Source organism: Scyliorhinus canicula, chromosome 5 (genome assembly GCF_902713615.1).
Source record: "Scyliorhinus canicula chromosome 5, sScyCan1.1, whole genome shotgun sequence".
Taxonomy (NCBI): Eukaryota; Metazoa; Chordata; class Chondrichthyes; order Carcharhiniformes; family Scyliorhinidae; genus Scyliorhinus; species Scyliorhinus canicula.
The window spans coordinates 48,172,351-48,316,529 of record NC_052150.1 but is presented as its reverse complement, the minus strand read 5'-3'; positions in this window follow the sequence as shown (position 1 = coordinate 48,316,529).

Here is a 144,179-nt window from a genome sequence, read left to right as displayed (position 1 = left end):
CTTCTTGCCGCAGCCCTTGCAGTTTGCGGAGCGGGCCGGGCAGCACTAGCGGGGGTGCTTTGCCTGGCCGCAAAAATAGCAGCGGGGCCCCGTGGGTTTATCGGGGCGTCCTGCGGCGCAGGCCTGGGGGGGGTCCGAGTCCGTGGGGGTGAGGGAGGTCGCGTTCCACGCTGCCCAGGGGGCCGTCACGCAGTCGTTGGCGTACGCGCGAGCATTCCGATTAGCAACATCTAGGGAGGAGGCGAGGGCCTGTGCCTCCGTGAGGCTTAAAGTCTCTCTCTTTAAAAGTCTTTGGCGGATCTGCGAGGACTGTATACCTGCAACGAAAGCGTCTCTGATCAGAAGTTCGGTATGCTCGGCAGCAGAAACCTGTTGGCAGCTACAGTACCTCCCCAGCACAAGGAGGGCACGGTAAAATTCGTCCAGAGACTCACCAGGTAGTTGCTGCCTCATGGCCAGTAAGTGCCGAGCGTAGACTTGTTCACCGGCCGTATGAAATGTCCTTTAAGTAAGTCCATGACCACGTCGTAGTCTGTTGTGTCCTCTATGAGCGTGTTCACGGCGGTGCCGACGCACGAGTGGAGGATGTGCAATTTCTGTTCCCTCGTCGGGACGTTTTCGGCTGTATTCAGGTAGCTATTGAAGCAAGCCAGCCAGTGTTTAAATGCTGCTGTTGCATTTGCTGCGTGCGGGCTGAGTCGAAGACACTCTGGCTTGATGCAAAGCTCCATCCTTTAAATCTTGTGTATTAAATTGATGCACAATCAATGGACACGAAACGTAGATAAAGTCCGAACGATAGGCTTTAATACACAAGAAGTGGACCCGGCAGCAGACGTACAGAAGTATGGCAGACTGCCGGGGAACACGGGTTCTTATACCCCGCCTCGTAGGCGGAGCTAACTACCTCTCAGCCAATCGGCTGAGAGGCACATGACATACCTGGGCCAATGGGCAGCGAGTCCTCTGCACCAATGGCAGCTCACACTCCCAGGTACCGTAATACCCCTAGTCATACTACCACAACTAGCAAACCTCAGGCCCAGCCCTGTTAAGGTGGAGCCCATTCTCCTTGTACCGGTGCCCGGCACACATCTACTTGTTTTGCTTTTAACCGGCTTAATTCTTTAATTAGGTTCATCTCTGCGTGTTTTGCAAAGTCCTCCTGGAGGAACCCACTTTAAAACTAGTCCAATCCCCTAATATTTGAAATGCCTCAGTGAAACTATTGCTTAACCAAACCACCAGTGAATTCACTCCAGTGAGTTCCGTCAAGCCAGGTATAAAAAGACAAGTCTCCCTCAGGGGGCTGTGCAACCTCACTTAGATTGGTCACCTAAAATTCAACCCAGTCTTCCTGATGAGGTACAATGACTGCTGGACTATAGTTGCAACACAAAATATCCTTTGCTTTTGTGTTCTAAACCTCTTGTGATGAGGCTCAGCAGCTCATTAGGCTTGTCAATCTTATTTGGAGAGGAAAACATAATGAAAAGATTTTAATTTAGATCTTGCAACAAAACATAAGAAATCTAATACAGGGGCCTCGATCGCCCCGGCATTTAATTACTTAACACAATGGGCATCATAAAGACGCTAACTGCCATAACAGCACCTGGCCATGGGCAGCCCTTGGTAACAAAGAGAGAGGCGCACAAGTGAATCCTTTTAATAAAATGGCTTTGTTATGTTCATCCAGCTCATTAGCCTTGCAGGGTAAATGTCAAGCTATTAAATTGCCTGCCATAAGTTACTATTAACCTTTGTAATTGTGCACGTAATGTGCAGCAGAACATTATATTGTCAGTATTGGTTTCCCCTCCTGTTAATACCAGGTACAGACGCCTGCAGCTTTTATGGTCAAGGCAAGCACAGCAAATTCTGAGGTTGGTTTCTCTGTTCCTGTACCTGGCAGACTGTATCACCTGGCTCTAGCCAATAAAGGACAGCCATGTACGAGAATACAATAGAGAATGTGTCATTTAAAGAATGGACTGAACGTTTCCCTGTGGGCAGGTGATCCTCTCTGTCCCTCTGTTTTCCTTTCACTAAATAAGAACATAAGAACATAAGAACTAGGAGCAGGAGTAGGCCATCTGGCCCCTCGAGCCTGCTCCGCCATTCAATGAGATCATGGCTGATCTTTTGTGGACTCAGCTCCACTTTCCGGCCCGAACACCATAACCCTTAATCCCTTTATTCTTCAAAAAAACTATCTATCTTTACCTTAAAAACATGTAATGAAGGAGCCTCAACTGCTTCACTGGGCAAGGAATTCCATAGATTCACAACCCTTTGGGTGAAGAAGTTCCTCCTAAACTCAGTTCTAAATCTACTTCCCCTTATTTTGAGGCTATGCCCCCTAGTTCTGCTGTCACCCGCCAGTGGAAACAACCTGCCCGCATCTATCCTATCTATTCCCTTCATAATTTTAAATGTTTCTATAAGATCCCCCCTCATCCTTCTAAATTCCAACGAGTACAGTCCCAAATGATCCATACCACCGATTTGTAGTGACACCAAAATCTACCCCAGTTTAACTCTCGTACATAATTGCGCAGGACCTGGGAACTGTGTCAGTGACAATAATTCAAATAACCACTGGGCGCAATTCTCCCAAATGTGGTCTCCAACGGGAAACGAGGCCCGATTCCTGCCGGGTGGGTCAGTGCGATCCAGATCGCAATCCACCCACGTTTAGAAATGTTTTGAAGGTGGGGGGGGGGGGGGGGGGGGGGGGGGGAGCATGGTGCCTAAGCAGGCCAGCAAACCTGGCTTCACAGAGATCAGAGGGCGCCCCAATCTCAAAATAATAGTAAAGGCCCCTCTCCCTACCACCATAACCAGTATTGGAGCTTCAGCACTTCTTCCCATCACCATCACCATCCTCACCAACATCAAACCCCCACCCATAAAGATCGCTGGCATTGAGGCATCGGGGCCTTCCGAATGTGTCTCCCGACATAACAGGATTTGCACCAGGCACAATGCGGACGGAGAATCACCCCACTGTCCTTAAAAATGAACTAAAATTATTTGATCTTTATTATTGACTTTGTTTGTCACACGGCTTTTTCCCAGGAAGTTTTTAAACTACTTCCCAATCAATAAAATTCCGTGGAATGTACCACTCAGAAATTCAGCCCAACTGACCCATTCCAACATTTTGCTCTTTTGGTTTTCAATGAAGCAGGTTTTGTTGTTGTGCTCAATTACCTAATCAATCAGGGACAACTGCAACCAATATTATGGGGTAAGCTGAATTTAATCACAGTGAAAAATCATAATTGTTCCGCAGCAAAATCATACGAGCATCACAAGTAGCGATTGCCAGTGCAGGTCGGGCAGGACAGCCAGCATGGGTGAACAGCTTTTCTTTTCTTCCTTTCCTCTTCTCAAAGATTCCCAAACTACCCAACTATATTTCGCCAGGGCCACTCAACCTCTGACCTCATTACGGCCTTAGTCTAAACATCGACAAAAGAGTTGAACTCAAGTGCGGTGAACTTAGCATCAAGGCCGCATTTGACCGAGTATAGCATCAAGGAGTCCCAGCAAAACTGGAGTCAATGGAATTAGGGGAAAACTCTCCGCTGGTTGGAGTTATACCTGGCACAAAGGTTGTGGTTGTTGGAGGTCAATTATCTCAGTCCCAGAATATCACTTCAGGAAGTCCTTGGGGCAGTGTCCTCGGCCCAACCATCTCCAGATGCTTCATCATTGACCTTCCCTCCATCTTACGGTCAGATTTCGGGTTGTTCCCTGATGATTTCACAATGTTCAACATCAATCACGATCCTCAGATACTGAAGCAGGCTGTGCCCATGTGCAGCAAGATCTGGACAATATTCACGCCTGGGCTGATAAGTGGCAAGTACGAGTTGCTCCAAGCAAGTGCCAGGTAATTACCATCTCCAACAAGAGAGAATACAACCCTTGACATTCAATGGCATTACCATCACTGAATCCCCACTGTCAACATCCTTGGGGTTACCATTGACCAGAAACTGAATTGGACTAGCCACATTAATGCTGTGGCTACCAGGGCAGGTCAAAGGCTCAGAATCCTGCAGCGAGTAAGTCACTTCCTGAGCCACCAAAGCCTGTCTATCATCTACAAGGCACAAGTCAGGAGTGTAATGAAATACTCTCCACTTGCCTGGATGAGTGCAGCTTCAGCAACACACACGGAGCTCGACACCATCCAGGACAAAGCAGCCCGCTTGATTGCTCCTCCTCCCACAAACATTCAAACCCTCCACCACCGACAAACAGTGGCAGCCATGTGTACCATGTACAAGATGCACTGCAGTAACTCCCCAAGGTTCCTTCAACAGCACCTTCCAAACCCACGACCACTACCATCTAGAAGGACAAGAGCAGCAGATAACTGGGAACCCCACCACCTGGAAGCTCCCCTCCAAGTCACTCACCACCCTGACTTGGAAATATATCGCCGTTCCTTCGCTGTCGCTGGATCAAAATCCTTGAACTCTCTCCCTAACAGTACAGTAGGTGCACCTACACCTGAAGGACTGCAGAGGTTCAAGAAGGCAACTCAACAGCACCTTCTGAATAGCAACTAGGGATGGGAAATAAATGCTGGCCTAACCAGCGATGCACACAACCTGTAAATGAATTTTTAAAAAGAGTGGAAACACACCCGCTGAGTCTACCCCATCAAAATGTGTCATCGGGCGCAATTCATCCAAAATAGTAAAGACCGTGATCTTCCGGCCTCATCACACTATGGTTCAAGTGTAACGAGGCCAGTGAGTAGTGGGAGAGGCCAAAAACGGGAACAGCACCAGGCGCCAAACAGTTTGCAATGCGACTGGCCTGATCAAGTAGGCGAATTTGGAATCTCGCCATAGCAACGCGAGAAACCAATGATCACCACTTAAGCCATATTTCCTACAATTAACGAGAGCCACCTGTCATCCAACAGCCTCCCCAGCAAGTGGTCACACTGGCGCCGATCAGTACTCCTTTTTAAAAACGTGAACCTGACGGAAGGGCTTCTGTGGGGAGCCGAGGAGGGGAGTAGCCATCTTTGTTCACAGGCAAAGAGGTCGAGAGCGCTGGCGTTGCCACCCCAGTGCTCGGCAGGGGTGAAGGACCCTCCGCAGAGGTGGGCTGCCATGGAAGGGTGGGAGGGAGGCACTGGGGGGACAGCTAGGGGAGCAATCGCTCACAGCACCACCATGCCAGCCCTTGGATCCCAACCCCATTCCGCGGGTAACCCCTGCCCCTGCCCCTCTGCCCCACCGGTCACCCATAACCCCCACCCACCGACTGCTGAGACCTCTGGCTGTACCGCTGAAGGCATTCGCTAATAGGGAATGATGGAACCATCAATTCAGCGAACACGTGTAGTTGGATCTGAACAGAGGCTTTAATACACTTACAATAGAGCCAGCCTATTCGTCGTTGAACTTCAGGTGAAATGGCAGGCTGGCTCTAAGGCACTGATCTTTATACATTGGTCCCCGGGGGAGGAGTCCTGGGCGGAGCCAAGGGAGGAGCCCAGTACAAACTCTCGCGTACTCCCAGAGCGACTCCTCCTGGTGGTCGGATAGTGCAACTGCACTTACATTGGGTAGATAACGAACATATATACATGGAGTGATATTGGCAACTATATATAGTGTGAATCACATTCACCACAGGGAATTGTCAATCGTGGTTAAGTGAGCACTTGACACTTGCCAAGTGGGTTCCCGTGGGTGGGCGGGCCATGCAGCATGTGGGAGCCATTCCCTAGCATTCCAATCACCCCTTGATGCCTGGACACTGTGTGGAAGTCAACACCACACACGCAGCAGGCAACATCCGAACACCCAGGGGACTGGACGCAGCTCCCGGGACACGACCATGGACGGAGGGTGGGTGGGTGCCGCAATGAGGGGGTGTTGCCCTGGAAAGACAGGCAAAGGGTCCGGGGTCAGACCGCAATGCGGAAGAAAATGACAGAGGCATCATTATGGTTGTGCAAAAAGTTGTTTAATGCGCTGTACAATACTGCATTTCCGAGAGTGCTGCCCCCCAACATCCCCCTCCCCCCCCCGGCCCCCAACCCCACCCCATCCCCTACCTAAACCCTCCCCCAATCTCCAGTGCCCTCAATGATTCTCAATGTGCCTGGCCCTCCTAGCTCTACCATTACGTCTTTGTGTTTCCCCAGGATGTGCATCTGAGGTGGAGGCAGCCATCTGCTTACCTCGTCCCGTGGCCTTCGATTCCCCTGGCAGCTGTCCCCTGGGGCCGGGGTGGGGGGGGGGGGGGGGGCCCAGCTCACTTGTCGACGGCACACACACAGCTGTGCTGCCTTGACCCCTGCGCTGACCCCGAGACACAGCGGGGTGGAACTCGGAGGAACTGGTGGCCACCGTCACTGCCCCATGGGACAGGTCAGGGTTGGCACCCAGCGCCCCCTCCTCCCGGTTGGTGTGAGCACACGTAAACCACGCCATCGGGAACTCAGCCGGTCAGGGATGGAGCATTGCGGGGAGGGCCTTAGACAATGGCCTGAGGTCGTGGATAATCGGCGCGGCGTACTCCGAGAGTAGGCCGCTTTTCGGGAGACAGATAATCAGAAAACCGGCGCCGCTCCCAATATTGGCGTCAAAACGGATTCTCTGCCCCGTCGCCGAATGCGATTTGGGCCTCGGGAGTGGAGAATCCAGCCCATGATATCACAAATCTGAACAAAAAGCCATATCAGAAAAAATTAGAACAAAGCTTCCTGACCTATTAACCGAGGAAAGAAAGACAAATCAGGGAAAAGGTTTCACAAAAAAAATTCAGAATGGTGGAACAAGTCTAGTGATGGTGATCTTTCAATGCACTTCCTTCAATAGCATTTGAACTGCCTGTCTGGCTATTATGTATGCACAGGCAGATAACTGAGTGTTATGCAACAGGAAATTGTATGGTTGTCGAGGTGACAATCTTGGAGAGTAATGTTAATATAACTAACAACCCTGGCATGTATTTCTGGCGCCAGTACGAAACCTGACTGAAAACAAGGTCGGACTGCCAAGTGAATGGAAATGAGCTATCACAGATCCCCACCCACATTGATCAGATAAACTCACTTAACGCCTGTTGATCAGGCATTCCAGATTGGAAAATCTACCCTTGTATCTGTTGTGTTAAAAACAGTGTTGTATAGATTTACAATAACTAACAATGTTACTCAAAAAGTAATAAGTTATGAAAAGGTTTTTGCATAGATTTTCTGATTTGTGTTGGGGATCATGTCTGTAAATAAGTGAGTTAAATCGCAGCGTAAGTGTGATTTCATTTGTGTCCTATCACAAGACCAATGGGACACACACTATGATAAGTTTACCTGAAATGTCACAGAGTAGGTCGTGATTGCTGAGTTCTCAAAGATAAACTCAGCAGTTACAGTGTGACAGCTGGGCCGTGTTTACTTTAGATTATTGCTGACAACACAGATAGGGGTTGACAAGGAATTTACTGAAATGAAAAGCAAAGGTAAGCATTGACTAATGATTGAAAAAAATCAAAGAAGTTAATATAGCATGTTTCACTTCCTCAGCGTGTTACATACCAATTAATAGTCACGGAGTGACTTTTGAAGTGTGTTCATAGTTGTAATATAGACAAAGACGGTAGCCAATAGATCCCCCAAACAGCAGTGAGATGAGTGACTATTTAATCTGTTTTTGGTGATGGGTTTGAGGGATAACTATTAGTCAATAAGCCCTGTTCTTCATCAACTAGTGCTATCAGATTTTATTTTCCTCCAAATGAGATGGTAAGTGGTTTGACATTTGCTCCATAGATGTGTTACGGACAGGAGGGGGTTAATTTATTTAACTACCTCTCACTACCCGCCTGTAAACAGGAAACAGAAAAGTGTTTTTGATAAGCAGTAATGTATTTCCCAATCCCATGCTTTTGCTGTGTTCTAATTTTCTATTAATAACCCCATAGCAAACTCGAGATAAGATGAACTCGAAGGGTTAGATTGTTTGCACATTCTCAAAATGCAAAAGGAGGGTCACAACTTTACCTCCTTTGCTTTCGCACAATAAAAGAGGATAGAAAATAATTATTGTTCCACTTGGGTTCCAGAGCCCAGAATCAAAATCCAATGAGGTATTCCTTCACAGAGGTCAATGAGCTGTGTAATTCACTTTTTTAGTAGTACAAAGAAACGTACAGCTTGGAACAGGCCCTTCGGCCCTCCAAGCTTGCGCCGATCATGCTGCCTGTCGAACCTAAAACATTTTACACTTCCGGGGTCCATGTTTCTCTATTCCCATCCTATCCATGTATTTGTCAATACGCGCCTTAAACATCATCATCATACCTACTTCCACCACCTCCTCTGGCAATGAGTTCCAGGCACCCGCTACCCTCTGTGTAAAAACTTCCCTCGCACATCTCCTCTAAACTTTGCCCCTCGCACCTCAAACGTATGTCCCCTAGTAATTGACTCTTCCACCCTGGGGAAAAGCTTCTGACTATACACTCTGTCCATGCCCCTCATAAATTTGTAAACTTCTTATCAGGTCACCCCTCAACTTCTGTCATTCCAGTAAGAAGAAATCGAGTTTATCCAACCTCTCCTCTTAACCAATGCCCTCCATACCAGGCAACATCCTGGTAAACCTCTTCTGTATCCTCTCCAAAGTCGCCACATCCTTCTGATAGTGCGGCGACCAGAATTGAACACTAAATTCAAAATGTGGCCTAACTATGGTTCTACACAGCTGCAGTGTGACTTGCCAATTTCTGTACTCAATGCCCTGGCTGATGAAGGCAAGCCGGCCGTACGCCTTCTTGGCTTCCTTCTCCACCTGCGTTGCCACTTTCGGTGACCAGTACACCCAGATCCCTCTGCCTGGCAATACCCTTAAGGATTCTGACATTCACTGTATATTTCCTACCTGTATTAGACCTTCCAAAATGCATTACCTCACATCTGTTCGAATGAAACTCCATCTGCCATCTCTCCACCCAAGATCTATATCCTGCTGCATCCTCTGACAATCTTCATCGCTATCTGCAATTCACAACCTTTGTATCGCCCGCAAACCTACTAATCAGGCCAGTTACATTTTCCTCCAAATCATTCATATATACTACAAATAGCAAAGGTTCTAGTGGAAAACCACTAATCACAGCCTTCCATTCAGAAACATACCCTTCAACTGCTACCTTCCGTCTTCTATGACCTAGCCAGACTTGTATCCATCTTGCCAGTTCACCTCTGACCCCATGTGACTTCACCTTCTGTACCAGTCTGCCATGAGCGACCTTGTCAAAGGCTTTACTGAAGTCCGTGTCGACAATATCCGCTGCCCTATCTTCATCAATTATCTCCAACACTTCCTCAATAAACTCAATCAAGTTAGTGGGACATGACTTTCCATTCGCAAAACCATGCTGCTTCTCACTAATACATCCACTTGCTTCCAAATGTGAATAAATCCTCTCCAATAATTTCCCTACCATTGACATAAATCTCACCGGCCTGTAATTTCCCAGATTATCCTTGCTACCCTCCTTCACCAAAGGATCAACATTAGCTATTCTCCAGTCCTCTGGGACATCACCTGAAGACAGTGAGGATACAAAGATTTCTGTTGTGGTCCCAACAACTCCCTCTCTAGCCTCCCTCAATATTCTGGGGTAGATCCCATCAGGCCCTGGGACATTATCTACCTTAATGTTTTGAAGACTCCCAATAGCTCCTCCTTTTTGATCTCAATGTGCCCCAGACTATCTACACACCCCTCCCCAGACTCATCATCCACCAAGTCCTTCTTTTGGTGAATACTGATGCAAAGTACTCTTTCAGTACCTCACCCATTTCCTCTGGATCCATGCATAAATTCCTTCCCCTGTCCTTGAGTGGGCCAACCCTTTCCCTGGCTACCCTTTTGCTCTTTATATACGTTTAAAGAGCCTTGGGATTTTCCTTAATTCTGTGTGCCAATGACTTTCTGTGACCCCTTTTAGCCCTCCTGAGTCCTTGCTTAAATTTCTTCCTACTTTCCTGATGTTCCTCACGGGCTTTGTCTGTTCCCAGCCTTCTAGCCCTTACAAATGCTCCCTTTTTCTTTTGAACTAGGCTCACAGTATCCCTTGTTATCCAAGGTTCCTGAAACTTGCCATACTTATCCTTCTTCCGCACAGGAACATGCCGGTCCTGAATTTCTATCAACTGACATTTGAAAGCCTCCCACATGCCTGATGTTGATTCACCCTCAAACATCCGCCCCAATCTAGATTCTTCAGTTCCTGCCTAATATTGTTATAATTAGTCTTCCCCCAATTTAGCACCTTCATCAAAGGACTACTCTTATCTTTATCCAACAGTACCTTAAAACCTACTGATACTGTTCCCGAAATGTTCCCCTACTGAAACTTCGACCCTTGGCGGGCTCATTCCCCAATACCAGGCACAGTACGGCCCCTTATCTTGTTGGACTATTTACATATTGTTTCAAGAAGCCCTCCTGGATGGTCCTTACAAACTCTGCTCATCCAAGCCCCCAGAACTAAGTGAATCCTAGTCAATACAGAGGAAGTTACAGTCACCCATCACAACAACCCTGTTGCATTTACAGCTTACCAAAATCTGCCCACATATCTGCTCCTCTATCTCCTGCTGGTTATTGGGAGGCCTGTAGTAACTACCCTATTCACCCTTCCTATTCCTGAGCTCTTCCTATATTGCCTCACTGTATGAGCCCTCTGAGATGTCCTCCCGCAGTGCAGCTGTAATATTCTCCTTAATCAGTAGTGTAACACCCCCACACCTTTTACACCCCCCCCCCCCCCCCCCCCCCCGCCTAAAACATCTAAATCTGTTGGCGGCATGGTGGTGCACTGATTAGCACTGCTGCCTACGGTGCTGAGGACCTGAGTTCGATCCCGGCACAGGTCACTGTCTGTGTGGAGTTTGCACATTCTCCCCGTGCCTGCGTGAGTTTCACCCTCACAACCCAAAAAATGTGCAGGTTAAGTTGATTGGCCTCGATAAATTGCCCCTTAATTGGAAAAAATATTGGGTACTCTAAATTTTTTTAAAACCAGACATTTAAACTTTTAGCTGCCAAACCTGTCCCTCTCTGAACTAAGTCTCTGTAATGGCAACAACATTATAGTTCTAAGAACTAATTCAAGCTTAAGTAGTGTTGACTTTACAGGAGAAGATAAGCGTGCAGATATGAATCAGTCTTGTTGGTGATGGTACAGAGGTTCCAGCAGAAACGGTGTAGATGGGGCCGAGTATTCAACCTTTTCCTTTTCTGTGATATTGCCAGTTAGATGGTAAACCGCAGACTAAGCTTTGCAGCTTATCAAGGCAATATTACTGGTTTCATAGCCAGAGCTTCATGTCACATGACTCCCACCTCTCCACTCTGGCTTTGACAAGTGATGTGTATCCCTTCACTGGGCCCCCAGGATGGTTAAATGTCTCAACCGTTAAGAACTAAAAGGAGAGCTGTACCCCTCCGCGTCCCCAGAGGGAGGCTCGAAGACAAAACAATTTCTCAACGGGCTGGACATACTAGCTGTGGGAGAGGAAGAGAGACAGGGACTGGAAGCATCACGAGAACTGGGGAAAGTCATGAAGAGCATCAACTCCATGCAGTCAGGGAAGGCATCAGGTCCAGAAAGATTCCCGGTAGACTTCAGCACTGGCACTGCACCCGCGGGAGATGTTCAGTGACTCGCAGGGAGGGTCCTGTTGCCCACGTTGGCTCAGGCCTCAATATCACTGCCCCTGAAAAAAGACAAAGAGGCGACGGAGCGCAGTTCATACAGACCCATCTGGCGCTGGGGAGGCAACTGGAGAGTGAATCGTCAGACTGTGACCCCTGGTTCTGGACTTACCATTGGGAACATCTTCCTTACATCTACCCTGTCTAGTCCTGTTAAAATTATACTCCCCTGGAACTACCCCTATGCACGACTGTCCTCATGTACATCTGCCAATCACTGGATATGCCCACAGTTATATCTGAATGCCTTGTCACATGACCACTGCCTCGAGACTGCATGGTGGATCTGTACCACCACCTGCTGGTTGGAGGTCACACCACCAGCTATCTATAATATTGCTGACAGGCATATCACCACATCCACGAGACAAAGAGCCCCGGGGAATGACCTAATCTACAGAGCATCACTCCTAAAGCGGTGCAAGAATCATAGAATCCCGACAGTGCAGAAGGAGGCCATTCAGCCCATCAAGTCTGCACCGACACTTAGAAAGAGTTTGCTGTGCAAACAATTTTTCCCTCGATTGTTATCCAATTGGGTTAATCTTGATTTAGTGATTGGTTTTTCCCCATTTTCAGTATTATTGTAACTATTAAATTAAAATGTTCAGAGAAAATGAAAATAAAAACTCAATTTTATTCTTTTTTTTTTGCCCTGGGTTATTTGCAGCAGTGCCCTGGAGATCAGCATTCAATTCCTGGCAGGCTCGAGGGAAGTTCTGGAACGTTGGCGACCCTCTGGGTGTCAGCCAGTGGCCTATCTTGGTGCTGGTGATTTCTGAAGTTATAAATGGAATATGGAAATTGAGGAAATATGTATGAAATTATGCAGAGCGTGTGCTTTTGTCACCACGGTCTTCAATGACTGTGCTGATTCTCTGAAGAAATACTGAGCTTTCCATCCATAACCGCGACAGAACAAATGGTAGTTCGATGGTATTGATCTGACATGGATTCTTCCTCTATGACTGTTTGTGACATTTAACTGATCATATGAAGGTAAAGTATATCCAAATATAGATATCCAGCACAAGGTCGAACCTTAACACAACTAACTGGTTTGCCCTGTTTCACATTTGTGCCTGAAGGTGTAGAAAGACCTATCTTTAGGATTGATGCATCATTGTTGGTTAAATTCCACATCACAATAACAAGTTGTGTCAATATCAGCAAATTGAGATGTCTGCAAATAACAGAAATGTCTCAAACACTTTGGGTAAGAACATTTGAGCAATTGCGCTGCAGAGGCAGTATCACAGTCTATTACATGCTCTGCTTTTAAGCCAATTCTACTGAAGTCAATGGTTTGAATATCAGGTGAGGGGTGTTAATATGATGCTGTCCATTTTGCATTATTGCCCAAACCTAATTTAACCCCTTCATTTGTGGATCTCAAGGCTCAATGTGATCCATGAGAATGAAGAGTTTGGACATCCCTTTAGGACACTTTAAGATTTTTCTTTTTTTTTTAATGTATTTTATTACCAACATGTAACAAAACAAGTTACAACACAGTTTCTGGGCCCGGTGAGACTTTTGTTTGTGGCCTTTGGGCCCAGCCAGGCAGACTTTCGCGAAGTGCCCTTTCTTCCCGCAGTCGTTGCAGGTTGCGGATCGGGCCGGACAACGCTGGTGTGGGTGCTGGCCTTGCCCACAGAAATAGCATGGGGATCCCCCGGAGTGAGTGGATCAACGCGTGGCACAGGCCTGTAGCGTGGCCGAGTCTGGAGGGGATCGAGAGGGATTTGTAAGGTCCGCGGAGTACGTACGGAGGTTACGGTGGGCCGTTTCGAGAGAAAAGCCGAGCGTTACCGTGCCTTGGAGATCCTTCGCCCCGTCTTCTAGGAGCCGCTGCCGGATGAACGATGACCTGATGCCAGACACAAGGGCATCGCGGATGGGTAAGTCCCTGTGTTCTTCAGCCGTCACTGCTTTGTGGTCGCAGTTCCTCGCGAGCGCAGTGAGTCTTTCCACGAACACGTCCAGCGTTTCCTCGGAATGCTGTCTGCAGGTCGAGAGCAAATGCCTGGCATGTACCTCATTGGTAGTCTTTATAAAGCGTTTCTTCAATATTTCAATCGCCGCCTCATAGGTCGTAGCGGTTTCGATCATGGCGGAGATTCGGTGGCTCACCCGGCCATGTAGGAAGCGTAGCTTGCGAGCGCTGTCAACATCAGACGGTGAGGAGTCCAAATAGTCCTCAAAACACCGGAGCCAATGTTTAAAAATTTCCGAGGCTTCAGGTGTCCTGCCATCCAGGTTGAGTTTCTCTGGTTTCAGACCGCTGTCCATCTTGATGTGAAATGCTTATTAAATTGAGGCTCTCTCAATTACGACGCGAAAGTTAGGTCAGTAATCAAAGGCTTTAATAAGCATTGAACAATGGCAGCATCCAAGAGACGTGTGCTCGCAAAATGGAGTCTCATCTTAAATACTGTTTCCCAGGGGGCGTAGCCAGAGGCGGAGTCCCCCAGGGTTCCAAGCCTCTTAAAGGGGCAATGCCAAGCCTCTTAAAGGGGCAAGGTATTCCGATCATCACAGGGCTGAAAGAGGGATGGACAGACAGCTCGCCTGTTTAAAGGAAAAGTCAGCATGGAGAGGTCAACCTCCACGTCAACCAGACTCATAGTCATAAAGCACTGCGGGCGAGCTAAACAAAGACCAAGTGGTTCTTCTCCGCCTCGCTGGGGAGGAATTCCCACCCTCTGGAGCGGCCAGCCGATAGAATACCTATTTGGATATGGTGGGCGGGCTGCTGATTTCAGCTCCTGCCCACCCCTTGTATTATGGGGGTGAACTTGGGGGATGGTGGGTCTGTGGTGAATTGGGCATTGCTATATTTATATGCCCCTCCCCCACTGAAAATACATCCTGCAAGCGCACGGAATATGCAGCTCAAAGTGAATTCACTGATGAAACCATTGAAAGACTGGGTTAAAAAAAACTAATGTCACTTAAAAGCTGATGGTTGGCACATATTTGCAGTATTGTGAAGAACCGAATAGACAACAGGCTATTTTAGGTCAAGTATTATGTAACAGGAAAGGAGGGCAGCGCGGTGGCACAGTGGTTAGCACTGCGGCCTCATCATGCCAAGGACCCGTGTTCGACCCAGCCCCGGGTCACTGTCTGTGTAGAGTTTGTACATTCTCCCCGTGTATGCGTGGGTCCCATGCCCACAACCCAAAAATAGGTACAGGGTAGGTGAATTGCCCCTTAATTGGAAAATATTTTTAAAAATTTAGGGGCAGCAGGGTAGCATGGTGGTTAGCATAAATGCTTCACAGCTCCAGGGTCCCAGGTTCGATTCCCGGCTGGGTCACTGTCTGTGTGGAGTCTGCACGCCCTCCCCCTGTGTGCGTGGGTTTCCTCCGGGTCCTCCGGTTTCCTCCCACAGTCCAAAGATGTGCGGGTTAGGTGGATTGGCCATGCTAAATTGCCCGTAGTGTCCTAATAAAAGTAAGGTTAAGGGGGGGGGGGTTGTTGGGTTACGGGTATAGGGTGGATAAGTGGGTTTGAGTAGGGTGATCATGGCTCGGCACAACATTGAGGGCCGAAGGGCCTGTTCTGTGCTGTACTGTTCTATGTTCTAAAATGTAAAGGGAAAGGGCTAATTAATAATCTTATTGTAAAAGAACCTTTAGGGATAAGTGACCATAATATGATAGAATTTTACATCATGATTAAAAGTGAGCCATTTCAATCTGAAGCCAGGGTGTTATATTTGAAGAAAGGAAATTATGAAGGTATGGGGGACTAATTGGCTGAGGTGGATTGGGAAAAGACATTAAAAGGTTTGCCTGTATATATGCAATGGACAACCTTCAAAAAATATGACATACTTCACAGCAATTACACATTCCTTCATCAACAAAGATGCAAAAGGAAAAGTGAGTCAACTGTGACTAACAAAGGAAGTTAAGGATTGTGTAGGATTAAAAGAATAAGTCTGGCCAGCTGGCTTAATAGTTTACTGATCAGTAGTTGGAAATTCAACTTTCACTGGGGCCTATTGTTAATAGGGTGGCACAGTGGCGCAGTAGTTAGCACTGCGGCCTCATGATGCTGAGGTCCCAGGTTCGATCCCAGCCCCGGGTCACTGTCTGCGTGAAGTTTGTACATTAGAACATAGAACATAGAACATAGAACGATACAGCGCAGTACAGGCCCTTCGGCCCTCGATGTTGCACTGACATGGAAAAAATCTAAAGGCCATCTAACCTACACTATGCCCTTATCATCCATATGCTTATCCAATAAACTTTTAAATGCCCTCAATGTTGGCGTGTTCACTACTGTTGCAGGTAGGGCATTCCATGGCCTCACCACTCTTTGCGTAAAAAACCCACCTCTGACCTCTGTCCTATATCTATTACCCCTCAATTTAAGGCTATGTCCCCTCGTGCTAGCCACCTCCATCCGCGGGAGAAGGCTCTCGCTGTCCACCCTATCTAACCCTCTGATCATTTTGTATGCCTCTATTAAGTCACCTCTTAACCTTCTTCTCTCTAACGAAAACAACCTCAAGTCCATCAGCCTTTCCTCATAAGATTTTCCCTCCATACCAGGCAACATCCTGGTAAATCTCCTCTGCACCCATTCCAAAGCTTCCACGTCCTTCCTATAATGAGGCGACCAGAACTGTACGCAATACTCCAAATGCGGCCGTACTAGAGTTTTGTACAACTGCAACATGACCTCGTGGCTCCGGAACTCAATCCCTCTACCAATAAAGGCCAACACACCATAGGCCTTCTTCACAACCCTATCAACCTGGGTGGCAACTTTCAGGGATCTATGTACATGGACACCGAGATCCCTCTGCTCATCCACACTACCAAGAATTTTACCATTAGCCAAATATTCCGCATTCCTGTTATTCTTTCCAAAGTGAATCACCTCACACTTCTCCACATTAAACTCCATTTGCCACCTCTCAGCCCAGCTCTGCAGCTTATCTATGTCCCTCTGTAACCTGCAACATCCTTCCGCACTGTCTACAACTCCACCGACTTTAGTGTCGTCTGCAAATTTACTCACCCATCCTTCTGCGCCCTCCTCTAGGTCATTTATAAAAATGACAAACAGCAACGGCCCCAGAACAGATCCTTGTGGTATGCCACTCGTAACTGAACTCCATTCTGAACATTTCCCATCAACTGCCACTCTCTGTCTTCTTTCAACTAGCTAATTTCTGATCCACATCTCTAAATCACCCTCAATCCCCAGCCTCCGTATTTTCTGCAATAGCCGACCGTGGGGAACCTTATCAAACGCTTTACTGAAATCCATATACACCACATCAACTGCTCTACCCTCGTCTACCTGTTCAGTCACCTTCTCAAAGAACTCGATAAGGTTTGTGAGGCATGACCTACCCTTCACAAAACCATGCTGACTGTCCCTAATCATATTATTCCTATCTAGATGATTATAAATCGTATCTTTTATAATCCTCTCCAAGACTTTACCCACCACAGACGTTAGGCTCACCGGCCTATAGTTACCGGGGTTATCTCTACTCCCCTTCTTGAACAAAGGGACCACATTTGCTATCCTCCAGTCCTCTGGCACTCTTCCTGTAGCCAATGATGACCTAAAAATCAAAGCCAAAGGCTCAGCAATCTCTTCCCTGGCTTCCCAGAGAATCCTAGGATAAATCCCATCCGACCCCGGGGACTTATCTATTTTCACCTTGTCCAGAATTGCCAACACTTCTTCCCTACGCACCTCAATGCCATCTATTCTAATAGCCTGGGTCTCAGCATTCTCCTCCACAATATTATCTTTTTCTTGAGTGAATACTGACGAAAAGTATTCATTTAGTATCTCGCTTATCTCCTCAGCCTCCACACACAACTTCCCACCACTGTCCTTGACTGGCCCTACTCTTACCCTAGTCATTCTTTTATTCCTGACATACCTATAGAAAGCTTTTGGGTTTTCCTTGATCCTACCTGCCAAAGACTTCTCATGTCCCCTCCTTGCTCGTCTCAGCTCTCTCTTTAGATCCTTCCTCGCTTCCTTGTAACTATCAAGCGCCCCAACTGAAACTTCACGCCTCATCTTCACATAGGCCTCCTTCTTCCTCTTAACAAGAGATTCCACTTCTTTGGTAAACCACGGTTCCCTCGCTCGACTCCTTCCTCCCTGCCTGACTGGTACGTACTTATCAAGAACATGCAATAGCTGTTCCTTGAACAAGCTCCACATATCCAGTGTGCCCAACCCTTGCAGCCTACTTCTCCAACCAACACATCCTAAGTCATGTCTAATGGCATCATAATTGCCCTTCCCCCAGCTATAACTCTTGCCCTGCGGGGTATACTTATCCCTTTCCATCACTAACGTAAAGGTCACTGAATTGTGGTCACTGTTTCCAAAGTGCTCACCTACCTCCAGATCTAACACCTGGCCTGGTTCATTGCCCAAAACCAAATCCAATGTGGCCTCGCCTCTTGTTGGCCTGTCAACATATTGTGTCAGGAAACCCTCCTGCACACATTGTACAAAGAATTACCCATCTAATGTACTCGAACTATATCTTTTCCAGTCAATATTTGGAAAGTTAAAGTCTCCCATAACAACTACCCTGTTACTTTCGCTCTTTTCCAGAATCATCTTCGCCATCCTTTCCTCTACATCCCTAGAACTATTAGGTGGCCTATAGAAAACTCCCAACAGGGTGACCTCTCCTTTCCTGTTTCTAACCTCAGCCCATACTACCTCAGAAGAAGAGTCCCCATCTAGCATCCTTTCCGCCACCGTAATACTGTCCTTGACTAGCAGCGCCACACCTCCCCCTCTTTTGCCCCCTTCTCTGAGCTTACTAAAACACCTAAACCCCGGAACCTGCAACAACCATTCCTGTCCCTGCTCTATCCATGTCTCTGAAATGGCCACAACATCGAAGTCCCAGGTACCAACCCATGCTGCCAGTTCCCCTACCTTATTTCGTATACTCCTGGCATTGAAGTAGACACACTTCAAACCACCTACCTGAACACTGGCACCCTCCTGCGAAGTCAAATCTGTGCTCCTGACCTCTATACTCTCAATCTCCCGTACCCCAAAACTACAATCCAGGTTCCCATGCCCCTGCTGAATTAGTTTAAACCCCCCCAAAGAGCACTAACAAATCTCCCCCCCAGGATATTGGTGCCCCTCAGGTTCAGATGTAGACCATCCTGTCTATAGAGGTCCCACCTTCCCCAGAAAGAGCCCCAGTTATCCAGAAATCTGAATCCCTCCCTCCTGCACCATCCCTGTAGCCACGTGTTTAATTGCTCTCTCTCCCTATTCCTCATCTCACTATCACGTGGCACGGGCAACAACCCAGAGATAACAACTCTGTTTGTTCTCGCTCTGAGCTTCCATCCTAGCTCCCTAAAGGCCTGCCTGACATCCTTGTCCCCTTTCCTACCTATGTCGTTAGTGCCAATGTGGACTACGACTTGGGGCTGCTCCCCCTCCCCCTTAAGGACCCGGAAAACACGATCCGAGACATCACGTACCCTTGCACCTGGGAGGCAACATACCAAACGTGAGTCTCTCTCGCTCCCACAAAATCTCCTATCTGTGCCCCTGACTATTGAGTCCCCAATTACTAATGTTCTACTCCTTTCCCCCCTTCCCTTCTGAGCAACAGGGACAGACTCCGTGGGGGGGGGGGGGGAGCATGGTGCCTAAGCAGGCCAGCAAACCTGGCTTCACAGAGATCAGAGGGCGCCCCAATCTCAAAATAATAGTAAAGGCCCCTCTCCCTACCACCATAACCAGTATTGGAGCTTCAGCACTTCTTCCCATCACCATCACCATCCTCACCAACATCAAACCCCCACCCATAAAGATCGCTGGCATTGAGGCATCGGGGCCTTCCGAATGTGTCTCCCGACATAACAGGATTTGCACCAGGCACAATGCGGACGGAGAATCACCCCACTGTCCTTAAAAATGAACTAAAATTATTTGATCTTTATTATTGACTTTGTTTGTCACACGGCTTTTTCCCAGGAAGTTTTTAAACTACTTCCCAATCAATAAAATTCCGTGGAATGTACCACTCAGAAATTCAGCCCAACTGACCCATTCCAACATTTTGCTCTTTTGGTTTTCAATGAAGCAGGTTTTGTTGTTGTGCTCAATTACCTAATCAATCAGGGACAACTGCAACCAATATTATGGGGTAAGCTGAATTTAATCACAGTGAAAAATCATAATTGTTCCGCAGCAAAATCATACGAGCATCACAAGTAGCGATTGCCAGTGCAGGTCGGGCAGGACAGCCAGCATGGGTGAACAGCTTTTCTTTTCTTCCTTTCCTCTTCTCAAAGATTCCCAAACTACCCAACTATATTTCGCCAGGGCCACTCAACCTCTGACCTCATTACGGCCTTAGTCTAAACATCGACAAAAGAGTTGAACTCAAGTGCGGTGAACTTAGCATCAAGGCCGCATTTGACCGAGTATAGCATCAAGGAGTCCCAGCAAAACTGGAGTCAATGGAATTAGGGGAAAACTCTCCGCTGGTTGGAGTTATACCTGGCACAAAGGTTGTGGTTGTTGGAGGTCAATTATCTCAGTCCCAGAATATCACTTCAGGAAGTCCTTGGGGCAGTGTCCTCGGCCCAACCATCTCCAGATGCTTCATCATTGACCTTCCCTCCATCTTACGGTCAGATTTCGGGTTGTTCCCTGATGATTTCACAATGTTCAACATCAATCACGATCCTCAGATACTGAAGCAGGCTGTGCCCATGTGCAGCAAGATCTGGACAATATTCACGCCTGGGCTGATAAGTGGCAAGTACGAGTTGCTCCAAGCAAGTGCCAGGTAATTACCATCTCCAACAAGAGAGAATACAACCCTTGACATTCAATGGCATTACCATCACTGAATCCCCACTGTCAACATCCTTGGGGTTACCATTGACCAGAAACTGAATTGGACTAGCCACATTAATGCTGTGGCTACCAGGGCAGGTCAAAGGCTCAGAATCCTGCAGCGAGTAAGTCACTTCCTGAGCCACCAAAGCCTGTCTATCATCTACAAGGCACAAGTCAGGAGTGTAATGAAATACTCTCCACTTGCCTGGATGAGTGCAGCTTCAGCAACACACACGGAGCTCGACACCATCCAGGACAAAGCAGCCCGCTTGATTGCTCCTCCTCCCACAAACATTCAAACCCTCCACCACCGACAAACAGTGGCAGCCATGTGTACCATGTACAAGATGCACTGCAGTAACTCCCCAAGGTTCCTTCAACAGCACCTTCCAAACCCACGACCACTACCATCTAGAAGGACAAGAGCAGCAGATAACTGGGAACCCCACCACCTGGAAGCTCCCCTCCAAGTCACTCACCACCCTGACTTGGAAATATATCGCCGTTCCTTCGCTGTCGCTGGATCAAAATCCTTGAACTCTCTCCCTAACAGTACAGTAGGTGCACCTACACCTGAAGGACTGCAGAGGTTCAAGAAGGCAACTCAACAGCACCTTCTGAATAGCAACTAGGGATGGGAAATAAATGCTGGCCTAACCAGCGATGCACACAACCTGTAAATGAATTTTTAAAAAGAGTGGAAACACACCCGCTGAGTCTACCCCATCAAAATGTGTCATCGGGCGCAATTCATCCAAAATAGTAAAGACCGTGATCTTCCGGCCTCATCACACTATGGTTCAAGTGTAACGAGGCCAGTGAGTAGTGGGAGAGGCCAAAAACGGGAACAGCACCAGGCGCCAAACAGTTTGCAATGCGACTGGCCTGATCAAGTAGGCGAATTTGGAATCTCGCCATAGCAACGCGAGAAACCAATGATCACCACTTAAGCCATATTTCCTACAATTAACGAGAGCCACCTGTCATCCAACAGCCTCCCCAGCAAGTGGTCACACTGGCGCCGATCAGTACTCCTTTTTAAAAACGTGAACCTGACGGAAGGGCTTCTGTGGGGAGCCGAGGAGGGGAGTAGCCATCTTTGTTCACAGGCAAAGAGGTCGAGAGCGCTGGCGTTGCCACCCCAGTGCTCGGCAGGGGTGAAGGACCCTCCGCAGAGGTGGGCTGCCATGGAAGGGTGGGAGGGAGGCACTGGGGGGACAGCTAGGGGAGCAATCGCTCACAGCACCACCATGCCAGCCCTTGGATCCCAACCCCATTCCGCGGGTAACCCCTGCCCCTGCCCCTCTGCCCCACCGGTCACCCATAACCCCCACCCACCGACTGCTGAGACCTCTGGCTGTACCGCTGAAGGCATTCGCTAATAGGGAATGATGGAACCATCAATTCAGCGAACACGTGTAGTTGGATCTGAACAGAGGCTTTAATACACTTACAATAGAGCCAGCCTATTCGTCGTTGAACTTCAGGTGAAATGGCAGGCTGGCTCTAAGGCACTGATCTTTATACATTGGTCCCCGGGGGAGGAGTCCTGGGCGGAGCCAAGGGAGGAGCCCAGTACAAACTCTCGCGTACTCCCAGAGCGACTCCTCCTGGTGGTCGGATAGTGCAACTGCACTTACATTGGGTAGATAACGAACATATATACATGGAGTGATATTGGCAACTATATATAGTGTGAATCACATTCACCACAGGGAATTGTCAATCGTGGTTAAGTGAGCACTTGACACTTGCCAAGTGGGTTCCCGTGGGTGGGCGGGCCATGCAGCATGTGGGAGCCATTCCCTAGCATTCCAATCACCCCTTGATGCCTGGACACTGTGTGGAAGTCAACACCACACACGCAGCAGGCAACATCCGAACACCCAGGGGACTGGACGCAGCTCCCGGGACACGACCATGGACGGAGGGTGGGTGGGTGCCGCAATGAGGGGGTGTTGCCCTGGAAAGACAGGCAAAGGGTCCGGGGTCAGACCGCAATGCGGAAGAAAATGACAGAGGCATCATTATGGTTGTGCAAAAAGTTGTTTAATGCGCTGTACAATACTGCATTTCCGAGAGTGCTGCCCCCCAACATCCCCCTCCCCCCCCCCGGCCCCCAACCCCACCCCATCCCCTACCTAAACCCTCCCCCAATCTCCAGTGCCCTCAATGATTCTCAATGTGCCTGGCCCTCCTAGCTCTACCATTACGTCTTTGTGTTTCCCCAGGATGTGCATCTGAGGTGGAGGCAGCCATCTGCTTACCTCGTCCCGTGGCCTTCGATTCCCCTGGCAGCTGTCCCCTGGGGCCGGGGTGGGGGGGGGGGGGGCCCAGCTCACTTGTCGACGGCACACACACAGCTGTGCTGCCTTGACCCCTGCGCTGACCCCGAGACACAGCGGGGTGGAACTCGGAGGAACTGGTGGCCACCGTCACTGCCCCATGGGACAGGTCAGGGTTGGCACCCAGCGCCCCCTCCTCCCGGTTGGTGTGAGCACACGTAAACCACGCCATCGGGAACTCAGCCGGTCAGGGATGGAGCATTGCGGGGAGGGCCTTAGACAATGGCCTGAGGTCGTGGATAATCGGCGCGGCGTACTCCGAGAGTAGGCCGCTTTTCGGGAGACAGATAATCAGAAAACCGGCGCCGCTCCCAATATTGGCGTCAAAACGGATTCTCTGCCCCGTCGCCGAATGCGATTTGGGCCTCGGGAGTGGAGAATCCAGCCCATGATATCACAAATCTGAACAAAAAGCCATATCAGAAAAAATTAGAACAAAGCTTCCTGACCTATTAACCGAGGAAAGAAAGACAAATCAGGGAAAAGGTTTCACAAAAAAAATTCAGAATGGTGGAACAAGTCTAGTGATGGTGATCTTTCAATGCACTTCCTTCAATAGCATTTGAACTGCCTGTCTGGCTATTATGTATGCACAGGCAGATAACTGAGTGTTATGCAACAGGAAATTGTATGGTTGTCGAGGTGACAATCTTGGAGAGTAATGTTAATATAACTAACAACCCTGGCATGTATTTCTGGCGCCAGTACGAAACCTGACTGAAAACAAGGTCGGACTGCCAAGTGAATGGAAATGAGCTATCACAGATCCCCACCCACATTGATCAGATAAACTCACTTAACGCCTGTTGATCAGGCATTCCAGATTGGAAAATCTACCCTTGTATCTGTTGTGTTAAAAACAGTGTTGTATAGATTTACAATAACTAACAATGTTACTCAAAAAGTAATAAGTTATGAAAAGGTTTTTGCATAGATTTTCTGATTTGTGTTTGGGGATCATGTCTGTAAATAAGTGAGTTAAATCGCAGCGTAAGTGTGATTTCATTTGTGTCCTATCACAAGACCAATGGGACACACACTATGATAAGTTTACCTGAAATGTCACAGAGTAGGTCGTGATTGCTGAGTTCTCAAAGATAAACTCAGCAGTTACAGTGTGACAGCTGGGCCGTGTTTACTTTAGATTATTGCTGACAACACAGATAGGGGTTGACAAGGAATTTACTGAAATGAAAAGCAAAGGTAAGCATTGACTAAATGATTGAAAAAAAACAAAGAAGTTAATATAGCATGTTTCACTTCCTCAGCGTGTTACATACCAATTAATAGTCACGGAGTGACTTTTGAAGTGTGTTCATAGTTGTAATATAGACAAAGACGGTAGCCAATAGATCCCCCAAACAGCAGTGAGATGAGTGACTATTTAATCTGTTTTTGGTGATGGGTTTGAGGGATAACTATTAGTCAATAAGCCCTGTTCTTCATCAACTAGTGCTATCAGATTTTATTTTCCTCCAAATGAGATGGTAAGTGGTTTGACATTTGCTCCATAGATGTGTTACGGACAGGAGGGGGTTAATTTATTTAACTACCTCTCACTACCCGCCTGTAAACAGGAAACAGAAAAGTGTTTTTGATAAGCAGTAATGTATTTCCCAATCCCATGCTTTTGCTGTGTTCTAATTTTCTATTAATAACCCCATAGCAAACTCGAGATAAGATGAACTCGAAGGGTTAGATTGTTTGCACATTCTCAAAATGCAAAAGGAGGGTCACAACTTTACCTCCTTTGCTTTCGCACAATAAAAGAGGATAGAAAATAATTATTGTTCCACTTGGGTTCCAGAGCCCAGAATCAAAATCCAATGAGGTATTCCTTCACAGAGGTCAATGAGCTGTGTAATTCACTTTTTTAGTAGTACAAAGAAACGTACAGCTTGGAACAGGCCCTTCGGCCCTCCAAGCTTGCGCCGATCATGCTGCCTGTCGAACCTAAAACATTTTACACTTCCGGGGTCCATGTTTCTCTATTCCCATCCTATCCATGTATTTGTCAATACGCGCCTTAAACATCATCATCATACCTACTTCCACCACCTCCTCTGGCAATGAGTTCCAGGCACCCGCTACCCTCTGTGTAAAAACTTCCCTCGCACATCTCCTCTAAACTTTGCCCCTCGCACCTCAAACGTATGTCCCCTAGTAATTGACTCTTCCACCCTGGGGAAAAGCTTCTGACTATATACTCTGTCCATGCCCCTCATAAATTTGTAAACTTCTTATCAGGTCACCCCTCAACTTCTGTCATTCCAGTAAGAAGAAATCGAGTTTATCCAACCTCTCCTCTTAACCAATGCCCTCCATACCAGGCAACATCCTGGTAAACCTCTTCTGTATCCTCTCCAAAGTCTCCACATCCTTCTGATAGTGCGGCGACCAGAATTGAACACTAAATTCAAAATGTGGCCTAACTATGGTTCTACACAGCTGCAGTGTGACTTGCCAATTTCTGTACTCAATGCCCTGGCTGATGAAGGCAAGCCGGCCGTACGCCTTCTTGGCTTCCTTCTCCACCTGCGTTGCCACTTTCGGTGACCAGTACACCCAGATCCCTCTGCCTGGCAATACCCTTAAGGATTCTGACATTCACTGTATATTTCCTACCTGTATTAGACCTTCCAAATGCATTACCTCACATCTGTTCGAATGAAACTCCATCTGCCATCTCTCCACCCAAGATCTATATCCTGCTGCATCCTCTGACAATCTTCATCGCTATCTGCAATTCACAACCTTTGTATCGCCCGCAAACCTACTAATCAGGCCAGTTACATTTTCCTCCAAATCATTCATATATACTACAAATAGCAAAGGTTCTAGTGGAAAACCACTAATCACAGCCTTCCATTCAGAAACATACCCTTCAACTGCTACCTTCCGTCTTCTATGACCTAGCCAGACTTGTATCCATCTTGCCAGTTCACCTCTGACCCCATGTGACTTCACCTTCTGTACCAGTCTGCCATGAGCGACCTTGTCAAAGGCTTTACTGAAGTCCGTGTCGACAATATCCGCTGCCCTATCTTCATCAATTATCTCCAACACTTCCTCAATAAACTCAATCAAGTTAGTGGGACATGACTTTCCATTCGCAAAACCATGCTGCTTCTCACTAATACATCCACTTGCTTCCAAATGTGAATAAATCCTCTCCAATAATTTCCCTACCATTGACATAAATCTCACCGGCCTGTAATTTCCCAGATTATCCTTGCTACCCTCCTTCACCAAAGGATCAACATTAGCTATTCTCCAGTCCTCTGGGACATCACCTGAAGACAGTGAGGATACAAAGATTTCTGTTGTGGTCCCAACAACTCCCTCTCTAGCCTCCCTCAATATTCTGGGGTAGATCCCATCAGGCCCTGGGACATTATCTACCTTAATGTTTTGAAGACTCCCAATAGCTCCTCCTTTTTGATCTCAATGTGCCCCAGACTATCTACACACCCCTCCCCAGACTCATCATCCACCAAGTCCTTCTTTTGGTGAATACTGATGCAAAGTACTCTTTCAGTACCTCACCCATTTCCTCTGGATCCATGCATAAATTCCTTCCCCTGTCCTTGAGTGGGCCAACCCTTTCCCTGGCTACCCTTTTGCTCTTTATATACGTTTAAAGAGCCTTGGGATTTTCCTTAATTCTGTGTGCCAATGACTTTCTGTGACCCCTTTTAGCCCTCCTGAGTCCTTGCTTAAATTTCTTCCTACTTTCCTGATGTTCCTCACGGGCTTTGTCTGTTCCCAGCCTTCTAGCCCTTACAAATGCTCCCTTTTTCTTTTGAACTAGGCTCACAGTATCCCTTGTTATCCAAGGTTCCTGAAACTTGCCATACTTATCCTTCTTCCGCACAGGAACATGCCGGTCCTGAATTTCTATCAACTGACATTTGAAAGCCTCCCACATGCCTGATGTTGATTCACCCTCAAACATCCGCCCCAATCTAGATTCTTCAGTTCCTGCCTAATATTGTTATAATTAGTCTTCCCCCAATTTAGCACCTTCATCAAAGGACTACTCTTATCTTTATCCAACAGTACCTTAAAACCTACTGATACTGTTCCCGAAATGTTCCCCTACTGAAACTTCGACCCTTGGCGGGCTCATTCCCCAATACCAGGCACAGTACGGCCCCTTATCTTGTTGGACTATTTACATATTGTTTCAAGAAGCCCTCCTGGATGGTCCTTACAAACTCTGCTCATCCAAGCCCCCAGAACTAAGTGAATCCTAGTCAATACAGAGGAAGTTACAGTCACCCATCACAACAACCCTGTTGCATTTACAGCTTACCAAAATCTGCCCACATATCTGCTCCTCTATCTCCTGCTGGTTATTGGGAGGCCTGTAGTAACTACCCTATTCACCCTTCCTATTCCTGAGCTCTTCCTATATTGCCTCACTGTATGAGCCCTCTGAGATGTCCTCCCGCAGTGCAGCTGTAATATTCTCCTTAATCAGTAGTGTAACACCCCCACACCTTTTACACCCCCCCCCCCCCCCCCCGCCTAAAACATCTAAATCTGTTGGCGGCATGGTGGTGCACTGATTAGCACTGCTGCCTACGGTGCTGAGGACCTGAGTTCGATCCCGGCACAGGTCACTGTCTGTGTGGAGTTTGCACATTCTCCCCGTGCCTGCGTGAGTTTCACCCTCACAACCCAAAAAATGTGCAGGTTAAGTTGATTGGCCTCGATAAATTGCCCCTTAATTGGAAAAAATATTGGGTACTCTAAATTTTTTTAAAACCAGACATTTAAACTTTTAGCTGCCAAACCTGTCCCTCTCTGAACTAAGTCTCTGTAATGGCAACAACATTATAGTTCTAAGAACTAATTCAAGCTTAAGTAGTGTTGACTTTACAGGAGAAGATAAGCGTGCAGATATGAATCAGTCTTGTTGGTGATGGTACAGAGGTTCCAGCAGAAACGGTGTAGATGGGGCCGAGTATTCAACCTTTTCCTTTTCTGTGATATTGCCAGTTAGATGGTAAACCGCAGACTAAGCTTTGCAGCTTATCAAGGCAATATTACTGGTTTCATAGCCAGAGCTTCATGTCACATGACTCCCACCTCTCCACTCTGGCTTTGACAAGTGATGTGTATCCCTTCACTGGGCCCCAGGATGGTTAAATGTCTCAACCGTTAAGAACTAAAAGGAGAGCTGTACCCCTCCGCGTCCCCAGAGGGAGGCTCGAAGACAAAACAATTTCTCAACGGGCTGGACATACTAGCTGTGGGAGAGGAAGAGAGACAGGGACTGGAAGCATCACGAGAACTGGGGAAAGTCATGAAGAGCATCAACTCCATGCAGTCAGGGAAGGCATCAGGTCCAGAAAGATTCCCGGTAGACTTCAGCACTGGCACTGCACCCGCGGGAGATGTTCAGTGACTCGCAGGGAGGGTCCTGTTGCCCACGTTGGCTCAGGCCTCAATATCACTGCCCCTGAAAAAAGACAAAGAGGCGACGGAGTGCAGTTCATACAGACCCATCTGGCGCTGGGGAGGCAACTGGAGAGTGAATCGTCAGACTGTGACCCCTGGTTCTGGACTTACCATTGGGAACATCTTCCTTACATCTACCCTGTCTAGTCCTGTTAAAATTATACTCCCCTGGAACTACCCCTATGCACGACTGTCCTCATGTACATCTGCCAATCACTGGATATGCCCACAGTTATATCTGAATGCCTTGTCACATGACCACTGCCTCGAGACTGCATGGTGGATCTGTACCACCACCTGCTGGTTGGAGGTCACACCACCAGCTATCTATAATATTGCTGACAGGCATATCACCACATCCACGAGACAAAGAGCCCCGGGGAATGACCTAATCTACAGAGCATCACTCCTAAAGCGGTGCAAGAATCATAGAATCCCGACAGTGCAGAAGGAGGCCATTCAGCCCATCAAGTCTGCACCGACACTTAGAAAGAGTTTGCTGTGCAAACAATTTTTCCCTCGATTGTTATCCAATTGGGTTAATCTTGATTTAGTGATTGGTTTTTCCCCATTTTCAGTATTATTGTAACTATTAAATTAAAATGTTCAGAGAAAATGAAAATAAAAACTCAATTTATTCTTTTTTTTTTGCCCTGGGTTATTTGCAGCAGTGCCCTGGAGATCAGCATTCAATTCCTGGCAGGCTCGAGGGAAGTTCTGGAACGTTGGCGACCCTCTGGGTGTCAGCCAGTGGCCTATCTTGGTGCTGGTGATTTCTGAAGTTATAAATGGAATATGGAAATTGAGGAAATATGTATGAAATTATGCAGAGCATGTGCTTTTGTCACCACGGTCTTCAATGACTGTGCTGATTCTCTGAAGAAATACTGAGCTTTCCATCCATAACCGCGACAGAACAAATGGTAGTTCGATGGTATTGATCTGACATGGATTCTTCCTGTATGACTGTTTGTGACATTTAACTGATCATATGAAGGTAAAGTATATCCAAATATAGATATCCAGCACAAGGTCAAACCTTAACACAACTAACTGGTTTGCCCTGTTTCACATTTGTGCCTGAAGGTGTAGAAAGACCTATCTTTAGGATTGATGCATCATTGTTGGTTAAATTCCAAATCACAATAACAAGTTGTGTCAATATCAGCAAATTGAGATGTCTGCAAATAACAGAAATGTCTCAAAAACTTTGGGTAAGAACATTTGAGCAATTGCGCTGCAGAGGCAGCATCACAGTCTATTACATGCTCTGCTTTTAAGTCAATTCTACTGAAGTCAATGGTTTGAATATCAGGTGAGGGGTGTTAATATGATGCTGTCCATTTTGCATTATTGCCCAAACCTAATTTAACCCCTTCATTTGTGGATCTCAAGGCTCAATGTGATCCATGAGAATGAAGAGTTTGGACATCCCTTTGGACACTTTAAGATTTTTCTTTTTTTTAAAATATATTTTATTACCAACATGTAACAAAACAAGTTACAACACAGTTTCTGGGCCCGGTGAGACTTTTGTTTGTGGCCTTTGGGCCCAGCCAGGCAGGCTTTCGCGAAGTGCCCTTTCTTCCCGCAGTCGTTGCAGGTCGCGGATCGGGCCGGACAACGCTGGTGTGGGTGCTGGCCTTGCCCACAGAAATAGCATGGGGAGCCCCGGAGTGAGTGGATCGACGCGTGGCACAGGCCTGTAGCGTGGCCGAGTCTGGAAGGGATCGAGAGGGATTCGTAAGGTCCGCGGAGTACGTACGGAGGTTACGGTGGGCCGTTTCGAGAGAAAAGCCGAGCGTTACCGTGCCTTGGAGATCCTTTGCCCCGTCTTCTAGGAGCCGCTGCCGGATGTACGATGACCTGATGCCAGACACAAGGGCGTCGCGAATGTGTAAGTCCCTGTGTTCTTCAGCCGTCACTGCTTTGTGGTCGCAGTTCCTCGCGAGCGCAGTGAGTCTTTCCACGAACTCGTCCAGCAATTCACCGGAATGCTGTCTGCAGGTCGAGAGCAAATGCCTGGCATGTACCTCATTGGTAGTCTTTATAAAGCGTTTCTTCAATATTTCGATCGCTGCCTCATAGGTCGTAGCGGTTTCGATCATTGAAGCATTGAACAATGGCAGCATCCAAGAGACATGTGCTCGCAAAATGGAGTCTCATCTTAAATACTGTTTCCCAGGGCAGCACGGTGGCCTAGTGGTTAGCACAACCGCCTCACGGCGCTGAGGTCCCAGGTTCGATCCCGGCTCTGGGTCACTGTCTGTGTGGAGTTTGCATATTCTCCCCGTGTCTGCGTGGGTTTCGCCCCCACAACCCAAAAATGTGCAGAGTAGGTGGATTGGCCACGCTAAATTGCCCCTTAATTGGAAAAAATAATTGGGTAATCTAAATTTATTAAAAAAAAAAAAAAAAAATACTGTTTCCCAGGGGGCGTAGCCAGAGGCGGAGTCCCCCAGGGTTCCAAGCCTCTTAAAGGGGCAATGCCAAGCCTCTTAAAGAGGCAAGGTATTCCGATCATCACAGGGCTGAAAGAGGGATGGACAGACAGCTCGCCTGTTTAAAGGAAAAGTCAGCATGGAGAGGTCAACCTCCACGTCAACCAGACTCATAGTCATAAAGCACTGCGGGCGAGCTAAACAAAGACCAAGTGGTTCTTCTCCGCCTCGCTGGGGAGGAATTCCCACCCTCTGGAGCGGCCAGCCGATAGAAAACCTATTTGGATATGGTGGGCGGGCTGCTGATTTCAGCTCCTGCCCACCCCTTGTATTATGGGGGTGAACTTGGGGGATGGTGGGTCTGTGGTGAATTGGGCATTGCTATATTTTATATGCCCCTCCCCCACTGAAAATACATCCTGCAAGCGCACGGAATATGCAGCTCAAAGTGAATTCACTGATGAAACCATTGAAAGACTGGGTTAAAAAAAACTAATGTCACTTAAAAGCTGATGGTTGGCACATATTTGCAGTATTGTGAAGAACCGACTAGACAACAGGCTATTTTAGGTCAAGTATTATGTAACAGGAAAGGAGGGCAGCGCGGTGGCACAGTGGTTAGCACTGCGGCCTCATCATGCCAAGGACCCGTGTTCGACCCAGCCCCGGGTCACTGTCTGTGTAGAGTTTGTACATTCTCCTCGTGTATGCGTGGGTCCCATGCCCACAACCCAAAAATAGGTACAGGGTAGGTGAATTGCCCCTTAATTGGAAAATATTTTTTAAAATTTAGGGGCAGCAGGGTAGCATGGTGGTTAGCATAAATGCTTCACAGCTCCAGGGTCCCAGGTTCGATTCCTGGCTGGGTCACTGTCTGTGTGGAGTCTGCACGTCCTCCCCCTGTGTGCGTGGGTTTCCTCCGGGTCCTCCGGTTTCCTCCCACGGTCCAAAGATGTGCGGGTTAGGTGGATTGGCCATGCTAAATTGCCCGTAGTGTCCTAATAAAAGTAAGGTTAAGGGGGGGAGGGGGTTGTTGGGTTACGGGTATAGGGTGGATAAGTGGGTTTGAGTAGGGTGATCATGGCTCGGCACAACATTGAGGGCCGAAGGGCCTGTTCTGTGCTGAACTGTTCTATGTTCTAAAATGTAAAGGGAAAGGGCTAATTAATAATCTTATTGTAAAAGAACCTTTAGGGATAAGTGACCATAATATGATAGAATTTTACATCATGATTAAAAGTGAGCCATTTCAATCTGAAGCCAGGGTGTTATATTTGAAGAAAGGAAATTATGAAGGTATGGGGGACTAATTGGCTGAGGTGGATTGGGAAAAGACATTAAAAGGTTTGCCTGTATATATGCAATGGACAACCTTCAAAAAATATGACATACTTCACAGCAATTACACATTCCTTCATCAACAAAGATGCAAAAGGAAAAGTGAGTCAACTGTGACTAACAAAGGAAGTTAAGGATTGTGTAGGATTAAAAGAATAAGTCTGGCCAGCTGGCTTAATAGTTTACTGATCAGTAGTTGGAAATTCAACTTTCACTGGGGCCTATTGTTAATAGGGTGGCACAGTGGCGCAGTAGTTAGCACTGCGGCCTCATGATGCTGAGGTCCCAGGTTCGATCCCAGCCCCGGGTCACTCTCTGCGTGAAGTTTGTACATTCTCCCCGTGTATGCGTGGGTCCCACGCCCACAACCCAAAAATAGGTGCAGGGTAGGTGAATTGCCCCCTGTATTGGAAAATATTTTTTAAAATGTAAAGGGAAAGGGCTAATTAATAATCTTGGGCGGGATTCTCCACTACCCGGCGGGGTGGGCCGTACCGGAGCCAAGGAGTGGCGTGAACCACTCCGGCGTCGGGCCGTCCGGAAGGTGCGTTATCCTCCGCACCTTCAGGGCCTTAGATGCACAAACTCTACCAACTAAACTATCACTACTACTAAAGCCTATACTTAGCTTCGGGCGCCCACTCAGTCAGAGGAACAGTGGCCGCTGTCTGGTTCTGAGGCTGCTGGGGTTGAGCTGGTACGGAATAGTAGCTCGGAGCGTCTGTCTGGTAGCGTGCGCTGACTTTGGACTTACTTGTTCTGGTGCAGCTGCTAGGCAGGCCTCGCGTCACTGAGAGCCAAGGCCAAGAGAGTGATTCTCTCTTGGGGGCTTCTTCTTATACCCGAAGGGGGCTTCGCGCGCTTTTGGGCGGGCCTTGAACTTGGTCCCAATTAATTGGACCGTATCCTGATCATTGGTATCGATTTCCTCCAATAAAAGGGGTGCACTGATTTTTTTTTTTTTTTTTTTTAAATTTAGATTACCCAATTATTTTTTCTATTAAGGGGCAATTTAGCGTGACCAATCCACCTACTCTGCACATTTTTGGGTTGTGGGGGCGAAACCCACGCAGACACGGGGAGAATGTGCAAACTCCACACGGACAGTGACCCAGAGCCAGGATCGAACCTGGGACCTCAGCGCCGTGAGGCGGTTGTGCTAACCACTAGGTCACTGTGCTGCCCTAGGGGTGCCCTGATTGCTGGGCGGGCCCTAGGTAGCCGTTGACCTGCTTTGTTCTAGTCTCCTCTGGCGCCGGGGTGTCTGCTTTGGTATCGTTTACCTAAATGTTTCCCTTTTGTCCCTGGAGATAGCCCATTAGTATGCTCATGGCTTTGCAATATCGGTCTTGTCTGGGACCTATAGCTCCAATCAACAGACAAACCTTGCACCTGCTTGCTTTCTCAGCATTGTCCATTTTTCCCTTCATTCTTTGCAAAGTGTCCATTTTGTAATCGGGACGTGGCCACCCCAGGTGGCTACAGTATGTAAACCTTGAGTACAGGAGTAGGAAAGTCTTGCTTCAATTATATAGAACCTTGATTAGATCACACCTGGTGGACTGTATACTGTTTTGGTCCCTTTACCTTCAAAGGAATTATTGCCATAGAGGGAGTGCAACAAAGATTCACCAGATTTGATTCAGCGATGGCAGGACAGTCCTATCAAGAGACTGTAATAACCAGAACGGAATATACGCAGCGGGATTCTCCACAATTGGCGCGATGTACCGACGGCAGCGTCAAAAACGGCGCGAACCACTCCGGCGTCGGGCCGACCAGAAGCAGGAGAATTCTCCACACTTCCGGGGGCTAGGTGGACGCCGGAGGGGTTGGTGCCGCGTCAGCCAGTGCCGAAGGGACTGCGCGAGTCCGTGCATGCGCCAAAAGTCCAGCGTGATCCCGCGCATGCACGGAACCGCCGGCGTATTCTGGCACATGCGCAGGACGGTGTCTTCTCCGTGCCGGCCATGGCGGAGCCCTACAGGGGCCAGCACAGAAGGAAGGAGTGCCCCCACGGCACAGGCCCGCACACAGATCGGTGCCACCGTGTGGGACCATGTCTAATCTACGCCGGCGGGACTGGCCAGAAACCGACGCCTGATTGGCCCATCGGGGTCCGGAGAATTGCAGGCAGGGGGCGCTGCCAACGGCCCACGACCGGCGTGCCGTGAACCCCGCTCCCGCCCGAAAACCGGCGCCGGAGAATACGGCAGCGGGCGCCGGGGCAGGATTCGCGCCACTTCCCGGGGATTCTTCAACCAGCAGGGGGGGTCAGAGAATCCCGCCTAACATGTGTGAATGATTGTTTCCCACGTGCTTACCTGTACTAAAGATGGGCAGGGAGGTATGAGTAAGATGTATCCCCTGGTTGAGGAGGCTAGAACCAGGGGACATGATTCCAAAATAAGGGGGAAACCACTTAGGTCCGAGATGAGGAAAAACGTTTTACTCAGAGGATGGTGAATCTATGGAATTCTCTATCAGGAGGCTGTGGAAGCTCAGTCATTGAGTATGTTTAAAGTAGAGATTGATAGATTTCTAAATAGTAATGACAGATAGGGATATGGGGTTAGTGTGGAAGAAAAAGGTATTGCAATGGGCAATTAGCCATGATCGCATTGCAGTGGCAGAGCATGCTCGATGGGCCGAATGGCCTACTCCTGTTCCTATGCTCTTGTATACTGAAATTCAATCTTGGAGACTTACAACACAGAAGGAGGTTATTCAACTCATCAAGCTTGTACTGGCTGTTTACTGGAGCGATTCAAAATTAATCTGTGTCCTGTTTTCTCCCTGTAGTTATATATCTTTTACTCCCTCAAACCTTTATTCAAGAATTGAAACCTATCTTTTCCCCCATTAATTTAATTGGGTAATATAAGTAAAGCAGTCTGCTTATGTCACTCTTAAAGAGGGGCATAACAGTCTACCGTTGCTACTATACGACCAGGGTCTAAGAGTACCGTGGCAATTTAATTTGTAACTTGGTCTTAGGAGCTTGTGGTCGACTGCAGTGTATACTGTTTTTATTCTGTGCACATTCAGTCTGGTCATTCCTGCATCTGCGATTGTCAGGTAAAGAATAGCTTTTCCATCAACATATACATCCACTGGAAATCTGTTTTGTTTGTCAGTCGAGCAGTTGCCTGGAAGCAATGACCCACATCAGTCAGTCTCTGACTTCTGTCATAACACTGCTTTTCCAGAGATGTTAGCAGCATTCTGGAGAAATCTCATACGGTACAACTCCTCATTACCAAATCCTGCCTTCCCAAAAGATGCTTAAAACCTTTGTTTCTCCCCGTAAAATATCTTCCAAGGGGGCAGCATGTGGCACAGTGTTTAGCACTGGGACTACGCACTGAGGACCCGGGTTCAAATCCCGGCTGTGGGTCACTGTCTGTGTGGAGTTTGCACATTCTCCCCACGTCTGCGTGGGTTTCCCCCACAGCCCAAAGATGTGCAGGATAGATGGTAAAGATGGCCACACTAACTTGTCCCTTAATTGGAAAAAAAATAATTGGGTACTCTAAATTTTTTTTAAAATATCTTTCATATAACGTATCTTCCCTCCAGAAGAAACTTGTCCCACTTACTCACCTCGCTCTCTCCTTACTTCATTTCTACCTTTTAACAAACCTCCACATATAACAAATAACCCCTTGAGACCAGACTCAATTTATAATACTCTTCCACCAGCAAACTTTCACCTTAATGAATCTATCCTTCCAAACCTCTCCTCAAACAGCCGGCTGCTGTCAATCTCCGCCATGGTCGGCCTGGAGAAGAACCCCCCTGCGCATGCACTGGGATGACGCCAGTACACGCTGGTGCTCCCGTGCATGTGCCAACTCGCGCCGGCCGAAGCCCTTTGGCGCCGGTTGGCGCAGCGCCAAGCCCTTCCACGCCGGATCGTGCAGCGCCAACCCCGCCGCAGCCAGCCTAGTCCCTGAAGGTGCAGAGGATTCACGCCACTCCTTGGTGCCGGTACGGCCCACCCGCCAGGTAGGGGAGAATCCCGCCCTATATATGTCAACGGTGACCGGGGACAATTCCTGATTCCTTTTTCTTTTCTCCTTTTTTCCTCCTTGGGGGGTTTGTTTTATTTGATGCTTATATTGTCAGGTAGGCCATTGTTTGGGGGGTGGTGGGAGGATGGGATCGTTGTTGTTGATAAGGGGATCAACATTGTATTCGTTACCGTTTACTGTTTGTTGGTGGGGGGGGGGGGGGGGTTAATTCAGAAGAAAATGTGAAAATGGAGAATAAAAATATTGTTCATAAAACATTCCGTTGAAAAACATTGCCCTCTTATCTGCTCATAAAACTGTCAATCAATCACAAGTAGTGAAAGTTCAATTGATGAAACATTCAATCCATTTCACACCTCTTAATCCTGAACAAGTAAAGTCACAGTAAAAATATCTTAAAAGAGAGATCAGATTACTGTAAGGTAATAAAGATGCCAATCACACAAAACTGACACTCCCCTTTTCAACTGACTAAATAGATCTCTGTTAAACTGAGTCCTTCATCCAGCCTTAGAGCTCAGCCAAGCTTTCATATTTATTTCAAAATTCATTTTTTGGGACACGGGCAGAATTTATCACCCATCCCTAGTTACCATCTATTAGATGGTGGGGTTACTTCCTGAACTTCTGCAGTCTGTATTGTGAAGGTATGTCCTGTAACAATGTTAGGTAAGGCATTTGAGGATCCAGAGATAGCAAGGATGAAGGAACAATGATGTATTTCCAAGTCAATTTTATGTAATGGTGTTGCCATAGCTTTGCCATTCACCTTTTAGCTGGTAGAGGTCACAGATTTGGTATACTAGGTGTGTAAATATTTACTGTGTCTAACTGATGCTAAGTGTGCCCCAGGGCAGCACGGTGGCACAGTGGTTAGCATTGTTGCCTACGGCGCTGAGGACCCGGGTTCGAATCCCGGCTCTGGGTCACTGTCTGTATGGGAGTTTGCACATTCTCCCCGTGTCTGCGTGGGTTTCACCCCCACAACCCAAAGATGTGCAGGGTAGGTGGATTGGCCACGCTAAATTGCCCCTTAATTGGAAAAAATAATTGGGTACTCTAAATTTATATTTAAAAAAGTGTGCCCCAATGTACTTTAATTTCATACACAGAAGTCATCAAGAAAGAAAAGCTGCAAGCTCAGACGATACTAGTCTGCAATGGCAGACAAATGGTGAATTGGCAAATCCACCCCCAGAGTGGATTTAGTTCAATACCGGATCATAAATTACATTAGATTTGTGTATTAGGAACCAATCAATACATTCACCTTGCTGATATTTTAGTTCTTTCAAAATGAGTCCATAAATTAATATTGCTAAGGACTTTGTTCCCTTGAATATATACAGCATTATGGTAAGAGGTACTCTCTCTTTCAAGGCAATGAATAAATTAGTGCACAAACTGATCCACTCAACTTCCTATTCCTTAAAGAATCAACTTTGCCTTTTTTACTGGCTCATCCAGCCTCTAGCCTGTTTTTTTTCCTTGGGTCATAACTCTGTAAACATTCACTACCCAGCCACCCCCCTCTCATTGGTCTGAATTTTCACTGAGTCAGGGAGATTGTGAACCTTTAAAAATGGTCTTGGGATGATGAGTAGAAAGTAACATTTGCGCCACACAAGTGGCAGGCAATGATCAATTACAACAGGAGAGGAACTAACATCGAAACGTAGAAAACAGATGAAGAGGCCATTCGGCCCGTTTAAACTGCTCACCTTTCATTATGATCACAGCTAATCATCAAGTTCTTTTTTTTAATAATCTTTGTTGTCACAAGTAGACTGACATTTTTTTTTAATGTAGAGTACCCAATTTTATTTGCCAATTAAGGGGCAATTTAGTGTGGCCATTCCACCTAATCTGTACATCTTTGGGTTGTGGGGGTGAAACCCACGCAGACATGGGGAGAATGTGCAAACTCCACACAGACAGTGACCCAGGGCTGGGGTTCGAACACGGGTCCTCAGCGCCGTAGTCCCAGTGCGCCACATGCCGCCCCCAAAGTAGGCTTATATTAACACTGCAATGAGGTTACTGTGAAAAGCCCCTAGTCACCACATTCCAGCACCCTGTTCGGGTACACAGAGGGAGAATCAGAATGCCCAAATTAACTAATAGCACGTCTTTTGGGACTGTGGGAGGAAACCGGAGCACCCGGAGGAAACCCACGCAGACACAGGGAGAACGTGCAGACCCCGCACAGGACTGGAGCCTGCACGTTCTATACCCTGATCCCACCTTCCCGCCATATCCCTTGATTCCTAGCCCCAGAGCAAATCTAATTCCTTCTTGAAATTATACAACGTATTAGCCTCAGCTACTTTTTGTGGTAATGAATTCCACAGATTCACCACTCTCTGGATGAAGAAATTTCTCCTCCTCAGTCCTAAAAGGTTTACACCTTATCCTCAAACTATGACCCCTAGTTCTCAACTCCCCCATCATCGTGAACATTCTTTCTGAATATACCCTGTCTAATCCTGTTAGAATTTTATACACTGCAAGAGATTCTCTCTCACTCTTCTAACTCCGATGAAAAGAATCCTAACCAACGTAGTCTCTCCTCATTTGATAGTTCCGCCATCCCAGGAATCAGCCTGGTAAACCTTCGCTGCATTCCCCCCATAGCAAAACATCCTTCCTCAGATAAGGACACCAAAATTGCACACTATACTCCAGGTGTGTCCTCACCAATGTCCTATACAATTGCAGTAATACATCCCTATTTGTGGATTGGATTTGATTGTTGTCACGTGTACCAAGGTACAGTGAAAAGTATTTCTCTGCAAGCAGCTCAAACAGATCATTTAGTACTCAAATCCTATCGCTATGAAGGCCAACAAAACATTTGCCTTCTGTACTGCCTGCCATACCTGCACACTTACTTTCAGCAATTGATACACGAGGACACCAAGGTCTCACTGAGTATCCACCTCTCTCAGTTTACACCCATTTCAAATAATAATCTGCCTTCCTATTTTTGCTATTGAAACGGGTAACCTCACATTATCCACATTATGCTGCATCTGCCATGCATATGTCCACTCACTCAGCCTGTCCAAATCCTGTTGAAGCAATTCTGCATCCCCCTCACAGCTCACCCTCCCACCCAACTTTGTATCATCTGCAAATTGGAGATATTACATTCAGTTCCCTCGTCCAAACCATTAATATATAATGTGAACAGTTGGGGTCCTAGCATAGATCCCTGCGGTACCCCACTCATCACTGCCTGCCAATTGAAAAAGGACCCATTTATTTCAACTTTTTGCTAACTAGCTTTCTATCCATCTGAAGACACTACCCGCAATCCCATGTGCTTTAACTTTACTTCGTAATTTGCTGTGTGAGACCTTGTCGAAAACCTTCTGAAAGTATAACTAAACCACATCCACCGGTTCTCCCTAGTCAACTCTACAAGCTACATCTTCAAAGAATAACCATTTCCACTTGACATTTACCATCACTGAATCCACCACTATCAATTTCCTGGGGGGGTTACCATTGACTAGAAACTGAACTGGACTAGCTTTATAAATACTGTGGCTACAAGATCATTCAGAGGCTGGAATTCTGTGGTCAGTAACTCATCCCATGACTCCCAAAGGCTGACAACCATCTACGAGGCACAATCCGCAATGTGATGGAGTGCTCTCTGCTGCCTGGATGAGTGCAGCTACAACACCCAAGAAGCTCAACACCATCGAGGACAAAGCAGCCCACTTGATTGGCACCCCATCAACCACCTCAGCATTCACTCACTCCACCACTGAACACAGCAGCCGTTTGTACTATCCAGAAGATGCACTGCAGGATCTACCCAAGGCTCCTTCGACAGCACCTTCTAAATCTACGATTTCTGACACCCAGAAGGACAAGGGCAGCCGATGCATCGGAACATCACCATCTGTAACATTACCAGCTGTAATTTCCACCCCCCCCCCCACCCCACCCCATCCTCACTTGGAAATATATCACTGTTCCTTCACTGTCACTGGCTCAAAATCCTAGAACACCCTCCCTAAAAGCACTGTGTGGGTGTACCTAGACCATATGGCCTGCAGCACTTCAAGAAGGCGGCTCATCACTGTCGTGTTATTCACCCTGGGGTAACACAGACGGCAACAAGAGCAGAAACGATGAAGCATACAACAAAACATAGGCATTGTTCAATAAGATTTATTGAACTTCAGTTACGAGCATACAGCTGCCTGTGGGTTGACTCTCTCCTAATCTATATAAACTAACTTCTACTTCTAGACCAGACTAGCTCTGATCCATGTGTAGAAGGTGTTGAATGATGTGACACCCTGACTGTCACTACAGTTGTCACCAGTGGAAAGAGGCAGAGTGCTGATGCCTCGGTTGTGTTATAGTTGGAAGCCCCGCTCTGGTGTCCTGTCTGGTGATTGTCGTGTTCTGTTTCTGTATTGATTGGCTCACCTGGGTGTCTGTCCTGCTGCTTTTACCTCATGATGTGCAGATTATGACAATCACCACCTTCTCAAGGGCAATTAGGGATGGCAATGAATGTTGGCCAAGCTAGTAATACCCAGATCCTGTGAAAGAATTTTAAAAATGAGACATTCCTCGTGTTACAAAAATAGAGGACTCAATTATGATGCATTTAAGATCATCCAGATACTGGATGCAGGCGCCAGTACTACGTAGAGTTGTAGATAGGAAGAATGAGGATGGAACGCATCTTTAGTAGATCCATTTATCACAGCAGAACACAGGACTGAAAACTACTAAGTGAATGAAGCCCAGAAATGCCCGGGGAAACAGTTACAACTGTTGAGATGTGAATCACATAATGTGATGAATTTCCCAAAGTAGAAATGGTCTTTGAAGTGACATATCACACAAGAGAATTCTGAAGCAGAGGAAGATGATGATCATCAGAAGGAATTGTACTAGTCACACCGAGCTTTAGTCCAGTGCTGAGTGTGTTGGTACCAGATTCACTCAACTTTGCTGTGTTAGATACTGCTTCAATGTCAGAAATATGTGGATCAGATTGGTTAAAATATCACCTAATTTCACTTAGTAGTGAGGTTCAATGAAAGGAATATTAAACTTCTACTTGGTTCATGGTCACCATTTAACTAGTTTTAATTCCAGGGGCGGAATTCTCCGACCCCCCGCCGGGTCGGGGAATCGCCGGGCGTCGGCATGAGTCCCGCCCCCACCGTCCTCCGAATTCTCGCACCGCCCAAAAAAATGCCCCGGCATGAATCGCGCCACCCGCCTCAGAGAAAGGCGGGGACCGGCGCGACTCAAAGTGCCCCGGGGCTGCCTGAATTTTCTGTGCCGCGATGGGCCAAAGTTCCGCCCGTGTAACGAGGGTCCCGCTGGCATAAATCAAGGTAGCTCCGTGGGCGGCCTCCGGGATTCTCGGGGGGCAGCGGGGGATCTGGCCCCGGGAGGTGCCCCCATGGTGGCCTGGCCCGCGATCGGGGCCCACCAATCCGCGCAGCAGGCCTGTGCTGTGGCGGCACTCTATTGTTCTGCACCGGCGGCTGTACCAGTCCGCCATCGCCGGTGCGGAAATGAAGCCCCCTGCGCATGCGCGGGGATGACGCCAGCACACGCTGGCGCTGCCACACATGCGCCAAGTCGCGCCGGCCGGCAGAGGCCCTTTGAATCCATACCGTCAGGGCATTAATCTGGGGTTTAGGACTGGTAGTCCTGTGGCATTACCACTAGAGAATTATATAATTTACAGTGCAGAAGGAGGCCATTCGGCCCATCGATTCAGCACCGGCCCTTGGAAAGAGCACCTTACCCAAGCCCACACCCCCACCCCATCCCCGTAACCCAGTGACCGCACCCATCCTTTTCTTTGGACACTCAGGGCAATTTATCATGGCCAATCCACCTAACCTGCACATCTTTGGGCTGTGGGAGGAAACTGGAGCACCCGGAGGAAACCCACACAGACACGGGGAGGACCTGCGGACTCCGCACACACAGTGACCCAGCAGGCCCAGCAGGGAATCGAACCTGGGACCTTGGAGCTGTGAAACAACTGTGCTATCCACTGTGCTACCGTGTTGCCACTGCCTCCAATGTGTGGTCAGCTCATCCAAGCAGCTGCTGTTCTCTGAACTCTGATTTGCTGCTTTTCCTCATTACTTTTCAGCCCCAATGGCAGACGTAGCATTACACCCAAGGTGGCAAGGTAACCCTTGATGCACAAGTTCACTCCTTAAGCAACATCATTGATGCACTATCAATTACGACGAGACGAGAGTAGAGAAATCGAGGCTTTATTACGCAGAGATGTGTAGCCTCCTGCAGCTGCTGCCGAAATAGCTACAGCTCGGTGAGCACACACATTTATACTCCGCCTACTGGGCAGAGCCAGCAGGCAGGGATCTACCCCCGTACCTGTAGTATTACATCTCGTATGTAATATATACAACAGTGATGACTACCACAGTCATTAAAACAGATTGTCTGGTTATTATCAAATTAGCTACCATGTTCCCTAAATCAGAGAAGTGGCAACACTTCAAAGTACTTCAAAGTCTCTAATGGGCTTTTGGGCATCCTGGGCGGGGTACTCCCATACCCGGCGGGGCGGGTGGTCCCGGCGGGACGGAGTGGCGTGAACCACTCCGGTGTCGGGCCGCCCCAAAGGAGCGGAATCCTCCACATCTTAAGGGGCTAGGCCCGCCCCGGAGTGGTTTGCGCCCCGCCGGCCGGCGGGATAGGGGCCTGGCGCCACGCCAACCGGTGCCGAAGGGCCTCCGCCGGCCAGCGTGAGTCAGCGCATGTGCGGGAGCACCAGCACGTGCTGGCGTCATCCCTGCGCATACGTGGGAGAGTTCGTCTCCGCATCGGCCATCGCGGAGGACCACAACGGCCGATTCGGAGTAATAGTTACCCCACGGCATAGGCCTGCCTGCGGATCGGTGGGCCCCGACCGTTGGGCTAGGTGCCTCCGCGACCCCCGCCAGGAACCCCGGAGCCCGCTGCGCGCCGCCAGGTTCCTTATTATAGGAAGGACGTGAAGCCTTGGAACGGGTTGCAGAGGAGATTTACCAGGATGTTGCCCTGGGTATGGAGGAAAATCTTATTGAGGAAAGGCTGATGGACTGAGGTTGTTTTCGTTAGAGAGAAGAAGGTTAAGAGGTGACTTAATAGAGGCATACAAAATGATCAGAGGGTTAGATAGGGTGGATAGTGAGAGCCTTCTCCCGCGGATGGAGGTGGCTAGTACGAGGCGACGTAGCCTTAAATTGAGGGGTAATAGATATAGGACAGACGGTCAGAGGTAGGTTTTTTACGCAAAGAGTGGTGAGGCCGTGGAATGCCCTACCTGCAACAGTAGTGAACTACGCCAACATTGAGGGCATTTAAAAGTTTATTGGATAAGCATATGGATGATAAGGGCATAGTGTAGGTTAGATGGCCTTTAGTTTTTTTCCATGTCGGTGCAACATCGAGGGCCGAAGGGCCTGTACTGCGCTGTATCGTTCTATGTTCTATACAGGTGGGTGGGACTTCGGCCCATCGCGGGCCGGAGAATTCGGGCGGTCCCGGCGGCCATTGTGTCGCGCCATTCTCCGAGGCGGACGGCATGACTCCGCCGAGCCGGTTTTTGGGGGCGGGAGAATTGGGAGGACGGCGGGGACGGGATTCACGCCGACCCCCACGATTCTCCGACCCAGTGGGTGGTCGGAGAATCCCGCCCCCCTGAGTTTGGGAAGAGTTCTAAATGCAAGTTCTATCTTTTATTTCCACTCAGTTAGAGCAGCCGGCATAGCCAAAAACAAGTCTAAAACTGCTCAAGCAGCTAACTAGACACTTGCCTGAACGCAGATGAAGATTCCCTTAAATAACACTGATTGTTGACCCATAATGTTCAAACAGCTGAATCCAGCAGTATTGTAAATGCAAGCACAATACACTTCACTATCTGGATAGTCAGGGATAAGGGACCACATCTGCCCCTTGAATCACAACTGGGACATCTAGTGGTATATGCGTGCAGACCGTTAAATCCAATAATATAATTCTTCGGACTCAGGAAGTTTCTTTGCAACTATAAAACTGCCCTTTTTACAACAACTTACCACCTCACTCTGTCCTTAATTCCACATTAAATTTGCCGATACACTCCCCACATAAGGGGCTGTATTCGTGCAAACATGATTTGCTTGCAATATGCAATAACCAATATATTGTGACTATGACGGTAAGCTCAAAAATCATTTCACTATAATTCATTTGTCCCCCATACTTTATCTGCTGTCTCGCTCCCTCGCTTTATTGCAGGCAAGATACAGATGAGCTATTTTAAGGTTTACAGCAAATAAATTAGTGGCACCACAGTGGTTAGCACTGCTGCCTCACAGCTCCATGGACCCAGTTTCAATTCCAGCCTCGGGTGACTGTCTGTGTGGAGCTTGTACATCCTTCCCGTGCTTGCGTGGGTTTCCTCCGGGTGCTCCGGTTTCCTCCCACAGTCCAAAGATGTGCAGGTTAGGTGGATTAATCATGCTAAATTGCCCCTTAGTGTCCAAAAAGGTTCGGTGGGGTTAGTGGGTTACGTGGGGATAGGGTGGTGGTGTGGACTTGGGTAGGGTGCTCTTTCCAAGGGCTGGTGCAGACTTGATGGACCAAATGGCCTCTTTCTGAACTGTAAATTCTATGATAGTATCCAAAATTTTAGATGGGGGTAGAGGCATGGGCCTGAGAAGGATGTTCTTTCCAAGGGCCGGTGCAGACTCGATGGGCCGAATGGCCTCCTTCTGCACTGTAGAGGTTCTGTCATTCTAAATAAACAGTCTCATTTCTCTTCTATCCCTGCGCAACCAAGTCAATTTATTATTGGCTTATATGCAATCAATTCTGCACAATAATTATCAGTGAAGTGTTTAATCATTTCCAGTAGAAGACTTAATGCAAGAGCGACCAATTAATCACATTAATACATGTAATAGTTCTGGCCAAGATTTTGCCGCATATTGTAGCAATAGTGTGTATAGTGAGGAGAATGCAAAGAGGCTGCAGGGTGACTTGGACAGGCTGGCTGAGTGGGCAAATACTTGGCAAATGCAATATAATGTGGGTATATGTAAGGCTATCCACTTTGGTGGCAAAAACAGGAAGGCAGATTATTATCTGATTATCTGAATGGTGGCAGTTCAGGAAAAGGGGAAGTGCACACGAGACCTGGGTTGTCATGGGGAACAGTTGCTGAAGGTTGGTATGCAGATACAGGTGAGGAAAGCTAATGCCCTGCTGGCCCTCATAGCAGCGCCGGCCCTAGGGTTGCTGGCGCCCCGGGCAAGCTGAACTTCGGCGCCCTTGGGGGGGGGGGGCCGAGAGGGGGGGCGGGGCCGAGGGGGGCGGACCCCGGGGGGGGCGGGACCCAGGGGGAGCGGACCGAGGGGGGGTGGGGCGGGGGCGGGGGCGGGGGGGGCGGACCGAGAGGGGGGCGGGGAGGGCGGACCGAGGGGGGGGCGGGCGGGCGGACCCGAGGGGGGGGGCGGGGCGGGCGGACCCGAGGGGGGGGGCGGGGCGGGCGGACACCGAGGGGGGACGGGGCGGGCGGACCCGAGGGGGGGGGCGGGGGGGACGGACCCCAAGGCGGTGGGGGGGGGGGAGGGAGCGGACAGCAGCCGGGGGGGCGGACCGCGGGGGACGGACCGGGGGGGGGGGGGGGGCAGACCTGGGAGTTGCGAAGGCCACTCTGGGGGAGTGACGGCCCCACGCGCATGCGCTGGTCTGGCGGCCGGCCTACAATGCGCATGCGCGGGGAGCCGAGTCTGGCGCCCCCTAGCACATGGCGCCCCCGGGCGACAGGCCCGATTTGCCGGTGCCTTGAGTCCGGCCCTGCCTCATAGTGAGAGGGTTTGAGTATAGGAGGAGGGATGTCTGGCTGCAGTTATATCGGCCTTCTCCTAGTTTGAGGAAGGACATTCTTGCTATTGAGTGGTGTCCAGCGAAGACTCACCAAACTAATTCCTGGGATGTCAGGACAGACATATGAAGAAAGACTGGATCGACTGGGCTTGAACTCCTGGATTTAGAAGAATGAAGGGGATCTCATAAAAATCTATAAATCCTGATGGGACTGGACAGGCTAGATGCAGCAAGGACTCTGACTGATGTTGGGGGACATCCAGAACTAGGGGTCACAGCCTACAGAATGAGGGGTAAGTCATTCAGGACTGCGATGAGGAAGAACTTCTTCTCTCAGAGAGTTGTGAACTTGTGGAATTCTCAACCACAGAAAGCTTTTGGGGCAGTTCGTTGGATATATTCAAGAGGGAGCTGGGCGTAGCCCCTTGCGGCTAAAGGGATCAAGGATTATGGTGAGAAAGCGGGAGTGGGATTCTGAATTTTCATGATCAGCTGTGATCAGATTGATTGATGGTGCAGGCTCAAAGGGCCGAATGGCCTAGTCTTGCATCAATTTTCTATGTTTCAATGTTTTTATGTAGGATATCCCACCACTGACCACTACTCATAGGAAGATTGTTGGTTAAAATTACATTGGCCATAATTTCAATGGATGAAAATAATCTCTTTTCCAAATATATACATTGATCAATACTGTCAGATGAGCTTTTCCTGCACTCTTGATTGTCACATTCCATTTATTACAGTTATTGAGTTAACTATTTATGCTCAAAATAAACAAATTAAGATGCCATAGCCACAACTTTGAAATTGGGTGACGGTTATCATTTTCTGACCAATGTAAGCCATTTCCTGTTTTAAGTATGGACATTTTATGAGGTCAGGTCCGTCCGTATGAGGGTAAATTCAGTAATGCTCTCTCCCAGTGCACAGCCTTGACAAAAGTATGGTTTACAGAATGGGCTATATAATTTTAAAGTGCCTTTCTATAACCCGAGCTCTCATGTAATGGTCGGCACATTAGCACAGTGATTAGCATCGTTATTTCGCATCTCCAGGGTCCCAGGATCAATTCCCGGCTTGGGTCACTGTCTGTGCAGAGTCTGCACGTTCTTCCCGTGTCAGCGTGGGTGTCCTCCGGGTGCTCCGAATTCTTCTCACAAGTCCCGAAACATGTGCTGTTAAGTAATTTGGACTTTTCACAGTAACTTCATTGCAGTGTTGATGTAGGCCTACTTGTGACAATAAAGATTATTATTAATCAAGGCATGGTCTGAACTGGATCACAGTCTGGGGAAAAAAAAGTCCAACTTGTCTGCTTTTTTCGGGCACTATGGGTTTGTCCAGTTCCTTCCGAAGGGAATGTGCACTCCATTCATTCCTAGAATGAACTTGAATGTTCTTTTGCTGTGGTGTCCTCCATTTTCTTGATGGAGATATATGGGGCGGGATTCCTCCCTTCTGGGGCCTAAGTCCCCACACTGGCAGGAAAACTGACGCCAACGACTCTGGCGTCAACAGCCCCCAAAAGTGGGGAATTCTCCAAATTTTTGGGGGCTAGGCTGACGCCGGAATGGTTGGCGCTGCTCCAGCTGGCACCGAAGGGACGGCGCGAGTTCATGCATGCGTGGAACAGCCGGCATGATCTCGCACATGCGCGGACCGGACAGCGTATTTCCACGGATGCGCAGACCAGCCAGCATATTTCCGCGCATGTGCTGGTGTTCTCTTCTACCCGCCGGCCCCCGGGCAATATGGCGGAGCCCTACAGAGACCCGGCGTGGAGGAAAGGAGGTCCCCACGGAAACAGCCCACATGCAGGATCGGTAGGCCCCGATCGCGGGCTAGGCCACTGTGGGAGCCACCCCCGGGGTTGGATTCCCCCCCCCCAACTCCCCCCAACCCTCCCCCCAACCCCCCAAGGCCCCCCCACCCCCCCAATCCCCCCCAACACCCCCCATGATCCGAAGAGTTTACGCAGAAGAAAGAAATGGCGGGGAAGTAGCTGAAAGTTTCAGAGTTTCAGAGTTGAAAATGCTGACACAGTACCCAAACTGGAACTGGCATGGCAGGAATCCCGCCAGCCCCCGAAAACCGGCGCCGGAAAATAGGGCAGCCGGCGGCGGGGCGAGATTCGTGCCTCCCCCGGGGATTCTCCAACCCGGCGCAAGGTCAAAGAATCCCGGCTATGGTTCCCAACCTACATTTCCACTTGTTTTACAATTTCAATAAAACGTTTGCTTGCTGTTTTATTTTCAAGTTGTTTTGCAAACATATGAATCTTTTCATTCAACTTTCTCTTCTAGTTCCTTACACTTTAGTGTCGGACTTACATTTTCAGATCTTATTTCTGTCTCTTCTTTCTCTGCCGAGCACCTTTACATTACAATGGCATGAGGTCACATCATACAACATCCTACCTTACAGCACCTCACCCCTGTCAATCTCTGTAACCTCCTGCAGCCTTCCAACCCTTCCAAGATCGCTGCACTACCACAATTCTGGTCTCTTGCCCATCTTAATTTTCATCACCCCACTACTTGCAGTTTCGAAGGCCAAGACACTTGGCCAGGATTTCCCTTCCTCAACTTCTCCTCCTCCTTATGTCACTCTCCTCCTTTAAGATGCTCCTTAAAGATTACTTCCGCCTGTCCTAATATCTCCTCATGTTGCCTGGTCTCAAAGTTCATTAGAAAAAATTCTCCTGTGAAGCACTTTGAAACAGTTTACTAGGTTAAAGGCACCATATAAGTTACTGTTGTTGTTGAAAGGGCATCACACTTAAACTTTATCTCACCTTATCAAGTTCACTGAGGATGTAATCCATACACTTTATGGTCTGTGAGAATGGATGTCTCGCATACTGATCTTGCCTGGGGATTTACCATTAGTTTCTAATGCCCTGTATTTCTGTGATCGAATGTTAATTAGGTTAATTACCTACATTAGCATTTTCTGCGTCTTCCAGCAGTTAGAAGATCTGAATCAGCCCCATCAAAAATCTTTATCATTTTTAAGTGCTCTAATGATAGCACCTTTTTCAAATGGTTTTTGAAAACCTAAGTAGCTTGCATTTGATGAATAGCCCTCATCCATTAATGTAATTAATTCCTCTTTCTGGTACGTTTGTGACGGAATGCCAATTCTTTCCAAAGCCTGATAGTTCCTCTGATGAGATTAATATTGATACACCCGGGATAATCCTTTTCAGCACTTATTCCATCGCTAGAGCTGAACAAACTGATTAGTGAAACAGATTCATGTCACAAATCCTGAGGCCAGAAAGCAAAGAATAGGATTTGGTGGATGTGCAGTTTGTGAATGCTGTGAGTATTGGGATTGTTTTCCTGCTCTGTTTTGTTACCTACATCGGGAATAAGTCGGCAATTCAGCCCCTCAGGTCTGCTCTGCCATTCAATCAGATCATGGCTGATCTCTTCCTGGTCTCAAATCCACCTCCCTGCCTGTTCCCCATATCCCTTTAACCCATTTTACCAGAAATATATCTATCTCCCTCTTGAAACCATCTAATGACTCAAGACTCCACTGCACAATGAGGCAGCGAGTTCCACAAATTCACCACCCTCTGCGAGAAGTAGTTTCTCCTCATCTCAGTTCTAAATCTACCGCCTCTCAGCCTATATCTGTGACCTCTCATTCCAGATTGCCCCACAAGGGGGAACACTTGGTCTACATTTACTTTATCAATCCCTTTTAGCATTTTATATACCTCGATCAGATCCCCTCCATTCTTCTAAACTCCAGCATGTGTAAACCCAAACTGTTTAATCTCTCCTCATATGACAATCCTTTCATCCCCCGAATCAATTTGGTGAACCTTCTCTGAATTGCCTCAAATGCCACCACATCCTTCCTCAAATAAGGAGACCAAAACTGGACACAATATTCCAGATGTGATCTCACCAACACCCCTATACAATTGCAACAATACTTCTCTACTTTTATACTCCAGTCCTTTTGCAATAAACGTTAACATTCCAGTTGCCTTTTTAATTACATGCTGTACCTGCATACCGACTTTCTGCGATTCATGAACAAAGACTCCAAGATCCCTCGGCCCAGACGCATTCTGAATTTGCCTTCCAAGTAGATAATAATTTTCCTTTCTATTTTTTCGGCCAAAGTGGATAACCTCACACTTCTCAATCTTGCCCCTCGCCTGAGGTGTGGTGACCCTCAGGTTAAGTCACCACAAGTTAGCTGTCTCTCAAAGGGGACAGCAGCCTCTTGTCCTCTGGGACTGTGGTGACATTTCATTTCATTTTCATACACACATCAGTTGTAACGACGGCAAAATCCTGTCTTAAGTGAGCTCACGTTACACTTGGTAATAACTCCAGGAGGTCCGAGACAAAAGGCAAAGCATGTTTATTCTCCAACACAAATGAAGCCCCAGCCATGACATACAGAATAAATGTCCCAGCCCGGGACTATAGGGAACTCCCAGTCCGGGTCTGGGAGTCGATATTTAAGGCCCCACTGGTGAGTCCCTAGTGGGCAGGCCTCTGCCTGCTCAATACCGGAACTCATATTATACAAAGCCTATGGCGAGATTAATCAATGATTTCCCCCCGTGGTCTTCTTGAGGGTTACATCCCTCCCCCCTCAGGTCCATTTTGTCCCCTTCACTCCTGCGACGATGGGGTCTCTTCCGCCTTTTGGCACTGGGCCTGTAGTCTGTGATAGGTGGATTGGGGGACGTGAAGCGGATTGAGGATCTCCGCTTCTTCAATAAGCGCCTGATGATTATGGAATGGGGCTTGTCCTCGATGCAAGCCTCCGAAGGCAAACCAGTCTCCTCAGCTTCCATCTCACACATGGTAGCATGGTGGATAGCACAATTGCTTCACAGCTCTAGGGTCCCAGGTACGATTCCCGGCTTGGATTACTGTCTATGCGGAGTCTGCACGTTCTCCCCGTGTGGTGCGTGGGTTTCCTCCGGGTGCTCCGGTTTCCTCCCACAGTCCAAAGATGTGCAGGTTAGGTGGATTGGCCATGATAAATTGCCCTTAGTGTCCAAAAATTGCCGTCAGTGTTGGGTGGGGTTACTGAGTTATGAGGATAGGGTGGGGGTGTGGGCTTGGATAGGGTGCTCTTTCAAAAAGAGTCGGTGCAGACTCGATGGGCCGAATGGCCTCCTTCTGCATTGTAAAATTCTATAATCCCGAGCCTTCACTATCACAGCAAACTATCCTCAGTTCTCTCATGGGCTGAAACCCTGTTTCGATGGTGACCGTGACTGGCGTTGGAGATGTGATTTCCACTGGAGTGGACTCCCTACTCCTTAGGTGTTTTCTCAAGGCCTTTCCTTGCCTCTTGACTTTATATGAGACAGGTCCTGTCTTTTCCAACACGATTCCAGGGATCCAACTGGAGCCATCCCCGAAGTTCCATACATATACAGCACCTCCTGTTTTAAATGTTCTCTCGGGACTCTTGACGCCATCATTCCTCTTTTACCTCTCGTGCTTGTACTCCACCCTCCCCACCAAATTGGGTAATAGCAGGCTCAGCCTGCTGTGCAGTCATCATCCTATTAATAATTTCGCTGGTGTGACTCCCGTCGTGGTGTGAGGCATGGTTTGGTAGTCTAACAGGAATCGAACCGACCTTGTGTCCATGGAACCCGTTGGCTGTTTCTTCATTCCATTCTTGAATGTCTGCCCCGCCCACTCTTCCAGACCATAGAACAATGGGCGACACGATGCCGTCTGGATGAGCTTGATGCCATTCGACTTCAAGAATGCCGAGAACTCCGCACTGGTAAAGGCGGTATCATTATTGGATATCAGGACCTCTGGTATACTATGGGTACAAAGAATTTGTCTGAGCTTTCTATTGTTACGGGAGAAGTTGTGGAGGCCATCCAATACACTTCTAGCCATTGAGAATGGGCTCGGGGCAGCTCGGTGGCATAGTGGTTAACACAACCGCCTCACGGCGCTGAGGTCCCAGGTTCGATCCCGGCTCTGGGTCACTGTCCGTGTGGAGTTTGCACATTCTCCCTGTGTCTGCATGGGTTTCGCCCCCACAACCCAAAAATGTGCAGACTAGGTGGATTGGCCACAGTAAATTGCCCCTTAATTGGAAAAAATAATTGGGTAATCTAAATTTATAAAAAAAAAAATGTTTTTTAAAAAAGAGAATGGGCTCAATGAGGAACATTGACCTTAAGAATAAACCAGTGAAGTCTACGTGTACTCGTACCCATGGGTATGGGTGCACGTAGGAAGTCGAAGATGGGAGCCGCTGGTTCTCCTGCAACAAGGTGCATTGCTTTACCAAATCCTTTTTTAAAAATTTAGAGTACCCAATTATTTTTTTCTCCAATTAAGCAGCAATTTAGCGTGACAAATCCACCTAACCTGCACGTCTTTGGGTTGTGGGGGTGAAACATGGGGAGAATGTGCAAACTCCACACGGACAGTGACCCAGGGCCGGGATTCGAACTCGGGTACTCAGCGCCGTAGGCTGCAGTGCTAACCACTGTATCACGTGCCGCCCTGCTTCACCAAATCCTTGATATCTGCATCGAGCCCGGGTCACCAAACATAGCTCCTTACGAACATCTTCATCTTGGATACCCCAGGGTCACCGTTGTGTAATTCCATCAGAATTGAGTGCAGACCTCAGCAGAATATGACTACCTGGGACCCCCACAGGATAATACCGTCTACAACACTTAGTTCTTATCTTTTTTTAAAATAATTTTTATTTAAATTTTCACATTTTCACAAAAAAGAAAACAATAACAGAAAATTCTAAGAACAAAAAAAAACAGAACCCCCCCCCACCCCCGCCGTAAATACAAAAGAGAAACAATAAATTAACGCCCATCATTGGCAAAAAACAGATATTCAACCCAAAACAAAAACAAAGAGACAACCCCCACTCCCACCCACCCCCAATTCCCCCCCCCCCCCCCCCCCCCCCCCCCCCGTGTTGCTGCTGCTGCTGACCTTTTGTTTTTACCGTTCTGCCAGGAGATCTAGGAATGGCTGCCATCTCCTGAAAAACCCCTGCACTGACCCCCTTAGGGCAAATTTCACCCTCTCTAATTTAATAAACCCCGCCATATCATTGACCCAGGCCTCCGCGCTTGGGGGCCTCGCTTCCTGCCACTGAAGAAGAATCCTCCGCCGGGCTACTAGGGACGCAAAGGCCAGAACACCGGCCTCTTTCGCCTCCTGCACTCCCGGCTCCACTGCAACCCCAAATATTGCGAGTCCCCAGCCTGGATTGACCCTGGATCCTACCACCCTCGATACCGTCCTTGCTACACCCTTCCAAAATTCCCCCAGCACTGGGCATGCCCAGAACATGTGGACATGGTTTGCTGGGCTCCCTGAGCACCTAATACACCTGTCCTCGGTCCCAAAAAAACGGCTCATCCTTGACCCGGTCATATGAGCCCCATGCAGCACCTTAAACTGTATGAGGCTAAGCCTCGCACACGAAGAGGAGGAGTTCACCCTTTCTAGGGCATCCGCCCATGTCCCCTCCTCAATCTCCTCACGCAGCTCCTCCTCCCATTTATCTTTCAGCTCCTCCACCGAGCCCTCCTCTACCTCCTGCATCACCTGGTACACTTCCGAGATCCTCCCCTCTCCAACCCATACCCCCGAGAGCACCCTGTCCTGAACCCCATGTGGCGGCAGCAGGGGGAACCCCGCCACCTGCTGCATGACAAACGCCCTTACTTGCATGTACCTAAAGATGTTCCCCGGGGGGAGCCTGAACTTCCCCTCCAGCTAACCCAGGCTCGCAAACTTCCCGTCTATGGACAGGTCCCACAGCCTCCTGACACCTGCCCTGTGCCAACTCAGGAACCCGCCATCAATTCTCCCCGGAACAAACCGGTGGTCCCCCCGTATCGGGGACCCCATCGAGGCCCCCACCTCCCCCCTGTGCCACCTCCATTGCCCCCAAATCTTGAGGGTAGCTGCCACCACCGGGCTCGTGGTATACCTCGTTGGAGGGAACGGCAGCGGCGCCGTTACCAGCGCTTCCAGGCTCGTGCCCACACAGGATGCCATCTCCAGCCTCTTCCATGCGCCCCCTCCCCGTCCATTACCCACTTATGCACCATCGCTGTGTTGGCAGCCCAATAATACCTACAGAGGTTGGGCAACGCCAGCCCCCCTCCATCCCTGCCCCGCTCCAAGAACACCTGTCTCACCCTTGGAGTCCCGTGTGCCCACACAAACCTCGTAATGCTCCTACTTAGTTCTTATCTTTTCACGTGGACGGGCTTCATGTCTCAGAGCGCCAGGGACCCGGGTTCGATTCCCGGCTTGGTTCACTGTCTGTGCGGAGTCTGCACGTTCTCCCCGTGTGTGCGTGGGTTTCCTCCGGGTGCTCCGGTTTTCTCCCACAGTCCAAAGATGTGCAGGTTAGGTGGATTGGCCATGCTAAATTGCCCTTAGTGTTGGGTGGGGTTACTGGGTTGTGGGGATAGGGTGGAGATGTGGGCTTAGGTAGGGTGCTCTTTCAAAGAGCCGGTGCAGACGCGATGGGCCAAATGGCCTCCTTCTGCACTGTAAATTCTATGATTCTACGAATTGGGTGGTTGCGTGGGTTTGCTCCAGGTGCTCCGGTTTCTTCCCATAGTCCAAAGGTGTGCAGGTTAGGTGGGTTGGCCATGTTAAAATTGACCTGTAGGCTAGGTGGGATTAGGTGGCAACATGAGGCGACTGAGAGTATCCACGTTGGCAAAGCGCACTCCAGAACATTCCTCGAGGGAATATTCATTAGGTTACCAGTAACAAGTCCCAACATCGGATCCCAGGCAATGGGGGTAATTTCTGTAACTTCATGGAAAATGCCCAGAAAGGACTTGTGGTCTGTTATTACAAAATGCCAGTCGTAGACATACTGGTTGAACTTTTTCATATCAAAAATAGCAGCTAACCTTTCTATTCCGATCTGTAAATAATGCCACTCGGCATCCACCAGGGTCCTGGATGCCATGCAATGGGCTTCTCCATGACATGGATGTGAGAGGACTGCACCCATTCCATATAGAGAGGCATCACGCATCAGTGTTAGTTCCTTTCTGGGGTCATAATGGGCCGGTATATTCGGGGACAGCTGTTGTGGTTTTATGTTCTCTACGGCTTTATACTGCGGAGTCTACGATGACCACCTTTGTTGATTTTTCAGTATCATGTGCCGGGGGTGACAAGAAAGTGGGTGAATTTGGGATGAATTTCCCATAGTAATTTATCGGACCTCAGAAAGATTTAAACTCTGTTGTATGTCGAGGGCCAGGGCCTCCTTTACAGGGTGTAGGTCTTTCTTATCTACCCATACCCCCTCTCTGGGATACACATTCTTCTCTCTTTTAAAAAAAATAAATTTAGAGTACCCAATTATTCTCCCCCCCAAATTTTTGATGGGCAATTTAGCGTGGCCAATCGACCTAACCTGCACATCTTTGGGTTGTGGGGGTGAAACCCACGCAGACATGGGGAGAATGTGCAAACTCCACACGGACAGTGACCCAGGGCCGGGATTCGAACCCGGGTCCTCAGCGCTGCAGTTCCAGTGCTAACCACTGCGCCACATGCTGCCTGCCACAGTCTTCTCTCTTGAGACGTATGCCTGCAGTGGGAAATCGCTTCAAGACTTCCTCCAAGTTCACTGGGTGGTCTTGTTCAGTGGCCCCTGTGATTAATACGTAGTTGAGATATATTGCCACCCTTGGCAGCCGTTGGAGAATATTTTCCATGACACGCTGAAAGATGGCACATTCCGATGAGACTCTGAAGGGCAAGCGTGTATATTCATATAGACCTTTATGGGTGGTAATTGTAACATACTTTCTGGATGTTTCATCTAGTTTGGGCTGGAGGTAGGAACGGCTCTTATCCAGTTTCATGAAGTTTTGACCACCTGTTAATTTGGCATACAAATTCTCTATATGCAACATGGGGTACTGATCCAGTCATGCGGCTTTGTTGACCAATCTCCACAATGGTGGACTGACTTGTTGGGCTTGAGGACAGGGACCACTGGTGCAGCCCAGTCCGCCAACTGTAATGGCTGTATTATCACAAGGCTTTCCAACCGCTTGGCTTCCATCTCTACCTTCACAAGCAAAGAATAATAAATTGATCCCTAGTTTAAAAATTTCCTGCCAGTCCAGTTGGATCTTCTGGAGCCAATCCTTGCCCATGAGTGTAGGTCCTGGTCCTCGCATGACTATGTGTGGGAGTCGTGGGCAGCACGGTGGCACAGTGGTTAGCATTGCTGCCTACGGCGCTGAGGACCCGGGTTCGAATCCCGGCCCTGGGTCACTGTCCGTGTGGAGTTTGCACATTCTCCCCGTGTCTGCGTGGGTTTCACCCCCACAACCCAAAGACGTGCAGGATAGGTAGATTGAACACTCTAAATTGCCCCTTAATTGGAAAAAATAATTGGGTACTCTAAATTTAAAAAAAAAAAAAAAATGTGTTCCCCTGTATACCTGGCTAATCTGGCCTTGGTGTCCCTTAGGTTTAAAGGCATAATATGTATTTGGAGGGCTTATCTGTATTTAAGTCAGACCCTGAGGGAATTCTGGGAGTAGTATTAGGAGAAAGCATGGTGACAGCATTAGAAGATTAGATTAGGCAGAGTTAACATGAGGTTAGATCATAGTGTAGCTAGTGACTATTTAGATTATTGAGTACTGCTAGACAGATTCAATATTATTTATTCATGAAGAGTAGCTCAGTTGAGTGTGTGAACTTCATTTCATTAATAGTTTTACAATAAATTAGTTTTGTTTCAATCTTTTGATTGGTGGATTTGTTGTCAACAACATATCGGATCATTCTGGAAGAAAAGACAAAGGACACAACATATAACCACGAATGGTAATATAACATGGTAGCAGAGTGACTGCTGATGGTCGTTAGATAGTTTAGTAAGGATTTTGTCAGAAAAACTAACACGCAACTCGAATTTCGAAGCACAGACCTGTTACTACGGTACATCGAAGATTCCAGGACTGATGGACAAAGCTCGCGCTCCATGACAACCAGATCACCGGTAAACTTGATGTTAACTGGTGAGTGTTCAAGCGGCAGTTTCAATTGTATCTAACAGCTTCTGATTTAAATTGTGCGAATAATGATTGTACATTAGCTCTATTTTTAACAATGGCTGGTCCACAAGCCATAGAACAGTATAACTCATTTCAATTTGCTGTGAATCATGATGAGACTAAATATGATGCAGTTAGAGAAAAGTTTGATCTTCACTGCAAGATCCAGATTAATGAAAATTTTGAGCATTTTGTCTTCAAAAGAAGAATGCAAAATAATGGGGAATCGATTGATTGCTTCGTGGCTGATCTCAAACCCTTAGCTCAAACATGTAATTTTTCCATTTTAACTGATTCAATGATCAGCGATCAAATTGTATTTGGAACCACGAATGGTGATATAACACTTGATAATGACGATGTAGTTTAGTTGCATTGTTTCAACTTCTGAGGGCTGGTATACCTGGAAGGCCTGGGCCTGAGGTGACTTTGGCTTCCTGCCCGGGCTGCATGCGTACTGCTGATTCTGGCAGCCTTGCTTGGGCCGTGCCCTTTGACAGCATCTACTGCAGCCCTGCAGCTGACACGTGATCCTCCAGGGGGAGGGGGGTTCCAGGGATATCTGGATTTGTTTAAATGCCAGGATACCCTTTTGGAATATTAGGTTGATGGCAGGTAAGGCATGTGGATGCCTTCACCGGATACATTGGCTTTTCTATGCGAGGCCCTACCCCCTAACCTGAGGGTGCTACTATCCATCATCCCTTGAAGTTCTTGCAACCCTTTCTCACCATTCTCCAACAAAGCTAATTCTATAAACTTTCTGAGGTTGAGGTTGGGCTCCGCCATTATTTTTCCTGGGTTGTAATGTTGGATACTCTTAATGTGGATACTCTGAACTTTAGAGAATCCTATAATTGGGGTAAAATTACCGTGTCCATTCAGTTCGTTGCCATTTTTTGCACTGGCACATATGATGAAGCTCTTTGCTCTGCTTATTGTACCTTTACACAACAGCTTGACTAGAGTTGCAGATATCCCTGATGAGGGAGTCAAAGAAGTTTCGGGTTGAGGTGACCTTGATGGCCACTGGGAGGTTTATCTCTGAAATGAAGATTGTCTGAGCATCATGGGTGGCATCCCTTCCGACGGCAGAGTGTTGACGCCATCGCAAAAACCGGAGGGTTTGACAACGGCGTCATCAGACCGCTAAGTGTCGCTATCCTCTGCCCTACAGGAGGGCAGCACGGCACTGGAGCAACCCAGGCCGCTCCAGCTGCTGATACCGCCGCCAAACGTGCGCTGCGGGTCTCCGCCTGCGCGCTGTGACCAGCGCGCATGCGCACTGCGACCAGCGTGAATGCGCTCATGCGCGGTAACTTCCTCCTCCGCACCGGTCCCAATGCAACTTGGCGTAGGGCTACAGGGGCCGGCGCGGAGTAAAAGAGGCCCCCACCAGGAGAAGCTGGCCTGCCAATCGGTAGGCCCCGATCGTGGGCCAGGCCACTATGGAGGCCCCTTTGGGTTCGGACCCCTCCCTTCCTCCTCCCACCAGGCCGCCCCCTATAGGATGGATGCCGAGGTCCCGCCGGGTAAGACCACATGTGAATGGCGCCGGTGGGACTCGGGCTTTCTTGGCGGCTACTTGGCCCATCCCGGGCGGAGAATCGGCGAAGGGGGCCGCATAGAGTGGCCCTCGACCGGCGCTACACCGGCGCCAATGGCAGCAATTCTCTGGCGGCCGGAGAATTGCCAGACCGGCATCGGGGCATCGTCACGCGAATCGCGCCCGGCCCGCCGATTCTCCGAACCGGCGCTGGCTGAGGGAATCCCGCCCCATATTCCCGTGGACACAATTGGCGGATTCTCTCATCACGCGGCAGAGTGTTGACGCCGTTGTAAATGCCGTCGCGTTTTACGACGACGTGAACAGGCCGCTCTGAGGAGCGATTCAGGTCCGCAAATGGGGCCAGCACGGGCGCCACGAGAAGCGTGGGAGGGCGGTGCCAGACCGGCGTCGGATACGCGGGACGCATCAGTGACACGGCGCCGCATCGCCTAATGATGCACAAGTGTCGCACAGTCGCAAGATCCCAAGATGGCCGCCGCCCATCGTGCCGCCCCGAGGTTCAGGGACACGCCCTCGATATGCTGCTGGACGTGGTTGAGGAGAGGAGGGCAATCCTGTGTCCCAGACGGGGACACCGCCACCCGCGCAGCATAGTCCGCCGTAATTGGAGGGAAGTGGGCAACGCCGTCAGCGCAGTGGGGCACACGCCACGGACCGGCGAACAGTTCCGCTAGAAGACGCACGATCTGATGAGGGCAGCCAGTGTGAGTACACAGAGATGTGCCCCTGGCACCACCCCACCCCTACCATCCACACATGTGAAAGTAATCCCCACTCCCCCCCCAGGAGGAGTGCAAAACCCCCCACCTGACCCACATGGGCTGCACCCACCCATGTGAACTGCTTTGGCCGGGTGCACCCTGTTCCCATGCCATCACCGTGCCAACAGCTGCGCATGCGGCGGACGGTCTAACTCTGATGCTCTTGCCCCCCCAGGAGAAGACCGCCCACAACCACACGGAGCGTGAGAGAACCGGAGGAGGTCCACCCGTACTGCACCCCCTCACAGTCCACGAGCAGAGGGCACTGGACCTCGTTGGCGGAGCCGAGGATCGGGAGGTTGCCCCTTGCCAGATCGGAGGCGCACCAGCAAGTGAGACTCCCCTGCCTGGCTCCACCTCCTCACCCCATCCCCCCCCAACTCCACCCACTCACCCTATTCCCCCCCCACTCCACCTGCTCACCCCAGTCCGCGTGTCTAACGATACACGCTGTCTTGTGTCTTCAAGGACCTGCCACCGGTCGACCGGCCCGTCTAGCGTACTTCACCCACGTACAGTACCAGGTCCAGATGTCCCCAGGGACGCACGTCACGGCAGGGAGAGCAGACGGCAAGGAAACCCTTCCACCAACACTGAGACCCAGGACACTAATGCACAGAGGACGGACACCCAGGGCAGTGACACACAGAGGACAGGAACCCAGTTGGCAGACAGACTGGACAGTGACCCTCAGACGGGGGCGAGACAAGGACCATTGGGCCAAGGGTCGACGGAGGAGGTGCCTGACTTTGGCTCCGATGAGGACATGGACTTCGTGTCACTGCTGTCTCCCACACACTCCACCATCGCAGAGACTATCACCTCGGTTGGACACTTCAGTGATGAGGCTTCTGGGACACTGACTGGTGTGCACCACACAGCCGAACCGGTACAGCAGGTGGAGGGTGGAGCAGCCGAGGGGCCGGACAGTCGGAGGGCAGACCGGCCCCAGCAACCAGCTGCCGCCCAGATGGTTCTCGGGTTCCTGGACTTTCCAGACCCATCCACAGATCCAATGCAGTCAGACACACAGGGACTAGACAACGGGATGACGGCTGGCTTCCAGCGGCTGCAGGCGCAAGTGGAGGAGTCCATCGGTGTCCAGGAGCAGGGAGTGGTGCCGGTCATGTCTGCCACCCAGGCTGACACCGCACGGGTGGCGTCCGCAGTGGAGGCAATGGGGGCAACAGTTTCGGCCATGGGCCAGGTTATGCAAGGCGTATGGCTTCATGTGCCTGCGCCATCCATGGCCCAGCACAGGGCTGCCCTCTCACAGGCAGCCATGTGCTAGAGCCAGCTGGACATTGCAGCCGCCCTACGCAGTCTGGCCAAGTCTCAGCAGGCCATCGCTGAGAGCATCGGCGGCATTGCCCAGGTGATAGGCCAGCATCAGCAGGCCATCGCTGAGAGCATCGGCGGCATTGCCCACGTGCTGGATGGGCCACTCCCTGAACTCCATCGCAGCTGACGTTAGGACCATGGTCTATACCAGAGCGGGCCTCCAGGACTGGCAGCACCAGGTGTCGGTGGTGCCTCGGGGCTTGTCTCCGCTCGCACCCCTGTCCCACAGAGTAGCTCGGGGGCCATCAGGTACCCCGAGAGAGGAAGAGGTTCTGTGGCCTGCTCCGGTGACTCCTGCAAGGGAGGGCTGCAGAATCCCCAGGAGCACGGAGAATCAATGAACGGACCCCCCTCGGGCGATTCTCCGGGCAGTGCAGCGCCGATCACGATCACGCCGTTTTCGCTGGTTGTGAGAATCATGAAACGATTCGACGTCACGCGAAAATCCGTCGCGATTGCCGATTCTTCGAACTGGCTCGGCCTGAGAGAATCTCGCCCAATATCTCTTGGCATTTACTGTCTATTTCAATGCTCTTCTGAATTCACCCTCCATAAGCTTGAGTTCACACAAAACTCAACTTGCACAAGTATAATTCCTTCGTCACTATTTAACCAAAAGGTAACAGAGTCCGTTTTGGGCGGGATTAACGGGGTTATTCCCGAAAGCCCAGCGAATCTGCACTTTAACATCATTTCCTGCACTAAGGAGCTCAGACGAGGGAAGCTTCTCATAATTGTGCCCAGATCTCGAGACCCCTGACACAACCCCCCCCAACCTACCTATAAGGGAATCATCGAGCCCCCCACATCCCACCTAATAAGAGCAGGGCACCCCAGGCCCGATCCCCAGGGTGGGCAAATTGCTACCTGGGTACCTTGGCATTGCCAGCGTGGCACCCTGGTAGTTCCCCTGCCAGTGCCATCTGGGCACCCTGACACTGCCAGGCTGGCACCCAGGTGGCACTGCTATGGTGCCCAGCTGGCATCAGGGATCTATGTTATTCCCCTGCCCAGAGTCCAGCTACCCAAGTGTTTTCCTGCATGTTCCTGTGAGGAAGAAGGATAAATATGGCAAATTTTGGGAACCTTGGATAACGAGAGATATTGTAGGCCTCATCAAAAAGAAAAAGGAGGCATTTGTCAGGGCTAGAAGGCTGGGAACAGACAAAGCCTGTGTGGAATATAAGGAAAGTTGGAAAGAGCTTGAGCAAGGAGTCAGGAGGGCTAAAAGGGGTCATTAGCAAATAGGGTTAAGGAAAATCCCAAGGCTTTTTAAACGTACATAAAAAACAAGGGAATAACCAAGGAAAGGCTGGCCCACTGAAGGACAGGGGAGGGAATCTATGTGTGGAGCCAGAGGAAAAGGGTGAGGTATTAAATGAATACTTTGCATCAGTATTCATCAAAGAGAAGGAATTGGTGGATGTTGAGTCTGGAGAAGGGTGTGTAGATAGCCTGAGTCACATTGAGATCCAAAAAGATGAGGTGCTGGGCGTCTTGAAAAATATTAAGGTGGACAAGTCCCTTAATATGGCCTGTGGGATCTACCCCAGAATACTGAAGGAGGCAAGAGAGGAAATTGCTGAGGCCTTGACAGAAATCTTTGGATCCTCTCTGTCTTCAGGTGATGTCCCGGAGGACTGGAGAATAGCCTATGTTGTTCCTTTGTTTAAAAAGGGTAGCAAGGCTAGTCCAGGGAACTACAGGCCGGCGATCCTTACGTCAGTGGTAGGGAAATTACTGGAGAGAATTTTTCAAGACAGAATCTACTCCAATTTGGAAACAAATAGACATATTAGCGAGAGGCAGCATGGCTTTGTGAAGGGGAGGTCGTGTCTCACTGACTTGATAGAGTTTTTCAAGGAGTTCACAAAGATGATTGATGCAGGTAGGGCAGTGGATGTTGTCTATATGGACGTCAGTAAGGCCTTTGACAAGGTCCCTCATGGCAGACTGGTAGAAAAGGTGGAGTCACATGGGATCAGAGATGAGCTGGCAAGATGGATACAGAACTGGCTAGGTCATAGAAGGCAGGGAATAGCGATGGAAGGGTGCTTTTCTGATTGGAGGGCTGTGACTAGTGGTGTTCCACAGGGTTCAGTGCTGGGACCTTTGCTGTTCGTAGTATATATAAATGATTTGGAGGAAAATGTAACTGACCTGATTAGTAAGTTTGCCGACGACACAAAGGTTGGTGGAATTGCAGATAGCGATGAGGACTGTCAGAGGATACAGCAGGATTTAGATTGTTTGGAGACTTGGGCGGAGAGATGGCAGATGGAGTTTAATCCAGACAAATGTGAGGTAATGCATTTTGGAAGGTCTAATACAGGTAAGCAATATATAGTGAATATTCCCTCAAGAAGTATTGACAGTCAGAGAGATCTAGGTGTACAGGTCCACAGGTCACTGAAAGGGGCAACACAGGTGGAGAATGCAGTCAAGAAGGCATACGGCATGCTTGCCTTCATTGGCCGGAGTATTGAGCATAAGAATTGGCAAGTCATGTTGCAGCTGTATAGAACCTTAGTTAGGCCACACTTGGAGTATAGTGTTCAATTCTGGTCGCCACACTACCAAAAGGATGTGGAGGCTTTAGAGAGGGTGCAGAAGAGATTTACCAGGATGTTGCCTGGTATGGAGGGCATTAGCTATGAGGAGAGGTTGAATAAACTTGATTTGTTCTCACTGGAGCAAAGAAGGTTGAGGGGCGACCTGATAGAGGTCTACAAAATTATGAGGGGCATAGAGAGGGTGGATAATCAGAGACTTTTTCCCAGGGTAGAGGGGTCAATTACAAGGGGGCATAGGTTTAATGCGCGAGGGGTAGGGTTTAGGGGAGATGTACGAGGCAAGTTTTTTACACAGAGGGTAGTAGGTGCCTGGAACTCGCTGCCGGAGGAGGTGGTGGAAGCAGGGACGTTCATGGCGTTTAAGGGGCATCTTGACAAATACATGAATAGGATGGGAATAGAGGGATACAAACCCCAGAAGTGTAGAGGATTTTAGTTTAGACGGGCAGCATGGTCGGCGCAGGCTTGGAGGGCCGAAGGGCCTGTTCCTGTGTTGTACTTTTCTTTATTCTTTGTTCTTTGTTCCTCGTGTTGTCGAAGGAACAACCTGGCTCAGGGAGGTGGCAGATGGTGAACAGCGATTGGATCTGAGTGAGAAACAACAGGAGATAATTAGATTAAGCCATGGACGTTTTGAGAGCATGTGCAGCTTGAGGTCAGAACCGTTAGCCGACAGCCCACTCTTTGTGAACCACCAGGCCCCACCCTCCCAAAATGCACTAAGACCACCACTCCCACCACTAAAGCCATGCTCGAATGTGCCTCTAACACGGTCTTTAACATCTGCTGTGGATGATTTGCCATCTCCAATACTCGGCTCAGAAAGTACCCTGTCAATCCCCATAGCCCTCTCCTCCACTGCACAAATTCCCTTCAGGACTGCTGGTCCCCCCCAGTCTTGGCCATTCCCTTTGCATTGTGAGCCCACTTCTCTTGCAAGTACAACATACAGAGGGATAGAACAGTACAGCACAGAACAGGCCCTTCGGCCCTCGATGTTGTGCCGAGCAATGATCACCCTACTCAAACCCACGTATCCACCCTATACCCGTAACCCAACAACCCACCCCCATTAACCTTACTTTTTAGGACACTATGGGCAATTTAGCATGGCCAATCCACCTAACCCGCACATCTTTGGACTGTGGGAGGAAACCAGAGCACCCGGAGGAAACCCACGCACACACGGGGAGGACGTGCAGACTCCGCACAGACAGTGACCCAGCCGGGAACCGAACCTGGGACCCTGGAGCTGTGAAGCATTTATGCTAACCACCAGCCCTTCACTTGACACCGGAGGACTGGAAAAATGCAAACGAGGTCCCATTGTTTAAAAAGGGATCAAAGAAAATGCCAAACAATTATATTCATCTCACATCGGTGGTGGGCAAATTAGTAGAATCGAAGAAATCGAAGAAAATCGAAGAAAGGGATCGAAGAAAATGGCAAACAATTATATTCATCTCACATCGGTGGTGGGCAAATTAGTAGAATCAATCCTGAGAGATAGGGTTAACTGTCACATAGAAAGACATGCGCTAGTCAGGGATAGTCAGTATGCATTTATTAAAGGAAGGTTTTGCCTCATGAATTTGATTGAATTATTTGAGGAAGTGGCAAGAAGGGTTGATGAAGGTAGTGCAGTGGATGTTGTGTACATGGATTTTTGCACGGTGTTTGACAAGATCCCACATGGCAGACTGGTCAAAAATGTAAAAGCCCATGGGATCCAGGGCAATGTGGCAAACTGGATAAAAAGTTGACTTCGTAACAGGGGTCAATGGCTGCTCTTGTGATTAGAGAGTTATTTCAAGTGGTGTTCTACAGGGCTCGGTGTTGGAACCCTTTCTGTTTGTGGTATATATTAATGATTTGGACGTGAATGTGGGGGCACGATTGGGAAATTTGCAGATGATACAGATTGACCCAGTAGTGGACAGTGTAGAGGATAGCTATAATCTCCAAAATGATATCAATGGGTTGGTGAACTGAGCGATAAAGTGACCTTGACACTGCCAGGAAGCCAGGATAGCACTGTCAGCGTACCAGGCTGGCAGTGCCAAGATGCCTGGGGGAGTGCCATCTCTAATGGCCTGCGAGACACCCCCAAGGTGCCATCACATCGAGTCCACATTTGTGGAAACCAGTGCTAATCGACGCCTGGCTGATGTCTCACAAGCACAGCTATTGACTCCCAGGGCTGGGTGAAAATGGCGTCCAGGTATTTCATTATCTGAATCACGCCCGGTGAATCAAGTGACTCGTGATCAGCCTGGCGCAGGGCCCGATTTGGGATGTTCGCGGGATTCACCTGTTGCGCCTCGCTCAACGCGGGGTGCAACGTGATGACTGAATCGCGTCCGTTAAGAATAATGGGTGCGGATCTTCATTTCTGAGACTAAGTGTTTGTGCCAACACAGAATTCGGGGACTTTCACGACAACAAAATTGCCGCCACACCTGGACCGACTCTGTTACTGTTAAGGGGCTTGGACCCGCACCGCGTGGAACATAATCGATTACAATGAAAAACGTTGCGGGATTTGCCAGGTTCGTGATTGACACTCGGGAGGCTAACAAACTGCAGCCGCATATACACAATTCACTCCCCACACACACTCATCCCAGCCAACAAAGTGCACTGGTTGTGCTAAGGCATGTCCACACAGCTGATGGGTCGGCTGGGGCCAGAACAACCCAGGGGGGTGGCTTGGGGGAGACATCTATATGACTCGTGGCACTAAGTTGACAGTGGGCAGTCAGCGGCATGCTCAGCTGCATGGCTGTGGCAATGGTGTTCTGTGTCTGTCCACCCCGACCTAACAGCCCACTCCCTGGCCACCCCCACTTCTCCCACCTGTGGTGAATCACAATCTAGTAATTCACACTGTGTATGTTGTATGTGTTGCGTTCTTGTAAGGTCGGTGTACGAGCAGTTGCGCGGCTCTGCCCATAGGGGGAGATGATGAGTTTGTACTGGGCTCCACCCTTGGCTCCGCCCATGGTTCCGCCCATGGCTCCTCCCACTAACCGGAAGTATAAAGCTTTGCAGTCGTTTTTTTTTTTTTTTTATATAAATTTAGATTAGCCAATTATTTTTTCCAATTAAGGGGCAATTTAGCGCGGCCAATCCACCTACTCTGCACATTTTTGGGTTGTGGGGGCGAAACCCACGCAGACACGGGGAGAACGTGCAAACTCCACACGGACAGTGACCCAGAGCCGGGATCGAACCTGGGACCTCAGCGCCGTGAGGCGGTTATGCTAACCACTAGGCCACCGTGCTGCCCTTAGCTTTGCAGTCGTGAGCCTGCCTGCCAGTTCATCTCGTCGCAGGCAGGCTCTGTTGTAAGACTATTAAAACCACGGTTCACTTCCAACCACGTGTCTAGTGAATTGATGGTCACATCACCACCGGCCCTGGCAGAAGCCCCCCAGCGAACGGCACAACTGTCAGCAAACTATGACAATATTGGAAACTTTCTGTACCTCCTCTCTCTCCCTCAGCAGCCACCACGCCGGTTTCTCGATTTTTAAAAGCACAAGTGACCTGCGCCGACGGGAACTCGAGCCATCGGAGGTGGAGAATCCCGGAGTCCCCAGCGAATACCGGGTCGGGACCGCTAATGGTATGCAAACGGTGTTTACTGTACGTTCCAGACCACATCGGCGCTGCGTCGAGGCCACGGAGAATCGCGATTTGGCGTCAAATCAGTGCCTGCCACGATTTCAGCCTCAAAACCGATTCTCCGCCGAATCGCTTTTTGCGATTTTGGTTTCGGCCAACAGAAAATCCCACCCAATATATTTGGTCATTATCACTTTGCTGTGAGGCCTTAGGCCAGGTTGTAAAACATGGCATTTAAATGCACGTCTTTCTTTCTTTCTAAATTACCTCAGTGCAAAAGGGTCTTGGGATTTGGGGATTCCAACTCTGTTGCTGTTCATTTTAATACATGGCCATAAACTCACAGTAGCTTCAGTGAATGCACACATGGAACGCCTCAGATCAGATCAAGAGCTATAGTACAGCCATTGTGACATGGTCCCAGCGCAGAAACCACCCACAAATTATCATTAAACTAATTTTACTCAGGGCCGCTAAAACAAACAGCACATTCCAATCTCCTCCCTTTCCCGACAAAGACAACAATGCCCTTTTCTAAATAGAAGGGGAGTACTTACCTAGTACAGAGGCTCCAGCAATCTCACCGCTGCCACTTAGTGAAAGACTCCAGACTAAAAGGACTGATAGTCTGCAGTCATTGTCTCCTTATGTGAATTCAGGACCTGACAGTTGTTTACTAAAGCCAATGCACAGATACTAACCTCAATAAAACCATTAGGCATATCATTGTTAACTGTTCCGTGGTGCCGCAGCATCTGTTCTTTGCTAGTCATGAATACATTCAGAGGTGGAACCCATCTTCATTAAAGGAGGCGAGAGAAAAACAAAAGGACAATTAAACCCTAACAGCAGCAGTAAACTATCCGGTTACAGAAACCGGAAAATAATTATACTCATAAGGAAATAAATGTAAAATTTTTGAATCTAGGAAAAGTTTAAAGGAGCATTGTTCATTGGAACCATAACTGCAGAAATGTAGACTGATCATAGAAATCAATAACCAGAGCTGTATGGCACTTGGAAAATAAGGTAGAATCCCTGCTGTGCAGGAGGCCATTTGGCCCATCAAGTGTGCGCAAACCTCGTCCTATCCCCGTAACCTCACCTAACCTGCACATCTTTGGATACTAAGGGGTAACTTATCATGGCCAATCCTCCTACACTGCACATCTTTAGACGGTGGGACGAAGCTGGAGCACCCGTGGGAAACCCACGTAGACGTGGGGACAACGTCCAAACTCATGACAGACAGTGACCCGAGGCTGGAATTGAACCCAGATCCCTGGCACTGTGAGACAGCGGTGCTAACCACTGTGCCACTAATGCCGCCCTCTGTTTAATAACTAGATACGATTTAACAACTGAATTACATTTTTCTACAGATAAATTTAGTGTACCCAATTCTTTTTTTCCCAATTAAGGGTCAATTTGGCATGGTCAATCCACCTATCCTGCACATCTTTGGGTTGTGGGGGTGAGACCCACGCAGACACGGGGAGAATGTGCAAACTCCACAAGGACAGTGACCCAGGGCTGGGATCAAACCCAGGTCCTCGGCCCTGCGACACAGCAGTGCTAACCACTGCTGCACCGTGCTGTTCCTGGGCAGTGGAATCTTTTAATTATGTTGTGGAACTTGTGGAAAAATGTGCTGTCGAAATATCAAAGAACAAATTTTTCTTCATTAATTTAGATCATTAGCTAACCAAAGATATTTCTTTTATAACAAATAGTTGTTTTAATGTCATAAAAGGCACTTCATGGGAGAATCATGAATGGAAATTTTACGCCTAACCACATAAGGCAATATTAAAGCTTGGTCAGTGAGGGAGACAGGTTTAGGGAGGGTATTTCAGAGCTTAGGCAGCTAAAGGCAAGGCCAGAAACGTTGGAGCAATTAAAATCAGGGATGCTTAAGATGTCAGTGTTAGATGAGCCCAGATACCTCACAGGGCTGTGTGATGGAGAAGATTGAAGAGGTAGGAAGGGGTAGGAAGAGGCCTTTAAGGGATTTGAAACAAGGATGAGAATTTTTAAATTGTGGCATTGTTCAAACAGGAGCCAACCAGGTCAGCAAACACAGGGGTGATAGTTGAACAGGACTTGATGCAAGTAAAGACGTCAGGTTTTGGATGACCTCAAGATTACAGAGGGCAGAATGTGCGAGTTGTCACAAACATGTACAAGGCCTTCCCTTAAAGTGGCCTGTGAGCTAGAATTTGTGTGTGTTTATGTAACCCCCCCTTTAATTTACGAGTGATTCAATTTTAAAAAAATGAGCAGTCAATCTTCATTCTTAAACAAGATAAAGTGAGTTTATTACAAAAATACTCTTTAAAGTTACTTAAGTAAAAGTGATAAAGTGGTTAACTAAAATATAGATACAAAGATTAAAATGCAGACATATGAGCAAAGGTGCTTAAAGATGAGGTGCGCGATCTAGCAGCCACATTGCACCCGAAAAGCAGCTCGTCGTGATGCAACGTGGCTGGTAAATGACGGGAGACCCTGCTCTCGGGATTTACCTGGCTCGCTACGCCTGGTGAGATCTAACGCGATCTTGCGAAACGTTGCAATGTGAAGCCCGCCCATTGTGGGCGGGATCACTTTATGCATATTAGAGGGAGGCAGTTAGTCTCACTCTAATATGCGGTTCCCTGAGGTAACCAAGGCATGGGGATCTATCTCCTTTGCTTTGGAGACTTCGGGTAAGCACTGTTCAGTGCTAGTCCCCACAGATGGGGACCAGACAGAATGGCACTTGTGGGGGATGTCCCAGGGGATCGGAGGCCCCCAAGATGCTTGCCCTCTGGGCAGGGTGGCATCCTGGCATTGCTGGTGCCACCCTGGCACTGCCACGGTGACACTGCCAGCTGGCAGGGGCTTTGGTAGTGTGCCAGGTTGGCAGTGCCAAGCTGTTATTTTTTTGTGAGGTGGTGATTGGGCTGGGGGTGTGCACTGTGTGGGGGGGGGGGGGGGGGGGGGGGGGGGGCTGTAGACCCCTTATTGTGAGTTAGGGCTTGGGCGGGGTTTGGGAGCCGCGTTGGGAGCTCGAATGCTGCGAGCGACGGGAAACACATGGCTACACACACTCGCTATGGGACTCTGTTCCCATTTGGTTAGATTGGGCCCGAGATTTTCAAAACAATCTCTGAGATTTTGTTGGAGACCTTTGTTTGAGTTCCTACTTTCCAAAGTGAAGGGGTTGAAACTTGATCAATTTATCAGCTGTAATGGCTTCTGCAGTCGACTAGTCAGCGTTTGTCTTTTTTTAGGTAGACTCAATAGGTTATCAGCTTTTGTGGAGAGAGGGTGAATGTTTCCTGTTCTTCATTACAGTTTACAGGTGCAGCTACGGCACTTGCAGATTGCCTGGACTCTTCTAGCAGAAGAGCAGATCATTTCTTAAACCTTCATCTTTCTCCTCCTTTGGACAAGAGCCCTCAATTGTCTCTCAGAGTTCTTTCTGAGGGTTCTGCGACAACATAGTTTTAAACTCAATGAAAATTGCTGTGAAAAGGAGGAATCAGTTGTTCAGGAGTGGAGTTTGTATTGGGGATCGAAGACAATAGAACCATAGAAAGTTTACAGAAAAAATCCATTTAACTCATTGTGTCAGCATCTGACAAAGAAGCAAAATACAAAAACTAGCTGTCTGTTCTAATCCCACCTTCCAACACTTGGTTTGTATCCTTATAGGTTACAACGCTTCAGGTGCAGATCTAGGTAGCACTTAAAGTGAGTTGAAGGTTTCAGCCTCCACCACGAACTTAGGCAGTGAATTTCAGATGCCCACCACCCTTTGGGTGAAAGGTATTTTCTCATGATCCCTCTAATCCTTTTACCAATCAATCTTAATCCGTGCTCACTGATAATTGACCTCTCCACTGGGGTACAAGGTGTTTTTGTCTACTCTATCTTGGCCCTTTGTAATTATGTCCACCTCAATTAAGCCACCCCTCAGCCCCTTCTGTTCTAAGGAAAGGAATCCTAGCCTATCTAATCTTTCCTTATTGCTGAAATTTTCTAGCCCTGGCATTCTCTCTCGGGAAATTATTTCCTTCCTTGATGTGGTGACCAGAACTGTACACAAAATTCCAGCTGTGACCTAACCAGAGTTTTATACAGTTCCAGCATTATTCAATACCTCGTCCATAAAAAGAAAACATTCCATATGCTTCCTTTACCATTTTATCCACCTGTGGACATTTACTCTAAGGTCTCTCACTTCCTCTACCTCTCTCAGTATCATCCCGTTTATTGTGTATTCCCTAGCATTGTTCTCATATTTTTCTGGATTTTAATCCATTTGCCACTCAAACCAAACCATTGATCTCATTCTGGAGCCGACAGTTATACTTTTCACTATCAATTACCTGACTAACTTTTGTAAATTTTCCAATCATGCCTCACGCATTCAAGTTGAAATCATTAATATATACCACAAACAGCAGGGGAGTCAACACCAAACCACTTTCTAAACACAAAAGCATCCATCGGCCACTGCTTTTTGTAGAATCCCTACATTGCAGAAGGAGCCTATTCAGTCTATACTGACCTTCCGAAAAAACACCCTACCAGGCCCACTCCTCTGCCCCACACACCACCTAGCCTGGGGTTTTCTTTGGAAGGGGCGATTTAGCATGGCCAATCCTCCTAACGTGCACATCTTTGGTACATGCTGAAAATGAATAAAACAAAAACTCACTCTTCCCATGCTCCCACACTCACTCACTCTTTCCCCCTAACTTCCACACCCATTCCACTCCCATGCTCCCACACCTCATTCACTCCCCCCATACTGACTTACTTTCTCACACACTCTTGCTCTCTCCCCCACACTCCTACACTTACTCGCTTACTTCCCCACACTCACTCGCTCTCTCTTCAAAACAGGTTGCAGCGAACAAACACCCCAGGAAACATTCTTCCCAACAATCAACTATACAGTCTGTACAGAGTTTTCCCCTTTTTCACCCCCCCCCCCCCCCCCCCCCCCCCGGGGCAACAAACAGCCCCTCAAACAGGGTTGCAAACATCCCCCATCTTTCCTCAAACCCCCCTACTGAGCCCCTTAACTCATACTTTATCTTCTCTAATCGTAGGAAGTCGTACAGGTCACCCAACCAAGCCGCTACCCCCCCGATGGCGATGCTGACCGCCACCCCAGCAAAATACGTCGCCGTGCAATCAGAATCTTCTCAATTTTTCGCAACCCCTAAACATGTGCGCGTGATTCGCTGGCCCCTGCCCACACCTCTCACACTCGTCTGCTACCCCCTGAAAGAACCCACTCATTCTCGCCCGAGTCATATGCACCCTGTGCACCATCTTAAACTGTATCAGGCTCATCCTTGCACATGAGGAGGTCCAGTTTACCCTTTGCAGTGCCTCGCTCCATATTCCCCAATTGATCTCCCCTCCCAACTCTATACTCACTCACTCTCACCCCCATGCTCACTCACTCTCCCACACGCTCCCATATTCACTCTCTTCTTCATGCTCTCATTCTCACTCACGCTCTCCTCCATGCTCTGAACACTCGCTCGCTCTCTTCCCCCATGTTCCCACCCTCACTCATTCTCTCCCAGATGCTCCCACACTCAATCACTCCCTCCCACACTCGTCAACTCTCTTCCCCATACTCCCACTCACTTTCTCCCTACGTTCCACACACACTCTCTCCCATTTGCTCTCACACTCACTCTCTCCCCTACACTCATACACTCATTCACTCACTCCCCAAACACACACTCACTACCCCCCGTACACTCTTACTACCATGCATACTCACTCACTCCTACACACACTCAATCACACCCATGCACACACACTCAAACACTCAGTCCCACGCACATTCACACACTCACTCTCTTCCCTGAACCCCTGGTCAGCGAGTCTTTTCAACCTCACCAGGCAACCCCCATCTCCCCATTCACACCCAGGCTCTTCTGTCCCACAGCAAGTCTCTCCTGCCCACATGGCCTGACCCAGCATGGAGTGAATCTCTCCCTCCCTCCAACCAGCCTGTCCCAGAGCGAGTTAGCCCTTCGCCCACAATGCCCGGCCTGGAGAGAGACTCGCCCTCCCTATCCAGCCTAGAGTGAACATCTCCTACCTCCACTCGGCCCAGCAGTCCCTCTTTCCTTTCTCCCCAGTATCTCTGTTTCCCAAGCCCACTCACTGTCACCAGTGTTGCAGTTCCTCCAATCACAGATTGCTTTGCTCCCACGTGAGGGAGCCCATCAGCAGTAAACGTGGGAGGGGAACAGCCCGTGATTGGAGGAGAAGTTTCTTTAAGAACTCTCCACTGTACTTAACGGCATTTTGAAAACTATCTCCAGGGTTCACATTGGGGGAGTTTTGCAGAATGGGCACAGTTCATTCAAAGAACCAGCACAGTGGGCTGAATGGCCTCAATCTATCCTGTTTTGTGTTATGATTCTAGATCTACTATGAGCTGAGAAAATATGTAAATCTTGTACAATACAACATGAAAAGGAACACCTTCAAAAAGCTTCCTAATGGTAGTTCAATCTGCTGCTTACAACAAATTAAGACATAGCAGATTCAGATATTGGGAGATAATGACCTGGCATTCAACAATCAGACTTCATACCTCTGGGCTCAAATATGGGGACACCAAGATTTTTAAATCAGAAAGCTAAGTAGCAGCTCATAGAAGAATTGTTACGACAGCCCATTCTTGGTCATTTTTTAAAAATAAATTTAGAGTATCCAGTTATTTTTTTTCAATTAAGAGGCAATTTAGCGTGGCCAATCCACCTAACCTGCACATCTTTTGAGTTGCGGGGGTGAGGCCCACGCAAACACGGGGAGAATGTGCAAACTCCACATGGACACATTCCTGGTCATTTAAGGGTTTTTTTTTGCATTGAAGATTGCATTTTGAAGTATTTTGAGTGAAGCGACATAATTAACACATTAATCAGAAGCACAAAGGGCCTTGGGAGTCCTTGTTCATGATTCTTTTAAAGTTAACATGCAGGTTCAGTCGGCAGTTAAGAAGGTAAAAGCAATGTTAGCATTCATGTCAAGAGGGCTAGAATACAAGACCAGGGATGTACTTCTGAGGCTGCATAAGGCTCTGGTCAGACCGTTTGGAGTTTTGTGAGCAGTTTTGGGCCCCGTATCTAAGGAAGGATGTGCTGGCCTTGGAAAGCGTCCAGAGGAGGTTCAAAAGAATGATCCCTGGAATGAACAGCTTGTCGTATGAGGAACGGTTGAGGACTCTGGGGCTGTACTCATGGGAATTTAGAAGGATGAGGGGGATCTTATTGAAACTTACAGGATACTGCGGGGCCTGGATAGAGTGGACGTAGAGAGGATGTTTCCACTTGTAGAAAAAACTAGAACCAGAGGGCACAATCTCAGACTATCCTTTAAAACAGAGATGAGGAGGGATTTCTTCAGCCAGAGGGTGGTGAATCTGTGGAACACTTTGCTGCAGAAGGCTGTAGAGGCCAAATCATTGAGTGTCTTTAAGACAGAGATAGATAGGTTCTTGATTAATCGGGGATCAGGGGTTATGGGGAGAAGGCAGGAGAATGGGGATGAGAAAAATATCAGCCATGATTGAATGGCGGAACAGACTCGATGGGCCGAGTGGCCTAATTCTGTTCCGATGTCTTATGGTCTTAACACAGCAAATTAGGATTTTAAGGGTTGGAAAAGAAATGGATTGACTTGAGCAACTGTGAATTACAAGTAGATGGTAAAACATTAAAATGTTCCATTCCTGAACGTAATATTCTGATTAAGACTAAATATAGTACTTAAAAATACTTCAATTGATGTAATTATATGATCTATGCTGTTATTTTATACAGACTGCTACTTTGGAATTCAGTATACAAATAGCAAGACTGCTCCATGCATTGCTATAAATATTCACCCTGCTTTTAGAAAATCCTAAGAATGAGCATTCAGTGAAAATCTACAATTAAACAAAAAAGCCCCAAACTAGAGAAAATCTAAAGCACAAAAACCTTTACATTTATCATGTGTATTTGAATGAACTTGGTGCTTATCTGATAGCCTTCCTGGGCATCTGGAGACTGTTCAGTTGTGCCATCAATTGTCACTAAATGGTATTGCAGTTTTAATTGTTGATTTTGTGATTGGTCACAGTGGGAAACCTAAATCCGTGAACAAAATCATAGAACATAGAACAGTACAGCACAGGCCCTTCGGCCCTCGATGCTGTGCCGAGCAATGATCACCCTACTCAAACCCACATATCCACCCTATACCCGTAACCCAACAACCCCCCCCCCCCCCCCCTTAACCTTACTTTTTAGGACACTACGGGCAATTTAGCATGGCCAATCCACCTAACCCGCACATCTTTGGACTGTGGGAGGAAACCGGAGCACCCGGAGGAAACCCACACACATACGGGGAGGAAGTGCAGACTCCGCACAGACAGTGACCCAGCCGGGAATCGAACCTGGGACCCTGGAGCTGTGAAGCATTTATGCTAACCACCATGCTACCGTGCTGCCCTTTAATCGTGCTGTTTGCACAAATAATCACTTCTTAGTTGTTTGCTCAGCCTCCTTTTCTTGCTCACGGCTACTTTCCTGATAACTAGAGGGCTGTGGAAAATATCAACCAAAATTCAGAGAAGAAGGGTGAACATAGTTTACAGGGTGTGCAGGGTAGTTGCATGAACTGTACTGAACAGCAATTGGCAGCTGCATTTTAACTTGTTGCTTTGCCATCGCATGCACTTCAGAAATAATTGATGCCACAAAGATCATTTTCAGTTCAAGTAGGCTTGGGTTCTGAGGTTATTTAGGTGGCTGTTTCTGATGGTGCAAATGTGATGGGCCGAAGGGCCTATTCTGTACTGTATGATTCTATGACCCTGTGACTATTTCTTTCGTTGTTCCTCCCTGATGTTGACAGGGAAGATGGATAACCCACTGTGAAGTTTCAGTGCTGTGCGGTCCCCCTTTCCCTCCAGGTGTAATTAAGCTTCCTTCCTTCAGTATAAGGGACTTACATAAAGTACTGCAAGTGCGGGCAGGAACACCGGGCGCAATTCTCCGCACTCACGACGGTGCGGAGAATAGCGTGGCTCGTAAAATTTTACGGCCACGCTAGTCCGACGCCCTCCCGCTATTCTCCCCCCCCATCCCCACGCCCGACTCCCGATACGAATCGCTGCCGCCGTTTTTTTACGGCCAGCAGCGATTCTCAGCTGTCCGATGGGCCGAGTTCCCAGCCCTTTACGGCTGTTTTTACGAACGGCAAACACACCTGTTCTGGCCGTTCGTAAAAACGGACGTAAAGTCCCGATTTTTAAAACCATGGCACCGATTGGCACGGCAGTACCACGGCCGTGCCAAGGGTGCCATGGGCCCACGATCGGTGGGCACGATCGCGGGCAGCGGGTCCGATGCCCGCGCACTCTTTGTCCCTCCGCCGCCCCGCTGTATCACTTTGCGGGGCGGCTGAGGGGCATCCCGGCCCGCGCATGCGCGGGTTTCGCGCAAATGCGCGATGACGTCATCCGCGCATGCGCGGGTTGGAGTCTTCCAATCCGCGCATGCGCGGCTGACGTCATATGACGCGTCAGCCGGCGCTAACTCCGGCAAGCAGGCTTAACGAAATTCGTTAAGCCCGCGATGCCGGAGTTTACGGCGGCGGCATGCTAGCCCCGACCGGGGACCAGAATCGGTTCCCGGTCGGGGAGGGGGGGGGGCTGGCGTCAAACCCGCCCGGATTTGACGCCAGCCTTACAATTTCTCCCCCTCTGGGAGAATCGCGCCCACCATCTTTATGACACGATACCTTCCTAACCAGAATAGCTTCATTAAAAACTCTATCCAGTGATCTAAAATAATAAACAGCTGTTCCAAATAAAAAGACCCTAAAAAAAAGGAAAGGAAAACTGGAGGGTAGTTTGAAGGAGAACTGTAGATTTGAAGACAGATAATAATAATCTTTATTAGTGTCGCAAGTAGGCTTACATTAACACTGCATTGAAGTTACTGTGAAAAGCCCCTAGTGGTCACATTCTGGCGCCTGTTTGGGTACACAGGGAGAATTTAGAATGCCCAATTCACCTGACAAGCACATCTTTCGGGACTTGTGGGAGGAAACCGGAGGAAACCCATACACACACAGGGAGAGCGTGCAGACTCCACACAGGCAGTGACCCAAGACGGGAATCGAACCCGTTTCCCTGGTGCTGTGAAGCAAAAGTGCTAACCACTGTTCTACTGTGCCGCCCATAGATTAGATTTAGATCAGATTAAATATCTGGATAAATCAAGAACAGGTTGATCCAAAACGTCCATTTATCGTCAGCGTTTATTGGCCACTGGGAATAGCTTCAGTAAAGAATTAGTCGAACACTGCACTTAATGCCGCTCCTGCCCTTTAGCCTTTAACAGTCAAGCCACACACGATACTTGTCAGGCAGGATTCAGAGCAGGTCATATGACCGTTTAATTCCTCCATCTTCTCTGTCCCTTTAATCCAATCTTTCTTTCCCCCTTCTTACTTCTTTTGTATCTGATTTGACATTGAATTCACGCACTCTAATTTACACTTCCTTTTCAATCCTTGCGCTACCCATTTTGCAATTCTTAAATCGGAATGTTTAAGGTTGCTTGCCCTCCTTACTCAGGTTCCAGATGCTGGTTTCCCTCATTGGAAGATTACAACCTTCACTTTCAGTAATTTGCCACACAAAAGATATTAAAACCTAAATGTCCGAGGGTGCATCTAACCAATGCCAAATGCTGTTGGATACCTTCTGCAGAATAAAATTACCTTTATATCAATGAAATAATTAGTTGGATATGTGACAGCTGGTTTGTAATGCAAGACTAACAGCATGGGTTCAATTCCTGTACCGACTGAGATTTTTCATGAAGGCCCGCCTTCTCAACCCTAACCCTAACCCTAACCTTGTCTCTCCCCTGAGGTGTGGTGATCCTCAGGTTAAATCGCCGCCAGTCAGCTCTCCACCTCCTCAAAGGGGAGATCTGTGGTCACCTGGGACTCTGGCAACCATGCTTTTACTTTACTAATTAGTTAGATCCAGGCGTCTACAATATAGAGGCGGATTTCTCCCAAAACATGACTAAAGGCACGATCTTCACAAAAGGGAACAAAGTTCTCTCGCGAGCGCCTTTGGTCGCATACTTCCCGGCACTCGCAGTGCCAAGAAACACATGACTATTCAATGCGACTCGCTTTTAATAAGTGGCCTGAATGGGGAACACGCGGCCAAGGCTGCACATAGCCCAGTTTCTCCCGACATTTTTAAATGGCGTCCCGATCTCCGAGGCCCCCAAAACAATTCCCGACCAGCCCCCCTCCGACCCGAACGTAATATGGGAGGGTCCCCGCTCCCCTCCTGCAACCCTCCCCCCACAACACCCACACTGGACAAGCCAGGCCAATTGCACATGTATGGAAAATGCCAGCTTGGCACCTGGGCAGTGCCATGCTAGTTGGCAATGCCAGCTGGGCACATTGGCAGTGCCAGGGTGGCACCCAGATGGCACTGCCAGAAAGACACTGCCAGGGTGCCAGACTGGCGATGTCAGGGTGCCCAGGCGGCACCAGCAGTGCCAGGGCACCACCCTGCCCAAGGGGCACGCAGCTCGGGATCTCTGATCCCCTTAGAGACCCCCATAAGTGTTGTTGCTTCTGGTCCCCTTTTGAGGGGACCAGTACAAAATGGCGCTTGGCCAGGGATCCCGAGGCAAAGGGATTGAATCCCAAAGCCTCAGATACATCAGGAATCTGCACATTAGAGTGAGGCTTACAGCTTTCAACGGCCATGCTGCGCTGCAAAGAGCTGCATTTCTGGTGCAGTGTGACCACAGGACCGCGCCCTAAGTGTCATTTTAGGTGCAAAAATCAGGGCGACTCGTACCGAATTGCCAATCTTTCCGCACTTAGATTTTTTGGAGGAGGACATGGTTTCCACCGGCACTGAGAGGCATCACTTCATCTCAAAGTGACAGTGAACGCAATCCCCCCCCCCCACCCTCACCCACAACATCGCCAGCATTGGGACTACACCGCCCCCCCCCCCCCCCCCCCCCCCACCCCGCCAGCATCGGTGCTTCAGCGCCCCCCCCACCCCGCCAGCATCAGGGCTTCAGAGCCCCCCCCCACCCCGCCAGCATCGATGCTCCAGCGACCCCCCCCCCCCCACCCCGCCAGCATCAGGGCTTCAGCGCCCCCCCCCCCCCCCACCCCGCCAGCATCGGTGCTCCAGTGCCCCCCCCCCCCCACACCCACGACATTGTCCGCATCAGGGCTTCAGTGCGCCCCCCCCCCCCCACAACATTGGCAGCATCAGGCTTCAGTGCCCCCCCCCCCCCCCCCCCCCCCCCCCACCCACAACATCGGCAGCATCAGGCTTCAGTGCACCCCTGCTCCATTCAACATTACCAGCATCAGGGCTTCAGTGCCTCCACCACCACCACCATCCTCACCGGCCTCAACCCCCTCTTCAACTCCCCCGACCACATACCCCCTGCACCCAGGATCATTGGCATTGGGGCATCAGGACACTGGGCCCTTCCAATGGTCCCCCTCTAGGCTCCCCCCATGTCACCAGCATTAGGCCACCCCACACCACAAATCAACAGCAACAGCACCTCTCCTCCCCCCAGGTGAGCAACACCTTGCTACGGGGTCGCCAAATGCTTCCCACTTCATATACCCCCTTCATGTCCCCTTCCTGGCCCTGCCCTTTCCAGGCCCTGCCTTTTCCATCCCCACCCTGTGACAGAATCCAGCTTCGAACAGACCCAGCATATTTAAATTCTGATTTAATTATGCTAATCTGGTTCATTATGTAAATTGCAGCAGGTCCAGGAGCATTGTGTACTGTTCACCGCCCGGCGCAAATCCCATTTCGGGGCTCCTCTGCTATTCTTCCAACATAACGGCATAACATTACGTCATTCGCAATGCGGCTGTACAATCGTTCCCACGGTTTCTGAGAAAGGACTGAGCAGCCAGATAAGGCAACTTATTCAAGAAATGGTTTCATAAATGCACATTCTCAGCAGAGTCTCACCTGCCAGGATATTGTACCCACCTTCTCCATAACTAATCATTTTGATGTTTATATTCTGATTTTTAAAAAATGCCTTTATACATTACCAACCTTTTCTCCAGTTGTAAGTCGCTCAACTAGTGTGACTTCGATATGGAGGCCAAAACCTTTGGTTGGTCTCTGTTATTAGTAGTTGTTATTAGTAGTTGTCGCAATTTTGCAATAGGTAGTTTAGTAAATTCTTAATTGTTTCTCTTTTTTTTCCCAAGTTTCTAGATTTTGATTAGTATATTTATTCTATGCCTGTTCAGGTAAGGGTAGGGTTGTAGCTGAATGACTGACAACATTTTAGTTACTAAAATGCAAATGTTCTGCACAATCTGAGTGGGGGGAAATGTGGAACAAAAACGCACCATGGAAAGTATGACAGAGACAAGAAATGTTTCTGCGTATACATGCATTAAAAACTAGAAAGTAGTGAGATAAATGATAAAGCAAAAGTGTGAAAGATGTCAGAAGTGTCAAGGGACTTGTGTAGACATCATACATTAGCCTCAGATGGGTGGCATGCTGGCACAGTGGTTCGCACTGCTGCCTCATGGCGCCAAGGACCCCGGTTCAATCCCAGCCCTGGGTCACTGTTTGCATGGAGTTTCCACATGCTCCCCATGTCTGTGTGGGTCTCACCCCCACAACCCAAAGATGTGCAGCGTAAGTGAATTGGCCACGCTAAATTGCCCCTTAATTAGAAAAAAAATAATTGGGTGCTCTGAATTATAAAAGGAAACACATGAGCCTCAGATACAACATTCTGCAGATTTCAAAGTCCTCCTCGTGGACAAGCGTGAAATAAGTAACCATTCAGTAGATCGGCAAAGTCACTATCTCCTCTGCAGTTATACAGAGGCTGCGTTGTTGCTTCGTTCTTGGCACACTCCCTGCATTTATCCTTCAGCAGAATGCAAAGATGTGCATGTTAGATGGATTGGCCATGCTAAAATGCCTCTTAGTGTCCAAAAGGTTAGGTTGGGGGTTAGGTGGACAGGGTGGAAGCGGGCTTGAGTAGGGTGTTCTTTCCCAGGGCCTGTGCAGACTCGATGGGCCAAATGGCCTCCTTCTGCACTATAAATTCTATGAATTCTATGAAAATGAAGCAGCACTAAGGAGACCAAATCTGGACAATTTGAATGCTGGTTATAACGGTATTGTAGAAGATGTAGGTGATTATATCTAATTAGATGGGATGCCATATAAATGCAATGATACATAATTATGTGCAGTGTATAAATATATACATGTAATAATGCAAGTATATTTGAAAATATAACTGTAATTGTATGTAATTATGTTCAAATATAATTTGGGGCGTTTTTGATTTCTTTTGCAGTTGCTGTGGTTCAAGTTTGTGCTTTTTTTCTGACTTGCTGTTTGGTGACCTTAGAATATATCTTTACACTTCTGAGGCTGGGTTTTACGCTCCCCAGCAGCAGGCGTTAAGTGGGGGGGGGGGGGGGAAAAATCCAATGGGTGGCCTCCTGCCACCCATGCTCCTACCCCCAATCTGTCTGAACTGTTACAGAACAAAGGGTAGGTGTTGGGTGACTGGTCTTCCCTCGCACCTATTGAGGCCCTTAAGTGGCTAATTATTGACCACTTAAGGGCCTCATTCAGCCGCTGCCTGCATTTTACCCATGGCTGTAGGAGACCCACACTATGCGGGAATATATACTTAATGTTGGGTGGGGTTACTGGGTTATGGGGACAGGGTGGAGGTGTTGACCTTGGGTAGGGTGCTCTTTCCAAGAGTCGGTGCAGACTCGATGGGCCGAATGGCCTCCTTCTGCACTGTAAATTCTATGATAATCTATGATATACGGTGTCAGGCAAGGCTGGTGATTCCTTTTGGTCCATCAGAGGCACCCCCTGCTTCAGGTCATTTCCCCCCCCCCTTTAACCCAGTCTCCAGCCTCTTAAACCAGCCCCTCCCTCCCCCGCAAATCCCTCCCACCCATCACCGAGACCCTGCGCCTGGGACTTTACCTTGGCTCCTCAGCATGGTCGGACTACCTTCAGCAGATTCCCAGCTGGGACTAAAGAGCTGTCAGCCATCCAATTAGCCAGCAGCTGACTAAGGCAGGTCTTCCTCCCGAAAGAGGGGCAGAGGTCTCACCTTAAAGCAATTATCGCTGCTCCCAGCATTAAATTGCTGCAGGGTGGATATCGGGATCATGGGTGGACCCCCCCCCCCTTCCCGCCGGCCAACATTTTAGCCAGGGTGGAGCGGGGACCTCAGCACCCCCATAAAATCCAGACCTGGTCTTTTTTTCTGCTGGCAGTTGGTTTTAATTGTGATGTCTAGAAGCCTTTGTGTTGTTTATAACAGTTTTGACTATATTTGTAATAGGATATACGAGTGCAGTGGGAATCTGATTGGGAATGGCAATGGATGCCCGAATTAAGAAGTGGGAGAAGGGGGAGTGCTATCCACTGCAGACAGCGGGTTCATGAGCTGGCTTGGAATCTCAAAGAGTGAGGGGATTGGAGTGGTCAGCGATGGGAAGCAGTCAAGGTGGGCCATAAAATATGACTTGCATCAGTCTTGGGTTACTATGTCTCATGACACACATTAAAAAATCTGGGGCTGGATTCCTCGTGGGCAGGATTCTCCATTGCGCCGGCAGTGCACCCATGTCCAGGGATTTCCTAATGGCTTCTGTTTTGTTATGCTCTTGACGTAGCATAAGCTGCTTCCTTGATGTGCACTCTGACAAAGGAAGGTTCAGACGTGGAGATAGCTTCAACATGTTTATTAAACTGTTAACAATTCTCCTACTTGGATTCGACTCTACTGTTAATCCTTCTGTAGCTACTCAGACTGATGAACCAGTCTGCTACAGTCCACGTGGTGGGTGTGATGTTCAATTAACCCTCTGTCTGTACTCACCGAGTGTCTCCACTGGAAAAAGGAAGATCATGTGTGCTGTGTCCTTTATATATGGGTTGTATATGGTGTAATGCCCTCCTGTGGTAGTGTCACCTCTGTGTGTATCGTGAATGCCCATTGATCATGTCCTATCTTACTGGGCCTATTGGTTGAATGTCTGTGTATCATGTGTCCGGTGCTCCCTCTAGTGTCTGTCTAGCCTACGTGTATTTACATTATCCCCTTGTGTATTTACAGTGATGCATATCACTACATCCCCTTTTTTTTCGTGTTACATATTTTCTGTACCGTGTTGAAGAAAATTGAACAAAAACAGGTTGATAAGTGATGATATGTACAAGTTATGATGACTGTTATCATTAAACAATAAGTCCAAATCATATGCATGAGTCCAAAATTAATTAATTATTATGGTCGAGTGTCTTTCTTATTTGGTTGGTGAGGTGGTGATGTTGATGGTGGTATGTCCTTGTGAACGCCATCAGTGTCCCTGTGTGTAAGGAACCAAGAAGTGGTCAAATCACTTTGTTGTCTGATGTGGACTCTTTCTTTCTTTCGATGCTTGTGGTAGCGATGTATGCAATCTGTGTCATCCTGCCATGGTATGTCATTGTACTGAGCTGAGCAGTAACAGTGTCCCTCATGGGCAGAGTTGTACCATGTCGTACCAGTCGTAGTTCCATAGGTGTTGTTTTTGTCATGCTTGTTGTCGACGTTGTTGCCGCTGGTATGCTTCTTGTTATTGTTGTTCATGTGGTTTTCATAGGTTGTGTTGTTGTGTTGGATGGTTCTGCTGTTGTGTTTGCTGCGCTCAAGGACCACACTCTGTGGATAATACGAGTCCTTCACACAGTTACTTGTGTCAGCGTGCTTTGTGGCATCTGCTGTTTCCTTGAGCGTGCCGTCACTGAGTTTGCGGCGCTCCCCGTCTGGAGTCATGTCCGGCTTACTTCAATCAGCTTTGGCTTGTCGATTCTCCCTGTCTGGAGTCTGGTCTGTTTCACCTGAGTCAGTTTTCGCTTGTCGATGCTCCCCCCCGTTCAGAGTCATTTCAGGTTCACTTGAGTCAGCTGAGGTTTCTTGATGCTCCATGTCTGGAGTCAAAACATTCAGGAATGCATTTGCTTGTGGAGAGGCTCGAGCGAGTGAGGTTTGAAGTAACGTGGTGTCACCGGAGTCACCAGTAGTCTCACTGAGATTGTCGAGTGCCTATGTACATTCTAGCTGAGGTCTGTCACGTTGCACATCTTGTATGGGAAGTGGGATGCTGCCGTCACTTGTCTCACATACAATGGGTAGAGCCTCGGTGTGTTCTTGTCTTTCACGTGAGCTGGGTAGACTGTCAGAGTCTTCTTCTGGTGGCTCAAACAGTCTGGGTGGACTGTCATAGTCGCTTTGTTATTCACTGGAGCGTGGTAGACTGTCATAGTCTTCTTGCTGTTCACTTGAGCGTGGTAGACTGTCATAGTCTTTCTGTTGTTCACTTGAGCGTGGCAGACTTGCATTGTCTGCTGCTGGTTGCTCAGAGGAGGTTGCTAGACCCTCATGGTCTTGTTCATGCAAGGACTGCGCTCTGGAGTCTTGCGTTGCTTCTATTGTGGAGGCTGTCCACGAGCTCGCTGTGGAGGCCTGTGTCACTTGAGTCACTTCTTGTTCAAGCAAGGACTGCGCTGTGGAGTCTTGCGTTGTTTGTAACGTGGAGTCTGTCCACGAGCTCGCTGTGGAGTCTTTCATCACTTTCTGTGTAGAGGCTGGGACCCTTTGTGGTGCGTGGACCACTCTCTGTGTGGCAGCAGGCCGCTCTCTGTGGGCTTGTATCGCTCTCTGTCTCTTGGCGTCAGTCCGCAGCATAATCCTGCACTCACGAGTCGGGATGTCATATATGCTGGGCTGAAGATTCCCCAATCCGAAGAACTCGTCGTCGGGGTCGTCAATGTACAACACGTCTAGTTGCGGTTCAGATTTGGCACTGGGGTAGCCACCTCCCAAGGTGAAATCTTCGTCTGAGTCGTTGTCGTCCAAGACCATATCATCACGTTTTGTGTCGGAGCTGGCATTGGGCTCGCGATGTCCAAAGAAGAATTCAAGGTCTGAGTCAGTCTTCAAGGACTGTATCATCTCTTTGGGCGGTGCTGACTGCTTGTTGCAGGGTCCTGCAGAGGTTACTTTTAGCTACTGGTCGAATTTCAGGCATTGTGCTGTCGTTCCAGGTGAAAGAATCGGGTTTTACGGCTTTAAATTTTTTTTCCGTGTTTTGGGACATTTCCACTTTAAGTGGGCGCGGTCTGGGGCCTCCGGCATCATGAAGCGTGTGACATAGGTCGTAGGACACGATTGGGCATGCTCAGATCGCTGTTCCTTTACTTGGGGCCTTTTTCTCAACTGCGCATGTGCAGCACCTTTACCAAGATGGCCGCCGATCAAAATTGTCGTTCTCTGCTCCGGGACCTCGGCCTCATGGTGAGTATTGGCGCCTCTCTTACCGTTTTCTGTTGGTTTGTTTGTGTTTTCCTCGCAGTATTGTTCGAATTTGTCCAGGACTGCCTGGAAGTCGCTCCTGTTTTGCCCTTTGGAGAACTTGAATGTTTTGAAGATTTCTTCTGCTCTGGTGATGCAGATGGTGAGCAGAAGCTCTGTCTTTTCAGCATCAGCAACACCTTGTAGGTCGGCTGCTACCAAGACGATCTCAAATCTTTGCCTGAATGCCCGCCAGTTTGTACTGAGATTGCCGTGGCACCTGAGCCGCTGTGGAACCGGAATCCCGATCATCTTGCCTGGCTGTTGTTGCTGGTTGTCACTGTTTGCTGAGTTGTAACTATATGGATTTAAACGGTCACTCCTGTGTACCATGTTTTGTTATGCTCTTGACGTAGCATAAGCTGCTTCCTTGATGTGCACTCTGACAAAGGAAGGTTCAGACGTGGAGATACTCCTGGTTCTGCAGTTATTCAGACTGACGAACCAGTCTGCTACAATCCACGTGGTGGGTGTGATGTTGAATCAACCCTGTGTCTGCACTCACTGAGTGTCTCCACTGGAAAGAGGAAAATCATGTGTGCTGTGTCCTTTATATATGGGTTGGTGTAATGCCCCCCTGTGGTAGTGTCACCTCTGTGTATATCGTGAATGCCCATTGGCCGTGTCCTATCTTACTGGCCTATTGGTTGAATGTCTGTGTATCATGTCTCTGGTGCTCCCTCTAGTGTCTAGCTAGTCTACATGGATTTACATTAACCCCTTGTCTATTTACAGTGATGCATATCACCACAGCTTCGGGCTGCCCACAATGGGAAACCCCATTGGTCGGCTGGCAGGATGGAGAATCCTGCTGCTGGCGGGGGCGCGCCGGACCAGAAACCTGTGTGGCTAGTCAGAGAATCCCGCCCCTGAACTTTGCTAGATGCTAAAAATGGTCTATACAAGTAAGATGAAACAAAATAACAGTAAGACTGAAGAATCATATCATTTATTGGGCAGGATTCTCCAGCCGCGTTTGCCTGGCGACAGGAGAATCCTGCCCGAGGACAATGGAGTTCTCTGTTGGCTGCGTCTCGCCTACGGCATTCTTGCGGCAGCCGGAAGAATCCAGCCAATTTATTTTGCTCAGCAAAATAAAAGAGGGCAAAATGATCAGGGCAAATGCTTTGGCCTAAAAATTGGACTGGCAAAATTGACTCACGCCTTTGCCAATGGAAAATGAATTTCAGCCGTCGAATTTTTGTAGAGGTACAAATTCTTCCAATACACCAATGGCTGATGGTAAGAAAGGGAGAAACGCCTAGTCAGCCATGCTTGATGTGAAGTGGCATCCCCTAGGCAATAAGCCCCTGGCGACAGTCTCGCGACCTGCTCCAGGAATAACTGGCGATGGAAACCTCTAGGTGTGGGAAGAGAATTGATTGGATTCTAGCTTTCATTTTTGGCGTTGAATTCACACATATTCGCACTGCCACGAAAGCTATAATTGCAGCGTTGGATCTTTCTTTGCTACTTCCTGCTGTTTGGTTTCCATGGCTCTGTACACATGGTTCTGTGATTCCTTGAGGAAAGCGTGCTGTTATTTCTGTACAGACCACTGCAGTTCTTGTCAGCTTGGTTTCAAATCCAATATAACGCCTGCAAACACACCAACCTCTGATCAAATCCTGCTTTTGTATTCCCTCAAGACTCAATTATTTACTGCTCAAAGGGAAGTTCCACAGTGTAATCTTCACCAGAAGCAGCACAATATGGTGAACATCCTTGTGGTATTGTTTTTATAGCTTCAATGTACTTTACTAAATGAAAAATGTTCATCAAAGGAAACTCATTGTGACAGATGCCTGGGTCTTCATTTGACAATGTATTTCTACGCAATCTCTTTCTATTACTAAGTTCATTTATTTTTTTGTGCTGTGATCAGTGATTAATTAGTGTGATATTTTTATTAGACCAAATAATTGTCATGCATTAGAAATGAGTCAACACTAATTAGTTTAACGATGGAATTTGTTTTCATTTGCCTCTACAATTTCTAATGTTTAAATTTTTCTGCTGTTTCTTTATGGGAAATTCTATGCGAAGGGCCCAGTATAAGGCCTGGTATAAAACAGAAAAGATAAGATTTAAATCAGTACTTTGGGCAGCACGGTGGCCTAGTGGTTAGCACAACCGCCTCACGCCGCTGAGGTCCCAGGTTCGATCCCGGCTCTGGGTCACTGTCCGTGTGGAGTTTGCACATTCTCCCCGTGTCTGCGTGGGTTTCGCCCCCACAACCCAAAAATGTGCAGTGTAGGTGGATTGGCCATGCTAAATTGCCCCTTAATTGGAAAAAATAATTGGGTAATCTAAATTTATTTATTTTATAAATAAATCAGTACTTTGTGGTTAGGTGATGCCACTCTTGGCTTTAAAATTGTGGAAGACGGTAGGATTTAGCAATCACTTTTCATACTTCCAAGTGTAGACGGCTGTGAAATAAATGAAAAATCATCAAGTGTATTTGTTTTGAGAAAACTAGCTTGCTACCAAGGGAAGCAGTTAATGCAGCTCATTTTCTTCCTGCTGTTGATCACACAAGCCTGCTTTATTGTGACATGATGGGAGTCACCTGAACTGATTGCAGTACCCAGCTGCAATAGATGAAACATCAACATTGATTTGCATTCATTTTTATTATATTTAAGACCTCAATCAATCTGTCTTTTGTGGTTGTTTGTTTGATATCAATTAAGCTGTTAGAGATGATCTTATGAATCTCATTTGCAATACTAATTGGAAGCCAGAGGAAGCCGACATGTGCCAAGACCTAACCCCCAAGGAGAAGTGATGGCTGATTTGAGTCAGTCCTGACATCATGTGAGCTCAGCTCGGGGTAGGCCTATTTCAAGTTCAATATAGATGAATGGTATACCGTTCAACCTGAGCGCGATGGCTCAGTGTTGGTGGGATGCTAGGTTTGTCGGATGAAAAGCTTTGATGCGTTTGTTTTTTCAATGATACACAAATAATTTTTACAAAATTCGAGAAATGATCTTTAATCTTTAATTGGGTTTATTCAAACATCTATGATTGATTCTAGGTGACATATTCTGACAACAAACATGCTACAAAATCAAAAATTAAAGTGGGGAAATTAATTAATAAAGTACCACACGGCCAGGAATAAATCTACCAGCGCCAGCAGCAAAGGAGCATAAATGGAATGCATGATAAATATGAAAGCCTAGTTAATGAGCTCTGCAGTATCGAACATTCGATACATAATCAGCCCCCATATTATCCACTGAGGTCCACTAGGAAAAGGAGACCTGCAAAACGTTAAAACAAATTGCAGCAATCAGCTGATCTGATAGTACAGTTGGTAAAGACAATTGTAGAATGGCTGGGTTTGCAAAGACTGCTGACCAAGGACTTGTAACAAACAGCAGTTTATTCAGTAGGTGAACAGCGGGTTGTTCTTACTCTGCCCGTGCTCCAGGAAGACGTCCCGCGCTTCCATCACGTGATCTCTTTTTTAAAAAAATATTTTTCTTGGGGTATTAACATTTCATAACATATTTTACACAAGGTAAAATCGAAACATGTGGCAACAAGAGTTTACAACCATTGCCGTTCAGAGTATAATTTGCAAACCAACAGAGAAAAAAGAAACAAAAAAAGGAAAAAGGTATGTTATTGAGCGCTTGCTGGGCCAGGCGGTGGCCCGAGGTGTATCCACTCGGCTGTGTGGGGGGCCAGTAGTTGGCTGTGCTCCCTTGGGAAGGGGCTTTTGTGGAGCTGCGGGGATGAAGATTGAAAGGGATCTGAACAGGAAGAGGAACCTGGGCAGCACATTCATTTTGATGTTTTGCATGCTCTCCCCAACAACCCCCCCCCCCCCCCCCCCCCCCCCACCCCCCCCCCAGGGAGAGTGGGAGCGAGTGCCACCTCTGCAGGACCCTTTCCAGTGCTGATCGAACCCCTCCCTGCTGGCCCACCCCCACTCTGACTCTACTCCCATCCAACTCCGCCCCCTTTGCCTGACACTCCAGGTCCAACTCTGCCCGCAGCCTTGCCCCCCGTCACCTGCAGCCCCCTCCCCCGGCCCGACTTCAACCCCCTCATCCGACTCATCCCCCCATCCATTCCCCCTGTCTGATGTTGCACCGCACCAGGCCTAAATCCAACCCCTCCCCCCACATCTGATTCATGCCCCCCTGCCCTCTCCCCCCGTCCGATGTTACCCCCAACCAGGTCCAACTCCTCCCCCGGTCTGACTGCAACTCTCGGTCCAACATCACCCTCCAGCTCTGACTCTGCACCCCCCCCCCCAACCCCCGCCCACCCAAACACACTCCCCAACCCATCCTATGTCTGAATCCTCACCCTCACTTAATTTTGAAATTTACATTCTCCATTTCAGTCGTCCCTTTAGACTCTCCTGCTTTACGGCAGCTAGAGCCATTAAAAGGGGGCATGTCCTCCTTCACTGTGCTTCACTTACAGCGCGTTGCTGCAGCCAGGAGCATGCTTCGCTGTTCCTGTCACACCCAGCCTGAATAAGAAGGCCGTACGAGACAGGGCCTTTGCAGTTCCAGTGCAGGTAAGTCCCTCCGGAATGCCACTCCCAGGAAGTTACAAGCCCATATTCCACCTCAGTGCTCCTATGTAAGCGAGAGGAAAATCAGATTTCCTGTTTTGATCACTGTCCAATTACCTCGACTATCAAGGCAACGGGCATGGCCCACATGATTAAATTATCTTGTGCCGCAATGTTGATTTGACTGCAGCACCCAGAGTCGTCAGCGTCGGCGGTCCCTCGAAATCAAGGATGACGTCTGTCGGGTTTGGTGAGTCTTCAGATGACTGAAGAGCCCAATTCTGGAGCCACAAGTTCTTCTGCAGTGGGCACAGGCTGTTGTGTGGTGGGAGGGGTGGAGGAGTGGAATTCACAGCTTGGGTTGGCTTCGCTCTCCTTCCTCTGCATTGCTGTCAAGCCACTGAGCCTAAAATCGGCTTGCTCTTTGGCGGAGCCTTGTCGAGTGGTCTGCAGCCTTCTCCTCCCAGTCGGCAGTGTTTGTTTTTTTTATTTCTTTTTTCCAATTAAGGATCAGTTTACCATGGCCAATTCACCTACCAGGCACATCTTTGGGTTGTGGGGGTGAGACCCATGCAGACACGAGGAAAAATATGCAAACTCCACACGCACAGTGACCCAGGGCCAGAATCAAACCCGGGTCCTCGGTGCTGAGAGGCAGAAGTGCTAACCACTGCACCACCATGCCGTCCATCATTCAGCAGGGTTAATGCCTCCATGGTTTAGCACAGTAAGAAGTCTTACAACACCAGGTTAAAGTCCAACAGATTTGTTTTGAATCACTAACTTTCGGAGCACTGCTCCTTCCTCGGTTGAATGAAAAAGTGAGTTCCAGAAACATATATATAGAGACAAAATCAAAGATGCAAGACGATACTTTGAATGCGAGTATTTGCAGGTAATTAAGTCTTCTTAAGACTTCTTACTGTGCTCACCCCAGTCCAACGCCGGCATCTCCACATCCATGGTTTAGGGCAGCCATCAGCATCTCCTTATTCCTTTTCCTTTGGTCACCCTTAGAGTGTTGGCTAACGGAGACATGGGAGAAGAGAGCCTATCAAGGGGGACGGATTCCGGGCATCCAGACGCAATGGCCCATACATCAGAGAATTAAAAAAAAAAATTTAGAGTACCAAATTATTATTTTTTTCCAATTAAGGGGCAATTTACCGCGGCCAATCCACCTAACCAGCACATCTTTGGGTTGTGGGGGTGAAACCCACGCAGACATAGGGCGAATGTGCAAACTCCAGACAGACAGTGACCCAGGGCCATCATTCGAACCCAGGTCCTCAGCAATGTTGTCCCAGTGCTAACCACTGAGCCACAATGCTGCCCATACATCAGAATTGATCTGCAGGATTAGGATTTTGATGTTGGTGCGGTGGTCCTCCTATTTAATCCCCAGGATTTGATGCAAGCACCACTGACAGAAGCTCTCTTTGCAGTGGTATCAATCAAGGGAGGTGGTGGCTTAGTGGTATTGTCGCTGGACTAATAAACCAGAGACACAGAGTAATGCTCTGGGGATCTAGGTTCAAATCCTGCCACTGCAGATGGTGAAATTTGAATTCAATACAAATATGGAATTAAAAGTCTGAAGATGACCATGAAACCATTGCCGATTGTCGTAAAACCCACCTGGAAGGAAATCTACCATCCTTACCCGGTCTGGCGTGCATGTGACTCCAGACCAACAGCAATGTGGCTGACTCTTAACTGCCCCCTCAAAGGCAATTAGGAATGGGTAATAAATGCTGGCACAGCCTGCAACGCCCACGTCTCCGTGAGCGAACGAAGAAAATAGGTAGTCCATTCTTCACTACACTGGAGAATGGTAGTCAACAAAATGGCCTTATGGGGACTTCCGGTGTGGACCATGGAGTAAGTGGTCACACAGAAGGCAGCTCCTGCCCAAGGTTACAGAAAAGAGCTCTTTTTTTAATCGATACGGGGTGGAATTTTGAAGGAAAGATGTAGGTGAATGTTGGAGGAGTACTTTCCTCCAGGAATGGTATGTTTCTTAGTTACCAGACCCGGCAGAAACAGTGAAAGATTTGGCTGGAGCTGCAGCAAAGACAAAAGCCTTTTCCAGCATGCAGGCGGGGGAAGGGCGAGCTTAAAGGCTTCAAGCTGACTTGAGGGCCTTTATTAAAGCTGAATTCTAGCAGCAGAGGGAACAACTGTGAAAAGATCTCGCCAAGGCCATTGAAGAAGCGGTGACGAGACTTCCGGTGGCGGCCATGGAGGAGTAGGTCGCGCATTCGGCAGCTCCCGTCTGGAACCGACTCTCGGACCTTTTTCAGGAGTTTCCACGGACTTTTTGGGGCAGATTGGTGAAGCGAACACTGCCAAAAGGATTCCCTCTCTGTTGTATGGATAGCTGGACCAGGAGTGGCCGGGTGAAGCCTTTAAGTCCCAGCAGACAGACGCATGCGGAGCAGACGCCGAGGCACGGCATGGCAGCCGGTATAGACCAGGGTCCATGGGGGCAATGGGCACAGGAGCAACAGGAGTTCCTTGGGGGCTGCTTTGCTGATCTTAAAAAGAACATGCTGGCCCCGATGAAAGCATCAATAGACCAAATGATCGCAACTCAGGCAACACAAGGGAAAGCGATTAAGGAGATGGAGATAAAGCTATCCGACCATGAGGACAAGTTGGTTGTATCGGAGGCGCAGGATGACCTCCACAAGAAGTGGCAGGAGAGGCTGGAGGACCTAGAAAACAGGTCCAGGAGACAGAACTTGAGAATTGTGGGCCTCCCCGAAGATGTGGAGGGGTCGGATGCGGGAGCATTTGTGTCCAAGATGCTGGAGACGCTGATCGGGACGGGGTATTCCCTCGACCCCTGGAGCTGAACGGGGCGCATAGAGCCCTTGCAAGGAAGCCCAAGGCGAATTAACCGCAGAGGGCCATGGTGGTGAGATTTCATCGCTTCTCGGACAAGGAACTTGTCTTGCGTTGGGCAAAAAAAGGACAGAGCAGCAGGTGTGAGAACAGCGTGATACGTATCTACCAGGACCTGGGTGCGGAGCTGGCCAAGAGGTGTGCTGGATTCAACTGGGTGAAGGCAACACTCTTTAGCAAGGGCGTGAAATTTGGGATGCTACACCCAGAGAGGCTATGGGTCACATACAAGGAACAGCATCACTATTCTGAGACGGCGAACGAGGCGTGGTCATTCGTCAAACAAGAAAAGCTGGACTCAAATTAAAGGACGCTAAGCTTTGGTGGAATGTGGCGGTGGGGCTGGGTAACACGGTACCGTTTCTAATATAAAATTGTATACAATGTTGGGTGCGTGTAAGGGCTGTGGTGGTGGCTGGAGGGTGCAGTGTTTTCGGCAAAGTTGAGAAACGGAGGGGGGATGGGGCCCTGTACTTAGTGCGAATTTTTGGGAAGTTGGAGCCTTGGTTCAACAGGTGTCCCCTCACGGGGCAATGTTAGTGTCTTCTGTTTATTTTTTGTTTCGTATTACTATTTACTCACTGGGGCTGGAGAGGTAGTTTAATTGGTTTATTCACGAGGGGAAAAGGATCCGGACAAGGAGGCGACAGTCTGATCGGCGCCAGGGACGGGAGCTGCCAGGGTCAGCATGGGTCAACTGACTCTCGGGAGCGTAGTGGGGGGTGAACAAGTGCCCAGCTGGTGCTTGGCAGGGGGTTTGGGTCGTGGGGCTGTGGGGGGGGGGGGGGGGGGGGGGGGGGGGATGCTGCTTTGCTGACAGAGGAGGTATCAATTTTGGGGTGCCAATTGAGGGTTGGGGGCGGCAGCTCCCTGTGGGAGCACTCAAGGAAGCGAAGGGCGCGGGCTTGAGGTTGGCCAAGAAAGGGCGATGCCTAGTCAGCGAGGGAGGGGGTTAGCCCCCCTGTCCAAGCTGATCATGTGGAATGTGAGGGGTTTGAATGGGTGGTCAAAAGAGCGTGCGTGTTCATGCATCTAAAGGGGTTAAAGGCAGACGTAGCAATGCTTCAGGAGACACATTTAAAGCTCGCAGATCACACGAGATTGAGAAAGGGATGGGTAGGCCAAGTGTTCCATTCAGGGCTGGATTCGAAGACCAGTGGGGTAGCAATTCTGATCCGTAAGGGTTTGGCATTCGAGGCTGGGAGAATTGTGGCAGATAAGGGGGCAGGTATATAATGGTGAGTGAAAAGTGGGAGGGGGTCCGGGTGGTGTTTGTGAACGTCTATGCTCCAAATTGGGATGATGTGGAATTTATGAGACGCATGCTAGGCAAAATCCCAGACTTGGAGTCACACCACCTGATCATGGGGGGAGACTTTAACACAGTCATCGACCCTGAGCTGGACCGGTCGAAGTCCAGGACAGGGATGTGACCAGCAGTGGCTAAGGAACTAATAATAACAGCTTATTGTGACAAGTAGGCTTCAATGAAGTTACTGTGACAAGCCCCTAGTCGCCACATTCCGGCACCTGTTTGGGGAGGTCGGTACGGGAATTGAACCCACGCTGCTGCCTTGTTCTGCATTACAAGCCAGCTATTTAGCCTAGTGTGCTAAACCAGCTGAAGGGTTTTATGGAGCAGATGAAGGGGGTGGATTCCTGGAGGTTTGCGCGGCCGAGAGTGAAGGAGTTCTGTTTTTTCTCCCACGTTCATAAGGTTTATTCCCACATAGATTTCTTTGTCTTGAGCAGGGCGTTAATCCCAAAGGTGGCAGGGCCAGAATACTCAGCAATCACAGTCGCGGACCATGCCACGCACTGGGTGGACCTGCGGCTTAGTGGGGAGAGAGGGCAGCACCCACTCTGGAGACTGGATGTGGGGCTGCTGGCGGACGAAGAGGTTTGCGGGCGGATTAGCAGGAACATCCAGGATCACCTGGAAACAAACGATACGGGTGAGGTATCAGCGGCACCGGTCTGGGAGGCTCTGAAGGCAGTTGTCAGAGGGGAACTTATCTCAATTCGATCCCATAGGGAAGAGAGAAAGAGCGGAGAGGGAGAGACTGGTGGAGGAGATACTCCGAGTGGACAGGAGATACGCAGAGGCCCCCGAGGCGGGGCTACGGAGGGAGCGGCGGAGTCTGCAGGTGGGGTTTGAACTGCTGACCACAGGGAAAGCGGTAGCTCAGCTGAGGAAGGCAAGGGGGGCAGTCTATGAGTACGGGGAGAAAGCGAGTAGAATGCTGGCACACCAACTGCAAAAGAGGGAGGCGGCCAGGGAAATTGGGGGAGTAAAGAATAAGGAGGGTAACATGGTCTTGGATCCAGGGGGGGTGAACGGAGTCTTTAAGGAACTCTATAGTAAACTATACGAGTCGGAGCCCCCGACAGGAGCGGAAGGGACGAGGCAATTTTTGGACCAGTTGAGGTTTCCAACGGTGGAAGAGGACCTGGTGGAGGGGCTGGGGGCCCCGATTGAATTGGAAGAGATTGGCAAGGGTATAGAGGGCATGCAATCGGGTAAAGCCCAGGGGCCGGACAGTTACCAGGTAGAATTCTATAAGAAATTTTCGGAAATATTGAGCCCACTCCTGATGAGGACCTTCAATGAGGCTAGAGAGAAAGGAACCCTCCCCCCAACAATGTCACAGGCTTTGATCTCACTCATTCTTAAATGAGGGAAGGACCCGGAACATTGTGGGTCATACTGGCCAATTTCGCTTTTAAACGTGGATCCCAAATTGCCAGCTAAGATTCTGGCCACAAGAATTGAGGATGCGTCCCAGGGGTGGTAGAGGAAGACCAGGCTGGGTTTATTAAAGGCAGACAACTCAATACCAATGTCCGGAGACCTAATATTATTATGATGCCCTCAGAGGGAGGGGATGCGGAGGTGGTAACAGCAATGGACGCAGAGAAAACCTTTGACCAGGTGGTGTGGGAGTACCTGTGGGAAACGCTGGTAAGGTTCGGGTTTGGTGAGGGCTTTATTGGCTGGGTGAAATTGCTGTACCAGGCATCTGTAGCAAGTGTATGTACAAACCAGCTGAGGTCGGGGTACTTCGAGCTTCACCGGGGAACGAGGCAAGGGTGTCCCCTCTCCCCGTTACTATTTGCCCTAGCTATAGAACCACTAGCTATGGCGCTGAGAGCCTCGAGGAACTGGCAGGGACTGGTTCGGGGGGGGGGGGGGGGGGGGGGGGCACGGGTGTTGAATATCGGGTCTTGCTATACGTGGATGATTTGCTCCTATACATTTCGGACCCTGTGGAGGGGATGGGGGAGGTTCTGCGGATCCTGAGGGATTTTGGTAGTTTTTCAGGGTTCAAACTGAACATGGGAAAGAGCAAGTTGTTTGTGATCCAGGCCAAGGGGCAGGAGGAGAGACTGAAAGAGCTGCCGCTCAGGATGGTAGAGAAAAGTTTTCGTTACCTGGGTATACAGGTGGCCAGGAAATGGGATGCCCTGCACAGGCTCAACCTGACCCGGTTGGTGGAGCAAATGGAAGGGGACTTTAAAAGGTGGGACATGCTCCCGCTGTCACTGGCAGGGAGGGTGCAGACCGTGAAAATGACGGTCCTTCCCAGATTTTTGTTTGTCTTTCAGTGCCTCCCCATCTTCATCCTTAAGACCTTTTTTAAGTGGGTGAGATCATTACGGGCATTGTGGGGGCGAATAAGACCCCGCGAGTAAGGAGATCGCTGTTGGAGCGCAGTCGGGGGGGTGGGTTGGCGCTGCTGAACTTTCGCAACTACTACTGGGTGGCCAATATAGCTATGATTAGGAAGTGGGCGATGGGGGTGGGGGGCGGCGTGGGAGAAGCTGGAGGCGGCGTCATGTAAAGGTACTAGTCTGGGAGCTTTGATAATGGCTCCTTTGCCGTTCTCGCCCACCCGTTACTCCACACATCCGGTGGTGGTGGCGACACTGCGGACCTGGGGACAGTGGAGGAGGTACAAGAAGGTGGAGGGAGCGTCAGTCTGGACCCCGATATGCAACAATCACAGGTTTGTCCCGGGTAGGATGGATGGTGGGTTCGAGAGCTGGCAGGGGGCAGGCATCAGAAGGATGGGAGTCTCTTCATAGACGGAAGCTTTCCCAGTTTGAAGGCGCTAGAGGACAAATTTAATCCGCCGCCTGGAAACGCCTTTAAATATCTGCAAGTACGAGCCTTCCTGGAAAAACAGGTACTGGCCTTTCCGGCGCTGCCGCCACTGAGGATACAGGACAGGGTGGTCTCCGGCACCTGGGTGGGGGAGGGGAGGGGGTCGGATATCTACCAGGAACTACAGGAGGTGGAGGAAACCCCGGTGGAGGAGCTCAAGCGCAAGTGGGAGGAGGAGCTAGGTGAGGAGTTGGAAACGGGTCTGTGGGCAGAGGTCCTGGGCAGGGTTAATTCCCCCTCATCGTGTGCCAGGCTCAGTTTAATTCAATTTAAGGTGGTCCACCTGGCACACATGACGGCAGCGAGAATGGGCAAGTTTTTTGGGGTAGAAGACAGTTGTATGAGGTGCAAGAGCAGCCCTGCAAACCATGTCCACATGTTTTGGGCATGCCCGGAGCTTAGAGTATTCTGGCAAGGGTTCGCTCGGGCAATGTCCAAGGTGCTTAACACACAGGTGGTACTGAGTCCAGAGATAGCGATCTTTGGAGTGTCAGAAGACCCGGGAGTTCAGGGGGCAAAAGAGGCCGACATCTTGGTCTTTGCCTCCCTAGTAGCCCAGAGACAGATTTTATTAATGTGGAGGGACTCGAAGCCCCCGAGTGTAGAGACTTGGTTTACCGACATGGCTGGGTTTCTCAGCGTCGAGAAAATAAAGTTTGCCTTAAGAGGGTCTACGCTGGGCAGCATGGTGGCCTAGTGGTTAGCACAACCGCCTCATGGCGCTGAGGTCCCAGGTTCGATCCTGGCTCTGGGTCACTGTCCGTGTGGAGTTTGCACATTCTCCCCGTGTCTGCGTGGGTTTCGCCCCCATAACCCAAAAATGTGCAGAGTAGGTGGATTGGCCACGCTAAATTGCCCCTTAATTGGAAAAAATAATTGGCTAATCTAAATTTATTTTTAAAAAGAGGGTCTACGCTAGGGTTCTCTCGGAGGTGGCAGCCGTTCATCGACTTTCTCGGGGAAAATTAAAATGTCAGCAGCAATCCGTGGAGTGGGGATGGGGGGGGAGATGGGGGGTGGGTGGGAGTGTTTCATTGGGATGGTGTGGGAAGACTGGGTCGCGTGGGGTAATGTCTATTTAATTGTTATTGTATATTCTCTTTTTGCACTATGTTAATGTTCACTCTAGTTTGTTTTGTTATTATGGTTACTACTGTTTTATGAAAAATTCTGCACAATCTTAATAAAAATACTTTAAACAAAGTCGGGGCCTCGCGGTAGCATGATGGTTAGCATCAATGCTTCACAGCTCCAGGGTCCCAGGTTCCATTCCCGGCTGGGTCACTGTCTGTGTGGAGTCTGCACGTCCTCCCCGTGTGTGCATGGGTTTCCTCCGGGTGCTCCGGTTTCCTCCCACAGTCCAAAGATGTGCGGGTTAGGTGGATTGGCTATGCTAAATTGCCCGTAGTGTAAGGTTAATGGGGGGATTGTTGGGTTACGGGTATACGGGTTACGTGGGTTTAAGTAGGGTGATCATTGCTCGGCACAACATCGAGGGCCGAAGGGCCTGTTCTGTGCTGTACTGTTCTATGTTCTAAAAGGACTCTTGTTGACTTCCAACAGTCCCTGTTGGTCAAAGACATGTCAGCTCAGCTTGAAGAAGGTACACGTGACCTGGTGCTGGAATTCCTCATTGGAATTTCCCTTTGGGAAAAGTGGCTGCTGAGATATGGGAAGTGCTGTACATGCTCCAGAGACACCCTGTCTGCATGGATGGTGTGAGGGTTGTTCACCTGGCTTGGGGTAGGTTAAGGACCTTCATCTTGGTGATGTTTAAAGATAGGTCAAGCGTCTTATAGGAAGTGTTGAAGAGGTGAAGAGTCCTCAGCATGTCCTTCACGGAGTGAGCCATCGCGCAGCAGTCATCAGCAAACTGATGTCCACAGTGGTCAATTTTGCGTTTGCTAGGAAGGGACAGAGTCAGCAAACAATGAGTCAGCAGTCGTCAACATCTTCAAGGTGAGGAGAGGTAAAGAAAACAAAGACACTTCCAACAAAAGGGCCAGTCCGATTAATAATCCAGTTGATTGGATTATGTGTATATTGCTAAAATGTACAACTGAAGGGCAATAAGGACATGTGGAAAATGATATGGTGACCACATGTCTAGGAAAATTGGCTGGACTGAATAAGTTGATGTTCTTTAAAAAGTCTGTCTGAAGTTTTATTGCTGTTATAAAAAATGGACTTCAGTCCTTGTGGCTGGGTAGTGTTAGCATAAAAGCTGTTTTTTTTAACCATGTGTACTGACATTCCAGTAACTGGAGCAAATGTATGGCAAAGGAAAGTTGTTTGGAAAGGGCTTTTGGTAGTGCTCTTTGTAACTGCAACTTTCATTATGAATTTACACTTGTGTCAATGCACAAAAGTGCACACAACTGCTGCCCTGCCTGTTAAACTATTCCAATCATATTTATTCTGATTTGCACCAGCTGAGGTAAAAAGAACAGTGACATTGAGCAAAATTAAAGTGCAGCCCTTATTCTGGGAATCCCACCCCCATTCCCATTTCTGGCAATCTTTCAGACACTTCACGACTTTCATGAAGTTGCGCCTGTTTCGTTAGGAAACGTGGTTCACAGCACCTGGGGGGGGGGGGGGGGGGTCATAAGCCACAGGGGAACCCTAGTCTTGAGTTGAGAACAAAAAGTAAATTAGGCATTCAACGTTCTTTTTGAAAACATTGCATCCCTTAACTTCTCATAAAGCTGTGAGTCAAGCACAGGCATTGAATGTCCCACTGAGGAAATCTTTAATCCACTTCACACCTTTTAATGTTGTCCAAATTCACAACAAAAGATCAGCTTATTGCAAGATAATAAAGATCTCAATCAAACCAACCAGCACACTCTTTTATAAGTGATTAAGAAGACCCTTGCCAAGCTCAGTCCATTGCTCCATTCTTGGTGTTCAGCCAAGCATTCATAAAAAGTCTATCTGGAAAATAACAGGGGCAGGATTCTCCATTGGCAAGCGGCAAAATCAGGAAAAGCGAATGGGCGGTTCCGACACCAAAATCGTGGCGGGTGCTGATTTGACGCCAAATCACAATTCTCTGTCGCCTCGATAGCGGCGCCATTGCGTTCCGGAATGCACTTACAGTAAACACCATTTGCATATCAATAGCGATCAGAACCGTGTATTCTCTGGAGACTCCGCAATTCTCCACCTCCGATCGCCCGAATTCCCAACAGCACAGTTCACTGGTGTTTTTAAAAATTGTGAAACTGGTGTCGTGGCTGATGAGAGAGAGAGAGGCGGAAGGACACAGAAAGACGCGACTGCGGGCTGTTGGGCTGGACACTGGCCGGGCTGGCTGGGGTGGGGGGGGGGGGGGGGGGGAGGGGGAGGCCTGCCCTCAAGGGACTTGAGGCTGTTTTCGTTAGCGAGAAGAAGGTTAAGAGGTGACTTAATTGAGGCATACAAGATGATCAGGGGATTAGATAGGATGGTCAGTGAGAGCCTTTTTCCTCGGATGGTGATGTCTAGCATGAGGCGTCATAGCTTTAAATTGAGGGCAGATAGATATAGGACAGATGTCAGAGGTAGGTTCTTTACTCAGAGAGTAGTAAGGGTGTGGAATGCCCTGCCTGCAACAGTAGTGGATTCGCCAACACTAACGGCATTCAAATGGTCATTGGATGAACATATGGATGATAAGGGAATAGTGTAGATGGGCTTTAGAGGGGTTTCACAGGTCAGCGCAACATCGAGGGCCGAAGGGCCTGTACTGCGCTGTAATGTTCTATGTTCTATTGCCGCAGCCTGCAAGGTGGCCATCTTGCTGCTCACTTCACTGGCAGCCCACCTTGGCCTCTGGTTCTGCAGAGTGACGCTGGCCATATGGGTTCCCTGATCATTCCCCCCCCCCCCCCCCCCCCCCCCCCCCCGCACACCACCAACTGCCACACACCCCATCAGGCAGCCCACCCAGCGTAACGCCCACAGTAGATCCTACAGGGGGCACCAGACGGGCGTTTCGAAAGGTACCACTGGCATCAGGGACAGGCGCCAGGGCAGAGATGTGGAGATGGGGGGGCATGCGGGGACAGAGTCTGCAGTGCCAACCGGGGCCAACATGTAGCCTGGTTGGATAAGGGAATACGCACCATGCTAACATGTCGGCATTTCATCCCCTGCAAATGGATATTGGAAGTCAACCAGCAACAACGGTGGTCTTCCTGCTGGTCGCCGCACCCTGGGGGATGTACTGTGGCTGAAGAAGCTGGTGCTGCTCGCGGAGGAGTGTGCAGTAGCGGAGTGTGCAGTAGTGGAGCCTGGCCCAGAGGAACAGGTGGCTGCCGCCAAGAATGAAGAGCCGGCTGTCCAACAAGTGGAGGAGGAGGAGCTGCAAAGGAGGTGACGCATGAGGCCTCGGGTGTACCGGCAGCACCTGTCATTCGAAGACCTGCAGGACCGGGCATGCCATCGAAGACTCCGGCTGAGCGGGGAGACTGTGTGACATATCTGCCAATAAGAAATCTTACAACACCAGGTTAAAGTCCAACAGGTTTATTTGGAATTACTAGCTTTCGGAGTGTAGCTCCTTCATCAGGTGAGTCACCCCAGTCCAATGCCGGCATCCTCACATCCTATCTGCGCACCTGGCACCATGGGGCAATGGGGGAGAACACCCACTCCCGGTGGCCGTCAAGGTGACGGTCACCCTGAATGCCACGGAGTCCTTCCAGTCGCCAAGTGGGGACCTGTCCGGGTTCTCACAGACGTCGGTGCACAGGTGCATCGGCGCTGTCATGGACGCCCTATATGCCCAGTTGGCACACTACGTCCATTTCAAAGTGGACCGAGCCCATCAGGATGCCCTGCAGCGGGCTTCGCCACTATCGATGGGATGCTCGGGGTCCAGGGAGTGATCGATGGGATGCAAGTCCCCCAAAGGAGCACCTGCAGATGACAGACTGCTCTACACGAATAGAAAGGGGTTCCGCTCGATGAACATGCAGCTGATATGTGACCATCAGATGCGTATCATGCACATCCGTGACTGATACGGGCAGTGCGCACAACACCTTCATCTGATGATCACCCCCCCCCCCCACCGACTGGGGGTTGGCACCTGGGTGACAGGGGTTATCCACTGCGATCCTGGCTGATGGTGCCTTTCCGGAGGCCACAGACCGATGGAGACCTGTTACAATGTAGCCTATGCAGCGACCAAGGGGTGATCGAGCGGTGTTTCAGCCTCCTGGAGATGTGGTTCAGGTGCCTGGACTGCTCTGAAGGGGCCCTCCAGCCTGACGCTGAGAGGGACGCCTACATCATGGCAGCCGGCTGCATCCTCCACAACATCGTGCAGCAGAGGGGCGTTGTGCTGGAGGAGGAGGATGAATGGCAGGCCTCATCCGACGAGGAGGATGCGGGGAGGGGGAGGATGGACAGGACATGGAGCCCAGACAGGACATGGAGCCCAGACAGGACATGGAGCCCAGACAGGACATGGAGTCCAGACAGGACATGGGGCCCAGACAAGCACGGGCAGCCACATGATATAGGCGACAGGGCCAAAAAGCACGGGACGCTCTGATCACTTCCAGAGTCACCGACTGGGTTGGTGGGGGGGGGGGGGGGGGGGGGCAGGGGCATGTATTTGTAAAGAGTTGTGCAGATTAAACACTGTTACAACCTCCCTTGATGCTCTGTCAGATGGGTGTGAGGAGTAGCCTGATCTGGGCTGGCCAGAGAGGGGATGTTTGCAGGGCCAGGGGCTGACATGGTGCACAGACAGTCCCAGAGGGAGATGGCACAGTCACTGACTAATGTAACACAGACGCAGAACTCCCTTGTTCTCCTGCAAATAGTACAGTGGGACATTTTATCATCTCCAATAGGTACAACGTGACTGTCCAACTTTGAGAAAATCTGAAATTTCAGATTTTCTGCCAGTCGCCTGCTGCACACACATAGCACCGCTTTACGCCATAAGTTTGTTACTAAAACGAAATGTTTCCAATACAAGGAAAAGCATCTGGATGTTGTGACCCCACATCGGCAACAAAGGGTATTGTCTGGAGCAAAAACGTAGCGAGTGCAAGACCTGCGAAAAAGTTCAACTCTAAACAATAAACGCTTTGGTGACCAACGTCCAATATCTCAGCGATGTTCAATCAGTAACATGGCACAGGTAACAGGAGGATGGTAAGATCCCAAAATTTATTTTCAGACTACTTGGAGATATTTCCACTTTCTCCACGTCACAACAATGCACAGGTTTATCTGCTTTTGATCCCCCAACTTTCCTGTGAAACCCACAGAATTATCCTTGCCCCACAAAGGAGAGTGCTGTCCTTCCTTTGGCTCTCTTATTTATAGGCACATTCGTACCTACGTCCACCTAGGGCGTCACAGAGGTTAGCACTGCTGCCTCACAGCGCCAAGGACCCGGGTTCGATTCTGACCTTGGGTTACTGTCAGTGTGGCGTTTATACATTCTTCCCATGTCTGCATGGGTTTCCTCCAGGCGCTCCGGTTTCCTCCCACAGTCCAAAGATGTGCAGGTTAGGTGGATTGGCCAAGCTACATTGCCCCTTAGTGTCCAAAAATTGGTTGGGGTTATAGGGATATGGTGGGGGATTGGGCCTAGGTAGGGTACTTAATCAAAAAAGGGTCAGTGCAGATTCAATAGGCTGAATGGCCCCCTTCTGCAATGGGAAAGCTCACCACTACCTCCATCCCACCACTCTTTCTTTTTTTCTTAAATTTAGATTACCCAATTATTTTTTCCAATTAAGGGGCAATTTAGCGTAGCCAATCCACCTACTCTGCACATTTTTGGGTTGTGGGGGCGAAACCCACGCAGACACGGGGAGAATGTGCAAACTCCACACGGACAGTGACCCAGAGCCGGGATCGAACCTGGGACCTCAGCGCCACGAGGCGGTTGTGCTAACCACTAGGCCACCGTGCTGCCCCCCACCACTCTTTCTAAAATGCAATCAGGATCAAATTGATGTAGGAGGACTGTGAGTTTCATAAATTACAGGGGCCCCACCCATCTTAACCACTTCAAGAATCCTGCCAATTAGGAGCATAAGTGGGTAAGTATCCCCTTCCGATTCAATTTAACTGCCCACTTAGGGGCTGGTTTAGCACAGGGCTAAAGAGCTGGCTTTTAAAGCAGACCAACGCAGGCCTGCAGCACGGTTCAATTCCCGTACCAGCCTCCCCGGACAGGCGCCGGAATGTGGCGACTAGGGGCTTGTCGCAGTAACTTCATTTGAAGCCTACTTGTGACAATAAGCGATTTTCATTTCAATTTTTCATTTCACTTGCCTAATCTCTGCATGATGAGCAAGGATGAAAATCCACCCCAAGTACCACCTACATATGCCGCTATTTTGCGAACAGTTTGAACTTGCAAGATGAATAATAACAGCTTATTGTCACAAGTCGTCTTCAATGAAGATATTGTGAAAAGTTCCTAGTCGCCACATTCCGGCGCCTGTTCAGGGAGGCCAGTATGGGAATTGAAACCATGCTGCTGGCCTTGTTCTCCATTACAAGCCAGCTGTTTAGCCCACTGTGCTAAACCAGCCCCTCAATGTAATGGGGAAGAGTCTTGACCTCTTTGGCTTTGAAAGTGATTATTAGTACGGGAGAAAGGGTCCATGGAGATTCCTTAGGGCGCCTCCTGATTGTTGTCCCTTTTTAAACATTTTTGCCGCAGGTATAAGCCCAGTAATTGGCACTGTGAATGCTTTTCAGGGAATTTTATGCAAGCTCAACATCTCAACGCAGATGTGAAATTTAATTGGACTGCAGTAAACTCCTCACTCTGCAGGGGGTGCACATACTTTGAAGCAAGCTGCGAAAATGAAGCTGCTCCACTGTTGCCACAACTAGAATGAAATTCGAGCCAATTGTTTTTGATGTTTTCGAGAAGTCTCCACAATTTCCCCAGGTCACTTATGATCTGCAGCTGAGAGGGTGAGACAGGAACTTGAAAACCTGGTCCTGCTGGCAAGAAAAAAACCCATAAACTGGAAGGTTCAAACAGCAGGATATAAAGGGCTCATTGGAAATTTTACGTGCCAGGTTTTTTTACAGGTTACTATAGAAGAGGATTGTCTCCGTACTTTTTAATTCACGGTTTGAACCTTACTGAAAGAAAAGAGCTGAGTGTAAAACTCACAGAATTCAGGTTTCAATGTGTTTCCAGCCAAACCAAACATCATAGTGTGGGAACAAACATCTGTCTGCAACATCTGCTTCACGGCAGTCTATAGCTGCTATCACGACTGGTAAACATCTACTTCGAGATGATACCCACGGACAAAACTAACAATTAGCATTGTAAGTTTATTTCAAAACTTCTTCAGTCACATCGGCAGAGATGGTCATAAATGGCATGCAGGCAGCACGGTGGCACAGTGGGTTAGCCCTGCTGCCTCACAGCGCCGAGGTCCCAGGTTCGATTCTGGGTCACTGTCCGTGTGGTGGTTGCACATTCTCCCCGTGTTTGCGTGAGTTTCACCCCCACCCCAACCCAAAGATGTGCAAGGTAGGTGGATTGGTCATGCTAAATTGCTCCTTAATTGGAAAAAATGAATTGGGTACTCTAAATTTTTTTTAAAAACAAACAACATGCCGACAGTTCATTAGCATTCACCATTTTGATATGTTTCACACAAGGCTTCCAGTGATGAAAAGTGCTTCCGTCTCCCTGATGGAGCCCCTATTTAGTGCCTGTAATAACCTCCATGTGGCCCACAGGGAGGCCCTGATTGATCCCCCCCCCCCCCCCCCCCCTATGGGACTTGGGAAATATGAGCTTCCCCACTAGTGGCCGGTGCCCGCCCAGCTGGGGTTCATGAGAATCCTGTATGAAGGCTAGCCCGAACAGGGACCGCCGTGTTGGTTGTCCCAACAGGACTCTACTCTATGAATAGTTTGTTGCCATTGGCAGACTTTTTGTGACTGTGAATAAATAAAAGTTCACCTTACCGCTCGGCTTCCTGGGTCTTAATACTGCCTTAAAGAAAGTAAGATAACATCCTAACAGATATAACCTTGGTTTGATTAGTTTGAAAAGTTAGGCAGGTGTCAGCCGTACCTGCTCTGATGGCAGGCTGTTGTGTAAGGCCTTGAAGTTACTGGTGAACAAACACTAAATATATCTAGTATTGCTTCTCCTCCCCATATCGTGAGTTTGACAGGCCATGACACTATTTGACAAAATACTCATATCTCCCATTGTAGCACATGGGGTCTTCAGTGTAGAATTCTGCAGAGTTTCTTCTCAGCTGCTAGTTCCCTGAATATTTCCCCTTCTGATTTTCTGTGTTCTGTTGAATGTTTTCTGAATGGCCGGCATGGTGACCCCCATTGAATGAAATAGGCTAACTTCTGTCATCTCAAAACATTCCTTCACCAACTCCTCAATCCCACCAGTACTGCAGAGTTGCTCCATGACAAACCGGGAGCGGGATTCTCCGACCCCCCCGCCGGGTCGGAGCATCGCCCGGGGCCAGCGTCAATCCTGCCCCCGCCGTGTCCCGAATTCTCTGCCCCCCGAGATTCGGCGGGGGCGGGAATCACGGCGCGCCGGTTGGCGGGCCCCCTGCGGCGGTCAGCGGGCCCCCCACGGCAATTCTCCAGCCCGCAATGGGCCGAAGTCCCGCCGCTGACTAGCCTCTCCCGCCGGCGTGGATTAAACTACCTCTCTTACCGGCGGGATTGGTGGCACGGGTGGGCTCCGGGGTCCTGCGGGGGACGCGGGGCGATCTGACCCTGGGGGGGTGCCCCCACAGTGGCCTGGCCCGCGATCGAGGCCCACTGTTCGGCAGGCGGGCCTGTGCTGTGGGGGCACTCTTTTTCTTCCGCCTTCGCCATGGTCCACCATGGTGGAGGCGGAAGAGACCCCCTCCCCTGCGCATGTGCCGGTATGACGTCAGCAGCTGCTGACGCTCTGGCGCATGCGCGGACTTACGCCAGCCGGCGAAGTCCTTTTGGCCCCGGCTGGCGTGGTGCCAAAGGCTATTCACGCCAGCCGGCGGAGTGGGAACCACTCCAGCGCGGGCCTAGCCCCTCAATGTGAGGGCTTGGCCCCTAAAGGTGCGGAGAATTCCGCATCTTTGGGGCGGCCCGACACCGGAGTGCTTCACGCCACTTAACACGCCGGGACCCCCCGCCCCGCCGGGTAGGGGAGAATCCCGGCCCTGTTGTCGGATTTTTAAAAATAGGAGTCCCTTCCCGGACCCCTATAGGCACGGGGAACACCCCCAACAGATAAGGGAACCCTCCCTATGGCAGTGCGGCCCCTTTAAGTGGGTGTGCTCCGTGGACCATGTGACTGGCTCAGAGCCAATTATGCAGGAGCACCTGAACCCTGTCCACAAGAGACATGGTGGCACAGTGGTTAGCACTGCTGCCTCACAGCGCCGGGGACCTAGATTCAATTCCAGCCTTGGGTAGCTGTGTGTGTGAAGTTTGCACTTTCTCCCCGTGTCTGCGTGGGTTTCCTCCGGGTCCACCGGTTTCCGCCCACAGTCCAAAGATGTGTAGGTTAGGTCGATTGACCGTGATAAATTACCCCTTAGGGTGAGGTTACAAAGTGCCAGGCTGGCAGTGACAGGGTACCACTCTGCCCAGAGGGAATGCACCTGGGGTCCTCCAATCCCTGGGAGACCTCCCACGAGTGCTGTTCCACCTGGTCCCTGCTGGTACAGATGAGCACTGAATGGCGCTGAGATCTCCAAGACGCGGGAGTTAGATTCCACGCCTTGGTTAAGTCTCGGGGAACAGGTAGTGAGACTACCTGTCTCACTCTAATATGAGAATTGCTAGGAAGTGATCCTACCCACAATGGGGGTGAAGCAAGCCGGGTAGATCTTGGAAGTGGGAGCTCCTGGCATCTATCGGTCACGTTGCGCCTTGCTGCTTTTCGGGTGCAATGCGAACGGTAGATCCCGCCCTCTAATTGTGGGCTAAATCAGTGAGAAACTCCCCAGGGCTCAAAAAAGTGACTACGGGCCGGATTTAACTAAATGGGAACAAAGTCCCATAGCGAGCGCTATTAGCTACGTGTTTCCCAGCCCTCGTAGCGCTGAGAAACACAACGCTATATCCATTCTCCTCTATTATTTAATTTACCTGAGTCAGGATCTGCAAAATATAATCCCACTCTGTCAGCATTGTTTTATTGCCTGGAAAAGGCTCGTAACTCAATTTTTATACAATCTTATCTTTAATCTTCAGATAATGTAATAGTGATCAGAAAATACACAGTAGATAATTCCCAAACTGTGATTACTTTATGGCAAATAAAATGGAGCTTATCTGTTGCACGGTACAGTTTATTCTGTGTAAAAGTTGATCTCATGTTGTTAGCATCTAATAGGTTCTGTCTGATGGATGTTTAAGGTAATCAGGTGTTGGGTATTGTTTAGTTAATTATACTCAAATGTGTATGTAAGAACAGGTATATTTTTCATAAACCTGGCATGAAAGTCAACCTTAGTTTTCAGGGATCAATTGAACTCAAAATTCTGAACCAAAGTACAATCATAATGATGTTTAGGATGGTTTAGGATGCTAAAATGACAAAATCAATCAGTAATTAAACGGGCAGCACGGTGGCGCAGTGGGTTAGCCCTGCTGCCTCACGGTGCCGAGGTCCCAGGTTCGATCCCAGCTCTGGGTCACTGTCCGTGTGGAGTTTGCACATTCTCCCCGTGTTTGCGTGGGTTTCACCCCCACAACCCAAAGATGTGCAGGGTAGGTGGATTGAACACGCTAAATTGTCCCTTAATTAGAAAAAATGAATTGGGTACTCTAAATTTTTTTTTAAATGAAGACAAAATGTCATCAGTTACTAGTATAAATACAAGTGGATCACATAACCTATCGAGATGTATTCTCACAAGCACACAGCTCAGTTTTAGCTGAAAGTAGCCTTTGCCAAGACGACAAATAATTCTGAGGTCATAAACACTGGAAAAATATATTGTAGAAATGAGAAAAGATGCATCCGATAAATGGTGTTTACTTTGTCCCATTGATTAGGTGAATTGGACATTCTGAATTCTCCCTCTGTGTATCTAAACAAGTGCCGGAATGTGGCATAGTACAGTAACTTCATTGCAGTGTTAATTTAAGCCTACTTGTGACAATAAAGATTATTATTATTATTTTTTTAAATGATAGCTAACAGTAGAATTTTATTGCAGATAATGGGAGCCAACAGTTTGAGATTACGAGTGTACCTTTTAGTTGATGGAGCAAAGCTCATTTTGGGTTTCAATGATAATTTTCTTTTGTTCTTTGTTTCATGCTGTTTTGATTCAAATCAAATCAAGTATGCTAGCTAACCCCTCAAAAATGTTATTCATATAAATGTTGATTCTTAGCCTTCTTTAAAAAATTGCTTTCAAAAATTCGACTTTTACATGGGTTTTTTTTTTATTGATTTACAGGATGTGGCCACTGTTATAAGCCCACTGGCGGGGCAGTGGAAGTATTTTCCCCATAGAAACCACCTTTACTCCAAGTTTCAAATAAGTGTAAAAAGGAAGATTCAGTGAACGCATCTCACTCAAATAGGATGAGGCACAATTATTCACCGTCATTCATCAGATTTGATATTTTAGTCAATGGCATCAGAGTTCTAAATTGAGGTCCTTTTTTGCAAATGGTATTACCTAGTTGACAGATTCACTTTTAGATCTAATGTATTGAACTCGCCATTATTTTCTGTCACATCCTTGCAGTGTCTCGTGTGATGAGACTGCGGTGGCACAAAGGCACAGAAAACTGGCGCTGTTGTACCCCCCGGTAGATGAGTTAAAATCAAATGGTGTATGGTACAACATCCTTTAACATATTTGTTTATGCTCCCTGAGATAGAGCAACTTCATGCCTTGAGCAAGGGAAGACCAGCTCTGGTTGGAAAAGTTTAAACAAAGGCCAGAATTTTGTCAACAGCGTTCCATTCCCGATATTTTCACCGGAACTCTGCGCTTTTTCTCTTTTCGACATTTCCAACACGATTATAATAAAAATTGTGGGTGCCAAAGTGTGCATAGAAACTACATGTGAGTTAGTGGTGGAAGAATCTTTCCATTGGTGAAAGCCACTGTCAGCTGACAATGCTAGTCTACAGGTGGTCTATTAAAGAGCCGCCTATTCAAACAACGAGGCTGTGCATCACAACCAGAACCCTGCAGTGTCTGAGGGCATCATATTTGTTGGAGACCTGAGACGGGATTCTTCATTGGCTGACGCAAAACTGCAAAACGCGATTGGGCGGAGAATAGATTCCAACGCCAAAATCAAGGTGGGAATGAGGGGGGGGGGCGGGGAGGGAGGGGATGTGCAAGGGCAGTGCCAACCGAGGCCACCATGTAGCCCGGTGGACCTGGTTGGACACAGGGGTACGCACCATGCTAACATGTCGGCTTTTCACCCCCTGCAGGCAATGGATACTGGAAATCAACCAACAATGGTGGCCTTCCTGCTAGTCGCCACAGTCCTGTGGGAGATGGCAGAGGCAGGGAGCAATCCAGCCAAGCCTGGGTCCAATGTAGAAACAGGTCAACGATCCACAAGTAGAAGTGCCAGAATCACATCTTCAGGAGCCTCTCGTGTGGTCATCAATAATGTGTATCTTCAAGTTGGCCGATATACTAGAAGCACGTATGTGTGGTCAGACTTGGTGACACATGGTTTGTGAAAGTCTGTCTTTTGTGTGCGCTTTACCTTTAGCTTACCTTAGTCACAACTAAACTGTTTCACTTTAATGAGTATTCTTGGCATGCAAATGTATTACAAGTATGAACCTGCCACAGGCTGAGATAATCCTCCGCACCACAAACACATAACCTGCTGCAGGGAAGTTGAAAATGTGCGTCTCATATTTCCGATGCTTGTGGGCTCCACCCCAAAGTTTCATATTACCATAGGATTTCCAACATTAGGGCAGTGACTACATTTCACAGGTATTACATTGACTGTAAAGTGTTTTGAACATTCTGAGGTTGTCAATGATGCTTTAAAAATAATAGTATTTCTTCTTTCTTTCTTCTTTTCTTTCAGAGAAGAACATTTTACGGAAAAAAGAGTTGATGCTCTAAGGGTGTGATAAATGTAGGAATTTCAGATATATTGGATTATTTGTAGTTGCGACAGCAAGGGTTAAAACCCTGGGTTAGTATGCGACTGCGGAAGTCACGTTCTTAAAAATCCTGGGTTGAAAGACAGCAGGCTATTTGGAGACAGGTGCAATTAAAGCATCATAAAAGTTGGGCTAATGGAATTTTATTTATATACAGAGGGCTCCTGGGGAGTAGATTATTAGAGACAATTGGCGCGATTCAGCAAACAAAAGTTAAAGTCCGCTTTTGGATGGGTTTGGTGGGGAGTGCCTCGGCGGCTGCAGCACCTAGATTTACCCCATTATTCACCAACACTTTGCCAGTTTTTTGAGCCTTGGGGAGTTTCTCCCTGGCGAGTCCATACTTAGGCAGCCGTTCTGCATTGGCTAGCTGATCTCGCCAACAGGATTGGCTCCTCACAGATTAGGGTACCATTTTGGAAGGCTGTCCCAATCTCAAGGCACCCCTTTTCAGTACCCCCTGGATTTCAGGACCCCTCCTTTTCCCTCCCCAAACTTTTCTGGGGCACTCAAAATCTCATCACCCTGCTCTTATGGACAAGGCCCCCCAGGCCCACATGCAAGCACTACCAACCTGGCACCTGGGCTTCTTGGCACTGCCATCCTGGCACGATTGCAGTTCCTCTGGAACCTTGGCTGTGACACCGGGTACCATGGAAGTGCCAGTCTGGCACTGACAGGGTGCCTAGGTGGTATTACCATGCCAGATTGGCAATGCCAAGATGCCCAGGTGCCAGGGAAGTGCCAGCGTACAACCCAACCCTGTCTTTGCCTATCTAGTGGGTCTCTAATGACCCCACCCTGAGGTGCTGTCACACCTGGTGCACCTTTATGGAAATCATTGCTAAACGATGCCTTAGCAAGATCTTTCATGCAAGGCCATTGACTGCTGGGTGCTAGGTGCATATAGCGGGTCATTTAAATTAACCTAATGGCTCATTTAAATATTCAGATATGGATCTCGCCCGGTGAGGGCGGGATCCAGATCGCACTGGGCGGAGCGGGTCGGGTGATTTGTGATCAGCCTGGCACCTGACACAAAGCCCGATTTGGGGTTCTTGTGTGATTCACCAGTTGCTCCCCGATCCGTACCGGGCACAACGCAATTGCAGAATCGCGCCTCAGTAAGATGATGTGGTTAAAGAGGGGAGCCTGGGGCTGAAGCAGTCAGCTGCTGTGTTTTCAGTTTTGAAATTCAATTTTAGATTGGGATGTGGTCAAACAAGCAGCTTCTGTGAAAACACTGAGTTTGGATCTGCCTGTGAACAGGAACAGTTTCTCTCAAAACAGTGAGTCAAAGATTGGCCTGTGAACAGGACAGGAGCAGTTTCTCAAAGGCTGGCAGGTTAAATAATAGTTTGAGACAGGCAACAATCTGCAAGCTGACTCCTGAAGGATATCGCTTTCTCAATGCCTGGTTTCCAAGACATCTGTTTACAGCAAGTATTCCTAGGTCTGCTAACTGTATTTAAAAGTGGATTTTGAGCAGAGATGGGTGTTTTTTGAGTGGAGATAAAGATAACAGTTAGGAGTTATTGTTTCATTGTATTGTTAAAGATTTCTTTAGTTGGCAATTATAAGTGATTGTCTTTACGATATCATAGTTCGTAATACTGTGTTAGTAAAAAAGTTTGTTTAATATACCATATCCGTATTTGTGCGTGGAATCACTCCTGGCGTGAAGTATCCTTTCCTCACAGTTTTACAAATTAAATAAAATATTGCGGTTTCTGTCCAGTATCCTAGCAACAGTTGGGGTCTGGTCCGCGATCGTAATAAGCATCACGTGAAGTAATGCCTCTTGACATTCAATGGCATTACCATTGCTGAATCCCCCACAATCAACATCCTGGGGTTTACCATTGATCAGAAACTGAACTGGATTAGCCACATTAATACAGTGGCTACCAGGGCAGGTCAAAGGCTAGGAATCGTACGGCGAGTAACTCATCTCCGGACCTTCCAAAGCCTGCCCACCATCTACAAGGCACAAGTGAAGAGTGTAATGGAATACCCTCCACTTGCCTGGATGAGTGCAGCTCCAACAACACTCAAGAAGTGGAGATGCCGGCGTTGGACTGGGGTGAGCACAGTAAGAAGTCTTACAACACCAGGTTAAAGTCCAACAGGTTTATTTCGAATCACTAGCTTTTGGAGCACAGCTCCTTCCTCAGGTTCACCTGAGGAAGGAGCTGTGCTCCGAAAGCTAGTGATTCGAAACAAACCTGTTGGACATTAACCTGGTGTTGTAAGACTTCTGACTGTGAACACTCAAGAAGATTGAAACCATCCAGGACAAAGCAGCCTGCTTGATTGCTCCTCCTTCCACAAACATTGGACAGCACGGTAGCACAGTAGTTAGCACGGTTGCTTCACAGTGCCAGGGTTCCAGGTTCGATTCCCAGCTTGGGTCACTATCTGTGCGGAGTCTGTAATTTCTCCCTGTGTCTGCGTGGGTTTCCGTCGGGTGTTCCGGTTTCCTCCCACAGTCCAAAGATGTGCAGGTTAGTGTGGTGATCACAAGTTAACTAGATGCAATACAACTGAGCAAACACTAGAGGGGGCACGGGAGAGCCATATAACTAGACGGGGACAGGAAGTGAGGACACACTTCACTAAGGGCAGAACTTGGAGCAACACAGATACAAGACACACGCCAGCTAGGAACACTGAAGGTAACTTTAGGAAACAGCTCTGAAGAGAGAACGAACTCACAATAAAGCATCTTCTCCACATTTGAGACTACGAGCTTTATTAAGACACGAGTAACAACACATGGTACCCAGGAGTGGCTTCAGACGCTTACTACAGGACAACTCAGTGGCAGATACAGAAAGCTCAAAATGGCATGGAAATCTCCTACTGGACATTTCACTCAGGAAGACATCGCTAATGCGAGGCTGTGGCTTGAATACCCAGAACAACTGGACCTGACTGGCAATGTAAGAGGTATCTGGAAACGCTTTAATCAAATGTTTGATATTCATCTCGTAGCAAATGGAATACCAGACGCCTCCGACAACACTAAAATAGCAATTCTCACCGCAGGGCCTGTAAATAGGAAAGTGTATAATGGATTTAAATACTCAAAAGATGAAGACAGAAACAGCTTACAAACGTTACTAAACAAATTTGAAGAGTACTGTGAGAAATTTGAACAGCAAGACATACTCAGAGTCCAAACTGCACAGAGACTGAGTGATGCAAAACTAAAAAAATCACGAAAAGAACAAGAAATCGCGAATGAAAAGTACAGATCAAAAAGAAGAAATAAAAAGAATTTCTCACAAAGCCAAAACGCTGAAACCCTGTCCAAATCGGGAAGAGAAGATAACTTACGAATTTTGGAAGACCGGTCCTGGTGGGACAGAAAAATTGCTGAAATCCGCGAAAAACGGCAAAAAATGGCGTTGGAGCACATTTTGCAGTCTCCGGTAAGCAAAGAACTACAAATTGTATCTGCGCATGCGCCGGAACCGGAAGCCGCGCATGCGCAGTTTAAAAAAGATCACGGTGCCGATCGCCATGCGCATGCGCACGCCGCGCATGCGCAATGGAAACAAAACCGCACAGTGAAGGAGGAAGGCCGATTTGCGCATGCGCAATGCATTCCTGCGCGTGACGTCATGACGTCTGAGCATCCCGACCACGCCCACTTAAAAGGGAAATGCCCGAAAATTGAAAACAAGACACTTAAAGTGGTAAACACAAATTTTCTTGCCTCAGAACACAGAAAAACGCCTGAACTTACACCAACAGTTAAAAACAACTTGCACAACACCCTGAAAAAAGCAGTCTGCACCACCCAAAGTGAAGAGAACAAAAAGAATTCCGAAACAACAAAAGATGATTTGTTTTTCGAAGAATACTACTCAGACACAGCTGAGTCAGTCGGATATGCTTCTCACAGCATCAGCGACACGGTCGCAAAGTTCAACACGAATCAACTCGTGGTAGAAGAATCCAACCAGGATGATTTGTTTTTCGAAGAATACTACTCAGACACAGCTGAGTCAGTCGGATATGCTTCTCACAGCATCAGCGACACGGTCGCAAAGTTCAACACGAATCAACTCGTGGTAGAAGAAGCCAACGAAGATGAAATGGGTTTCAAAGAATACTACTCAGACATGGAGGAGTTATTTGGACATGCTGATCACAGCATCAGCGACACCGTTGCAAAGCTCAACACGGCTCTACTCATGGTAGATGAATCCAACACCATGAGGCCATGGAAGCTCGTCGATACATTGGATGACAGCAATACCCAAGACGAAGACGACGCCACACAGAGAGCACAGGAAGACTCCACAGAGCGAGCGATGACAGGCTCCACAGTGCGAGTAATGAAAGACTCCAAAAGGGATGCAAGCAAACACTCCCTGGCGAACACCATGCATGAACAAGACCATGCAGGTAAACCCGCAGTATCTGAGCAACCGCAAGCAGACTATGAAAGTCTAACAAGCTCACATGAACAAGAAGAAGACAATGCACCTCTACCCACTGCATGCGAAGACAGTGACAAGATGATCACACTCGACGTACAGGATCACAGCGAGACTGACAGTTCTCAGCTTGTCTGTACCGACGCACAGAGCGAGAACAGTAACAAGGTGATCGCACTCGACGTACAGGATCACAGCGAGACTGACAGTTCTCAGTTTGTCTGTACAGAAGCACAGAGTCGGGCCACCCAACAGTCCAGAGCGACGATGCCGAAAGAAAACATGCAGATTCTGACTCCAGACGAGGAGCACCTGGAGTCCAGAGAGACCAAGCCAGAAGAAACCATGCAGATTTTGACTCCAGAAGAGGAGCACCTGGAGTCCAGTGAGATAACATCAACGGAAATCATGAAGATTTCAACTCCAGAAGCGGAGCACCAAGAATCCAGAGACACCGCGTCAAATGAAATCGAGAAGAATTTGACTCCGGAAGAGGAGCACCAAGAAAGCAAAGATGAGGAATCCAATTCTCCACAAATGATTGATGTCACCTGCACCGATGCAACATCAGATCATTCGCACCACTCTCGAGACGAAATGCTCAATGACTCAAATTATCCACTCGGGACACGAATAGAGTATAACAAGAAAAACAAAAGTCAAAAGAAGCACAGCAGAAACGGGACAAACAACAGCAAGAACAAAAGCAACATGAAGCGCGACAAGACCAACAACAATAGCAAGAAGCACAGCAGAAACGAGAACGACAACAGCAAGAACAAAAGCAACATGAAGCGCGACAAGACAAACACCAAAGTCAGGCACCAAGATAGCGACAACGACAGAAACAAAAACAACAACAAGAACGGCAACGAAAACAACAAAGTCAGGAACAAAGATAGCGACAACACCAAAGACAGAAACGACAAAAACAGCAACAAGTACGGCAACGAAAACAACAAAAACAGGAACGACAGAAACAACAGCAATGAAACAACGACTTGTACGCAATGGTACTACTCGGCACATGAAGGACAATGCCACAGCACACTGCAAAACGATGACAAGACTACAAACATGTCATGGGATGACAACGAATCGCACAAACTCACGTCTGCTCCAGAACGAGCAAGCACACCAGCATCCAAGGCGGATGAGACAATAAATCAACACCACAAGCACAGAAAAAAGGCCATGCCAGTCAACATCAGTGAGGTGACCATGCAAACACCTCGGGATGATGCATTGGGTACTTAAAATAACAAGGAACACCAACAACATTCACAGCGGACTTGCAATATCAATATCACCACGTCATCAACAACAAAAAGAAAAAAAAAAAGCTCTGAACAAATTCATCAAGTTTGGACTCATAAATGTTTTATTGAGATTGGACATATAACTACATTGGCTTTGTACAGTATGCAATAGCACCATCACCTGTATAGATACGCATATCATAAGTAACTGTTTTCTATAATTTTCTTTAACGATGTACAGCAAATATGTAAAGAGAAAAAGGGGGATGTGGTGATCGTAGATTGACTAGATACAAAACAACTGAGCAAACACCAGAGGGAGAGCTTGAAATACACCGGGACAGGATGTACAATTTTCTTTAACGATGTACAGAAAATATGTAAAGAGAAAAAGGGGGATGTGGTGATCACAAGTTAACTAGATGCAATACAACTGAGCAAACACTAGAGGGGGCACGGGAGAGCCATATAAATAGACGGGGACAGGAAGTGAGGACACACTTCACTAAGGGCAGAACTTGGAGCAACACAGATACAAGACACACACCAGCTAGGAACACTGAAGGTAACTTTAGGAAACAGCTCTGAAGAGAGAACAAACTCACAATAAAGCATCTTCTCCACATTTGAGACTACGAGCTTTATTAAGACACGAGTAACAACACAGTTAGATGGATTGGCCATGCTAAATTGCCCTTAGTGTCAAAAAAAAGGTTAGGTTGGGGTTACTGAATTACGGGGATAGGGTGGAGATATGAGGCTTGGGTGGGGTGCTCTTTCCAAGGGCCGGTGCGGACACGATGGGCCAAATGACCCTATTCTGCACTGTAAATTCGATGAATTTTATGAATTCATACCCTCCACCACTGACAAATAGTGGCAGCCTTGTGTATCATCTACAAGATGCATTGCATTAACTCACCAAGGTTCCTTAGGCAGCACCTTCCAAACCCACAACTACAGGGGCTGTTTAGCACAGGGTTAAGTCGCTGGCTTTGGAAGCAGACCAAGCAGGCCAGCAGCACGGTTCGATTCCCATAACAGCCTCCCCGAACAGGCGCCGGAATGTGGTGACTAGGGGCTTTTCACAGTAACTTCATTTGAAGCCTACTCGTGACAATAAGCAATTTTCATTTCATACTACCGTCTAGAAGGGCAAGAGCAGCAGATAGCTGGGAACCCCACCACCAGATAGCTCCCCTCCAAATCACTCACCACCCTGACTTGGAAATATATTGCCGTTCCTTCACTGTCGCTGGGGCAATATCCTGGAACTCCCTCCCGAACAGCATAGTGGGTGCACCTACACCTGAAGTACTGCAGCGGTCCAAGAAGGCAATTCATCACCACCTTCTGAAGGGCAACTTGGGATGGGCAATAAATCCTGGCCTAACCAGCGATGCCACCATCCAGTAAATGAATTTGTTTTTAAAAATTGCTCGTGCACCGACCCTCTGGGCTAAATGGTCTTTTTCTCTGCCGTTAATTCTATACAATTTATCTAAGACAGAAAGAAACAAGATTGAAAGTTGATAGCTTGAAAGAGTGTGGTGAAGTAATTCATAATGTGTTGTTTTAACACTAGACTCTGATATCATAAGAGTAAAAATACATCGGGTGAGTTTCTCTAATTGTTCGAGTAACTGTTATAATAAAGCACTACCTTCATGTCAAGTGGCAGCTTTCCCCACAGGGCAGATCACATCCCATCTGCCAGGTGCCTGCTGTTGCCTTTGAAAATAAAGTGGTAACACAATGAATTTATTAATGTACTTAAATGAGCTCACCTTAAATAAATCAGAGGAGGAGAAAAATGTCTTCACCAAATGCAGATGGTAGCATTTCACAGCAGTGAGATTTATGCTGAATTCAGATTTTCCCTCACTCTGTTAATTTCATTAGTGCTTTGAAATTATCAGTGTAAAACCACGCATAGTTTTTTAAAAATTACTTCAAGAGCGGTGAGTATCACTGGCAAACATGAGAACACCAGAACTAGGAGCAGGAGTAGGCAATACAGCCTCTCGAGCCTCCTCAGACATTCAGTACAATTATGGCTCATCTCATCTCCATCTTACTGCCCACCCCCCATTCATCCCGCTACTGATTAAAAATCTATCTCCTCCTTAAATGTGTTTAGTGTTCGAGAATTGGATCCCGTCGAACATGGGAGGGGGGGGGGGGGGGGGGGGGGGACCTGGGAGGGTTGGGAGGGTTGTGGGGAGGGGGACTGTATGTGTTAATGGTGACTATGGGTGATTCCTGATTCCTTTTTGTCATTTGTGTATGTTAACATGCGGGATAATGTCTGTGGTTTGGTAGGAGGATGGGATGGTCGTTATTGATATGGGGATTGACATTGCATTCGTTACTGATTATTGTTTATTGTTGGTGTAAATTTGGGGAAAAATATGAAAAAGGAGGAGAATAAAAAATATTTTCAAAAAAAAATTGTGTTTAGTGTCTAGGCTAGAAAATTCCACAGATTCACGACCCCATTGAGTGAAGTCATTCCTTCTCATTTGTGTTTGAAATCTGCCAACTGTTATGGGCCAGGGTTTAGAGAACCCTAAAGTGTATCATGGAGTTCACCTGACCCACAACTTGTAATAGATTGTGGTATGGGGAGCACACAGCCCACTCTACAGGTGTGTTACAGCAGAAATGGAAAAGTACTTTTCAAAGCAAAACCATGTTTATTCTATGAACTAAAGTTAACCTTTTTAAAACATACAGTGAACATCTTAGCAACCATCAATTCAAATACAACCCCCAAATAATACAACTCTAAGTAATCCTTAATAAATTCCCGAACAACATCCAGAAACAAAAAAGACCCTTTTAACACAGAGATCAGGTTTAAATTCTCTAATGAGAGCAGTTATTCCTTAGAAATCACCCATATGAACACTCTTTAGCTTGTAGAGAGATCCATGAACATCTGCTGGCTTTCACTGCAGCTCTTCTCTCTGAAAATGAAATTAAAAACTCACTCTATAGCAGCTTTCTCAAAAACAAAAGTAAAGCAGACAGACAGCCCAGTTCCACCCACTCTCTGACAACACTGCAGTAATAAACACCCATTTCTTAAAGGTACACCCACTACAGTTATTCTATAAAAAACACCTATTTCTCAAAGGTACTCTCACATGACACAACATTTAACCTAAAATATGACCTCTCATTCTAGAATGTCCAAGACAGGGAAGCATCTGGTCTACATTTACCCTGTCAATCGGCATGGTGGCACAATGGTTGGCATTGCTGCCTCACAGCGCCAGGGACCCGAGTTCAATTCTGGCCTTGGGGTGACTGTATGGAGTTTGCACATTCTCCCCGAGTCTGCGTGGGCTTCCTCCGGGTGCTCTGGTTTCCTCACACAGTTCAAAGATGTGCAGGTTAGGTGGATTGGCCATGATCAATGCGTGGGGTGACAGGGATAGGGCAGTGGAGTGGGCCTAGGTAAGGTGCTCTTTCGGAGGGTCGGTGCAGACTCGATGGGCCGAATGACCTCCTTCCGCACTTTAGGAATTCTATGGATTCATCTGAATGAATGTATTCTCTTTAGCATTTAATATGCCTCAATAGATTTCCTTTCATTATTCTAAACTCCAGCACGTATAGGCCTAAACTGCTCAATCTCTCTTCATTAGTCCTTCATCCCTGAAATCAATCTAGTGAACATTCTCTGTATCGCCTCACTGCATAAGAGGGGGTAAAACTGTGCGCAGTACTCCAGATGCAGGGGGCATTGTTAATGGCACCTCTGCCGTTCTCGCCAGCCAGGTACTCCACAAGCCTGATAGTAGTGGTGGCCCTGAGGGGTGTGGGGACAGTGGCAGCAGCACAAGGGGTTAGAGGGGGCATCGATGTGGGCGCCGATATGAGGTAACCACCGGTTCGCCCCGGGGGGGGGGGGGGGGGGGGGGGGGTACTGGATGGGGGATTCCAGAGTTGGCAGCGGGCGATGATCGAGAAATTTGGAGATCTTTTTAATGATGAGGGCTTCCCGAGTTTGGAGGTGTTGGAGGAGGAGTTTGAGTTGTCAGCTGGGAATGGGTTCCGGTAGTGAGGAACTTTGTGCGGTGGCAGGTTTCGGCCTTCCCGCACCTGCCGCCCCAGGGGCTACAGGATAAGGTGGTGTTGAGAAAGGAACTGGAGAGGGGAAGGTTTCAGAGATCGACAGGGAACTGATGTAGTTGGAGAGAGCCCCGAATGGGGAGGTGAGGAGAAAGTGGGAAGAAGATCTGGATGGGGAGTTGGAGGCCGGATTATGGGAGGAGGACCTGAGGCGAGTCAATGCATCCTCGCCATGTGCCAGGCTCAGCCTGATACAGTTTAAGGTGATCCACAGGGCACACATGACGATGGCCCGGATGAACAAGTTCTTTGAGAGGGTGGAGTGCTGTACGGGAGGTGCTGTGAACCATGTTCATATCTTTTGGACATGTCCGAGGCTGAGGGGCTTCTGGCAGGGGTTTGCTGACGTTATGTCAGAAGTTTCAAATGTGAGGGTGGTGCTGAGTCCAGAGGTGGCGATCTTTGAGACCCGGGAGTCCAGGGGGTGAGGGAGGCCGATGTCCAGGCCATTGCCTTCTTGGTGGCCCGGAGACAGATCCTAATAGGTTGGAGGGACTCGGAACCCCCGAAGTCGGGGGTTTGGTTCGTGGCATGGCGGGGTTTATCAGACTCGAGAAAATTAAATTCACCTTGAGGGGTTCGCTGCAGGCGTTTGCCCGGAGGTGGCAGCCGTTCATCGACTTCTCCAGGAAATATTAAGCCATCAGCAGGGGTGGGGGGGGGGGGGGGGGGGGAGAGGAGGGGTGGGGGGGCACGAGTAAGAGGAGGAGAACCAGTGGAAAGGTCGTTGGGAAAGGTGGTCCTGTTTGTGTAAGCCATGTTGGCTGGGAGGGTGGGATGTTGGTTATACTGTTTTGTTCCTGTTGAAACCTGGGCCGGGATTCTCCCCTACCCGGTGGGGCGGGAGGTACCGGCGTACCAAAGTGGCGAGTACAACTCCAGCGTCGGGACTCCCCAAAGGTGCGGAATTCTCCGCACCTTTAGGACCTAGGCGCGCGCCGGTGTTTCGCGCCCCGCCGACCAATGCGAACGGCCTTTGGTGCCCCACCGACCGGTTTGAGTCCGCACATGCGCGGAGCGTCAGCGGCCGTTGACGTCACCCCGGCGCATGCGCGGTGGAGGGGGTCTCTTCTGCCTCCGCCATGGTGGAGGCCGTGGCGGCGGCGGAAGAAGAAAAAGAGAGCCCCCACGGCACAGGTCCGCCCGCCGATCGGTGGGCCCCGATCGCGAGCCAGGCCACCGTGGGGGCACCCCCCCAGGGCCAGATCGCCCCTCGCCCCCCCCCCCCCCAGGACCCCGGAGCCCGCCCGCACCGCCAGTCCCGCCAGTAAGGGAGGTGGTTTAATTCACATCGGCAGGACAGGCATTACAGCAGCGGGTCCTCGGCCCATTGCGGGCCGGAGAATCACCGGGGGGAGCCAGCTGACCGGCACGGCGCGATTACCGCCCCCGCCGAATCTCCGGTGCCGGAGAATTCGGTGGCCAGCGGGGGCGGGATTCACACCGCCCCCCCCCCCCCCCCCCCGGCGATTCTCCGACCCGGTGGGTGGTTGGAGAATCCAGCCCAGATTCCTGCAGAGAAAAGATTCCAGCCACATTTCCTAGCAGAAGTGTTCTCTGAAAAGAGCTGTATTCACAGAATGAGATTAATGTTTCAAGTGGGAAATGAGCAGCAGTGTTTGTTAAGTCTGGTAAAATTGGGAACATTCTTGTTGGATGAATTTATGATTTCACTACACATGTTAATGACTACAGCCGTTTATTCCTTTGCTGATCTGTAACGACTGGCTGTCCTATCCATTGGCTGCTTACTCCCTTCACTGAGTCCATTGCTTGGTCTAAGGGACACCAGGTGGAAAACATCTGGGACTTTCTGGGTATTCCACCATGACCAGTGAGTAAAAGTCCACAGAAATGCTTGTGTTACTCCTAGTTAGTGTCAGAATAAAACTCTAGTTAGTGATAAAATAATTTGGTGTTAAATCCGCAATTAGTGTAAGGTGAAGATTAATCTGATTTAAGAATCTACTCAAATTTAGTACTGAATCTGAGTTTGTCATTATCCTCAGGATTTATTTTAGATTAGTTTTAGACGGGGGGCGGCATGCGGCGCAGTGGTTAGCACTTGGGACTGCGGCGCTGAGGACCTGGGTTTGAATCCCGTCACTGTCCGTGTGGAGTTTGCACATTCTCCCCATGTCTGCGTGGGTTTCACCCCCACAACCCAAAGATGCGCAGGTTAGGTGGATTGGCCATGCTAAATTGCCCCTTAATTGGAAAACAAAATTGGGTACTCTAAATTTAAAACAAGATTAGATTTGATCAGTGGGATTTTGATTATAAAAACAGATGTATGATAAGTGAAATTTAGCTCCTTGCATCCACACGTCCAATTTTGTCAGTTTCTCAAATTTGAGACGGTTGCCATTTGCAATCCTTGCCAAATGAGCTGAAATGACTTGAAGCAGACAGTATTATGGAATGAATTGAGCCAATACTATGGACATCAAACTTTGTCATTGCCTGGTGCAAAAGTGGCAAACTTAGACTGCATTGACCTAAGGCAGTCAACAATCCTTTGAGATAAGAATCCACTTCCTATGATCCAAGAACTATTGGCATCTTTTCATGATTCCATAGTCTTCATGAAGTTCGACATGTGCTGGAGTTATCTTCAGATACAGTGAAGTGGAGCAAAGCCAATCTCTTACAGCTTTTGTTCCTTACAAAGGTACGTTTCAGTACCACAGAATGACCTGTGGACTAAATTAGCACCAACTCAGTCCAAAAGATACTTTCTTCAGTCTTGTCAGACATTGAGGGAATGCCCCACCTACTCATGATGCTCTCCTTGGAAGGGACAAAGAAGATCACAATCGATAATTAGCAGCAGTGCTCACTCGACTCGCACAACACAATTAGATGGCCTTTCAGGACGAATGCACATTCATGGCATCTGAGATTGACTTTCAAGGGGAATGTTCTTCAAACTTTTCCCGGGACCCATTTTTACCAACCGACCAACCTTCGGGACCCAACCCGGATGACATTTGCGACCCACGCCGCCGACCTTCGCGACCCACGCCGACCAACCTGCGTGACCCACCATTTTCTAATCCCTTGTTTGTTGCTGACAAAAATGGAGAAAATGGTTTTGGGTCCCTTTGGCCCCAATGGTCCCTTTGTCCCTTTGGTCCCTTTTGCCCCCCGAACTTGGGAAAAAAAATGTTGCGACTATATAAAAAAAATGCGGCCGCACTGCGCATGCGTGCCCCATCATTGGTGCACATACGCAGTGCAGCCGAGTTTTTTTAATCTGTTTTTATTTGGCCATTTTGAAGGCCCCTTGCAGCCGGCATTATTAAAAGCCGGCTGCTGCGGCTGTTGCATGCGGATTTGCGCAATCGGGAGCGCCGCGACGGACGGCTCCACGACCCATCCGACACTCGCCCGTGGCCCACCCGCGGGTCTCGCCCCCGAGTTTGACAATGCCTGCTCTAGGGTATAGAGTGATAGCAGCTGGTGTAAAGTCTACACATGACAATATCAAAGCCATTCATGTGCTTATAGTGTGAAAGAGTTGGCATTGTTTCCCTGACCTTCCAACTTTTATCACAAATTCGTTCCTAAGTACAGAGAGATCGCGGACCCTCATCAAAAGCTGCGGTGCAAAGGTGCACAATGGGAATGGACAATCAAACAGGAAACAGTTAAAGGCCAAGGAAGCATCTCTGCTGGTTCCCTCACAATTCAACCCACACACAGAAACATGTCACAACAGATGGGTCAGAAAATATGATTGGAGATGTACTCTCACATTACATTGAAAGAAGCAAATGAGCGATTGTGTCACACTTGTCGCTACTGGAGAGCGGGAACATAAAACGTAAGAACTAGGTACAGGGGTAGGCAATTCAGCCCCTCGACCTGCTCTGGCATTCAATACGATCAATACGATCATGGCCTATCTCATCTCGGCCTCAACTCCCAAGTCATTAATATATAGTGTAAATAATTGCGGCCCCAGCACTGATCCCTGTCGCACTCTACTAGTTACAGGTTGCCATCCTGAAAATGGTCCTCTTATCCCAACTCTCTGACTTCTATTAGTTAGCTGATCCTCTCTTCATGCTAATATACTATCCCCAACACCATGGGCTCTTATCTTATTAAGTCGCCTTTTGTGTGGTACCTTATCGAGCACCTTGTGGATGTTGATCATCCACTTCATCGAGGTGATAAGGTGGAACCACTACCTCGAATTTGTGGATCTCAGCATAACCATCAGTGACTTTTGTATCTCAATTGTCATATTTCATATGGCTATTGAATTGGATTGCCCGTCCACTCGAAATTACCGACATGGAAATCCAGGCAATCAGGCTGGACGAGATCCGTGTCATATAGCTTGCTCCTACTGTTGAGGGCAGCTCAGTTGCAGGTAAGTAAGCCATGTCCCTTTTTTATGCTACTAACTGCTGTAAATGAGGTAATATTGAAGATCCAACCAAGTTGAAAGGTCTTTGACAAGTCAGAAGAAGGTAAGCGGATAGGATTTGGGGTGGAAAGCGGGGGCATGGGACAGTCAGGTAGGGTTGGGACTGAGTACAGAGGGGGAAGAACCAGTCACAGAACAGGGTTGGTGGGGGGAGCAGAGTGGGAAGGTCAGTAGTCAGCTCAGGGGTGGTGAGGCTGGTAGTTAGTTGGGGGGTGTGCAGGTAGTGGGGTGGGGAGGCGATTGGTAGTCAAACCTGGGGGGGTGCAGGGGGAGGGGGGGTAAGGTGGGAGGGGGACAGTCAGAAGTTGGGCTTGGGGTGGGGGGGGGGGTAGGCCAGGTATTGGGGGTGATGGGGGTGTACCTTTGGAGTCAGGACAGATAGGAGGGGGTCCATCAGGAGTCAGGGTGTTGGGAAGTCCTGTGGGGGGGAACGTAAGCCATGGCTTGGCACATGGGGGCTCTGGGGTATAGTCAGGATGGTGGCAGTGGAAGGACATTTGGAGTGTCCTGTGAGGGTATTTGGGGTGGGGGGAGTCCTGTAAGGGATAGGTGGTGTTTAGGGGGAATTCCATAGAATTGGGGTGGAGGAGTTCTGTGGGATGGGGGTCGGGCGGTGGGGAGAACTGGCGGGGTCGGTTAGTACAATAGTTATGCAGAAGCTAGAAGTGGGTTTTAATTCTTCTAACCTTTTCCTGGGTAGATATTGATGATGTAATCGGAAACATCAGAATGTCGATTTTCGGATGGTTCCCAGTACCAGGCAATTGCTCAAAGTAAGTTTGAACTTGCCGGACAATTGCGGTGAAGTCCTTGTGCAGGATTCTCTGTCCCACCAGCAGGAAAATAGGGGACGTGAATCTCCAGTTGCCGAAGATTGCATTCGGCAATTGGCTGGAGAATCAACGATCGCGCCAAAATCGGGGACGATGTCGCCTTCGTGATGCTCCGCCCCCTCCAAAGCGGCGAACTCTGGGAGTATGCCGCACGCCGTATCGAAGGCCCCAGGACAATGCCTGAGGCCCTCCCCCGGATGCTCCACCCCAACCAGCCAGGTTCCCGACGGCGTGGGTCTCTCATGATATTACTTGTCGGGAACTCAGCATGGTGGCTGCAGACTCAGTCCAGGAGAGAGCCAATCAGCGGGCAGGGGGGATTGTGGCAGAGGCTGGGGGCACTGTTGGGGGTTGGTCCGGGGGTCGCGATCCGGCCAAAGGGGGAGGCACTATTTGGCAGGCCAGGTCCGCGCACGGCCAGAGCCATGTTGCACGACGCGGCCGTTGTACGCCTCTGCTGTGTGCATGCACAGCCACGGACCCGGCCATTCTCCAGCCATATTGGCAGATAGAGCCAGGTGCTCTACGCTGCCTTCCCTCTAGCCCCCCCACCAAACGGAGATTCGGTGGCCGTTTTGCGCCGAACGTTTGGTCGTAAAACACTATCGTTCCCACGCCGGCATCAGGACATAGCCTGACAAATTGGAGAATCCAGCCTGGGGTTTCCTATTGCAAGCAGCCCCAACGCTGTCGAGAAATCCCCGGGCTTGGGTGCGCTGCCAGCGCAACGGAGAATCCCGCCAGCGGAAAATTCAGCCCCTTACCTGGGAACGTCCAGTGGGATGGGGGGGGGGGGGGGGGGGTGGTTGGAGGGTAGGAGGGGATTCCCAAGAGCATCTTTGGAGTGCCCGCCAGATACACTACCTTGGACCCCGGAAGGTACAGTTCAATAATGTGCTTGTAGCAAATTCCTCTTATAGCTGTTCTGTTAAAACAGCGAAGCAAGGAATTTGAAGCAAGTACGTTCAGTGTTCATATGGTGAGCTTCAGTAGCAGTTTTTACCATTAGGTGTACTAAGGTCATATTGTTTCTGTTCAGCATTTCCTTGTGTCGTGTGATACCATTACTAATGTATACTCTCATGAATTTAAACTGCCAATTACTAGTGAGCAAGTCAGACTACTTTATTGTAAACTGTGCTTTAGCCGGAGTCTCCATTGTTGGAAAAGGGAGAAAAAAACAAAGGGTAGGAAAAACTGAAAGGAAAGTACGGGAGAGTGTCAGAGAAAAGAATTGAAGGCTGGATAAAATAACTCTTCTGATTTTCCCCTCTTCCTATAATCCCATTTTAAAATCAATGGACTCATTCTATGCGTGTAATCTTAATAGTGGGTGTCAACAGACCTGTGACCAAAGAGGATCCTTATAGTCGAGCCTGATCTTGTTCAAACCTGACATCCATGTGTGCATTCTTTCAGCAAGAGTCACAGAATAGTGAGCTGGACCAAGAAACCTGCCTGATTATTTCCGCCCTGATGACTGAAACTTTATACCAGCCACCTAACTAAGGTTTACTAATTCAGACCAGATCAGACATCAAATGTAAAATCTGGTCTGTATGACTTATTGCGGCAACATCGTGACTTTAACTGCTGACCCATTGAGACATTATGAAAAAAAATAATTGATGTTTGAATTTATAATATGGACTTAATTGCGTAGATTTTCCTGAATACTTGCACCATACTAATAGAGCATCTATAGTGTATGTATTAGCCTTTAAACTCCAGGACCTTGTGGCATAAATGGCTAATGTCAATGTTAGTCTACATCAAAATTCTCAGGTATCTGCAGCATTCCACCAATGCCCTTCCACTCAAACAGGTGAAAGTTAATTCAAAAGCTGAATCTCTCCCTTCATTTAAAACATCACTGATGACCAACTTCCTTGATTTACACAAGTCGTTGTTCCACTTACAAGCATACTGACAAAGAAATGTACCACGCGATTCTGCGGTCTTGTTACACTCTTGCTCGAGCGAAACGAAGCCGGTGAATAGTGGGAGGCACCAAAATTGAGAGGCCAGGCGCCAAACAGTTTGTGATGCAACCAGTCCACTCCCGGGATCTTGCCATTGCATGGCGAGAAACCAATTATCACCACAAAAGCCCTATTTCCAAACAATTAACGGGAGCCATTCCATATCCAATCGCCTCCCATCATTCATCAGCTTCCCCAGCAAGTGATCACTCTGCCGCCAATTAGTCCTCCTTTTTAAAAACGTAAAACTGGCGGAAGGGCTTCTGTGGTGAGCCAAGGAGGTGAGTAGCCATCTTTGCTCACAGACAAAGGGACAGGGGGCGCTGTGCTTGCCATCCCAGTGCTCAGTGGGGGATGGGGGACCCTTGGATGGGCGTGGGCCACCATGGGAGGGTTGGGCAGAGCTGCTGGGGGGGGATATGGGGTGGGGGTCAACCGCTCGCAGCACAATCATGCAGACCCCTGGATCTTGTGTACCCGTTCCGGGGGAAACCTGTGTCCCTGCCTGTCTGCCCCACTGACACCCATAACCCCCGTTGACTGCCATGCGACTGAAGGCTATTGCTAACAGAGAATTGGCAATAGTGGTTGAGTGAGCACTTCACACAACCCAAGTGGATTCCTGTGGGTGAGCGGGCCATGTAGCACGTTGGAGTCATTGCCTAGCAACCCAATCAGACCGTGATGCATGGGTACTGTCCATGAACACTGCGGGAGGCAACGCCACACACTTAGAAGCCAACATCCGAACACCCAGGGGTTGGGGCACAGCTCCACAGCCAGAGGGTGGGTGAGTGCCATGGGGAGGGGACCAGCGCCCAGTTCAGGTGACGCTATGAGCAGGTGTCCAGGGTACAGGGTCTGGGGTCTATTGAGGGGGGGGGGCGCTGCAGCCGGGTGTGCGTGGGCAGGGTGGTCCGGGTGCGGGGGGAGGAGGAGATGGATGGGAACCGCGGCTCTTTGTCAGTCTAACACCCTCTCACAATTCCTTTCCTCTCCAAGCAAATCCATCGCCACTGATAATAACCTCCTACCTATTGATATGCAACCTTTATCCACTTTATAACATGGAAATGTTACCAATATCTATGGCTTATATTAATAACTTTTTTTTTACACATGTTACTGTCACTATTAGATTCATTGCTTCTGTCGAGTATATAGTGGATGAATGGGCATTGAGTACCATAGCTTTTTCATGGGGGGTGCATGAGGGACCATAGAGGATGTTTGGGGGGCATAACCTGGCATGGGGCATGAGGACCTAAGGGGATGTTTAGGGGGGCATAACATGACATGGGGGCATGAGGGGCAATATAGAATGTTTGTGGACTAAGCTTGGCATGGAGAGGGACGTGGGGTTGTATCAGAAGGGCCATTTGAACTAACCATTCAGAAGGTTCCCTCATAAAAGAAATGACACCTCTGAGGTGCCGTGAGCTACGACTCTTTACAAAGCTGTCACACTTAGGCTCATTTCTTGCACGAACAAGCTCAGCTCGCCAGCGCAGGAAGAGATCAGGGCACCATTTGTACATGGCGCCCTGATCTCTGGACCCTCCACCACAGCTTTGTGACCCCCCCCCCAACTTACCAGTCAGGGGGCCCTCCAGTCCCCCGCACCCCGTAAGGGCAGGGCAACCCTGGACCCGATCCCTGGCATGGGCAAGATATCACCTGGGCACCGTGTCACTGCCAGCCTGCCACCCTGGTGGTACCTGCCTGCCATCCTGGCAGTGCCAGCTGGGTACCAGTTTGGCACTGCCAAGGTGTCCATGTGTCACTGCCAGAACACCCCTTCATACACCCAGTCAACACCCCTCCACCTTGCATACCTGAGTACCTGCATCCACACCTGAGTGAGGCCTCGCCGGTCCGGCCGGTGACTAGGGAGGATGCAGCCTCAAAAGGTTTGCGTATGTTTAAATGAGCCAGGCTCATTGGGGTGGGAAAATTACACCTAAAGTGCCATCTTATATGACGTGGACAATCTGAAAGTGAGACTTCAAGCCACGACCTCAAAACACAGAGGCAAGTTAGTAGCAGTCTAGTATATAATCCTTAACAGGTAAGTATGGAATTCCATTGTCACCTATTTCAAAAAAGCCAATAAGCTCGTTAAGAAATTTAATTCTTTAATTTCAGGCATGAATGCTTAAAGTGCTGCTGGGTGGAACATATATTGTTGAACTTAATTTCAACTGGTTGGCAACGGGCACTCTCATTTTAAATGGCGCAGGTTGGCATTCAATATGTTCCTATTTAAAATTCAGAGTTGTGAATAGTTTACATGCCAATGAGGAGACACACATTGTTAAATGTAGAGTAACTAGCTCATATTACTTTACTTTAAACATTTGGAATTTTAATTTGAAACAGTTAAGTGCTGAACTTGATTTGAAGTTTGTTTCAAAAGTTTGCTCCAAGTGGTAATTAATTAGGGCTTTCTGGGTATTTTGTTAGCTTGAGGGTCTGATTATTCTAGTGATTTGCAATCCGCCAAACAGGTTGTTGCAACGATAATGAGAATTGGGAGGATTTTAGGATTCAGCAAAAGAGGACCGAGAAACTGACAAGGAAAGAGAAAATAAGAGTATGAGAACATACTAGCGAGAGACAGAAATATATTGTAAATATTTCTCGGGGCATGTAAATGGAAAGGGATTAGTCAAAGTGAATGTTAGAGGCAGAGTCAGGTGAACTGGGGAGTAAGAAAATGGCACCGATATTAAACAAGTACTTTGGATGGAATTTTCCACATGTCTCTGCAGCCTGATTGGCAGCCTACCATTGGACGGTGACGGAATCCTCTAGCTCCGCCGCTGTCAATGGGGTTTCCCATTATTTGCATTATCTGCTGCCAGGGAACATGTGGTGGGGGGTGAGGGGTGGGGGTGGAGGTGGGGGGGGGGGGGGGGGGGGTCATTGTCGATGGGACTGGAAGATTGTACTGGAAAATCCCACCTCTTGTATCCGTCTTCACAGAGGAAAAGACAAAAAACATTTTTGCGATACTGGGAAGTCAAGGGTCTAACGAGAAACAAAAGAAATCAGTGTAATTTTTTTTTTAACTTCTGGAGAAATTTATGGCACTAAGTGGTGGCAAATGCCCAGGACCTGATGGCCTGCCTACTTAGGCTTAAAAGAAGTCGTTTCAGAGATAGTGGATGCATTGATTTTGATCTTCCAGAATGTTTTAGATTTTAGACCTTCCTAAGGGTTGGGTGGCAGCAAACATGGCCTTGCTTTGAAGAAGGGAGGAAGAGAGAAAACGGGGAACCGATGGGAGGAATTTCCAGGCCGTTCTCACCAGTGGGGTCTTCCAGTCCTGCCGCCAACACCCCCGGGGCTGGAGGCTGTGAACAATGGGAATTCCCGTTGACAACGGCGGGACTGGAAGATCGCCTGTCAGCCAATGGCAGGCTACTCTGCCACCGCAAAACACACTGGAGGAAGGGCAGAAAATCCCGCCCATAGGTTAGTTATACTAACATTGATAGTACATAGAACATACAGTGCAGTAGGAGGCCATTCAGCCCATCGAGTCTGCACCGACCCACTTAAGCCTCAATTCCACCCTATCCCCTAACCCAATAACCGCTCCTAACCTTTTTGGTCATGAAGGACAATTTATCATGGCCAATTCACCTAACCTGCACGTCTTTGGACTGCGGAAGGAAACCGGAGCACCCGGAGGAAACCCACGCAGTCACAGGAAGAACGTGCAGGCTCCACACAGTCAGTGACCCAGCGGGGAATCGAACCTGGGACCCTGGCGCTGTTAAGCCACAGTGTTATCCACTTGTGCTACCATGCTGCCCAAACACTGGAGTCTCTTATTAGGGATGTGATAACTGGGCACTTGGAGAATCATAATAGGATTACGCACAGCCAGCATGGACTTATGAAAGACAAACCGCATTTGACAAATCTGTTCGGAGTCTTTTTTAGGATGTAACTAAATAAGATAGATAAGGAGCAAACAGTGGATATACTGTGCGCGACCTATGCAGCGCACCACGGAGCAATGTTGCCGTAAATGATAGGAGACCCTTCTCCTGAGATCTACCCGGCTCACTACGCCTCGTGAGGTCTAAGGCGATCTCACAAGACGTCTCGATGTGAAGCCCACCCATTGTGGGTGGGATCATTTTTTAGCAAATCTGCATATTAGAGCAAGACAGCTAGTCTAACTTTAATGCACAGGTCCCTTAGGTAACCAATGCGTTGGGATCTATCCCCCTCGGGGACCAGATGCAACAGCACTCGTGGGGGTCTCCCAGGGAACTGGAGGAACCCAGCTGCATGCCCTTTGGGCGGGGTCGTAACCTGGCACTGCTAGTCCCACCTGAACACCTTGCACTGCCAGCTTGCCAGCCTGGCAGTGCCACCTGGCTGACAGTCTGGCACTGTCAGCTGACAAGGGCACGGCCTGGCTGGCACTCACATGGTTCCAGGCTGGCATTTTTGAGCATCAATGATCGGGTGGGGAGATGCCCTGTGGAGGGATGGGGGGGGGGGGGGGGGATGCTTGGGGGCAATTCGTAGGTCGCGTTGCGGGCTTGAGAGATCGGGACACCATGGCGTCCCTATCTCGGTGCACTGAGGAATTTTGGCGCGCGGGGCTCCTCAGTGCGGGAAATGGGACTATGTATGGCCTTGACTGCGGCCCTGTATCTAACCAGGGTAAATTAGATAGCGTTGTATTTTTAAGTGCTGCGAGCATCGGGAAACAGGGCCGGGATTCTCCCCTACCCGGTGGGGCAAGGGGTCCTGGCGTGATGGAGTGGCATGAACCACTCCGGCGTCGGGCCGCCCCAAAGGTGTGGAATTCTCCGCACCTTTATGGGCCAAGCCCTAACATTGAGGGGCTAGGCCCGCGCCTGAGTGGTTGGCGCTCCGCCGGCTGGCGTGGAAGGCCTTTGGCGCCACGCCAGCCGGGGCCGAAGGGACTTTGCCGGCCGGCGGAAGTCCGCGCATGCGCCCGAGTGTCAGCAGCTGCTGACGTCATCCCCGCGCATGCGCAGGGGAGGGGGTCACTTCCGCCTCCGCCATGGTGAAGACTATGGTGAAAGTGGAAGGGAAAGAGTGCCCCCACGGCACAGGATCGCCCACCGATCGGTGGGCCCCGATTGGGAGCCAGGCCACCGTGAGGGCACCCCCCCCCCCCCCGGCGCAAGATCGCCCCGCGCCCCCCCAGGACCCCAGAGTCCTCCCGCGCCGCTTGCTCCCGCCGGTAAGGTAGGTGGTTTGATCTACGCCGGCGGGAGAGGCACGACAGCGGCAGGACTTTGGCCCATCGCGGGCCGGAGAATCGCCAGGGTGGCACGCCGACCGGCGCGGAGCGATTCCCACCCCCGCCGAATCTCCGGTGCCAGAGAAATCGGGACACGGCGGGGGCGGGATTGACGCCGGCCCCCGGTGACCCCCCAGCGGAGGGTCGGAGAATCCCACCCCAAGTGACTAAACGCACTCGCTATCGGACTCTGTTCCCATTTGTTCAAAAATGGTTGAGACTGGTTCATTCTCAGACTGTTGTGTGGGAGAGTAATAGAATCTCTGCTGCTTTCTCCTAACCTTACTTCACACTTCAAACGCGCCAATTCCTAATAATGAGCCCATATCTTTTACTAGTTTCTCTCTCATCTCCACTCCTACCTTCTGGTTTAGCTGGTTTAGCTCACTGAGCTAAATCGCTGGTTTTTAAAGCAGACCAAGCAGGCCAGCAGCACGGTTCGATTCCCGCACCAGCCTCCCCGAACAGGCGCCGGAATGTGGTGACTAGGGGCTTTTCATAGTAACTTCATTGAAGCCTACTCGTGACAATAAGCGATTTTCATTTCATTTGATTTCTAAGTCTATGACGTTCATGAGGCGCACATCTTGCCCCATGAACACATTTGCACTGAACGTCTCACCAGCTTACATCCTTTCCACACAGCATTCCCCGTACCCATCTTCACATGCTACCTGACACCAATGCAAATTATTTCTATTTATTAAAGAACAAGGGGACAATCTGAAAATGAGATCTGTGGCCATTCAGGAATGACACGATTGCAGAAATCTGGAACAATTGCACCCACCGCCCCACTGTTAATACAATAAGAGCAGAAGACACAGGAGCACAAGAGGTCCATTTGGCCCATCGAGTCTTCTCCGCCATTCAATGAGATCATGATTGAACCAACATCACAAAATATGACAGTGCTAACATTTTTGATCAAATTTATGATCAGTGCTTCAAGAGGAATGTAGTGAAAAAGATTCACTGCTTCACTGTGGCTAGTTTTACTACAGAGTGCTCAAGCAATAACAACTTAATATTTATGTCGTGCTTTGAACATAATAAAGCAAATATTGACATCAAGACACATTGGCAATATTAGAACATGGGACCAAAAGCTTTATCAAAGAGTAGGTTTTAATGAATCTCTTAAACAAGGGCTAAATGGCCGCTTTCTGCTCCTATTTTCTGTATTTCTATGTTTATGTGTGTAATGAACTCCAATTGGCTTTATTGGTTGGCCAATTGGAGTATGAGCTCCCTCAATGATAGCTCATTGAGGGGGCCCATATAATCACCTGTGTAGGCTTTGTGAGCCAGTCTTAAGTTGACTGGACTGCTAGCAGCACTGTTTGTAGCTGCTCCTGTAATATCGTTATTGTAAATGAATATTGGTGTGGTGACGGAACTCCTGCCTCCCGTGGATTACTACAGTGGCGACGAGGTAAACTACGAATTTTGCGGAGACCAGCTGCCGCACTCGGAGGGTAAGCCTTGCCATTTTAAAAATGCCGTTTTTTGGGAGGTTAGAGGCATTCGACCCGGCTATTGAGGACTGGTCCCAGTATGTGGAGAGGATGTGTTACTTCTTCCGGGCAAATGATATACTGACGGACGAAAGGAGACGGCTTATCCTGCTGTCGGTGTGCGGACCCTCCGCTTTCGCCATTATACGTAGTCTGACTTATCCCGATGCGACGGACACGAAAACTTTCCAAGAAGAAACGGATTTGGTGAAAGAGCACTACGACCCAAAACCACCCCTCATTTTGCGTAGGTACAGATTCTACACAGCGAAGCGGGAAGACAGGGAGTCAGTCACGAATTTCTTGAACCGCCTGAGAAGGCTGGCGGAAAAATGTGAGTTCGGCCCGACGCTAAATGAAATGCTTCGGGACCGGTTAGTGTGTGGTATAAACAACCTCACAATACAGAAACGCCTGTTGGCGGAAACGGAGCTAGACTGCAGGCAGGCGTTACAGCTCGCACTGTCCCTAGAAAAGGCAGCAAGTGGGGCGCAGGAACTACAGGGCATGCCAATGGAGGTAGATACCTGTGAGAGGGACTACCACAACGGGTCCTGCTGCCAGATAGCCACTCTCAGGAAAAACCTGAGGAATAGAGGGAAAAAGGAAAACCCCAGAACTGCCCCCAAGTCTGCCAGGATTAACTGGAGACAGAGGGAAGTACCGGCTGAGGCTCCCCCAACAGAGAAGGACCGTTTCTGGCAACCAGACAGAGTTGGGTAACAGCGACAGAAACCCTAGAAGGAGGTGGCAAAAGAGGAATAGCAGGTGGGGACGCAGGGAAGAACACAACCTAGATGCCCCATCCTCCTCCGAAGGGGAACAATTATATAATATTACAACGAAGAAAGTAGAACCCATTAGGATTACCCCACGGGTGAACGGGCGGCCGACAATAATGGAAATAGACACGGGTGCGGCCGTATCAGTAATGGGAGTGGCAGCATTTAGAAAAATCAAAGATGGACTCCAGCCACTAACCCTAACAAAAACATCGACAAAACTTAAAACCTACACGGGGGAACCCCTGGAAGTTCTAGGCACGACTCATGTACCCGTGGAATATGAGAAACAATTGCTCAGATTACCGTTGACGATAGTAGAGGGCTCCAGACCGAGCTTAATTGGACGGAACTGGCTGAAAGACCTAAAATTAGATTGGATGAAAATTTTCCAGAGTGGAAGCGGGCAGTTGAGTGGAGTACTCCAAAAATACCAGGAGGTCTTCCAGGAAGGTTTGGGGGAAATCATAGGCGCCAAAGCAACTTCCAAGGAGGTCGTCAAGGAAAAGACGGGCACCTATAAGGTACACCCCGCCCACTTCGGAGAACGACCCGGCGGACGACACAGAGGTGACAGACCCAGACATGAGGAGCAGGAAGAAGCTCAGAGAAATGCCAGCTGGCAGGAATTCCTCGGACCTTGGGGGGGAGGGGTGTAATGAACTCCAATTGGCTTTATTGGTTGGCCAATTGGAGTATGAGCTCCCTCAATGATAGCTCATTGAGGGGGCCCATATGATCACCTGTGTGTGCTTTGTGAGCCAGTCTTAAGTTGACTGGACTGCTAGCAGCACTGTTTGTAGCTGCTCCTGTAATATCGTTATTGTAAATAAATATTGGTGTGGTGACATAACTCCTGCCTCCCGTGGATTACTACACTGTGACAACGAGGTTTAGGGAGGGAATTGTAGAGCTTAGGGCCTCGACTTCATTGATGAGAAATAGCGAGAATGTTTAAACCTTTCAGTTCAGAGGAAAGGGGAGTTTAATTCAGAGGATGTACTCATTTGAATTTTAAAATGGCTCTTTTATTTTTTTTAACTGGTGTGTTTTACCATTGGGGCAAGAAATACGACTTTTGCTGCAGTTTTCTCACCATTCTCTTTGCAACCTATAAAGGTACACTTGGAATTAAATCTCACCACTTTTCAAATGTCAAAGCAATTGAAAGATGACCATTTAGAGGGCAAAGAGATTTTGTTTACCTTGTTCACGCCCTTCTGATTTGTCCCTCATCATGTTAAAATAGCACACACCCTTTCCTTGCAGTCTTTATCAATCTATGCGATCTCCCAGTTGCAATTGCACTTCTACATCCAAATCCCTAATTTGATCACAAGCACAGTATAGGAGAGCAGAAGGAAAAGAAAACTGTACACGTGGCTACTACCCTTCTTTAAGCTCTGAAATCCCATCTTTGTGTGTGCAGAGATTCCCCACCTTGAGATATATCAGAAAACTAGCTCCCTCAAAGTTGTTCCAGGCAGTCATTTACGGTCAGGCAAGCTGTGCATGTACAGACTAGCTGTACATCCTTTCAGATTTCAGTAAAAGGACAGTTCCGCATGACAAATGTTTGGTAAACCAACTTTAATTTATTTACAAATACGTGGCATGGTGATGTATATTTCAACGTGACACATCACTTGCATGTGATGCTATTGTGACATTAATAATTGTCTCCCTCTCGCAACAGAGCAAGGTTTGCCAAATAACATGATTTCACAAAAACAATGATTGCCCCTTTAAATAAAAACAGCATGAGCTTTGTTCTTCCTGTGTGGTGTGGGCACTAAGCAACTGCACCATTACACCCCAGGTATAATTGCAACTCTGCTATGAACAGACAGGCCCTGGCTTATTCTTTATTTCATGTGTTGCAATACGCTGCAGGTATCTTGCAGATTGATGTTAGTTAACCCTAAAAGTTGTCACTCAAAATATATCCAAAGTGATGATATTTTAGCATTACCTTACATGGGCTGCTCTTTAGGTTTAGCCAATTACATTCTTGGTGTTATATTGATGATGAGGAAGCAGGATAAAGGTATATAAGGAACTTCAGGGTTCTAAAGAATAAATTTGGGAGAGGTCAGAGCCATGTTAACTTGAGGTAGAAGTCATCAGGTGAGGTGGACGGAGGACCACTTTGTCCTGGTAGTACAAAGCCCAGGAGTGGGCCTTATCTGCATAAACACCATTAGTCTCCCAGCTGCAGCTGGTGGAATGTGCCACCTAATTACTGGCAGACACAAGTGGAAGGTCACTGCTGGAGACTGAATGATTGATGCCTGGGACTCAGGTAATTGGTTTATAAGTGGGTGGCAAAGGCTCTTGTGATTAGGGAGCATAGGATGCCCAGGGCAGGGAAGACCTAAACCTTCCTGTGGGGCCCGAAGGAGCGCTCCTGGCCACACAGGGAATGTAAAGAAAAGGAAAACGATCCACCAGTTTGGACCTTTTCTGATCTTGACCTCTTCCTCCTACTTATCTGGCCTTGGGAGAGAAGCCACAATGCAGGGCGCTGGTTAAAATTGCAATCAGTCCTTCCTGACATAATTGGAGCTCAATCTTAATTTTTAAAGTTGGTTCCCATGGCTTCCCGTTTCCTGCTCAAAAGAGCAGGTTCAAATTGGAATTCACCAGAAGACAGCAAGATCTTGGTGAGTGAATGCACAAGCAATTCTAATTCCCCAGGCACCATTTCCATCAGCTGATGGGGTTAAAATGTTCTCCTCAGGTGGACAGTGATTAGCTACTGGACCATGTTGCTAGGAATAGCACACTCATGTTGGACTCACTTAAGAAACTATAGGTGGGATTTTCAGGCCCTACACATTTCCCAGGTTGTCCGGCTCCGCCAGAAGTCAATGGACCCACTGCGGGTCCCGCCACGACGGGGCAGAAAGATGTTTCGAATCTGATGGAAGTGTTAATAGATTGGCAGAATGAGGTTGAATGGTCTCAACAACAACTTATCTTTGGCCCTGAAAGAAAGAGAATTTGGATTTATGCCGCACCTTTCACAGTCTCTTCACTGTCAATTAAGTACTTATGAAGTGTAATCGCTGCTGTGACTTCTCAGCCAATTTCCACACAGCAAGATCCCACGGGCACCAATGTAATAGTGACCACATAATCTGTTTTAGCAGTGTTGGCTGAGGGACGTGGAGAACTATCCTGTTGATTTTTCCTCGGATTTCCTGAGTAAACCGAAGAACCCCAGCAGAAATCCATCCACATGGTTCCTTATTTCCCAGGAAAGATATACTCATGGCACGTTATAAATACGATGTCACAAGCTTCTGTCTCAAAGGAATTGTTGCAAGGGTTTTATCTAAGGCCTGTGCTACACATTCCAGGTTCAGAATCCCAGAATTAGTTTTGATCATATTTTTCTTGCCCGAATTGTTCCTCCCCGGAATATTTAGATTTTCAGCTTTAATGAGCAAGAGTCCATATTGGTATTTTTTTTTTTACAAGATCAAATTGTTTCATTAAGCAAATTCAATGTCCTTGTGTTTATTTACGTCGGAAGCTTGAAGTTGCAATTGGGGACTGCTTATCAGAGCAACTAGTGCTGAGGAATTGCTGAGCCTGATACAGTGAGGAAACTGGCATGCTTACATTTCAAAGCAACATCAACTGGAAACTGATCTGCAATATCCCGGCCTCTCGGTGCAGTGGAGCGTGCACCATTTATACTGCATGGCCGGTTCTCCCACACCAGCAACAACGAGTGAAAGCTTGTTGGTGCCCATGTTTCTCACAGTTGGAAGTCATGGAGTCAGGGGAAGAGAGTTTTGCACAGCATAAATTAATCTGGAATTCAGCAGGGGAACTGGACAAAGCTACAAGAGGTGTGCTGATCACTCCCTCACCCGCCACCCCCCCCCCCCCATTCCCCGTTATGCCCTCCCGTTGGGTGCACCATTTCTAAAAACGGCCCCCAATCACTAAAGCAATAAAATGAAAACTTGAAAGTTAGTTGATGCGACCATCAATTCACTCTGAGACACGAGTCGGACTAAACTGTGGCTTTAATCGGCTTACAATTGAGCCTGCCTGCGACTGCACGATACTGAGGGTGGTCTCGCAGGACCGCAGCACTTATACTCCCTAAAGGGGGCGGAGCCTAGGGCGGAGCCCTGTACATGCTCTTCATCTCCCCCTGTGGGCAGAGCCGCACAGTGGCTCACAGGTGGGGCCCACAGGGACAACAGTAAGGTACAGTGTGAATTACCAGTTATACATTCACCACATTCACCCCCTGTTAAAAAAAATCAAGTCCGGCGGGGATGACGGGTTTACAAGTTCAGTAGGTCCGGCGCCCGGATCGTGCATTGCGACCGACGAAGCACTGGTGTTGCAGCCGTTTCGGATGGCTGTGGAAGGATGTTCGGTGCGGGTCCGGGGGTGGACTCCGGGGATGGCTCTTCCTGAGCTTCGTTCCTGTGGACTGGTGTGCCGGGTGGAAGGGAGCGCGAGAAGCAAATAGGTGCGGGGACGCGGGGCATGGGGGGTCGGGTGGGGTGTTGTGTGGGGGTATATCGGCGGTAGTGGTGGTAGAGCCTGCAGGTGCCAGGTCCCGGTGGGAGACGGTGTCTTGCCGGCCATCGGGGTGTTCGACATATGCGTAGTGGGGGTTCGAGTGCAGGAGCTGGACCCTCTCTACCAGGGGGTCGGTCTTATGTGCCTGAACGTGTTTCCGAAGGAGGACAGGGCCCGGTTTCCTCAACCAGGATGGAAGCGAGGCCCCCGTGGTAGTTCCCCTAGGGAAGGCAAATAGGCGATCATGAGGAGTCTGCTTCATGGCCGTACAAAGGAGGGACCTAATAGCGTGGAGCGCATCGGGGAAGACCTCCTGCCAGTGGGAGATCGGGAGATTCCTGGACCGTAGGGTCAGTAGGATGGTCTTCCAGACCGTCACGTTCTCCCTCTCCACCTGCCAGTTCCCCCTGGGGTTATAACTGGTAGTCCTGCTCAAGGCGATGCCCTTGCCAAGCAGGTACTGACGCAGTTCGTTGCTCATGAGGGACGAACCCCTGTTATTGTGGGCATAGTTGGGGAAACCGAACAGGGTGAAGACGCTGTGCAGGGCTCTGATAACCGTGGGGGTGGTCGTATCGGGGCATGAGATGCCAAAAAGGAAACGGAAGAACTCGTCAATAATGTTGAGGAAGTAGGTGTTACGGTTGTTCCAAGGGAGGGGCCCTTTGAAATCAATACTCAGGCGTTCAAAGGGCCGAGATGCCTTCACCAGGTGGGCTTTGTCTGGTCTATAGAAGTGCCGTTTACATTCCGCGCAGATCGGGCAATTCCTGGTTACGGCTTTGATCTCCGCGGTGGAGAAGGGCAGGTTGCGGATCTTGATGTAATGGGCGAGCCGGGTGACCTCCGGATGGCAGAGGTTATTGTGGATAGCCTGTAGTCGGTCGTCTTGCGCGCTGGCGCATGTGCCGCAGGACAGGGCATCTGGGGGCTCATTGAGCTTCCCAGGACGATATACTATATCGCAATTATAGGTGGAGAGTCCAATCCTCCACCGCAAGATTTTGTCATTCTTGATTTTGCCCGGGGCAGCACGGTGGCCTAGTGGTTAGCACAACTGCCTCACGGCGCTGAGGTCCCAGGTTCGATCCCGGCTCTGGGTCACTGTCCGTGTGGAGTTTGCACATTCTCCCTGTGTCTGCGTGGGTTTCGCCCCACAACCCAAAAATGTGCAGAATAGGTGGATTGGCCACACTAATTGCCCACTTAATTGGAAAAATAATTGGGTACTCTAAAATTAAAAAAAAAAAATTCTTGATTTTTCCCCGCTGCGAGTTGTCAAACATAAAGGCAACCGATCGTTGGTCGGTGATGAGGGTAAACCTCCTACCCGCAAGGTAGTGCCTCCAGTGCCGCATGGCTTCCACAATGGCTTGGGCTTCCTTTTCGACTGAGGAGTGTCGAAGTTCCGAAGCGGAGAGGATTCGGGAAAAGAATGCTCCGGCCTGCCTGCTTCGTTAAGGGTGGCAGCGAGAGCGACCTCTGATGCGTCGCTCTCCACCTGGAATGGGACGGACTCGTCTACCGCACGCATGGCAGCTTTGGCGATGTCCGCCTTAATGCAGTTGAAGGCCTGGCGAGCCTCGGCTGACAGTGGGAAGAGGGTGGCCTTAAATAGTGGGCGGGCTTTGTCCGCATACTGGGGGACCCACTGGGCATAGTACGAACAAAATCCGAGGCACCTCTTGAGGGCCTTGGGACAGTGAGGGAGAGGGAGTTGTAAGAGGGAGCGCATACGGTCAGGGTCAGGTCCTAGGACCCTGTTTTCCACGATGTAGCCGAGGATGGCTAGCCTGGTAGTGTGGAAAACGCATTTCTCCTTATTGTAGGTGAGATTGAGTTTTTGGGCGGTCTGGAGAAATCGGTGGAGATTGGCATTGTGGTCCTGCTGGTCATGGCCGCAGATGGTGACATGATCCAAGTACGGGAAAGTGGTCTGCAGCCCGTACTGGTCCACCATTCGGTCCATTGCTCGTTGGAACACCGAAACCCCGTTCGTGACGCCAAAGGGAACCCGGAGGAAATGGAAGAGGCGGCCGTCTGCCTCGAACGCCGTGTAGTGGCGGTCCTCCGGGCGGATTGGGAGCTGGTGGTATGCAGACTTCAAATCCACCGTGGAGAACACGCGGTACTGTGCGATCTGATTTACCATGTTCGCAATCCGGGGGAGGGGGTACGTGAACCGGTTAATGGTCTGGCTGTAATCAACCACCATCCGGAGCTTTTCCCCGGTTTGACGACCACCACCTGAGCTCTCCAGGGGCTATTACTGGCCTCTGTGACTCCCTCACGCAAGAGACACCGGACTTCGGATCTGATAAACACCCTGTCCTGTAAACTATACCTCCTGCTGCGAGTGGCCATTGGTTTGCAGTTGGCAGTGAGATTAGCGAAGAGTGGAGGGGGGGTTGATTTTCAGAGTTACTCGGCTGCATATAGTGAGTGGGGGAAGGGGTCCGCCTAAGCTGAGTGTTAGGTTCCTGAGGTTGCACTGGAAATCCAGTCCCAGGAGGAGAGGGGCGCAGAGATCTGGGAGCACATACAGTTGGAAATTAGTGTAATCGGCCCCTGTGTGGTCAGAGTCGTAGTAGTGCGCCCCTGTATTTGGACTGAGTGCGACCCCGAGGCGAGGGAGATTGTTTGCTGTGTCGGGAGCGAATATCGGGAGCGAATAGCGCCTTACCAGATCCGGGTGAACGAAGCTCTCAGTGCTCCCGGAAACGAACAGGCACGGTGTCTCGTATCCATTGATCCGGACAGACATCATAGAGCTCTTGAGGTGCTTGGGCCACGACTGGCCCAAGGTGACTGCGCCGAGTTGAGGATAGTCGGTGGTGTGGTCGGCGGTGTTGGAGCGGCCCCGCAATGGCTGTCAACGAAGGTCGTAATCTTCGAGTGGCATAGCGGGTGATGGCCAAGATGGCCGCCCCCGTTGATCGCAGGTGGCGGGCGGCGAGGAAGATGGTGCCCACGATGGCCGGCCCCATGGATCACACGTGGCGAGCGGCGAGGACGATGGTGCCCAAGATGGCGGCCCCCATGGATCGCACATGGCCGGCCGCGTGGGGGAGGATGGCCAAGATGGCGGCCCCCGTGAGTCGCACATGTTGTGTGGAGGCAGAGTCGGCAGACACGCTGCTACATTGCGGGTCTGCGGGCCTGAGAGTCGGAGAAGCGAGTGTTCAAGTTAGAGTTTGAGTTTTCGACTTGGCCAGGCAGACATTAGTGAAGTGTCCCTTTCGCCCGCAACTGCTGCAGCTCGCGCTGCGGGCCGGGCATTGCTGCCGGGGTGTTGGGGCTGGCCGCAAAAATGGCATGATAGTCCTCCGTTGTGGGCGGGTGGCCGCGCGGCGCAGACCTGGGGCAGCCTTTGGTCGGGGTCCACGATGGGGTCGCGTGATCGGCCGGGAACGCAGTTAGGCTTTGGAAAAGCGACCTCCAGCGAGGTCGCCAGTTTTACTGTGTCTTCCAGGTCCTGGGCCCCTTTCTCAAGAAGACCCTGCTGCACATAATTTGATCGGACC